This window comes from Raphanus sativus, chromosome 2, assembly GCF_000801105.2.
Source record: "Raphanus sativus cultivar WK10039 chromosome 2, ASM80110v3, whole genome shotgun sequence".
Classification (NCBI taxonomy): domain Eukaryota; kingdom Viridiplantae; phylum Streptophyta; class Magnoliopsida; order Brassicales; family Brassicaceae; genus Raphanus; species Raphanus sativus.
The window spans coordinates 31,416,868-31,553,589 of NC_079512.1; the positions used below are offsets into that span (position 1 = coordinate 31,416,868).

General features: G+C 33.8%; 23 protein-coding genes, 1 long non-coding RNA gene and 1 pseudogene across 27 annotated transcripts; 13 read left to right on the forward strand and 12 right to left on the reverse strand.

Moving 5' to 3' along the window:
• Positions 1–2,312: 2,312 nt before the first annotated feature.
• LOC108840867 (fe(2+) transport protein 1-like) lies at positions 2,313–3,899 on the forward strand. Its single transcript, XM_018613680.2, has 3 exons — positions 2,313–2,905; positions 2,999–3,148; positions 3,240–3,899. Exons 1-3 carry the CDS (start codon positions 2,342–2,344, stop codon positions 3,543–3,545), a joined length of 1,020 nt encoding a protein of 339 aa, XP_018469182.1. The 5' UTR covers positions 2,313–2,341; the 3' UTR covers positions 3,546–3,899.
• Positions 3,900–13,300: 9,401 nt separating this feature from the next.
• Positions 13,301–14,836, forward strand: LOC108840932 (fe(2+) transport protein 1). The gene is made up of 3 exons (XM_018613734.2): positions 13,301–13,930; positions 14,025–14,174; positions 14,260–14,836. The coding sequence occupies exons 1-3, from the start codon at positions 13,349–13,351 to the stop codon at positions 14,563–14,565; spliced, it is 1,038 nt and encodes a 345-aa protein (XP_018469236.1). The 5' UTR covers positions 13,301–13,348; the 3' UTR covers positions 14,566–14,836.
• A 4,741-nt stretch (positions 14,837–19,577) lies between these two features.
• Positions 19,578–21,077, forward strand: LOC108829511 (fe(2+) transport protein 1-like). Its single transcript, XM_018603157.2, has 3 exons — positions 19,578–20,176; positions 20,335–20,484; positions 20,580–21,077. Exons 1-3 carry the CDS (start codon positions 19,595–19,597, stop codon positions 20,883–20,885), a joined length of 1,038 nt encoding a protein of 345 aa, XP_018458659.1. The 5' UTR covers positions 19,578–19,594; the 3' UTR covers positions 20,886–21,077.
• Positions 21,078–26,925: 5,848 nt separating this feature from the next.
• Positions 26,926–28,157, reverse strand: LOC108829519 (E3 ubiquitin-protein ligase BOI). The gene is made up of 2 exons (XM_018603165.2): positions 28,006–28,157; positions 26,926–27,891 (listed from the first exon to the last, which is right to left on the reverse strand). The coding sequence occupies exons 1-2, from the start codon at positions 28,059–28,061 to the stop codon at positions 27,048–27,050; spliced, it is 900 nt and encodes a 299-aa protein (XP_018458667.1). The 5' UTR covers positions 28,062–28,157; the 3' UTR covers positions 26,926–27,047.
• A 7,032-nt stretch (positions 28,158–35,189) lies between these two features.
• LOC108832668 (uncharacterized) lies at positions 35,190–36,505 on the reverse strand. Of its 2 annotated transcripts, none has more exons than XR_008942672.1 (3): positions 36,194–36,505; positions 35,860–36,044; positions 35,190–35,657 (listed from the first exon to the last, which is right to left on the reverse strand). It is a non-coding gene; the product is annotated as an uncharacterized LOC108832668 (long non-coding RNA). The 2 variants fall into 2 exon arrangements; XR_001946539.2 differs by having other exon boundaries at positions 36,297–36,500.
• An 8,112-nt stretch (positions 36,506–44,617) lies between these two features.
• LOC108842343 (bifunctional aspartokinase/homoserine dehydrogenase 2, chloroplastic) lies at positions 44,618–49,681 on the forward strand. Of its 2 annotated transcripts, none has more exons than XM_018615219.2 (18): positions 44,618–44,778; positions 44,909–45,146; positions 45,224–45,604; positions 45,679–45,767; positions 45,843–46,146; positions 46,233–46,285; positions 46,371–46,579; positions 46,690–46,777; positions 46,873–46,986; positions 47,128–47,226; positions 47,340–47,534; positions 47,652–47,734; positions 48,095–48,320; positions 48,416–48,561; positions 48,644–48,779; positions 48,867–48,950; positions 49,040–49,132; positions 49,235–49,681. In XM_018615219.2, exons 2-18 carry the CDS (start codon positions 44,921–44,923, stop codon positions 49,478–49,480), a joined length of 2,772 nt encoding a protein of 923 aa, XP_018470721.1. In that variant the 5' UTR covers positions 44,618–44,778; positions 44,909–44,920; the 3' UTR covers positions 49,481–49,681. The 2 variants fall into 2 exon arrangements, with proteins under 2 accessions (XP_018470721.1, XP_018470722.1); XM_018615220.2 differs by having other exon boundaries at positions 44,623–44,778; positions 44,912–45,146.
• A 343-nt stretch (positions 49,682–50,024) lies between these two features.
• LOC108842344 (class V chitinase) lies at positions 50,025–51,903 on the reverse strand. The gene is made up of 3 exons (XM_018615221.2): positions 51,170–51,903; positions 50,360–50,749; positions 50,025–50,257 (listed from the first exon to the last, which is right to left on the reverse strand). Exons 1-3 carry the CDS (start codon positions 51,867–51,869, stop codon positions 50,205–50,207), a joined length of 1,143 nt encoding a protein of 380 aa, XP_018470723.1. The 5' UTR covers positions 51,870–51,903; the 3' UTR covers positions 50,025–50,204.
• Positions 51,904–56,647: 4,744 nt separating this feature from the next.
• Positions 56,648–58,540, forward strand: LOC108821353 (protein PHLOEM PROTEIN 2-LIKE A1). Its single transcript, XM_018594398.2, has 3 exons — positions 56,648–56,867; positions 57,354–57,460; positions 57,883–58,540. Exons 1-3 carry the CDS (start codon positions 56,703–56,705, stop codon positions 58,262–58,264), a joined length of 654 nt encoding a protein of 217 aa, XP_018449900.1. The 5' UTR covers positions 56,648–56,702; the 3' UTR covers positions 58,265–58,540.
• Positions 58,541–59,636: 1,096 nt separating this feature from the next.
• Positions 59,637–60,953, forward strand: LOC108840565 (protein PHLOEM PROTEIN 2-LIKE A2). The gene is made up of 3 exons (XM_018613403.2): positions 59,637–60,189; positions 60,335–60,465; positions 60,539–60,953. The coding sequence occupies exons 1-3, from the start codon at positions 60,028–60,030 to the stop codon at positions 60,909–60,911; spliced, it is 666 nt and encodes a 221-aa protein (XP_018468905.1). The 5' UTR covers positions 59,637–60,027; the 3' UTR covers positions 60,912–60,953.
• An 810-nt stretch (positions 60,954–61,763) lies between these two features.
• Positions 61,764–64,498, reverse strand: LOC108815772 (lecithin-cholesterol acyltransferase-like 4). The gene is made up of 11 exons (XM_018588267.2): positions 64,111–64,498; positions 63,922–64,013; positions 63,708–63,826; positions 63,497–63,632; positions 63,361–63,412; positions 63,178–63,278; positions 62,909–63,097; positions 62,659–62,816; positions 62,500–62,554; positions 62,357–62,410; positions 61,764–62,279 (listed from the first exon to the last, which is right to left on the reverse strand). Exons 1-11 carry the CDS (start codon positions 64,352–64,354, stop codon positions 61,878–61,880), a joined length of 1,602 nt encoding a protein of 533 aa, XP_018443769.2. The 5' UTR covers positions 64,355–64,498; the 3' UTR covers positions 61,764–61,877.
• A 2,836-nt stretch (positions 64,499–67,334) lies between these two features.
• LOC108841801 (pre-mRNA-processing-splicing factor 8A) lies at positions 67,335–77,043 on the reverse strand. Its single transcript, XM_057003086.1, has 24 exons — positions 76,664–77,043; positions 76,464–76,587; positions 76,288–76,380; positions 75,811–76,201; positions 75,239–75,725; positions 74,361–75,151; positions 74,000–74,268; positions 73,542–73,856; positions 73,142–73,446; positions 72,611–73,065; positions 72,402–72,528; positions 72,047–72,288; positions 71,832–71,955; positions 71,440–71,737; positions 70,952–71,205; positions 70,209–70,825; positions 70,015–70,121; positions 69,666–69,920; positions 69,113–69,586; positions 68,777–68,938; positions 68,470–68,667; positions 68,102–68,380; positions 67,784–68,026; positions 67,335–67,696 (listed from the first exon to the last, which is right to left on the reverse strand). Exons 1-24 carry the CDS (start codon positions 76,942–76,944, stop codon positions 67,505–67,507), a joined length of 7,083 nt encoding a protein of 2,360 aa, XP_056859066.1. The 5' UTR covers positions 76,945–77,043; the 3' UTR covers positions 67,335–67,504.
• Positions 77,044–81,355: 4,312 nt separating this feature from the next.
• On the reverse strand, positions 81,356–83,675 carry LOC108824755 (pentatricopeptide repeat-containing protein At4g19890). Its single transcript, XM_018598150.2, has one exon. The coding sequence runs from the start codon at positions 83,634–83,636 to the stop codon at positions 81,528–81,530; it is 2,109 nt and encodes a 702-aa protein (XP_018453652.1). The 5' UTR covers positions 83,637–83,675; the 3' UTR covers positions 81,356–81,527.
• Positions 83,676–84,835: 1,160 nt separating this feature from the next.
• Positions 84,836–87,625, reverse strand: LOC130508689 (probable beta-1,3-galactosyltransferase 12; annotated as a pseudogene).
• LOC108840949 (uncharacterized) lies at positions 87,531–88,722 on the forward strand. The gene has a single exon (XM_018613749.2). It carries the CDS (start codon positions 87,624–87,626, stop codon positions 88,578–88,580), a length of 957 nt encoding a protein of 318 aa, XP_018469251.1. The 5' UTR covers positions 87,531–87,623; the 3' UTR covers positions 88,581–88,722.
• A 4,053-nt stretch (positions 88,723–92,775) lies between these two features.
• Positions 92,776–96,072, forward strand: LOC108815886 (potassium transporter 9). Its single transcript, XM_018588416.2, has 8 exons — positions 92,776–93,112; positions 93,220–93,445; positions 93,537–93,782; positions 93,875–93,925; positions 94,001–94,429; positions 94,514–94,768; positions 94,835–95,357; positions 95,431–96,072. Exons 1-8 carry the CDS (start codon positions 92,966–92,968, stop codon positions 95,990–95,992), a joined length of 2,439 nt encoding a protein of 812 aa, XP_018443918.2. The 5' UTR covers positions 92,776–92,965; the 3' UTR covers positions 95,993–96,072.
• Positions 96,073–99,000: 2,928 nt separating this feature from the next.
• Positions 99,001–103,256, forward strand: LOC108841792 (uncharacterized protein At4g15970). The gene is made up of 3 exons (XM_057003548.1): positions 99,001–99,371; positions 101,727–102,104; positions 102,690–103,256. Exons 1-3 carry the CDS (start codon positions 99,105–99,107, stop codon positions 103,167–103,169), a joined length of 1,125 nt encoding a protein of 374 aa, XP_056859528.1. The 5' UTR covers positions 99,001–99,104; the 3' UTR covers positions 103,170–103,256.
• Positions 103,257–104,911: 1,655 nt separating this feature from the next.
• LOC108840970 (uncharacterized) lies at positions 104,912–105,475 on the reverse strand. Its single transcript, XM_018613764.2, has one exon. It carries the CDS (start codon positions 105,433–105,435, stop codon positions 105,052–105,054), a length of 384 nt encoding a protein of 127 aa, XP_018469266.2. The 5' UTR covers positions 105,436–105,475; the 3' UTR covers positions 104,912–105,051.
• A 4,213-nt stretch (positions 105,476–109,688) lies between these two features.
• On the reverse strand, positions 109,689–111,356 carry LOC108835611 (uncharacterized). 2 transcript variants are annotated; one of them, XM_018608843.2, is made up of 4 exons: positions 110,655–111,356; positions 110,472–110,530; positions 110,303–110,359; positions 109,689–110,059 (listed from the first exon to the last, which is right to left on the reverse strand). In XM_018608843.2, exons 1-4 carry the CDS (start codon positions 111,177–111,179, stop codon positions 109,972–109,974), a joined length of 729 nt encoding a protein of 242 aa, XP_018464345.2. In that variant the 5' UTR covers positions 111,180–111,356; the 3' UTR covers positions 109,689–109,971. The 2 variants fall into 2 exon arrangements, 1 of the variants encoding a protein (XP_018464345.2); XR_001946990.2 differs by having other exon boundaries at positions 109,976–110,059; positions 110,472–110,540.
• A 142-nt stretch (positions 111,357–111,498) lies between these two features.
• LOC108835607 (protein FAR1-RELATED SEQUENCE 1) lies at positions 111,499–114,855 on the forward strand. Its single transcript, XM_018608839.2, has 7 exons — positions 111,499–111,617; positions 111,911–113,924; positions 113,997–114,104; positions 114,190–114,258; positions 114,350–114,385; positions 114,491–114,541; positions 114,636–114,855. The coding sequence occupies exons 2-7, from the start codon at positions 111,969–111,971 to the stop codon at positions 114,720–114,722; spliced, it is 2,307 nt and encodes a 768-aa protein (XP_018464341.2). The 5' UTR covers positions 111,499–111,617; positions 111,911–111,968; the 3' UTR covers positions 114,723–114,855.
• A 2,805-nt stretch (positions 114,856–117,660) lies between these two features.
• On the forward strand, positions 117,661–118,603 carry LOC108840823 (uncharacterized). Its single transcript, XM_018613641.2, has one exon. The coding sequence runs from the start codon at positions 117,729–117,731 to the stop codon at positions 118,359–118,361; it is 633 nt and encodes a 210-aa protein (XP_018469143.1). The 5' UTR covers positions 117,661–117,728; the 3' UTR covers positions 118,362–118,603.
• A 2,731-nt stretch (positions 118,604–121,334) lies between these two features.
• On the reverse strand, positions 121,335–123,430 carry LOC108841813 (multiple organellar RNA editing factor 1, mitochondrial). The gene is made up of 5 exons (XM_018614579.2): positions 123,014–123,430; positions 122,562–122,659; positions 122,402–122,467; positions 121,683–122,287; positions 121,335–121,600 (listed from the first exon to the last, which is right to left on the reverse strand). The coding sequence occupies exons 1-5, from the start codon at positions 123,382–123,384 to the stop codon at positions 121,586–121,588; spliced, it is 1,155 nt and encodes a 384-aa protein (XP_018470081.1). The 5' UTR covers positions 123,385–123,430; the 3' UTR covers positions 121,335–121,585.
• A 248-nt stretch (positions 123,431–123,678) lies between these two features.
• On the forward strand, positions 123,679–124,759 carry LOC108829347 (organelle RRM domain-containing protein 1, chloroplastic). Its single transcript, XM_018603010.2, has 4 exons — positions 123,679–123,859; positions 124,095–124,163; positions 124,303–124,409; positions 124,497–124,759. The coding sequence occupies exons 1-4, from the start codon at positions 123,724–123,726 to the stop codon at positions 124,644–124,646; spliced, it is 462 nt and encodes a 153-aa protein (XP_018458512.2). The 5' UTR covers positions 123,679–123,723; the 3' UTR covers positions 124,647–124,759.
• LOC108839437 (polygalacturonase QRT3) lies at positions 124,673–126,426 on the reverse strand. Its single transcript, XM_057003087.1, has 3 exons — positions 126,130–126,426; positions 125,807–126,034; positions 124,673–125,691 (listed from the first exon to the last, which is right to left on the reverse strand). The coding sequence occupies exons 1-3, from the start codon at positions 126,319–126,321 to the stop codon at positions 124,717–124,719; spliced, it is 1,395 nt and encodes a 464-aa protein (XP_056859067.1). The 5' UTR covers positions 126,322–126,426; the 3' UTR covers positions 124,673–124,716.
• A 1,422-nt stretch (positions 126,427–127,848) lies between these two features.
• LOC108827255 (polygalacturonase QRT3) lies at positions 127,849–130,194 on the reverse strand. The gene is made up of 3 exons (XM_018600614.2): positions 129,937–130,194; positions 129,606–129,842; positions 127,849–129,006 (listed from the first exon to the last, which is right to left on the reverse strand). The coding sequence occupies exons 1-3, from the start codon at positions 130,126–130,128 to the stop codon at positions 128,008–128,010; spliced, it is 1,428 nt and encodes a 475-aa protein (XP_018456116.1). The 5' UTR covers positions 130,129–130,194; the 3' UTR covers positions 127,849–128,007.
• A 2,681-nt stretch (positions 130,195–132,875) lies between these two features.
• LOC130508016 (uncharacterized) lies at positions 132,876–135,363 on the forward strand. Its single transcript, XM_057003089.1, has 2 exons — positions 132,876–133,317; positions 134,523–135,363. Exon 2 carries the CDS (start codon positions 134,523–134,525, stop codon positions 135,198–135,200), a length of 678 nt encoding a protein of 225 aa, XP_056859069.1. The 5' UTR covers positions 132,876–133,317; the 3' UTR covers positions 135,201–135,363.
• Positions 135,364–136,722: the final 1,359 nt, after the last annotated feature.

Genomic DNA, 136,722 nt, shown 5'->3' on the forward strand with positions numbered 1-136,722 from the left:
ATAGAATTTTTTTGTGTATTATATTTATTTTGGTTTAAATACAATTAGTAAAATAAACTAATTATGTTTTTATTTATTAGTAAATATCTAAAATCTACTTATCGGCTAAGATAGCATGCTCCAAATGCTCCAAATTGAGTAGCGTATATATTATTCTTTCTAGATTAATATGCATAGTGTTAGATATGTAAGTTTTGTTTCTACTTCAAATTTTGAATAGCATATAAATTAAATTTGTTAATACAAGATCTATAAACAAACCGTGCTCATAATTATACATAAGTTTTGAACACTTAGATAATATTGATTTGATTTTTTTTTAGTTAGAGGAACTCAATAATATAATATATAAATCATAATCCTGTCATTTATCCTAAAATTATTATCTTATTTTTTACAAATAAAATATTTCCTTTTCAATATTTTCCATGAAAAACTAAATATTTTAATTATATATTTAAAAGTCATTTATTTGGAGGGTCAAAAACAATTTATATAGTTGATTAATAATTAAAATTTTACTTTAAAAAAAAGAAAAAGAAACAATCATAAGTGGGTTGTGTGGGTGGGTTAATGAGTATTATTTCCCTGAAAGAATATCTAGTATTTATGTCAAATTAAAAAATAATATTGAAAAATATGTAATCTATTTTTTAAATGATATATACATTCAATTTGGAATTATAATCAATATTAATTATTGGGTACAGTTTATTTGTGTGCTTAACTAAATTTTTATTATAATATTATTTTTTTATTACTAATTGTTGTATATTTAAATATATTTTGTATAATTGTGAAAAATAAAATATATAAATTTCTATACAAAAATATCATGTGAAATAATAATTTTGTATTCTTAAGTTAATGTGAAAATGTTGTATTTAACATTTTCATTTATACCATCTAAAATGTTTATTGACTTACATAAAAAAAACCATATTAATATTATTTAATCATCTATAATTGATTTTTTATTCAGTATTAAAGCTATGTCACAACTACAAAAAGAACCATGTCACATCTTTGAATAAGCCTTCTTATCATTTTTCAGAATGATTGTGATAGTGACATTAAGCAATCACTTTGGTATATTTCCAAGCTATGATAAGTAGAACCTTCATATCTTGCCCAGGTTCAAAAACGCGGATGCCGAGACCGATTACGCGCCGGAAATACGCTCGGCGGAGTGGTGCCGCCGTGATTTTAGTGAAATCGGTTCAAAACTCGAAAAATCATAAAAACTCAGATTTTTGTTCGAAATTAGCTTGAAATCTGCACATAAATGATAGATTTGTAATATTAGAGCATGAATCATAAAAAAAACGTTAAGAAACAGTGTATTAAAGTTGTTTAAAAATGGCCGTCGGCCAATCTAGGATTGCAGAACCCGCAAAATGGAGAAGATGATAGGTGTATTGACCATTTAGTCCTTCATTTAAGTTTAAATGCGGCTGTTAAAAAATGGTTTACTTGCTGTTCGAACTGGTGACCTGTTAGGTAAATGAAAATCCAGTAAACCACTGCGCCGAGTCATCCGTTTTGTAATTTACTGAAAGTAAAACTAAATATCTTTAAATCTCAGTGTAATAGTACTAAAATTACTCTCCGATTAATCTCCGCTTAATCTCCGAATAATTCATTCGGTGCTAGGCCCGATCTAGCCGAACGCGTTACGCCTAGCGCAATTCTGAACATGGTATCTTGCTGCATGTATATCATGAGTACGTGTCAGGATGACTAGATTTCAACCATGCACTGAGAACGAGCTCTTCACGTGTGATTTTGTGCTCATCGCAATTCAATACTTTGAAGTATAAACCTACTGAAGTCACAATTGGTACTTTAGCGGTACGAATTTTCTTAGACGGCGTGAAAATTGCATTTTAATCTAGGTTTCCCCGCTTTTGGTCAATGGATATGATATATCCGGTGTGATGTGACAATTGACTTTTTTGAGTACTTCAAGTTGCATATAAAATTGTAATCCTCAACAGCTGAATTGGCTAAAGTCAAGTTGCATATAATTGTTATAAACAGAAAATATTTAAATTACATCTTAATTTTTGTTTTCTTAAGTTTTTTTTTTAAACAGAAGTTTTTTTTTAACTTAAGAAAACAAAAATTAAGATGTAATTTAAATATTTTCTGTTTCTTGGTAAGCTCTTCCTTTTGCAATATGAATCATTTGTTTTCCAAGTAATTTTCGTCATCAGTGACAATAAGTGGCACGCAAACAACGGGCATACATTACTATATAACTCGAGTCATCCCATTACTCCATTCCAAAGCACACAACATTAAACAGTTCAAACACACAAGACTCCCAAAGTAAACAAAGATGGCTTCAACTTCAACAGTCTTCATGAAAACAATCTTTATCGTACTAATCTTTGTCTCTTTTACAATCTCCCCTGCAACTTCAACGGCGCCGGAAAACTGCGGAATCGAGTCAGCCAACCAGTGCATCGGCAAGGCTAAAGCTTTGCCTCTCAAAATCATAGCCATTGCCACAATCCTAGTGTCAAGCATGATTGGTGTTGGAGCTCCTCTCTTTAGCAGTAACGTGCCGTTCCTCCAGCCGGACCGGAACATTTTCACTATCGTTAAGTGTTTCGCCTCAGGGATTATCCTAGGAACCGGTTTTATGCACGTTTTGCCTGATTCTTTCGCGATGTTGTCATCACAATGTCTTGAAGAGAACCCGTGGCACAAGTTTCCGTTCTCAGGGTTTCTCGCTATGTTGTCCGGACTAGTCACTTTAGTCATTGATTCCATGGCTACGAGCATCTACTCTAGCAATAACACAGATGAGGTCGTACCACATGGGCATGGAAATGATTTTACATTTCCAACAAAAGATGAAGATTCTGCACAACTCTTGCGATATCGAGTCATTGCTATGGTTAGTACACATATGGACGTATTAGAAAACGAATACTTATCGACGGGATCATTTTAAATGATATATAACTGCATAAATCTTATGAATATATAGGTATTGGAACTTGGAATCATAGTTCATTCTGTGGTCATTGGACTATCTCTTGGAGCAACAAATGACATTTGCACCATAAAATCCCTCATTACAGCTCTTTGCTTCCATCAAATGTTCGAAGGCATAGGTCTTGGTGGTTGCATTCTCCAGGTATATAAAATTACACCCAAGAAATATTTATCTTCTTTCAAAATGCTAAATTGTAAATAATAAATCCCTTTAATGTTTGAGATGTTTACAGGCCGAGTATACGAACTTGAGCAAGTTTCTTATGGCGTTCTTTTTTGCCATAACAACTCCATTCGGAATAGCACTAGGGATCGGTCTTTCAACAATTTACAGAAACAATAGCCACACTGCATTGATCACCGTTGGATTGCTCAATGCATGCTCCGCGGGATTGCTCATCTACATGGCGCTTGTGGACCTTCTAGCGGCCGATTTCATGGGAGCAAAGCTTCAAGGTAGCGTCAAAATGCAGATCAAGTGTTTCATTGCGGCTCTTCTAGGGTGTGGTAGCATGTCGGTTATCGCCAAATGGGCTTAACCAATTCCCCGGATAGTACTGCGGAGCTGAACTCATGCGAGTTTTGTTGTTGAACTAAAAACCGTTTTCGTTTTAAGTCTCAACTAGATTTTGACCCGCGCTTGGAAGCGCGGAATATTTTACGATGAAAAATTTCACTAATAATATAACAAATATTTTGGTAATTTTAAAGAGTGTATTTAGAATATTTTTGCATTTAAATCAGTGTTTTTTAATTCAACCCGATTGTGATTATACCGGTTAATCCGGAGATCTGACAATTCAATTTAGGTTTTTAAAATATTCATATTAAAAAAAATCATTAAAATCCGAGACTAACCGATTGAACTGTTGGATGACCGGTACGTAATCTAATTTGATTTAAATTAGAATAGTTTCATAATTTGTAATCTTATAATCCAAATTTTAAAGTTTATTATTTTGCAATTTATGAAATTATGACGTTTCTACAAAATTTTAAAGAGAAAATGATAGATATAAAATAACTAAGATTAATTATTGTATTGTTTGGAAACATTGATAGTAGTATAAAAAATATATTGTTTGGAAACATTGATAGTAGTATAAAGAAATAAATATATTGTTTAGAAACATGGATAATAGTATAAAGAAAGGAACATTAATGATTTAATGTAGGTTTAATTATAAAGTATAAAAGTGTATTTAATTTAAAAACTTACAAAATAAATGTTAAGTCCAACAGAATGTTTCTGTTTTAATAAGATAGATTCTTTATCGTTTTTTTTTCCTTTACAATATACATGGTATCTATCATGTGTAATGTCTGTTAACATGTATGTATTATGATTGGTCCCACGATTCTTTCCTTTTGTTTAGGGATAGTAGTTCTTGTCGTATAATGTTTCCACAACTCATTTTAATAAAAAAAACTCTTTTTGAGAAAAACAAATTATAGAAGAAAAAAATACAGTATAACTTCTTTAAATTAATAATCTATAAATTAATATCTCTATAAATTAATATAATTTCATAGTCATAAATTGAATTTTTGGTTCAATTAGTATTTCGATAAATTAATAATCTCTATAAATTAATAAAAAATTATAGTTTTGGTGTATTCCCAACATTATTAATTTATAGAGGTTTCACTGTAGTGTGTTGCGTAATCGACCGTTTGACCGTACACATGTACACATGGCAAAACCATTTTCATATTAGTTTCCTTACCTTTTTTTTTGCGCAACAAGAACATCAAATTAACTCAGACGAGATGGGCTACAGAGATGTTCGAAGTACAGAGATGGGCTTTTGCAACAAAATCCGTAAGCCCATTTGAAGATCTAGAAACGAAAGAAAAGCGACAGAAAGAAAAAACCGATGAGATCGAGTCGACGTCCGACAGAACACCGTAGAGGTCTGTCGGTCTCCGCTTCGAGTTGATCGCCGTGATGAGCGCTTGAGCATCTGAACGAAGCCAGATTGAAGTAATCCCCAAGGAGAGAGCGTGGAGGAGGGCTTCCCGAATCGCGAGAGCTTCCGCCATGATCGCCGAATCGACATGCAAAAAAGATCTTCCACCTCGGGCGATCTCAGATGACTCTGCCAATTGAATGATCCAGCCTACCCCTGCAGTTAGCGAAGCGGAGAGCCAAGCTCCGTCGGTGTTACAGAGGAAGGTCGATGGGGAGGAACAGAGGGGGCCAACAAAGGGGGCGATTTCACTATCAGAAGAGCTGCTTGGGGTTGAGCTCGAAGATCTTCCTTACCTTATATTTTCTTTTTGAACAAAACTTAGCTTCACCCCCTATTAGCTTCACCCCCTATGGTGAATCTCTACATTCACCCACCAATAGGGATTAGTTAATTAAGATTTGATATCTCTTAAAAAAGGAAACCAAATAATAAGAATTTAATGAAATAAAATTATGTTTTTAGATAAATAAAAAATAGTAACAATTATCAAAACAATATATTCTTTTTAATATTGATAAATCCGTCAGAAAATATCAAACCCTAAACCCTAAATTCTAAACCCTAAACCTTAAATTTTAAATACTAAACCCTAAATCCCTAGGAAAAGCTTGAACTTTTGGGCAAATCCTATACCCTAAACCCTTAAATTTACACCAAACCTTAAATCATAAACTAAATCCTAATCCCTAAACTCTGAATCATAACCTCTAATACTAAACCCTAAATCCTAAATTCCAAAATGGTTTATGGTTTAGGATTAAGAGTTTATGATTTAATATTTGTCAAAGAGTTTAGGGTTTAGGGTTTCGTGTTTAGAATTTAGGGTTTAATATTATGGTTTATGATTAATGGTTTAGGGTTTAAGATTAACGATTTAGGGTACATGATTTGCCAATGGGTTCATGCTTTCCCCAAGGGTTTAGGGTTTAATATTTAGAATTTAGGGTTTAGGTTTTAGTATTTTTTGACGGATTTATCAATACTAAAAAAAATATTTTTCTTATAATTGCTACTATTTTTTATTTATCTAAAACATAATTTTATTTCATTAAATTTTTATTATTTAGTTTCCTTTTTTAAAAGATATCAAATCTCAATTAACTAATTACTATTGGTGGGTGAATGTAGAGGTTCACCTTAGGAGGTGAAGCTAAGTTTTGTTCTTTCTTTTTAGTCTATTGGTCCCTTTGAAAAGCCAAGATCGAAGCCCGGTTTGAAAAATTATCCCTCAAGTTCTAGTCCAGAAAATTTGGGTGATTAAACTCTTATAATTTTAAATTATTAGGTCAACTAGATGGACGGAGGCAGATCAGGGCGGCTCAGCATCAACATGAGCCTTAGCAAAAAAATATTTAGACCCTATAATTATTATTTTAAATATTTTAATTACTTCTTAAAATTATTTCTAAAAAAATAATAATTTTCTTTCTTGATTAAAGTATTTTATATTTTTACAAACACTATCTAAAACTAATATATATATATATATATATATATATATCTTAACAAAAACTTAAACTTTTTTTAAAAGAAAATATTCGAAGTGGGCTTTCGACTAACCGTCCCATATAGTAAACTAATTCTGGAAGTTATTAGACTTTATGAATTACATTTTTATAATTTATTTTTCTCTCATGTTAATATATCATATATTATACATGTATATCAAATATTATACATAATTATATAAAGTATAAATACAGTTATATTTTATGTTAAACGAAACACAACTATGATTGTATTGTCACATTAAATCAAAATGAAAAGCATGAAAATAATTGGTTAATCATTTTTAAATACAAAGCAACTGAAATAACAATCCTAAATTTAGGGTCACATAATTAATCGTATGAAATTATATCTATCCATTAAATGAAAGTGATTCTAATAAGCTTACGATTTTTGAAATCCAAAAGCTGTGTTTTTGGGATGAAATGAGAGTAAAAGTGAAGAAGAAGTGGTTTGTGTGGGTAAAAGATTGAGATAGGAAGAGTAGAGTGCATTTAGAGTTTGGAATTGATTGTTCATGGTATATTATGTAATGGTGATAATTATAATGTTGTAAATAAAAGATAAAGATGAAGATGATTAAGTAAAACATTCATTTTCAAAACAAAAGAAAAATTTATTTGAATAACAAGAACTTTTAGGTAAATAAGATAAATGAAAATTTCAAAAAGTTATTTTGTGTTTGTCTACAATTTTGAGTCATTTTTAAATAACTCCATTTTTATTATAAGATTACTTTTATTACTAATCATAGTTTAGTTAGATATGTTTTCATATTTTGTAAAAACACAATAAAATCACTGTGGGTCATGAGATGGTTATTTGCGATGGAGAATGCGATTTTCATTTTTCAATCGCTCAAGCACTAACTTTGATCAAGGTGTATTTTCTTTTGATGATTCTATATCTAGTATTATTCTATACTTTGGAGAAGATACTTCTTTGCGATGGATTGGAATTATGAAGTCAATGACAAAACTGTGTTGATTTTAGAATTTAATGTGCTATGGAAACAACGTACTCCCAACAAACCACCATTGATTTGCCATGATCTAAATACAAAAGGAAGGAGATTGATACCACCAGATGAACTTTTCAATATTTACTTTTTCATACAATATATCTGGTATCAAAATATATTGTTGAAATCATGGAATAAAGAGGTAGCAATACAAAGTAGAAGGTTTAGTCTATTTATTATTTAGTGATATTCATACAATCATTGAAAATTGATAATTTAATTCTTTATTTCTTACTGTTGAATCAATACATTTGATTCTATACCAAAGAATTTATATATCTTTATCAGAATAATACCAATATTAACAAAGAGAATCAGTGTTCTCAGAATGACAATTAATAGAGTAGATAAAGACTTTTCGAAGAGAATCATCTTCTCGGAATAATTCATGTGTTCCACTATTTTTATCATTAGATTACCTAAGCTATTTATTATGTTTTCATAATTACGTATGTATTTGTATGATTGCTAACGTTCTAATTAATAAATTTATGTTGTTAAAGATATGTTTTCATATTTCGTAATAATAAAAATAGAAATGTTGATACAGAATAATATGTAAAACAATATTTTGTATTTTAAACTGACGTGAAAATATCATATTTGCAGTTATATCATTTTATAAATTTTATTGACTTATATTCGATGATAATAATATTATTATATAGTTGTTATCTTGTATTTAAATTTTTATATAAATTCATTTTCAATTAATTTTAAACCATTTCATAGTGACAAATGATCCATGTTTTGAGTAAGCCATTTCATTTTTCTTTTGAATGATTGTGAATGACATTTAAACATATACTATATTTGGTAAATTATTTCAAGCTACTATTTTAGCAACAAAACATAATCAAGCTACGAAAAGTAGAATCTACCTTCATACCTGGGCATGTATATCATGTGTACGTGTCTGGATGACTAGATTGCAACCATGCACTAAGCACGAGCTCGTCACGTGTGATCTCGTGCTCATCGTAATTCAATAAACTGTTTTTATAATATATGAACCTACGTCATAGATTTGCTTAAACACATAAAGTAGACGTTTCTGAGAGAACTGACCAACAGAAATATACGCATGGGGCCGTTCAAGAAAAAAAACTATACGCATGGGGTTGACTCTGAACTCTCGACAAACGGCGTGAAAATTGCATTTTAGTTTAGGCTTCCCCGCTTTGGTCAATGGATGTGATATCCATAGTGCTATGCGAATTGATCTTCCAAAAATTAATTGAAACACTTCGACGATTAGTCGAAACACTTTCGAAGATATATTCAATCAAACATTTACAGTTAAATATAATATTTAGTGATTATCGTTTAATGTTTAGTATTTTAAAGGTGAAACTAGATTTTGACCCGCGCTTTTAAAGCGCGGGTTTATTTTCCTTTATCTTTTTAAAATTGACAAATATTTAATAAATGTCATATTTTCATATATTTGTTTTTTTATAAAAGACTTACGCTTTTTATCTTTCTTTATCGTGTTTCATTTTAAATGAGTATAGGCATGATCACAATATCCGGACCCGAAGAACCAACCCAAAACCAATCCAAAAATCAGGGTCCCAAACTCGATCAGACCCGGGGTAAATATCTGAATGAATTCTAAATTGCTATATCCGAAGAACCGATCCGAACCCGATCCTAACCGAGAACCAAATGAGTACCCGAAAATACCCGAAATGTGAATATATATCTAAAATATATGTTATAATTATATTTATAATTATTTTAATATTTTAAATTAATATCATAAGTTAACTATAGTAGTCATTTTTAGTACTTTTGAGTATTTTTGGATAAAATATGATAGTTTGGATAAAAGTTTACCAAAAAAACTGTATATAATGGATATTTTTGGTTACTTTTGGTTACTTTTGAGTAATTTGGATACAAAAATTTGAACCGAATCGGATACTTTGGTTACTCTGAGTATAAATAACCGAACCCGTTTTAGATATTTTGGTTTTTTGGTTATTTTTCAGGTTCTTATGCATGAGAACCGAACCCACCCGGACCCGGAAAGATCTGACTCGAATCCGATCCGAAAAAAATAATAATTGAATCTGATTTGTTAATCGGCCCAAATGACCCAAAAGAGATGATGTGGGCAATGGGCTGGATTTTAAAAAGTGACCCAATATAGAGATGTTATTAATATTATTTGATTGCCCTTAATGAAATATGCAATGTTATTAAAGAAAGGGGTATTTTTAGTAAAAAATCCAATAGGATCCTGCTTTAATAGTATAGATTGAGTTTATCATATCTATAAATAATTGAATATGATTAGTATAGTGTTTTCTGTTACAAATTTAAAGTATTTATGAAAATAGTTATTTTCAAAGTAAATTTAAAATCTCTTATTTTTTCATTATTTTAAGTTCCATATGAATTAAAAACTTAAACCATTTAAATTACACCTTAATATGATTCAGTTTTCTGAATTACTTATTTTGGTTCAGAAATATTAGCTGTAAATAATACTTTATATTTATTTCTTAAATAAAATTGAGTAATTTCGAACATGGTTACATGATCTTTTTAAATAATAGCATCAAATCTATATAAAAACTACGACCACGTGCTAAATCTACATAATTTAAAAACTATTAGTTATATTTTTTCTTGAAATAAAAGTTACAAAGTTATTTAACAATTCGAATTTAATTATGCATAAACTATAATTTTATCCGATTTATTGTTTACCAAATAAGTTTAACCAGTTAAACCAAACAAAAATTCAATTTTAACTAAATCCAACACATTGATTTTATCTTTTTGTCGTGACAAATTTTTTTTTTTATCTTTTTGACCCGACCTTTTTCTGGATTGAACAAAGGAGCGAACAGAGGAGACGGATACAAATCAATCAAAGCTCATAAGAATCATAGTTAGTCTCTTCTTGATTGACTGATCTCTTCATAAGTATCATAGTTAGTTTCTTCGTGAGTGATCTCCACCACGTGATTGTTAACCATCTTCTTTTTTTAGTAAACAGTTATAAAAGTTTTTTTTTTTTTGAAGGCTAACAGTTATAAAAGTTAAAACTAGTAGATGTTGGAATTGAATCATAACATTAGAGATATAAAATTAATTGCTTGATGGGTTTTCGGGTAAGTTGAGTAAAGGTAAAATGTGATAAAGATTGAGTTTTGGAGGGAGAAAGGAGAGTAGTCGTAGGGTGGGAAGGAGAAGCACTTCCTCCTCCTAGAGTTTTTTTCATGACTTTGCTTCTACGTCTCCTCCGTTCAATCCTACAAAAAAAAAGAACGGGTGAAGAAGATGAAATAAATGTGTTGAGTTTAACTTAAATTGGTTTTAATCAAAATTGAATTTTGTTTTGTTTAATTGGTTCAACTTGTTTGGTAAACAAGTAAACAGTAGAAAATCATGGTTTATGGATACTAAAATTTGAACTATCAGTTTAGGGATAAATAAATTTGTGACTTTTATTTTGGAAAAAAATAAGTTTGTAACTTTTAATTTATGGAGATTAATATAAGGACAAAGAGGTGATTGGTTAAACTGTAATTGTAGAGATTTTACCGTACAATTTAGTATGTAGAATTTTTTGATATAGTTGTATTTAATGTAGATTTATAAATTAAATGAGAAAATAAAGCTCTTGCAATCATATTTTTAAAGTTTTAGCTTTAGCTTCAAAAACTAGATAAAATATAATTGGTAAATTATATAGTTGTAAATCTAAAATATTAATACTAAAGTACATTAAACTCTGTCCCCTTAGTTTTCCACAAATATTACCACTTCATGCCACTGCAATCAAAACACAGTAGTTTAATTATTTAGTTTCACCATTAAAAAACGTGGCCTATTATTATTCTGTTTGGGCTTTCTTTTTGATTCACATGGTCCACAATTCTAAACCAATTGATTGTAATATCTACAATACTAAACCCGTCCGATAGAAATATCTAAATTAAACACCCAAAACCAATTAGTGCAAATTATTATTCATATTAAAACATATCTACACAAGTATACAAACATATTATATTGCTTATGGTGGAAATAAATTTCACAGTGAAGAAACATTTTTAATTGTTTTGCTTATGATAAATTTTTGGTTTTGTTTTAGATGATTTATATTTTGGTTTGTTCCTGACCAAAAAAAATTGGTTTGCAATATAAACCGTAAACGAATCAAAATTTGGTTTGTTAATAATATCTAACCTAATTAAACTGCTTCCTTCCATTCCATGAAACCATCCTAAATCAGTCTTAAATTTACGAAATTTTTTAATTAATGTACATTAATCACATTTAAAGCGATTTATAATTGATACTCACTCAAAGATTTTCCTAATACTACGCGATCATAATATTTTCACTCACAGATTTTCCTAATCCTACGGAAACATAATAGAAACTATTTATTGTTCAACAGCTCGAATCAAATAACTAACAATTCGAAAATCTATTTAAAAATCTTGACCACCAAGTTCTCCTAAAATCTACGAATATTCCTTTTTCCTAATAGATAATAAACTAACACAATATGAAAATCTTTTTAAATATCTTGACCACCAAGTTCTCCTTTTCTCTATGAATATTCATTTTCCCTAATAGATACTAAATAATAAATGTACATTTAATTACTTTTAAGATCTTTTGCCTTTGATTGTGTTTTTAAATTATAACTACCAAAAATAAAATATCGAACTTATTGACATTTAATCTAACGTGCGCCATCTCTCACCACCAGCAGTATATATATCTCATCATCTATTCTCCAAATCATATCCCAAAAAATCGAAAAACCTATAACATGTCGAAGATGACGACGTTTGTTCCTCTAACCAAACTCAGACCTTTCAAAGACAACTGGCGTGTTCAAATTAAATGTTTACATTCATGGAAGCAAAACACCACTTTTGCAGGTAATACTTTCGAAATGGTCTTGGCTGATCAATGGGTAAGTTCGTTTTGTACCCTTTATTGTATTACTAATGTTTCAAATGTATCTAAGATGACTTTTTTTTGTTAGGGTAACAAGATCCATGCTACTTGCAAACGATCTCTCATGCACCGAATTCAGCGTATCTTAGCTTTAGATTCATGGGGTGTCATTGAACATGTCAATGTCAATGCAGCTGGTGGTCAGTATCGAACCACAAACTATTATGAGAATAATAAATTGGAATTTAAAAAAAAACACAATAATATTTTCATTCTAAAAATGGACATTTATTTAAAATCATACTTTTTAATCAAACACTCAACAAACCGAACAAAATACACCAATATAAAATTCAACAAATATGAAAGCCACTAAATTTTTATTTACCATTTCATCTTTCCAAACATACATCCGCGCGGACGCGCGGGTCCAAAATCTAGTAAAAGTTAAAGCTAAAGTCACTTGTTAAAGTCGAACCAATCACCCTATGTCGTAGTGGGAAAAGATCACGTTAATCCTAGATCCTTTATACATGTCTACAGTTTTATTATTTATATAATTAATGATCCAATAAACATAACTAATTTCCGGTTGATTATATAAATCTTGAAGAATACGGTATAGGCTTCAACTGATACATTACAGATTCAAAGGATACATACTCGCAAAATTGATTGAAAAAGGCATTGCAGCACAATATCTATTTTCTGTTTTAAGTTTCTTGGTAATGAGTTCTTCCTTTTGCAATATTGATTCATTTGTTTTCCAAATAATATTCGTCATCAGTGGCAATAAATGGCACGCAAACAAGGGGCACACATTACTATATAACTTGACTCAACCCATAAGTCCATTTCAAAGCACATAAACAGTAAACAACACAAACCTCCAAAAAGAAACACAAAGATGGTTTCAACATCGACACTTCTAATGAAAACAATCTTCCTCGTACTCATTTTCGTCTCTTTCGCTATCTCTCCGTCTACCTCAACGGCGCCGGAAGACTGCGGAAGCGAGTCAGCTAACCCGTGCGTCAACAAAGCTAAAGCATTGCCCCTCAAAATCATAGCGATTGCAGTCATCCTGATAGCAAGCATGATTGGTGTTGGAGCTCCTCTCTTTAGCCGGAACGTGCCCTTCCTTCAACCTGATGGGAACATTTTCACTATTGTTAAGTGTTTCGCCTCAGGGATTATCCTTGGAACTGGTTTTATGCATGTTTTGCCTGATTCTTTCGAGATGTTGTCATCACCATGTCTTAAAGAGAACCCGTGGCATAAATTTCCATTCTCCGGGTTTCTCGCTATGTTGTCCGGTCTAATCACTTTAGTGATTGATTCTATGGCTACAAGTATCTATACTAGCAAGAACGCTGTTGGGATCGTACCACATGGGCATGGTCACGGCCCTGGAAATGGTGTTAGCTTACCAACAAAAGATGGCGATTCAGGGAGTGCACAACTCTTGCGATATCGAGTCATTGCTATGGTTAGTACACATAAGGACGTATTCGAAACCAAATATTAATATTGTATCATTTTAAATAATATATAACCGAAATAAATCTTATTAATATATATAGGTATTGGAACTCGGAATTATAGTTCACTCTGTGGTCATTGGACTATCTCTAGGAGCAACAAGTGACACTTGCGCCATTAAAGGTCTCATCGCAGCTCTTTGCTTCCATCAAATGTTCGAAGGCATGGGTCTTGGTGGTTGCATTCTCCAGGTATATAAAATTATAACCAATATTATCTTCTGTCAAGATGTTAGAATTGTAATTAACAAAATTTTAATGTTGGAGATGTTTTCAGGCCGAGTATACGAACTTGAAGAAATTTCTTATGGCGTTCTTTTTTGCGATAACAACGCCATTCGGAATAGCGTTAGGGATCGCTCTTTCTACAATTTACAGAGACAATAGCCCCAGTGCATTGATCACTGTTGGGTTGCTCAATGCATGCTCCGCGGGATTGCTCATCTACATGGCGCTTGTAGACCTTCTAGCGGCCGAGTTCATGGGACCAAAGCTTCAAGGTAGCGTCAAAATGCAAATCAAGTGTTTCATTGCGGCTCTTTTAGGGTGTGGTGGCATGTCGATTATCGCCAAATGGGCTTAACTTTGTCCCCGGGATAGTACTGCGGAACTGAAGTCATGTGGCTTTTTCTTGTCGAACTAAAAACCGTTTTCGGTTTAAGTCTCGTGTCTTTGTCGTTTTTTTTCTTCTTCTTTACATGATACTTATCTATAATATTTAATGTCTTTTGAGATTATACGTCTTGTTATTGGTCCTACGAGTCCTTCCATTTGTTTTCGGGGTAATAGTTCGTTGTCGTATAGTGTTTTCTCATCGCATTTACATAAATAAGTCTCTTTTCAAGATCAGCAAATTATAGAAATAGAGTGATTTGTTACGTATTTAAATTCGGCAAGCTGAATGCCAAACATTGGAACATTTGTAACATTAGTCTATTATATATAAGTAGGCCGGTACACCGTACACATGCCCATTGATAACATGCATACTACACTCGTACTGCTCAATTCTCAAAATTTATTTTTCTGATGTGTTCGACGCGGATTATTTGGTGCTATTCATATTTTTACCGGCTGGCCAATACCATTTGATTTGTTATGGCTTTAAGTTTTGGTTGTAATCTGTGTCTGGGGAATTTTGTTTTCCGCCAGCTTTGTCTCCGAGGATATACTTTCTCTCCGCCGGCTTTGTAACTCTGCATGTGTACCTTTGTTGTTTCAATGAAAATTTCAGATGTTAAAAGAAAAACAAGAAGTTAAAGCAGTAACAAAATCAAGGTGATCAAGATCCAATATAGTGTAATATCTAGAAGTATATTATAAAATAACAAAAGAAAGGTTGGGTTGTCTTAATAGCAACCATAACAAATCCCTTTTCAGCATTAGTACTTCAAAATTAAGCTATTTCATATAGCTTTTCTTACCTGGCATTTTCGTTTTTTGTCTATTGGTGTTCACTTTGAAAACCCATTTTTCACACCACAACAAAAGGGATGAGAACGAAGCCGGTGAGGGATGAGACCAATATGGCAATATCCCACAAGTCTTAGTCCAGAAAATTTCGGTGACTATATTTTAATGATTTTAAAGACAATAAAGTCAATTATCTTTTCTTTACTCGCCAGTCAATAATCTATATCACATATTAGAATGCCTTTTTTTGTCACGAAACACATATATTAGAATGCCTTAAACAAAAGAATCAGTTGCAGAGAAAGTGGTTACTGCACATTGCATATATAATATATCAGTCTACGGCGTTCAAAAAATTGGCCTGAACGTCCGCCTTAGCAATTTATATTAGACGTCTAACCATCGATTTTTAGATATATATATATTACGGCATATTACATAAATATCCAATACAAAAAGAATATTTAAACCTTGACAATGATGAAAGCAGATAATTGGGAATATGAATACATCAGCGTCACCAAACTAATTCATTGTTTTCTAAATTAACTACTTCAACTAATTAAACTTCCACCAAACGGGGAACCCCTTTTGATACAGTGATTAGATTAAAGTTTATTAATGTTTCTAAACTTCAGAAAATACTAAATTATGTATATTATGAAAAAAATATGTTACAAGAGATCTTCAATTTGTTACAGTCAGACGTGAATTTTTACAAAAGATGATAGAATTGTCAGCTGTAAGTTATTATTAATTACACATCTCTGACCAATAGTATTTTAGATAAATAATATTATTTATAAAATCAATGTAGTTTATAATTAATTTTCAGCTGAAGTAAGTATAATTTGTATCAAAATTGTAAAGTGATAATTTTTTATAATAAGAAAAAAATATTTAAATGATACTTATTATAAAACAGAGGAAGTACTAATTTATTTAAAACCTGAAAATCAATAACATGTATATTATCCAAATCAGATATACAATAGCACATCAAACTCAATAAAACTTTAATTTATAGTATACTAGTGATATTTTGGCGCTACGCGCCGGATTTGTATGTTTTTTCTTACTTAACTTATAATTTATTATATGGTCTTAGTAAAGAAAATATGTAAAATGAAAATATGTAAAAAATAATATTTTCTGATCTTTTTATAATAATTAGCGACCATAATATATTATTTTGTTTGAAGTTATTTAGTTCAAAGTAAAATAACATAAGTAGTTGTTAATAATCGATTTAATAAAAATAGAATAAAAATTAATAGTCGTAAAAGGTTTTTTTTAGTTGGAATCTTAAATACTTGTGTCATAGACTGAGCTTTCTTTCAAAAAATGTTTAAAAGTGTTAAATCTGAGAAAGTTGATTAACGCATGTAGGAGGACCACCTCAGAAAGGAGATGATGCATAAGAAAACTGCTATTTTAAAAGTAAGCAATCATTAACTGGTAAACTGAAATAAGAAATCGGTGTACCTTCCCATTAATCAACAACATATCAACCCCAATATCTTTCTCCTTTCTTAACATTTCAAGTTTGCCAAAATTGTTGTAGCCTAGTTTGAACATCTCTACACTGATTTGTCTTTAACTCCGAACAATGAAACTGGAAATTTGACAATGATTGAATTGGAAAAAGTAAAGGGAGTATCGTCCGAACTCTCACACCATCTATACATATACAATGAAACTGAGAAAGCAGGAACTAAAGAAGCATTCAATAAGAGATGGTGTGATGAATGTGATTTCTGGATTGATTATATGAATGATTACGTCGATTGCGTTAAAGAAGGAGAATTGTAGAGGCTATATTCTCCATCGTCAACATCAAATACAAAAAAAATCCTATAAACCAATGTTTTGAAACCCGACCCGGACACTGAATCAAATGATTTACCTAATCACTGGATCATTGGATTAACCGCATATGAATTGCGGGTTAATAAATAAATTAGTTTTATTATATATTAATATATTAGCTATGAAAACAAATATATATAAAAACTAAAGTTAAGAATTTTAAGTGTACATAAAAAATATTAAGAAATAGTTTAGACTATTTAAAAAAGTTGTAACATAAGAATTATGACATCTAAAAAAATCAAGACATTTTTCAATCCAAAATAAACCAGAATTAAAATATTATTGTAATAAATTGTCAATAACAAAAATAAACTAACACCAGATCACATCAACTAATTTTGGTTTTCTCTAAATTTTAAAACTTACCAACATTTTTTTTTTTCTAAATTTGTCACTTCATCATTTTTGGGATATTTTTCAGTAAGAAAATTCTCTAATTTATTATAATCAATCTCGCCAGGTTTTTCTTCTTCAACGATCCAAACTCTGTTTTGTAATTCATATGATCATATGATTTTTTTATCTGGAAATTAAAAATGTAATGATATGTATTAAATTAAATTAAATAAAAAAAATTATTTACTCAGCTTTCTTGCCAAAGTAAATTGTAGTGTAGAGGAATAATAAGTCTCATCGTGCTTCAGTCTGTTTTACGTACGTGCAGCTCAAGCACAATCATGACTCAATTTTTTTACAAACGTAAATTGTAGTATAGAAGAAGAGGAAGACGATAATAAAACTGAAATTTCAAAATTTTAATTAGAAATTTAGAATATATAAAATAATTCCAAAATATAACTTAAACTAAAAATAGTAAAAACAAAAATTATCTATCGATTCAATCAGTGCTGCAATAAAACTCAAACTCAATTTCTATTGGGTCACAGATTTATCAGTTCAATTACGGATCTGGGTCAGATTCAAAACATTCTTATAAACGCTTGGACATGTATCAAAAAAAGTTTAACCTCTCCTCCCCCTATTTATTTCACAATTAATACCAAAATTCATTAAATTTAAGTTGAAAAAATATTTTAATTATTAAAAAAAAAGTTTAACTTTTCCTCCCCCCTCCATTGATTTCACAATTAATACCAAAATTCATTAAATTAAAGTTGAGAACATATTTTAATTATTAAAAAGAAAATGCCACATGGAATTTTTCCCCCCAAAAAGATAAAAAGCCTATTTTATTAGTATAGATAGATACTATATACCATGAAGTTATGGAGTTAGCCGTACATAAAGAGAGTTGACAAAGAAAAAAAGCCGTACATAAAGAGATAGTGGACAATATAAAGGGATAATTTGCAAAATACCCTATTTAGGATTTGAAATTTGAAAACTGCATTTTCTATTTTATTTTTTGAAAAATACATTTTTTAATTATGAAATGACTTGTTTACCCAAGATATTTCAGTAATTAATATATTAATCCAAAATTAATATAGAAATTCGTAATTAATAAAAAAAATCATTAAAATTATTTTGTTTAAGATAAATATGTGTTGAAATAAATATGTTATTTTATCATTTTAATTTTACAATATGTGAATTATGATTTGTTTTGACTTTATCATGAAATTTATACATATTTTCCTTTATTTTATTTTTAATCTATATAAACAAGAAAGAGCGAGTTACGTTGTTAAAAAAACAAATTAGGTTTACAAATTTTCATCTTTTTTGGAATTGTTATCTATTTGAATTAGGTTTACAAACTAGTTTTCATAAAAACAAATTAGGTTTACAAACTGGTATTTGATTCATGAAGCAACAAACCTCTCTCAGATAAGAAGAAGAATCTGTGAAAGGAGAAAAAAAATTCAAAGATGGAGAAGAAACTAGAAGGAAGACGCCGTCTTGTTTATTTTTTATTTTTTAAACAGTAAAATATTTAAAATATATTTTGTAGATTGTGTAATGATTTTATTTTTAAAAAATCAAAATTTTAAACAATATATCTGAATTAGAGAAATACTAGGAATGAACAATTATGTAAATTTATATATATCTAAGTGTATTTTTCCAAAATCTTAAATAAAGGTATAATTTTCAAAAAAAAATTCTTATGGGAGTGTATTTTTCCAAATTTTCCCCAATATAAAACATAATTCTTTTTTTTTTTGCAAAAGATTTAAATAAAACATAATTCTTATCCTAAAGAATATAAGATGTATGTTATCAGTAAACAATAATTTCTTCATCAGCAACAATAAATGGCATGAAAAGAGCCGGCGTACATTACTATATACACGACTCATCGAACAGGTGCAAAGACACATAGACATTAAACAACCGAACAGAACACAAAACCAAAAGAAAAAATGGCTTCAACCTCAACACTCCTAATGAAAACAGTCTTCGTCGTACTCATCTTTGTCTCTTTCACAATTTCTCCGGCAAATTCAACGGTGCCTGAAGAATGCGCAAGCGAGTCAGCGAACCCTTGTGTCAACAAAGCTAAAGCTTTGCCTCTCAAAATCATAGCAATTATCTCAATCCTAGTCGCAAGCATGATTGGTGTTGGAGCTCCTCTCTTTAGCCGTTCCGTGCCGTTCCTCCGACCCGATGGAGATATTTTCACTGTGGTTAAGTGTTTCGCCTCTGGGATCATCCTAGGGACCGGTTTTATGCACGTTTTGCCTGATTCTTTCGACATGTTGTCATCAAAATGTCTTGAAGAGAACCCGTGGCACAAGTTTCCCTTCACTGGGTTTCTCGCTATGTTGTCTGGTCTAGTTACACTAGCAATTGATTCCATGGCTACGAGCCTCTACACTAGCAAGAACGCAGTTGGGATCGTGCCCCATGGTCATGGTCACGGCCCCGCAAATGGTGTTACCTTACCAACAAAAGATGATGATTCCGCCACTGCACAACTCTTGAGATATCGAGTCATTGCTATGGTAAGTAGTAATATACGGATACTAACATATTAAAAACCAAATACTAATCGACGTTAACAATTTCTTCTTCTTTTTTGGTAAAATGTTAAAATTGACGTTATGATTATTTAATGACATATTACTGGATGTCATTGTATTAAATATTTATTGATATTTAGGTACTGGAGCTCGGAATAATAGTTCACTCTGTGGTCATTGGATTGTCGCTAGGAGCAACTAATGACACTTGCACCATCAAAGGACTTATCGCAGCTCTTTGCTTCCATCAAATGTTCGAAGGCATGGGTCTTGGTGGTTGCATTCTCCAGGTATATCGATTTATATATATTTACAAAAATTCTATCCTTCTTCAGATGCTAAAATTGGAAATATATGAAACGTTTAATGTTTGAGATGTTTTCAGGCTGAGTATACGAACATGAAAAAGTTTGTTATGGCATTCTTTTTCGCGGTAACAACGCCATTCGGAATAGCGTTAGGAATCGCTCTATCCACCGTTTACAGAGAAAACAGTCCCAATGCGTTGATCACTATTGGACTTCTCAATGCATGCTCGGCCGGATTACTAATCTACATGGCGCTCGTCGACCTTCTAGCAGCCGAGTTCATGGGGCCAAAGCTTCAAGGTAGCATCAAAATGCAGTTCAAATGTTTCGTGGCCGCTCTTCTCGAGTGCGGTGGAATGTCTATTCTCGCCAAATGGGCCTAACTAAAACCTTGAGATGTTGCGGCATGTCACTACAAGAAAATAGCTCTATTGCAACAGAAAGTATTATTTAAAAGTAACTAGATCTCGACCCGCACAATCGTGCGGGTTTTATTTTCATTTTATATGTATATATATTTATTTAGATCATTAGTAGTATACATTTTTAATTTTATTCATATATTTAAATATTTATAAAGCTATTTCAAATACAATAATGTATAGTTTGCATGTTGTAAATAATCAACTGTTTAAACCGTCGTACATATTTGTTGCTTCTTATTATATATTTATCTTATTGTATTTGCATTTAATTATTAAAAATATTAATATGTGCATGAAAAAATATATGACAATTATTTTTTATTTAATTGATGTTAAATTTTTACCCGTCTTTCAAAGCTGGATTTCTTTTTTAGCAGTATTTTCTATGTTTATTCATTTTACACAATATTATTATATCTACAAAAGTGAAAGATATGTTAATTTTTATACATGTAGTATACAGTCTGCTAATGTTAAGCCGTTCTGTCATATTATATTTTTAACATAAATATTTTCTATTTATGAAAACTAAATTTAAAACTTTATCAATTTAATATAATTTTATCATATTAAGTTCAATATGATAAAGATGTTTAACATGATTGATTGTGATTACATAATAGATAAAAATAAGATATAGTATTTTATTTTTCATTTTATAAAAACAACTGAATATATTAATGTATAATAATATTTCAAAACTAAATACGGAATTAATTAAAATATTTACATATAATTTTGAAAATTAAGATCTTGTTAAGATCTTTTTAAAATATTTTTCGAAATTAAAAAAAAATTATATATATATATAAATTTAAATTTAAAGATATCAAAAGATATTATGATTAAAATAGTTCAAAGATTAATAATGATTAATAGTGTGACCAAGTCTAGTAGATAGTCCATTTTTAAAAAAAATCACACATGAATTAGAAGTTATGACTTCTGTTTTAATATAATAGATTTGGTTGTTTTAAATCAAAATATTAGGGAAAAATCTAGTTATATTCGTTAGTTTTCAAATTAAATATGAAAGTTGTTTTGTAAATTCACAAAAAAAATTTATTATTTAAAAGTATTGGTTGTTTTGATCCAAAATCGTGATATTATGAATATTCTTGTAAACGGTTAGAATATTCTTTATTTTTGTAAACTCGTGTAAAATATTTTATTATTTAAAATTATATTTTGTTTTGATTAGTTACAACTGAATAGGATTTGATATTTATTTAATTTGAAAGATATTACAAATACATCTAGATATTTAATTTGAATATTATTTAAATAAACAGTTCCATTATTTAACTTCATCTCCTCTAAATGAGATGAAAACCAGAAGTGTTAAAATAACGTATACATTTCACAGAAGAACTCTTGGAAAACTTTCTAGTCTCTTCATCATGTGTCCCCATAACTCCTTGCTGCACATCAAAAACATGTGTCCCCATAACTCCAGTAACAACTTCGAAATACTCCTTGACAACCTTAAACTGGCTTTGTATAAAATAATGTGACAAATAATTTAAAAAAGAACAGAAGGTTGGTGGTGTGGCCTAAGGTTCATGATATAATTGTGTATGGTTCGTTCGTGGTGTGTGTTTTACGTTTTACATTCGTGATATCAAAAGGTTTGTTACAATGTGAGATAAACGAACTTATGGATTAATAATATTCTTTATTTAATATGAAGTTTAATATAATAATAGATAAAAATACAGTGTGACCAATTCTAGTAAGTAGTTCATTTTTTAAAAAATCACACATAAATTAGAAGTCATGACTTCTGTTTTAATATAATAGATTATAGAAAAATTTGCTACAACATTTGCTATATCTTTTATGAAGCAAATTTTGTAACAATTTTAAATTGCAACCATTTAAATTGTACCCAAAAAAATTATATTTATTTTGTCGCATTAATATTACTAAATTTCAAAAAAAAAATGCAAATTTACAATGTTGTTTACTACATATTTTACGTAGCAATGAATTGTCACCATATATGGTTACAAAATAAGTTGTAAATATACAACAAAATTGCTATGAAAATTATTGCAATAATATGATAAATATTGCAACATTTTATTTTGTTGTTAATTTTGCTACGTATATGCAATAAACACGAATTTGCAACATTCAAACAGTAAAAACTCAAAATGTGTCATAATTTTATTGCAATTTCATATTTGCAATAATATATGAACATATTGCAACAATATATCAATATTGCAATATGACTATTTTCTTGTAGTGTGTGGATTTCATTTTAGGTTCCAGTTTTGATTCTCTTATCGGTTTTTGTTTTCCTTACAATGCACTTACGTGGTACTATCTATCACATTTGGAAGAACATGTATATTGATAGATATGTAATAGTGTGATTGGTCCCACGAGTCTATAGTCTTTTTTAATGTCCTTTTTATTTTCTTGTGGTTTGCTTTGTCCTGCAATGTTTTGGCATGTTGTATAATATTAATATAACGTTTGTTTCTTTTACAAGATTAGCAATTCAACGAAAACTAACTAATTACGGCTGCATAATATAAATTCGGCAAAGCTACAACCTACAGGCCAATAACTGAAACAGTATTTATTTCAAAAAAATAATAATAACTGAAACAGTATCCTGTCTACAGAATTAGGATTAGGCCAGTATATAGGCCTAGTCTATAGAAGTAGGCCGTTATTTAGGCCCATCGTCAATTTACTTGTGCATACCAAACTGCTTCAGTTGTATATACAAGGTCTACGATCAGCTCTATGCAAGGGGGCTCATATCGAGAGGCGGTAGGAGAAAAAAAGCAAGATCAGCAGATGTCGTAAAATTCATAACGGTCCTTGAAAGCTTCTGGCTTAACTTGAAAAATCTAGGTGCTGACAAAAAAACACTCTATGTCTAATTGTAGATTATTTTCTTGGAAGAAGTTGGCCTCATAATACTAGCAACCTATTTTAGAAGTTAGGAAATTGATAGTGTTAAAAATCAACAATACTCGTATACATTCCCAAGTTGAAATATTAAGTGGTTGATTGTTTTGTAGATTCTACAGTAGTTTTTAATTTCCAAAAACTATTTTTTACCCTCATAATTTTGGTCAAATAGATTCCGTAGTTTTTAGGGAAACTAATTTTTGCTTCCTCTTAGTAGTTCCTTCTTAGTTCTTAAAACACACAAATTTCTAATCTATTGGTTTCTTCCTAAAATTACATACAACCAAAAACAAAAAAAAAATATTTTTTCTTTTTCTTTTTATCTAAAATTGTTAATTTTATTAAATAGTATTATATAAGACCATATTTACAAACACACACGCAAAGTAACACGAACCTCAAAATTATTAAAATAATTGTATGTGTGTTATTACAATGCTATTTTAGTTTTTATTTTTCCAGAGTAAATATTTTACCATTAATAATATTTATCAAAATCCATTTTTACTCAATAAAATTAATTTTTAGTTTATGAAGAAATATAACTATTATTGTGTACTATACCATATTTCTAGACTTGTGTTTTCCCCAATTTTAGAAATCTTTGTTAACTTTTAAATTTAAATATGTAAATAAAAGTTATCAACAATTATTTTAATTCTAAATTTTGCATGAAATTAATGCATATATAGTTAAATTCTACACATATAATTAACTTTTTGTTGTTAACCGCTAATGAATATATATTATAATTATGGAAAATTTTATTATAAAATTATGTCTGTACATTTTGCTTTTAATATGTATGGATATATGCATTACTATATGTACAAGTTATATATATATATATATATATTTATATTTCAACATAAAATCAATTTTTAAGTTTATGTTTGAACATAGAATTATATTATTTTGTATTTTTTTTAATTTTAAAATAAGATTACATGTGTCTTGATCCTAATATTTTATATTCTGTTATTTCCATAATAAATATTTTATTATTAATAAAACTTTTATTTTATTATTTTAAAAACAAAAATCAAAAACCAGAAACCAAAATCTGAAATCAGCATTCATGATTTTCCAAAAACTAAAATCTACTCTAAAATCAAAAATGCGAAATCAAATTTTAAAATTCAAAAACCGAAAAACTAAAAACCAAAATCCAAAATCTAAAAACCAAACAAACAATTATCACCTAAATTTTGTTGTTATATCGACAAAATAGGATTAGATAAAAAGTTAACCAAAAAAACAGGTTAACAACTTAGATCATCTTCAACTCATCTCTATTTTTTCTCTATTTAGAGATTTCTATTATGGAGATGGATTGGAAATGTTTTTAGGACGAAGAAAAATAAACTTTTAATTGGTCAGTTTAAAAACACGATTACATAGCTAGTTTAACAATTATAGAATTTTGTAGAATACAAAATAAAACACATTAAACTAAGTATATGTTTTCTACGGAAATATAAATAAACTTTTATTAGGCAGAAAAGTGAGAAAATAGATTAATTGACTCCATTCATATTATTTGATCATATGATAATAACATTTTAGACTCTTTAAAAAAAATAGACAGTTAAAAAGTAAATAATATTATAGTTGATAGTGATAGATCAAATAATATAAATATATTTTTAAAATGAGAAATATCAATAAATATCCCTAAAAGTTTATATCATAAAAATAAGGGGCCAACAAAATAAATGACAAAATTATGTTTGTTAAAAATATTTTAAAACATATATATCCGTAGAGATAATTGGTTAAGAATCAGAATTTAATTATTTGAGGTGTGGGGTTTAGAGTTAGAAATTAGAGTTTAAAGTTTATAATTTAGGATATAAAATTTTAAAATATCATTTATATTAAATGTATTAATAATCATTAATGATACATTAGTTTTTTTATTTTTTTAATGAATGCAATTCTACTTAATTTTTTGTGGACTATTTTTACGATCAACTTTTTGTAGATTTTAAATTGTTACTAAATATTATGTCCTAAAAAAAATATTTCACATTTTATCTTCAACATTTAGTAAAACCTATAAATAAATTTATTCTCTGAATATGATTTTGTAGAATTTAAGTTATCTATAATTTGATTATATTTCTTATATTTCACGATTATGTAATATTATCAATCTAAACCGGCATGTGTATCAAGGGGCGTGTCCAAACAAAAACAGGGTAGCAAAGACATTGAAATATGTGGTTTAACAAACTTGTAAATTAATTTCTTTATGCTTACCATTTTTTATTTTAGCCACTATTTATGTATGTACGTGCCATTAAATCCCAATCCAGGAAAATATAGACAAATTATTGGACACAGACATGGCAACGTTTCTTGGACGCAATCTTCGTAACTCGTGAATTCGCACATCGTATTCATCGTTCTAGTTTGTTTTTTTATATTCGTTTTCTTTTGTCAGCAACTTGGTTTTATATATGTACTAGTTATAGAATTTTAAAACCTATTTTAGTGGGAGGAGGGGTCTCTTGTCTATACATGCACTGCACATGATATGGTCCGAATTTGAAATATTTATTACACGACAACTTATAATGACTATGGACTGAAAAAGTCGTTGAGGCAATCGAATTCAGACTCTTTCTATTTCTTTGTAATTTATTTTGTTTTCGATAGCGAAGTATGATTCTTCTTCTTTTATCAATTTTGTGGGGTTGGAAAGATGAAAGATGCTGCCAAAATTGTAAAGAGTATTATATAGACGTACATTTTTATTTTATTTTCTTCCAATTTACATCGACATTTTGCGAATCTATCAAAATAGAGTTAGGTAATTCAAACTCATTAATTGACTTTGAGAATAAAGTGACAAACCTACGTTGCAGCTAAAAAGAATTTTGGAATACTTACAAATAAAACAATCACGATTTTTTTTAAGAATCCAATTATAAGAAATGTTCTTTTGAACAACTTTGTAAAAAAGATTTTACCAATTTTTATTTGTAAAATTCTCTACACGTTGAGTTATTTCATCTTTTGCAACTTTTATTAGTAGATTCCCTCGAGATTATAAAACACAAAATTAAAAATAAAATTAACATTTATAAAAAACGTACTTACAAAATAAAAGAATTAAATAAGGGGAATTAAATAAAGTTTCTAGAGAAAGAGTACAAATTTAATTGCACCAAAAATAAAAAAAGGTTAAGAAGACATGTTGACATGTACACTAGCGTTCATGACCGAATCGCAAACCGGACAAGTCCGTAACAAAGCCGAACCACAAACCGTACACAAACACAAATGACGACAAGGTAACACCAACACACTCGCTTCTCTCTCACCGCACCGCTTGCAACCGCCACTAACCGCTGCAATAGCTTCACCACCTTCAGCGCAACTTCCGCAGCTCGACTCCACGTCGTTTTCTACAGCGGTTGGTAACGTTTTGATTTGAGCAAGAACTTGGTCAAGGTTTGTTCGAAGATTGTTAGCTTGTGCTTCGTTGGTTTGAGCTATATCTCGCCATATATGATTTTCAACGTAAAGACTTTTGACCCGCTCTTGTAAAACGCAGTTAAGGTTCCTCAGCCGTATGATTTCGTCGTCTTTCTCTTTTAACTTCTTGGCCATCGCGTTTTGAACGGCAGACGCTAGCATCCGCGTTTGATTTCGCTGGCGAGCTTCAATCTCTATTCTAAGCTTCTCTGTTTGCTGAGCTACGAACTGATCAATCTCCAACTGTTGTTGGTTTTGGATATGAGATATGAGTTCAGCGTTTACCAATGATGATGGTGGACCAAACGCGCCGGACCTCCGTTTAAACGCAGACGCGTATTGAGCGTCTGAGTCAAGGTGCTGAGATACACGCGGACGTTTTGTGGACGGTGGAAGAACGTTGGCAGAGTGAAAGTTGTATGTGAGACCACTTTCTGATTTGTTAAAGCTAGCTTTCGCAGCCGCGTTAGACAAAGGATCTACGACGAGAGTTTCTCCGGTAATAAACTCACCGTGGTTCATGTCTTGTTTGTAGTAGTTAACACAATCTCTGCATATGACACAAGAAAAGATTAGAGAGGAAGCTTGGTAATGAAGAGAAACACTATATTTTTTTTGTTTTCAAGGAGAACAAAATAAAATCATTTCTGCAGAATTCTTTTACCTGTTTGATAACAACTGAGGAGAGAAAATGTTCATGTGGCGAGCTTCAACAGCCATAGATACGTTTGTTAAAAAGGGCTCCGAGAGACTATGGAACAAAGGGAGAGAAAGAGAATGAGAGTTGTGGTGACAGGAGAAGAAATCTACGGGGATTGGCTTTTATTTAAGGGAGAGAAAAAGTCAAAAATTTTAATTTTGTATAAATTTGTTTCCTATTTTTTTAGTATGAGTACTTTTTAATATATTTAGTTTCCTATCAAACAATTATCATTTCTAAGAAAAAGACAACTTTTATGGTTAGAATTACTATTTTTGTTTGATATGCTTTGAAATATTATTAGAATTAATATTAGTAAATAGAAGGTTTGTAAAACAAAAATTATGAGCATAAACAGAATATTTACTTATATATTTATATATAGAGACAAAATATATGAGATATATCTTTCTTGAAATTCACAATATTGAGTGTCGAAAAAGTAAAATTGTGTAATATTTTTCTCATGTTTCATTTTCTTCTTGATGCACTAATATATGTTTCTTTTTTTTTTAATATATGTTTCCTTAGCTCACAAATGCATGTCACAGACTAGCTTGACTAGTCAAAGTACCATTAATTATAGTATCAATATTTTGCTTTGTATTATTTTATTAAACTGGAACATTAAGATAAGAAGAGCTTATACAACTGTTTTTTTGTCAAGAGTATACAACTGTTTTACAATCCAACTTACGTTCATTGTATTGTGCCTAGATTAATCCCAGTAAAATCTCTTTTTCAGTCAATCCATATCTTCTTATTAATTTTTCCCTTTTAGTGATAACTGTAAATATAATTAGCTCAATGGATTGAGATATGGCTGCAAATGGAACAGTACTTTTTTTTTTTTGCCATCTGAGAATATTATTTATGGGTCAAGGTCTAACTGGACCAAGCCCGAGAACTATAAATTACAACCCAAAGAAACAAATCTACATCTATGCTAACATACACTACGGCCCACGAAAGCCCAATACACAAAGGTCGAAACCCTACACGTCAAAACACACATGTTCGAACCTCAACAGTAAAGCCAACACGTGTCATCATCACCCTTCACCTTTTCCACGCCGCAGACGAAACGGCGTTACACCGGACTCACACCGGACCACAACATGAACCTTCCACGGCTGGGCTTTTCCTTGGGAGAACTTCCAATCGAGCATCGTCGATTTCTCATCCCAAACCCCAAGCCGCCAATCACGAAGTTAAAACAGAGCCACCAACCCGATTGTCTTCATCACCTTAGCTTCATCGTTGGAGAACAAAGAGCGATCTATGCAAGATTTCTTCCAAAACCCGAAGCCGACAATCGGTAACACAGAGAGATACACTTTTCCTAAGGGAGAAGTACTGAAATCCACAAGCCGGCGACATGGCGCTACGGAAGCCACCACCCCCCAGAGTCAGAGGCCGGCGACGGTGGAGCTTTAGAAGCCTCCCCTCCCGGAAACAAAACGCCGACTAGATTACCACGGCAAAGAGGCAACACAAACGACCCTCTCCTTCCCAAAACAGAACATGCAAGGAGAATAAAAGAAGAAAACAGAGAGAACACAAGGCCGGACCGGCGGTGGCTGACGGAGCCCACTCCGCCGGCCGGAAAACGATAATCTCGTCGGATTTCTCTAGAGAGAAGACGGAGCAAATTTTCTAGAGAGAGATGGGGGGAGGTTGACCCAAATGGAACAGTACTATATCTTTCAATATTTGATTTGCTTTGTTTTTTTAAGGATATTTAATATTGTGATTTATTTTGTTTCGTAAAATTATGGATATCTAGTTTTTCGAGTGAAAATTTACGAATCTTTACGAATATTTCATCCATTTTGTTCAATACAAGTAAATCTAGAAAAATAGTGTCAGTTCTTTTTTAAAATATATTTTACATAATAAAACATAAAATAAAAACTTATGAAATATGTTTAATAAATTTTTAGTATTAATATTTTTCATACAATTCTTTAGAAAAATTGAAGTATTGTATAAATATTTTATATTTTTTAATATTATATTTTTGTTTATAAAAAAAAATCAGAATGGATAGCAATATCTAGTTTTTTTTAATATTTGTGATTTGTTTTATGGATATTAATTTTTTAGTATTTTACTATGCTTCACAGATTTAAAGATATCTAGATTTTTTAAATCGAATCGAAATGAATAATTAATTAAATTAAATTTAACGGATAAATATCAATTAGTCCTTTAGATAACTGTTCGTCAAATCAACTGTCAAATTAACAATAGCCATGACTTAAAAAGCATGACTTCTATTTACCACAACTATTTACGGCAAGTATAATAAAGTTGCACGTGCGAAACGTGCGGGTCCTTGATGTTAAAATCTCGGCCACGTCTAAGTGGGACCAATCGAAGCTACCTTTCTCTGTTTCATTTTCTGTGAAACTACACTAATGAATTTAATATTAACATTGTTTCGGTACCACCATTTTGTTTGCTTCCTTGCTTGTCGTCTCACGTCGCTTTTTAATTTTTTATTGCTATTATTTTCCGGATTAATAATATACTAGTAATATATTAAAAAGGTGAAAGGGAACATCGGAATCATCCGATAATGTTTAAAGTACGGACAAGTAGGTGTTGTCAGAAGGGAGTGATTTTCTCTCGGTGTGGGACAGGTCGACCACGAGAAAAGAAAAGGTCTTTGTTTTTCTTACAGTCATGCGTGTCTACCTCTGTTTAATTCTTAATACTTTTATGCCACTAATTAAACCCAATCTGATGCGAATCTAATGTAAATATCAAATTATAGTGCATCTTTATCTTTCTGTATATTAAATTCGGATATTATAATATCAAAAGCTACTATACTGCTACGATATAATTCTATACTAATGTGATATTATCTTAATTTTATTATTAATTCAATAGGTAAGCGGGACGTCGATTTCAACTATATATTTGTATGTTGTTCAAATTTGATAACAAAATAGTTATGAATATAGTTTTCTTCTTCAAGCTTACAACTATCTTCGAAGATGTATGTAGCGTATGCAAATAAGTCAGATGATAGATTTCGATCTTAGACGGTTAAAAGTTTATCTCGGGTTTGGTTTCGCTGACAACGGTCATCCGTCGTGGTTCCTTGCACGATAATAGTATAGCAGATGAGGAAAAAAAGAATATAGTTTTCTATATTTAAATTTCTTTAATTTAAGACAAAAAAATTATTTTCAGTCAAAACAAATAGATAATAAGATTATTTTCTATAGTAGTACTGAACAACATTGAAATCTAAGACAGCGGCGGACCCAAGAATTATTTAACGGGGTGTCAAAATTTTGAGTACAAAAATAAAGTGTCATATTGGTATAGAACTTGGGTTAATGGGGTGTCAAAACATGAATTTTACCATAAATGCCAGTGACCTTCTGCTAATTTTACTCGAAAAGAGATATTTGATGAGATTTAAGGGGTGTCAGGTGCAACCCCATTGTATTGAATGGATCCGCCTCTGATCTAAGAGCATCCTCATTGAAAGTTTTTTTAATGGGTTCACACGCATACCGAAAAAAAAAATTATTATAATATCTATAACCTCTGAACTCGTCCCGTGCAGCTTTTTTGAGATGAATCCCTTTCTCTTAAAACTCTTCACTGTAGCGCGGGTCCCACGTGTCATGGTGGCCTACGATTGGTCTATTTTTTTTTTTTTTAAGAAAATCAAAAAGAAAAAGAAAAAATTTAATAATAAAAAATCAAAAAGATGAACCCCAAGAGGAGTTCATTGATGGAGATGCTTTAAGTGTTGGGGTGAACTAAACTTGTAGAATAAAACATCTTCGGTTGTCCCTTTTTATCACCTTCGTTTGCATTTATATTTTTGTCAACCATTCGTTTGTCTAATAACTCGTTTTTCTCCATTGTCAGACACTCTATGCGCCTAACATCATCACTATCTCAAAACTGGTTCAGAGCTTTTTATCATTTTAGGATAGACTTTGTCCCGTTATATGTGTTTTCATATTTCTGTCAGATTCATATCCTCTAAATATTGATTTTATAAGTTAGACTGACGAACGAAATAGAGTAACACCTACGTGGCCTTCATGGTTTGAAGAAAACGTGATAAGATGAATAATATTTTAGTATACTTATGTATAGCCAAAATAAAGATAGACAACTAGTGTGAATTGAATTCCTAATCATATAGTATAGAATATAGCTCGTCAAATGCACTAAAATTTTATAAACATATTAATAGATTCATTCACGTCGCGGATACGTTGCACCTTAGGTTTTTTTAACTCATTTGTTGTCTTTGTATATTTTGTCTATATTTTTTTGCTAAATTATATTTTGTCTATATTGCAATTGAGATTTGTGTTTCTTTTTTGTTTCATATGCTATGAGTTACGTATGCATCTGTAACAGATACTGACAATTATATTTACGTTCGTATTGATACAAAGAGAGGGAAAATACGAGAAAGTGGAAGAAAGAACCAGTATAAAGTGTGTTGAAAAAAGCAAATTGGTCCATCCTTATCAGCACCAACTACTAGTAGGTGTCGTCAACGAGATTGATCAACAGCGGCTCGGGTTTAACTTATGGCAGATACGCAGAGCCGGTCCTAGGTTTAATAGGGCTGGAAGCAAAAAAAAAAGTGGCTACTTATGAAAACAAAAAAAATAGAAAACATGTACTGTCCTAGGTTTGAACCCCAGTTGCTGAAATAAAGACATTAAAAGCGCAACAACTACCACTAGACCAAAGCAATATTTTGTAATTTTAAGGCCGAAATATGTTGTTAAATATATCGGCCGGAAGCATAGGCTTCATTGGCTTGGCCCAAGGACCGGCTCTGCAGATACGGATAAGTCGGTTCTTGAAGTTCACGACTTCACGTGTCACATTTTTATTTAACTGTTCTCTGATTCGTCTAATTTGAGGGTTAATTAGTATACGACAGAAAACGAGTTTGGGGTTCGTAAGAGACACTACATATACAGTTACAAAAAAAAAAAGAGACATTACATATAGAGCCGCAAACGGCCAGACCCGAGCAACGTGTAAGAAAAGAAAACACGGACATAGCTTAAGGGATCAGACCCCCTTAATAAAATAATTGGATATATACTTAAAATCAAGTAAAAGTTTCATATATCAAGTTTGATCAAAAAAAAATTTCATATATCAAGTAAATGGTGCTTGCTTAGCCTGAAGAAGGGAGGGCATATTAGGTCAAGATTTTTGTGTACTTTTAGAAAGACATGCAGAGATTAATTAAAATAATTAGTGGAGACTGATCAGAACCCACGGCTAAATGCTTTAATCAAAAGTCATATAAATGCATAATCATATGACCAATTTCTAGAATTTTTTTGTAAATGTTATTTTTAGATATCCACGTACGGTGCGCTCTTCTTTTTAAATAGCACCAATTCATTTTACCGAAAAAAGTCTAACACCAATTCATAATCGCTTAACAGCAAGTAAGCAACATTTGTGATATTGTAGAGCAAGCAACATCTAGTGATATGCCGCAATAGTTCGGTTCATGATTTATAATAGTATTGATTACAATGTAGTAGACCGTGAAACCGCTTCAAATTAGATACAGTTTACTTATTTTATTCCACAAATTTGTTAACTAGAGTTTAGCGTGTCAATCCAAGCATGTGCATAAAAGGTTTAAATTCATATGGTAATACTACAATAACCCTTAGATTATACATGTCTTTTTCTAGATGTTGTTTATTTATAAATTTTTAGAAAACATGGTTTCGTTACTAATTAGTATAATGAGACCTAAGTAATGAAACTTATTGGTGCGAACTGCGAAGCATCGGAAAAAGGTTGGAAAAGATTTCAAAACTGGTGGATTACACATGTATAATAAAAAGGCACTTTGCCTTTTAACCTGATTTTCAAGTGATCGTTTGATAATTTATTATATAATGTATATTAAACAAATTATGGATAACGGCAATTATATTCTCATATCTCATCATCTTTTCCTTTGCACCTCCCTTGCCGAAGTCATTGGGACAAAAGAAGGAAAAGTGAGATAAAAGGTGAACCAAGTTATAATGAGAAAGTGCACAAACGTGATACTTTAGTAGGAGTATCTTATCTGTTTTTTATCAACTATTTTCTGTTTTTTCTTTTAATACTAGGGGAAACCGTCCTACGGGCGGGCGGGCGGATAAGTAAATAAACGAATAATGTATAGATTATATAAATTTGAAACTGTGTTTATAAAAAAAATATTAACTTTTTATTATGTGTTATGTTTTTAGATATGACATGTATATATCACCACCAAAAGATACATGAAAATGTGATTATTTTACATATTTTCAATATTTTTATCTTAATTCTGATTGTATGTATATATATTTTGTAAGAAAATTGTGATTTAACGACATCTTTTCTCTTAAGCCACCTCAACATCCTCTCATGGCACATCAAACACCCATGAGTCAAGACCTAAGACACCCTGAAATGATCCTAGGAATTGGGACTGGAATTAAATACATTTTCTCAAGATCACGTTTACTAAATATTCATGATTTAAGTCGGCGGTGAAAGGCGTTTTATAAAATTGGTACTGAGCATAAATTCTGAAAAACATGGTTGGTTAAGGCAAAGGTTTGTGTGGAAATCGTTCGTTCTTTAATCACCAGAGAGGGTTAATGTCTGTTAGGGGTCCAATTTTTTTTTTAAATGTTTTTTTTCCTTAGAAATAACAAAATTTTTAAGAACTAAAACTAAATGTGTAAACGTATTTTAAATATTTTTGAAACATGTTTTCTCGGAAACATTTTATCTAAACGAAGAAAATGTATGTTAATAAAATTTAAACCTCTAAAATATTAGATTTAGTATGGTCCACACCACGTCACCACCTCCCCCTAAACTTAGTTGGCCTTGGTAGCATGAGTCCCACCGGTTTCATTTGTTGTTGGAGTGACATGTAGTTGCCGGTCTTGTAATCATGTAAATTGCTAAGTTGCATTCAAGTTATTTGCCTGTTTGGCAGTCATTGTTAGTGAGAAATTATATATCACACTCATGAGTTGAAAGGTGTGTATGTGTATAGACATACAAAAAGAATCATATCCAAACATAAACATCAGAATATAAGCAAAAGCCAAAACTTAAACAACTACGTACAATTTTTAAGAAGTTCAATTCAACATAGATATCTGAGATAATGTTATTACAATGGAACCTCTTATGCAATCTTGGAAGCATCAGAACTAAAAACTCATGAATCTTTCAAATACAAACATCTGGCTCGTCCTCACCTAGCTAGGTAATCACATAGCATAAACATCCACACAAAAACCACTTAAAAATAATGAAACCTACAGTAACTCACGAAACTAAAACTGTACCTTGCAATTCAAGAAGCCTAATAGATCTTTGACTAAACGCTAATCTCAAATCAGGTGGACCAGATCCAATAAGGCGCATAAGAAGAAACAGAGATGACGGGATACATTTCTTGAACTTCTCCACCAGCACTGTCTCCACCAAACATAATCCAAAAGCGAGGAAGCTCCGACATCATTAGCACCAGTCGTTCTCTCTTCTCTCACAATCTATCGCTCTCAGACACTCTCGTGCTCCTCATATTCAATCTAAAAATGAATCAAGGAGCAATATTTTAGCATGAGCAATCAGAAAAAAAAAATCAGTTCAAGAAATTCACGAAATCGAAGATGGATTTCTTCATCTCGACAACACAACAGGCGCATACAACTCAAGATATTATTAACAAAAGGTGTGTTTTGCGCTTTGATTCCAAACCAGAACATTTGTATTTCCAGGGAATGGGCTTACCTATTTATAGTTGAGGATTCACACTATGGCAGTAATGAGAGGTACATTGAAACACAAATCGTCAAAGGAGTGAAGAGTTGTTGCTAATGTGTGCGTTAAAGAGGACACTTGGACTCAGCCGATCATCGTAACATTTCCAGATCTCTTTCGCCGGTAAGTAGAAAACCATACGAAAAGACATAGATCTGTATGAACATCAAAAATAGACACAACAATCATCCAAAGTTAGAATATGCCTCAGTCAAAAATCTGTAACAGAAACTTAAAACACACAAAGAAAAAGTTATAATTAATATATGGATTCAAGAGGACAAAGATGTGATAAGGATTTAACCGATGAAATTAATTTTGGCTATGAACAATATGTGGAGTTAAGAACGAATGATAAGATGATTCAAAAAGTAAAAAAAAAAGCATATGTTTTTTTATTGCTGAACCTCCACCGCCTTAGAGAAACAGAAATTGCATTGAATAGAGATTGTGTGTGAGAGATTAATGGAGGATTTTAAGATGATTTTTCGGTTACTGGTGTCGTTTCGGCCTCTGAGGAAGAAGATGAGAGATCGAATGAGAAGGCTTAAGCAACATGAGAGGCGGAGAAGAAGAACAACACGGAAAACCTTAATTGAAACACTACTTACGTCCTATTTGACTGAAAGACCAACCCAACTACTCAGAAAAATGAATTTAGACGAAGCCCAAGACATAGAAAAGCCCAAATGATTACACAGAAGAGTTAATGAAACGCGGTGAACGAAGCCCAAATCGACAAAATACTCATTTAAATGAAATGCAGAGCTGCTGACGTGGCGGCACGGGAAGCATCCTGTTTCCAGGCTGGAATCTGACGTGGACACCCTAGGAGAGATCTAAACTCAAGTTTATATAAATAGATTAGTATTCGAATTTTGATTTTCGGTCCTTGAGTGATAAGAATCGACGTAAATCCAGATTTAGTTCCGGTGTTGATTCACCATACAATTTCTTTTGCTTTCAATTTTACAATTTCTCAAACTCCGTAAGATAGCTATATACCCTAGTAAGCCTTGACACATCGAATATCCGAGTTTTTAAAAGTATTTGTGATTTGCTTCGAATGTTACGAATATCTAATTTTTTGATTTGCTTTGCTTCGGAAAAATACGGATATTCATAAAATAAATAGATATTTGCGGATACTTACGGATATTCTATTTGTTTTGATTAATACAAATAATCTTAAAAATTCGATACAAAATTGTTTTGTAATTTTTTTTTGCTTGATATAAAAGATAAAGTTAAAAGATATAGTGAATCTACATGTTTTATAAATTTTTGAACTTAGTTAACAATTATAATAACACAAAACTTAAGAAAAAATTGTAATTGTCATAAATGTTTTCTCTTCTTTTTATGTATTACTTTTATATAAGTAATAATGTGAATAGAATATGTCAAATCATATGTTAGAATAATAATTATATAATTTTATACCTTTAAAACTTTAAATATAATGAAAATATACATATATTTATATATTGACGGATCGGATTGGATATTCGCTTCCAAAAATTTTAATATTTGTGATTTGCTTCGATTTTAACGGATATTGAATTTTAGTATTTGCTTTGCTTTGAAAACTTACGGATATCCGGAATTTTCGGATCAAATAACAACAGATAACGAATCGAATCAAATTTAATGGATAAAATATTCAGCCCTATACCCTAAAACTATATATGTTTTCTATAATTTTTTCAAAACACCAACAACGATTATTAACTGGAAGAACTGCATTTATGGATTACAGCCGGGAAATCAATCATGTTTTTAATCTATCAAATATATTTAGTTTATATTTATTCATATAAAACAAAACTGAAGTAGTACGTATTGTATGTGATTGCAATGTCATGTTTTGGACAGACATCGACGACCGTGCTAATCTTTGAAGTTTGAACTCAATAATATATGCCTTAGATTAGCAGAGTTAACCTAGTGGTACTTAGACAGAATTTCAGCCTTAATACAGTTCCGGGTTCGATTTTCACTGACCACATGGATATGAATCTAGAAAAATTTACATCTAGACACACATTTTGAGATTGCAATTACACCTTGAGACACATTTTGCTTTTGACACACTTTCTTCATGTGATTTGTCTCTTCTACCCTTCTACTAAACAAACGACAAACTTCATTTTTTTCTAACTAAACCAAGTCTTTACTATTGGAAACTCCAATTACTCTCTTTGTTTCTCTCATCTGTTTTGATTTTGAAATCACTCTCTCAAATCCCTTAATCCCTGATTTTTCCTGCTTCTTCTTGTTCTCTGATTTTTTGTCACCTATTATTTTCTGGATTGTATTGTTTTTATTATTGCTTTGTAGCATATTTCCCCAATTCTAAAATCCAGATCTGTACTTAATTGATGGAAGAGACAAAGTCTGGGGCGAGACAGCCTTCGCGGTTCTTCTGGTCTTATTCCCCTCTTGAATTTGGAGTTATTCTTGGCTAGTGACTATGGTAGATGAATACGTTTTTAGGGTTTCTGTCTGCGAAGCTAAAGGCTGCAGTGGAACTGATTGGGGGTGGATGAGGGCTTGAAGGATGATTGTGGACAGGGGAGTTATGGATAGACGAGGTGTGAAAAGAAGAGTTGTGGATGGATGAAGTATGAAAAGAGGAATTGTGGACAGAAGATTTGTGTACGTGAAATATAGCAGAAAATAAGAGTTGTGGATGGATAAAGTATGAAAGGAAGAGCTGATTGGGGGTGGATGAGGACTCGAAGGATGATTGTCTGATGATGTCGTGGTTGTGGACATGGGAGTTATGGATGGACGAGATGTGAAAAGAGGAGTTGTGGATGGATGGGGTATGAAAAGAAGAGTTGTGGACATGAGATTTGTGTACGTGAGATTTAGCAGAAAAGAGGAGTTGTGGATGGATAAGGTATGAAAGGAGGAGTTGTGGGCATGGAATTTGTGTATTTGAGAAGATTTTTTCTCAGGATTGACGTGATATGATGATTGTTTGGATTTTTTTTTTTTAGTTATATGCCAAAGTTTGATGTCGGCAGACTTGTAATGGATCGTGGTCTTGTTAATTGTTGGTCTTTGCCATTTGCTTTTACTTTCAATTGAAGCCTTTGGATTGAAAGTACACACTTTAATCAAAAGGTTGTAAAGACATCTTTTTATCAATAAATAAATATTTAAATGCATCTTAAGAAACAAATCAAACCGGTGTCTCATTTTGCAACACCAAACCAACGCTTTTCTCACATTTCTCAAGAGAGGGTATTGATGTCATATCACATACTAGAAGACAAGAATAAGTGTCCCACAAGTTGAAAGTGTCTCTTAGTATAAACCAATCTCATAATGTGTCTCCTACTGTAATCATGCTTTTAGCTCATTCGAATACCCATAAAAGGATCTATGTCTATCAATGGGATGTACCTCCTCTCCGGAATTAGGTCTGTGTCATCATTGATCCGAGTTTAATCATTCTTTCAAAAAAAAAATATATGCCTTAATTTATTACCAATGCTACATTATATGATTTGGTTTACATTACAATTAATAATTACAATTAATAGTATATGTTATTATGACTGACATTTTATCTGTTAATTTTAATTCAGTTTGTTATTTGTTTCCATTAAAAAGTTGGATATTTTTAAGTCTTCAAATTAAAGTAAATATCAAAAAATTATATCTACTAAAAACGAAATAAATCATAAATACTAAAAAATTAGAGTTGGATATTCAATCCACTCCGATTTTTATAAAAATGTATGTGTATGTATAATTACATTTATGAGTTATAATGTTAATTTTATATAACTATTATAACATGCTCCATCCGTTTCACAAAATTTTATATTCTAAAAAAAATTGTTTCAAAAAGATCTAATTTTTACATTTTCAATGCATATTTCATTAGCTAATTGCAAACTTCAAAAAAATTAATTGCACTGATTGAATTTTCATTGGCTTAAAATCATGGAAAAAGATATTCACAAAAAAATATACAACTTTAATGTGTTTTATTAAAATGTGTGAAAAGTCTAGAATATGTAATATTTTAAAACAGAGAGAATATAACTTTATTATTTTATTTATAAAATCACTTATAAAAGTATTAAACTATGAAAGGGGTATAAAATCTTTACAAACTATAATTCTTCTAAAATTTTATGTTTTATAAGAATATTTAATTAATTTTAAAAAGTTTATGAAACATATAGTTTTACTAATATTTATTTTATATTCTTTATTATGTTGAAGAAATTTTCTGAAGACAAACTTGTATTGTTTTTTTTAAGTTTATTTGAATTTAGCAAGTGGATAAAATATTTATAAATACTTGTAAATATTCACAAATATCTGTAAATCTTTCCAGATATTCGGATATTAGAAAATTGGATATCCGTAAAAATACGAAAATCTCAAATAGTAAAAATTATGGTAGTATTCGATCTGCACTTAGTTAGACATTTAAGATTAAACGATTAGTTAGTACTAAAATAACTGCCACGTTATTTTAAATTATTTTTAATATCAAAAGGTTAATAATATAGTTAAATTATTATATTATACTATTTACAAACCCCTTAAAAAAATTAAAGACGTAGATGTTCTAACACACCATGCAATATACGTGTATAGATTATTTCTATATGCTAGTGTCTATATAAATCATAGTCCATGATTTTATATAAGAATGATAAAATGCTCTTAATGAAAAAAAATGTTCTTGTTATCGAGATTATATTAAGACAAAACTGTCAAAACTGAGTTATTGAATAGAAGGGAAATAAAAATTATAAAGAACCATCAACTTTAAGTTATATTCGATAATAGTCGATAAATGATTACATGTGAGTGTGACAATACAACATACACATGTCCCATATATAACAATTAATATCACGAGATTTGTCAACAATAATAATGCTCAACCACAAATGTCATAGGATGGGAGGGCCAAATTTCTAAAGTTGAATGCGTTTGATATGAACAAAATGTGGGATGCTATTTATTTATTTGTGTACCACTAAACTAAAATTTGAATATGTATGCCGTGAAGTCGTGGAAAACCTGAATCGCATGCCGCCGGTGTTCATTGGATGCGGAGACTTTGCCTCCCCAGACTTCTTTTTCTCGCTTGATACTTCTTTCTGCTGTTGATCTGTTTTGTTTGATTGGTTTCTTCACGTTAGTCACCTTGTAACCTAGCGGCGTATTAACGTTTCTCCGGTGTATTCCGATTCTCTTTTGGGGTTGCAAATTAATGAAACTTTTTAATTAAAAAAAATAATTGAATATGTATATGAGATAAGGACAAAACTGATTAGACGTTCTACGATGGCCTTCTGTTTATATTGGCTTTTGTTGTTTCTCTCACTTTTGTGGACCAATTCATGTTTTCGTGTAAACTAATAAATGTTAAATATCCTTTTTTGTGCACCAAAATGTAAATATCCAAACAATCAAACAACTTTCTTATTTGGCCATGGGAGTTTAATAGTTTGGATTGGATGAAACTTTTGTATACTGTAACTGAACTTAATTTTTGCCGACCTGTAACCAAATTATTGTACTAAGTTGAATATATTTTGCACTAGTCTAAAAACTGAGACTTCTTTCTGTTAGCAAACTTTTAGCCGACATGAATTCTGAAGAACAACCGGTAGATATAAATCAATGCTTCGATCTAATTCTGTTTTGTTTTATCTTAAGAAGAACACTAATACATATGATCCAAGAAAAAATGAAGTTGAACAAAAAAAAAACTATCTAAGCATCTACCTAACCAAATATCAATAGAAAAAACTAAAAAAAAGAAGGAGAAACTAGCTAGGAAATGAATCACTAACAGTCTAACATCTTGTATAAACAATCACTAGGAAACTGTGAATATTGATTTTTATAAAGAAATCTATGTGAGTTGATCAAAAAATAAAATAAAGAAATCTATGTGAAATTTATCAACAAATGAACTAACATCCATTAAAAGAGAAATCATAGGTAATTTGAGGAACGTATTATAGTAGTATCCTTTATTATCATATTATATACTTAGAAAATTCTGTTTTTACTTGTTGTCAAACTAGTACTAGTTTTTACAGTGTGTAGTTTGTTTATAAATAATTATACTTAGTTTTTATTGAAAATCATTCATACATGTTATTAGATTCACTCAGTATCATTAGGATTTAAATATTTATAGTTTATGCAAAAAAAAATTGTCATAATTTACAGAAACACATATATATGGTTTAGTTACAAGGTGTTTTATTATTGCTATTATTTTGGTTGCATCAAAACTAGATTAGTGACACGAACACGATACTAGCCGTAGGCGACCCAACTGAGAGGTAATGGTAATGACGATGACGCCAACCACACATATAGATCAACCCCAACCAAACCTAGTCTTTGAAGGAATGTTGAATTTTTAGTTATATCCGGAAAGAAATTAAAAATAATGTCAATATCTCTAAGCAGCCCAAAGATTCTATATTAATCTTCGGCGGCTATGATAACTAGAAGACCAATCAAAGAAAATGTGTTCGTATACTTTTTAGGTAAATGTCTATATCAGGATGATGATAGGACTATTTTAAGAAATGATTCTTTGATATGCATGCAGACGATTTTTTCTAGAACTTTGCATGCACACTTACAGGCTATAAAATATACAGCGAAGCGGTTTACCAAATAGCAAATTGTCTTATTACCAAATCCTTTCAAAAACTACAAAACGAATAACTAATATTTATATTCTTTCATTTTATTTATTGTAAGTTGTGAAAGAGAAACACAAGCATCTTCAATACTTATTAGATGAAATCAAATTAGATGTCAAACAGTTTAGCACTTTGATTGGTGGAAAATTCTGGTCTGACCAGGCTTCAAAATTCATGAAATAACATAAATGTTATAAATTATATGTATATGGTAGATAATATTTTTTAGCAGATTTCTCTATATGACTGTATCTATCTGAACAAAAAGACTTCATAATGTTTTAAACAATGTGAAAGCTCTGTTGATTAAATGGTTTAGTTAAAAGATTTATTAATCTTTGTACACTATAAAATATGTGTTTTGAAAATGAAAACAATGATTTATTAACAATTAGATAAATTAAGAAAATACCATTCGCAGTAGAATTCACAATGTAAATATCATCAAACCGATAAAAAATATAAACTTTTGAAGTTAGAATCATTCGTGTAGTAGTTGTCATAAATTTTAATAAATTAAAAAATGAGCATATTATTAACTAAGAATTCTACAAAATCCCAAATAGTCCCAATCATATATAGGAAAATACCCTATAAACATATAAAGTAATTTCAGTTTACTATAAAATTACATAAATTATTTTGGTTTCCTATTTAATACACAACCTATTTTTTGATATTCAATTAATACATAAACTTTTTAAAATTTAACTTTTTATACCTTAAAACTAACGCCGTTAAATGGATTTATATAACGTTTTAAGTTTGGCAGTGTAAAAATTTTGATTTTCAAAAGTTTAAGCATTAATTAGATATTGAAAAATATTTTGAGTATTAATTTGGGAGCCAAAATAGTTAATGTCTTTTTATAGCAAATAAAAATATGTCATATATTTTTTTGGGATTTTGTCAAAGTTTAAAACCGCAATATTAATGATATTAACGCTTGTTGCCCAAAAAAATGATATTAACGCCTAATACAAAATTGATAAGACTTCATTTATTTTATCAACATATGTACGCAGTAATTTAAGTAGAAAACAATAACTTACAAAATGACTTAGATGATGAACACGACGAATTAAGAAGAATATGATTTCTTCGATATCCCGTGAACTAGGTGATATCTCTTAAGATAATTTAGCTATAATTAAAATGGAAGACAACGACTCGTAAAAAAACTATCCCATAATTTATAGCAAATAAAAAATAAACTACTTTCTTCGCCTAGAGTCTCTTGTATACAAAAGTTATGGAATTCGGTATCCTCTTCCTCTATTTTGTATCTCTTATAAACAAAGCTCCAAGCTCAAATATCTCCTTCCTCTGTTGAAACTTGCAGTTGCATGTTGAATCAATTACAATAACCACCAAGAATAACATCATTTGAAATTTTGGTTTTGGCATCACCTAGTTGACGAACTATCGACACATTATGTACTTTTGACTTCGTCTTGCTTATCAAACACATTACCTAGTCATTTCGCAAGTTATTGTTTTCTATTCAAACTATAGCGCACATGTTTAACAAAATAAACTAATATTGATTCTATTTGAAGTGATAAACTTTGGAAAATTCCTAATCTCAAGAATATATGACAGAAATTTCAAGAAATGTTTCAATTTTAATACCAAAACTATTTTTCAATACCCAATTAATACCTAAACTTTTGAAAATTGAAGTTTTACACCTCCAAACAATTATACCATTTGATGGGTTGACGGTGTTAGTTTTAAAGTGTAAAACTTTCATTTCTAAAAAGTTTAGGAATTAATAGGGTATTGAAAAATAGTTTGGGTATTAAAATTGAAACATTTCAGGTATATTTGGGGAATTCCCCCCCCCCCTAATAAATAGGGTTTCTTGCATAAGCCCGAAATGGCCCAAGTTGATCTTTCGATATTTTTAAAGAACCATCGATAATGGGGCCCAAAAGGCCTTTAATCAAAACCAGTGCAAGGACGAAAACGCAACTTTCGTAACCAGATAGACACGTGGCAATTTATTGTTGATAGACAATCGCGCAGCCGCTTCTTAGAGATTCTTCACTCTCTGTGTGGGTGGACTCGTGAGGTTCAGTTTAACTGACTCTAAAAACACCTTTTTGACTACAAATTCAAATCCCTCCCGCGACTCAGAAGGCGCCGTATTGTTTCCGCCGCCGGAAAAGTTATCATTGTTAGTGTTATTCTCTTTCTCTAGTTCTCCTGCTAAATATTAGGGTTTTAGATGTTTCTTATCGGATTCTAGATTGAGTTTTTGGATCCTTCTCTGTTATTGGTAGATTGAAACTCTATGATTCTGTTAGTAGGTGTAATCTATGGCGACGACGACGACTCAGCCGTCATTTGCTGTTTCTCCGGCGAGTAGCAATCCGATCAGATTCGGATGTTCCGCGCCGCAATGCTTCGTCCGCGTCCCGAAACCGCCTTGTTTCCGGCGGAGGCTCGTCTCCACTACAAGTTTCCAGCGGAAGATCGGCGGCGGCGGCGGTTTGATTCGTTGCGAACTTCCGGATTTTCATCTATCGGCTACAGCGACTACTGGTTAGGTTTTCTCGATTTCATCTTGCTATAAATAAGCGTTTTGAGGTTTATAAATTGTTTGCTCGATTTGGTTTCAGTCGCAGGTGTATCGACGGAGAACGCAGTGGACAGAGTTCAGATTCCTAAAGGTGAAATGTGGAGCGTTCACAAGTTTGGTGGGACGTGTGTTGGAAACTCTCAGAGGATCAGGAACGTTGCGGAGGTTATAATCAACGATAACTCGGAGAGGAAGCTGGTGGTTGTCTCGGCCATGTCCAAGGTGACGGATATGATGTATGACTTACTTCGCAAGGCACAGTCACGTGATGACTCTTATGTATCTGCGTTGGAAGCTGTACTTGAAAAGCACCGGTTGACAGCTCGTGACCTTCTCGATGGGGATGATCTCGCTAGCTTCTTGTCGCATCTGCATGATGATATTAGTAACCTTAAAGCAATGCTTCGTGCTATATACATAGGTAGGTACATCGTGTATGTTTTCATTTGGTCTGGTTTGAAAGGAAGAACTGACATTTTTTTTTTCATTTTGCAGCGGGCCATGCGTCAGAGTCGTTTTCGGACTTTGTTGCGGGACATGGGGAGCTTTGGTCTGCTCAGATGCTTTCGTATGTTGTCAGAAAGGTTTGAATGGGGCGTATTGTATGATAAATGGCTGAGGTTGTGCGTTTTGTAACATCTCTGTTCTTTTGTCTGTAGACTGGTCTTGAGTGCAAGTGGATGGATACCAGAGACGTGCTTATTGTTAATCCTACCAGCTCTAATCAGGTGGATCCTGATCTTGGTGAATCCGAGAAGAGGCTCGATAAGTGGTTTTCCTTGCATCCGTCCAAGATAATTATTGCGACTGGGTTCATTGCTAGCACTCCACAAAACATTCCAACAACTTTGAAAAGAGATGGGAGTGATTTCTCTGCGGCTATAATTGGTGCCCTTTTGAGGGCTCGTCAAATAACAATTTGGACTGATGTTGATGGTGTATACAGTGCAGATCCTCGTAAAGGTCTGTCCTAATCTTTTTGCATCTGATCCATTTTTTTTAATTCACATGATGTGAGTATGATATTGGTAAGAATTTTTGTTCTGCAGTTAATGAGGCAGTGATTCTTAAGACACTTTCCTATCAAGAGGCCTGGGAAATGGTAAACCTAGCGTTCTTGTTATCCTAGATAATGGAGCTTCATCATGCTAACTACAAACTTCTGATCTGAACTTTTTTCCATGCAGTCCTATTTTGGAGCAAATGTTTTACATCCTCGCACCATCATTCCTGTGATGCGGTACAATATCCCGATTGTGATTAGAAATATATTCAATCTCTCCGCACCGGGAACAATCATCTGCCAACCTCCTGAAGATGATTACGATCTTAAAATTACAACTCCTGTTAAAGGTTTTGCAACCATTGACAATCTGGCGCTCATAAATGTTGAAGGGTAAGCTACCTTTGTCATGGATGTTTAAATTTTCTTTATCTTAATTTTAAATGACAAGCTGGATTCATCGCTCTTTTATTGACTGCCCACTTTGGAATTCATTTCAACAGTACTGGAATGGCTGGTGTACCTGGTACTGCAAGTGATATTTTTGGCGCCGTAAAAGATGTTGGAGCTAATGTGATTATGATATCACAGGTGCTGCCCATATTTCTAACTCTACCTTAGTGTTATACCAATTTTTTTTCATTATAGTGGCAGATACTGAGACTATTGGGATAATCATTGTTCAGGCTAGCAGTGAGCATTCGGTATGCTTTGCTGTGCCTGAGAAGGAAGTAAACGCTGTTTCCGAGGCACTGCGATCGAGGTTTAGTGAAGCTTTACAAGCTGGACGTCTTTCCCAGGTCTCTCTCTCTAATCTGTGTTTTGATTTTCTCTGCAGACAACACAAGTCTTCCCTGCGTAATCTAATCAAGCATATACATTTTGATAATTTTTTCTTGGGAAGTTTCACTATTTTGAAAATAGCATTTTCTTTTTTACAGATTGAAGTGATACCAAATTGTAGCATCTTAGCTGCAGTTGGCCAGAAAATGGCTAGCACACCTGGAGTTAGCTGTACACTTTTCAGTGCTCTGGCGAAGGTGAGTATTTTGCACAATACTGTAACCAGATAATTACTGGTAAATCGTTTCTACTATGTTCTACTTCCTATATTGCTCGCTCATGGTTACTCGTCTCTGTGTCTCACTTACAGGCTAATATTAATGTCCGCGCTATATCTCAAGGTTGTTCTGAGTACAACGTTACTGTAGTCATCAAACGTGAAGATAGCGTAAAGGCATTGAGAGCCGTGCATTCGAGGTTTTTCTTGTCAAGAACGACACTAGCAGTGGGAATCATAGGACCAGGCTTGATAGGTGCGACATTACTTGATCAGCTGAGGGACCAGGTAAGAAATGCATAATGTTTTCGTGTTTTTATATTATTTTACAAAAGGTTACATACCTTTTTTCTGGGACTATTCCTCCTTTAAGAAGCTGATTAAGCATTAAATTATGTTTTCCAGGCTGGTGTCCTCAAAGAAGAATTTAACATTGATCTACGAGTTTTGGGAATCACTAGTTCAAAAACTATGCTATTAAGTGAAATGTAAGAATGACGGCTTCTATACTGTTCTTTGATTTAGGTTTTTATGTTAAAAGAAATATTGATTCATCTTGATGGTATTACTGCATGTTATACTTTTCTCTAGAGAAAAAGATATCTTGAACCCTAGATAAGAATACATATTCAACGTAGATATTTTACCTAGTTTCCTGCTTCTTATATGTGGCCATTACTGTCCCCTGATTGTTACGATTTGCTTTTACTCATTACTGTAATAATGAGTAAAAAATCAATGCTTGTAAAACTGAAGTTCTCTGACCAGCTGCTAACTCGGTTTCAAACTGCGGATGAATTTTCTCTGTTTTACCGTTACATGACCTGTACGTGTGTTGTTTATTGCAGTGGTATTGATTTGTCACGGTGGAGAGAACTTCTAAACGAGAAGGGCACAGAGGCCAATCTGGACAAATTCACTCAACAAGTGCATGGAAATCACTTTATCCCCAACACTGTACTGGTTGATTGTACAGCAGACTCTGGTATTGCGAGCCGTTACTATGATTGGTTAAGGAAGGGAATCCACGTCATTACCCCAAATAAAAGAGCTAACTCAGGTCCCCTTGACCAGGTGCTATAGTTTACTCATCAAGTATATATCTTTTAAATCTCTGTTGGAGTGTGTTGGTTTCTTGCTCACGGATGTTTATTTGTTTCTGTACGCAGTACCTGAAACTGAGAGATCTTCAAAGGAAATCCTACACTCATTACTTCTACGAAGCTACTGTTGGAGCTGGTCTTCCAATTATCAGCACTTTACGTGGTCTCCTTGAGACAGGAGACAAGATACTACGCATAGAAGGCATTTGCAGGTAACGGTTCTGCCACATTTTGACTCTTGAGTCGCCATCTGGTACTGAATTGATGACTCGTCTTTGCTTTTTCTTGCTCCAGTGGAACATTGAGTTATCTATTCAACAATTTTGTTGGAGACCGCAGTTTCAGCGAGGTTGTGGCTGAAGCAAAAAAGGCAGGTTTCACCGAGCCTGATCCAAGAGATGATTTATCTGGAACTGATGTTGCAAGGAAGGTAACTAGAGTATCAAACAACTGATGCATCAAAGTTCTGAAACTAATGAGTCTCTCTCATGGAACCTATACTCTTCCTCGTGTGCAGGTGATAATTCTCGCTCGAGAATCTGGACTTAAACTGGACCTCACTGATCTTCCCGTTAGAAGTCTCGTCCCAGAACCTCTAAAAGTAAACCATCTTATGTACATCTCACTTCAGAATCAGCTGATAAATCATTATCTGGATCTAATCCCATGTGTTTGTCAATCTACGTACAGGGATGCGCTTCTGCTGAAGAATTCATGGAGAAACTCCCACTGTACGACGGAGACTTGGCAAAAGAAAGACTAGAAGCTGAGAACTCCGGAGAAGTGAGATCATTCGCCATAGTTTGTTTTTTCAATCTAATGATCTTAAGCAGGCTGTGAATATCATTTCCTTCGATCATTTTGATCATGTAACTCTTGATTCAGGTCCTGAGATACGTTGGAGTGGTGGATGCAGTAAACCAAAAGGGAACAGTGGAGCTTAGAAGATACAAGAAAGAGCATCCATTTGCACAGCTAGCAGGTTCAGACAATATAATAGCATTCACAACGACAAGATACAAGGATCATCCACTTATTGTCCGAGGACCTGGTGCTGGTGCTCAAGTCACTGCCGGTGGTATATTCAGCGACATGTTAAGGCTCGCATCTTATCTCGGTGCACCGTCTTAACAGGTTACCAAAAATGATCAGTTTTGCTTATCTTCGTTCGTATTAAAAGTATCAGCTACGATTCTACGAATCAACAACATTTTGCTTGGTCATTTCTAGACTTATCCGTAGCTGATCGTTGTTGTTTTTGTGGTGAACATGTACAATAGCAACTAGTTTTGTTGGATTTGATGTTCTTTAATAAAACGAGCATTGAGAATATTGAGAAGATATAAAACCTGAAGCTTATTTGCAACGTCTAACTCTGAGTTGATTAGATTCTTTTGGTCTATGTAACAGTTATTATTTTTTTGGCCTTAACCTTGTGGGCTAGCTAGTGGTTTTTCAGTCAACCTTGCGTACTTATTCATTTGGAATTCAATCTAACTTCTGAATTGTGGAGAAAAAAGAAACAATGCTATCACGTTGACAGATTTGTCCATTTATTTCAGCATCAGTTCTTGTTAACCACGTACGCATGGCTCATCTTACACGAGAACGTGCAAAAATATGATATCAAACGTATCAGATAATGTATTTCATTTAAATTTTGTAGATTTGCTACTTAATAAAAGAAGCATTAATAACTTGTACTTCTTGCTTTTATTATCGTAATATCTTATTGTTCCCTTTTCCTTTGACAACATATAGGCAAATATCAACGCTTATTTCTTTGTATAGTGCTATAGACTATAGTCACTGAGAAAAATATCCCCACTTGCCATAGTCCGTACAGTGGAGAACCTTAAAACTTCTGTATAGTTCTGGTGGTTGCCGCAGCATCCCATGCACGTGTCGCTGTAATATCCAAAACAAAAATCGCAAGTATCATAACCTTATTGATTCATATTAAAAAAAATAAACAGTAAAGTAATAATGAAATTGGGATAAAACTCGAACCTGCACGAGATAGACCAGAATTATCGTCAGCTCCCACATGCCACGAGAAGTAACCAAGCAAACCTTTCTGCTTAGCGTATCTCACTTTGGTCACGATACTCTGATTATCATCGTATCCAATCCAAGTCGTCCCTGCGTAACAGTAATCTCCGACCACCGAGGCGTTATAAACCGTTGTCGCTCTGTTGTCCACTATAAACTTCCTTATCTGACCGTATCCGATAGAACCGTCCGGTGATATAGCCGCTCCGGTTGTAGGCGCGTAGTAGCTGTGACTGTTTGCGTTTGAGAGAGTCCATGCGTAGCCGTAGTATGGAAATCCCAAGACTGCTTTCTTCGCTGGAAGTCCAGCTTGTGTCCATGATCTCACTCCAGCGTCTCCTCTTGGACCTATCATTAACCGGTTTAGTGTTCAAACAAAACCGGGATTTATTTATATATCCTATGTACTATCCATTCTTAGGCATTCCCAATGAGAAAATCTCAACATGGATTCTCAATCCAAATATAAGTATATAAATTTTTTAATATTTAATTACAAATACTTCAAAATCATGCGAACTTCAACTTCATGTTAAAATTCTTACTGTATTTTAAAAACTGATGTTAGAAGTCCTCAATAAGAGTGTTCTTTGTAGTATTGATCATATGTTTAACCGGTAATATGTTTTCACACTCGATAACCCAACTATAATGCAAAACCAAACATAACCGAAAATCAAAATTCATTTTCTAAACAAACTTTTAATTTTTATAATTTCTTAATTTACAAATTTCCAAGGAATTATCCCAATTTATTTGGTTAGTTACCTGCGTTTGAAGGGTCATACAAAGCGGCAGGTGGACCGGTTACTCTAGACCAACCCGGTCCATAAAAGTCATAGGCCATAAGATTAACCCAATCCAGACTGTCGGCAACGGCTTGAACCGGATACAGAACCGAATAGTAATTGTTGGAGTAGAAAACCGCAGCCGCCAAAAGCAAACGCTGTCTACCACTGCTACTAGCTTCTGCTACAACCGCTGATCGCCATTCTCGAAGCAGCGTCCCGAAGTTGCTCATCTCCGCGGCACTGCTCGGATACTCCCAGTCTAGGTCAAGACCGTGGAAGCCATTCGACCTCGCAAGTCTTATCGAAGAATCAATGAAAGATTTTCGAGAAGTGGGGTTACTTGCCATGGACGCAAACGCTGTTTTATCAGCGGCTCCACCGCCGATGGACAAAAGGGTTTTGACCGAAGGGTTTCGCCGTTGTACGGTTTGAGTGAAGGTGGAGAACTTCTGTTGGCTCGCGGAGGCGATGGTGACTTGATTGGTTTGAGAGTTGAGGTCAGCGAAGGCGCAGAAGAGGTGGGTGAAGAGAGACGAGTCAATGTCTGTGACGGGAAACTCACTTCCCGGGAACCAGTAGGAAGCTTTAACGACGGACTGAGCGGAGGATGTACTGAGGAGGAGGGAGAAGAAGAAAGTGATAGAGACAAGGAGCGAGATGGGTTTGGCGGAAGACATTGTTGAGTTTCTGTGAGAGACATAGTAATGAGGTTTGTTGTGTATTTATTGCAAAAATTTTAGTTTAGTTAACATCTCACGAAAGCGAAAAGTCTTGGGGCGAGATTTGCGTTTCTTTATTTCCACACACAAGTGTCGTATGAATGCGAAAGCTTGGACCAAGAGACACATAATCAATTATGATTATGTCAAAGTTGAACTTTCCACTCGCGTATTCTGTAGAATAATCAAAGGCTTACGGAAGATTTTGTTTATATATTTATTTGTGATATGATATGCAAGAAATCGGTAAATACTATAAATGGTAATGTGACTCGTCAGTTAAGACGTCTGGTGCTGACAATATCGATTTTAAAAACGAGGGTTCCAAGAGTATAACCTTCTCCATTAGCAAGACGTGTTAGATTAAAGATGGTCGTGATTCGTTGAAGGTCGCTGTCTGTCTAAGAACTGCAAAATACACACAACAAGCAAGAAGCAAAGATTTTTTGAAACCAATCTTGATAATATGTTTTCTGCAAACAATCTATCGCAATTCACAAGTCTTGAATAAAAACCGTTCCAAAGATATTTACAAGCATATTTTATAATCTTAAAGGTTTGAAATCTGCTGAATAATCATTGGATAGATTTATCCACAAGCAAAATTGAGAGCGAGGGAATTATTGGGTAATACGTACGAGATAATAGTTAGAGCATCTCCATGTGTTAGTCTTTATGTTCAAGTAGATTATCCAAGCTTGACAATGCCTCTCTGATTTATGTCTGACTCGGATTTGTATGTCTGAACAATGCAGTTCGGATGCGATGTAATGGATAAAATTTGTAAATAGTAATGCGATTCAGATGCAATTTACTTATCCTATGTTTTGGATGACAAAGCGATTCACATATCATGACTTACAGAGTAACTAAGCAAATATTAGTTCGCTTTGTTATTATTTGATCTATTTTTATTTATTTAATGTCTGATCACACGTTAATTTCATAATATCTTATAAATTCCCTTATTTTCCGACAAAAAACGTAAGTGTTTTTACTTCTTTTTAAAAATTTCTGGCAAAAACGCATTTCCGCAATCATAAACAAAATGTGCGTTTTTTTCAACACATTAGTGTACTATGAATGCGGAAGCTAGGAACAAGGGACACATAATCAACTTCATTTGTATCAAAGTTGAATATTCCACACACGTATCCCCTAGACCCAAATACGATGAACAAAACAAAGACTATCCAAATGCTTACGAATGATTTTGTTTTGTTTTGTTTTTTTTTTTTGAACACATACGAATGATTTTGTTTAAATTCAATGTAATTGTATATTATATGGTTTCTTGTCTTACAAGAAACCAATGAATACTATAAATGGCAGCTGACTCATCAGTTAAGGAGTCTTGTGCTGAAGAGCTCGAACCTTCTCCATTGGTGAGACGTGTTGGATTAAAGCTGGCCGTGAGGAGTATTTGATTGTCGAAGAACTGTCATACACGCACAAGAAAGAAAGCAAGAAAGAAATATTTTTGAAACAAGTCTTGATAGTTTCGTCTCTGCAAGCAATCTTATGATCTATCTCTTGATTGGTTCTCTGAAAATTCTCATCTTGAACGGATAAATACAAATTTTGGTCCCACTTGCCAATACAATCAACATAGCGGCGCATCGTAGACTTACTGGCCTGAAAGTAAAAACATAGAATGGAAGACCCAAGTATAGATCCCTAGGGTGGGTGAGATCTAGAGCATGCCAAACTCTTACATGCCCAAACCAACCTCTTATTTACTTGATACCCTCTTCTATACAATCACTTAATAATACACTTGCTGATGTAGCAGAAACTCTTATCATCTCCTTGTGTGAGCCTTTATGTTCAAGTGGATGATACTAGGTTAAGAGTGTAGTGCACCAAGGCACTAGTTAGGCCCAAAGCTTAATCAATGCGGGAGTCCTATCCTAATAATATCAGTTGACTTTTGGATTATATCCTTACATGAAAACGTGTGCATCCGTTTAGTGGGAGTTTCTTGTGATGTATTCTGGTAGCATTGATACGGTGGTATAATCACCCGACTAATTCCGCCTAATCTCATCGACCTCACAGCGGTTTCGATCCCCGGAATGAATTGCACATTAGAACATTTCAATCATCAGACTTAAACCAGCATTGGTCAATGACGAAACATAGATATATTTCTTTGATTAGAAAACGAATTAAAAAACTATTTATTTTGAGACTAGTTTGTCTTCTGGAACTTTAGTTTTTATTTCTTTTTTTTTTGCTTTTGGAACACCAATCTTAAAGTATTACTCAATATATTTCTTAAAAACTGAAAAACATAAAAATTAAAAATTGTAAAACTTACTGTTTGTTCGTCTTAGATATGCATAGACATTCATGTATTCACGTCGAGTTCATATCAGTTATTATCGGGATCTGGATCTCTCGAATCATAACCATTTGTACCCAACTATTTACTTGATTTTTTTTGGGTCCATGGTTGTATAGGTTTCTTTCGAGTCTGAGTCGATTCAAATCCATGGTTAAAATATCTATAAAATACTTATAATTTTTGGGTATGTAGCGAATTCAGATCGGTTTGAGAATTTAAAACCTGAAAAAGATTTTGAACTGGATAAAGATCCAAAAAAATACCGAAGCCTGAAAATATCTTCGAAAAATATTCAAATACTAAAAGAACTTTACCTGAAATATGAATCAAGACCCAAAATATATAAAATTTACCCAAATAACTAAACATATTTCTGCAACTGAAATTTTCCCATGAACCCCAAAATTAAAATTGAAAACCTGAACATGAAATTTTTTAAAATATCTGCAATCCTGAAAATATATTTGAAATATCCAAATATACTTAATATATACTCCTTCCGTTTCAATATAGTTGATGTTTTAGAAGGATAATTTTGTTTCAAATTAGATGAAGTTTTGAGATTTTAAAGTTAACTTTAACTTTATTGGAAACTTTTCAACCAATTAGATTTCACTGTCTTTTTATTATTGGTTAATTGATTCTAAATTAATATTTTTAGAATATTTTTTTTAGAAAAATCTAGTTTTCTTAATCTTTGTGCAAGAAGGCAAAACATCAAGTATTATGAAACAGAGGGAGTATATACAAAAAGTCAGATATTTCAGGTATCTGATCAAGTCTTGGGTGGGACTCGAACTCGAACAAAACCCACATATCTAAAATAAAAATACCCAATATATACTTAAATAAAGATCCATACCCAAAGCGAACCTGTATTTTGTGTCGTTCCAATTTGAATTTTCAGGTCCGGATAAGTGCCCACACCTAGTCTTAGAATAACTAAAACAAATAATTCATGTATGAGTTTGATTCCCTATAAATCTTATTAATGGATGAACCCCTCATCTAAAAACCTCAATGACATTCAAAATCAAAGAAATAAACGGATTGCCAATAACTTATTTTGTTCCAATTAGTGATGAATATTATAAGACATGTCATGTTTGTTTCTTCGTCGTCAGCTATCAGCGATAGGGAAATCATTATATGGTAGTTTTTGGCGAAAACAACATATGCCCACTTGTTTTTATTTCATATAAGAAAATATCTACAAAGTGGAGACATATATTCTTGCCTCGGAGATGTATGGAATTTGAGAGAGTTACGATCACGATAGATGTATTCAAAATTAGTGCAGATAAGAATAATACAAGTTGGACAATAGTAAATTCTTTTTTCATATTCTCTCACAATTTTACTTTGTCTAGTGGCTACTATTTTATTTTGTTTAGAATAAAGTTAGAAAGCAAAATAAAAAACTATTAGTCTGCAAAATAAGAAACCGTCAAATAACAAATTCAAATACTTGATTTACAGCATTGATGCTAACTATCTCCTTTAAGAAATGTTTTTAACGTATTAAAGCTCGAGAAATGGTGCCGAGTGGATATCCAAAATTTTGATATATTTCTTTATTCGACACAATATGTATTTTAAACTGGATATTCGATTTGATTTGTAAAAAGACAAAATTTTCAAATATTTTTTTCAGATAAAAATCATAAAAAATTTAAAATATAGTAAAAAAATAATAGTTTCAATATAAATAAATTTTGTTTCAATAAAATCTAGCAACTAATAATTAATTTTGTGAATGAAAATATTGTAGAACATGTAAAGATTGAAAATTATTATATAATATATATACATCAACTTAGAATGAATAAATTTTAGTATTTGTTGTTTACTTCATTTTCAATGGATATTAAATATTAATGTTTTCTTTGATTCATAGAATTAGAGATATCCAAATTTTATGGATCCAATTGAAATATATAATGGATCAAATAAAATTAAGGGATATTTTACCATCCCAAATTAAAGATCTAGTGGTGGACCAACTAGTACATATTCTTATACCAAAATGCTACTATTCTATTTATTATAAGTAATAGTTGATTTAATAACTGTATATGTCCTCTGCGAGTGTCATGTGTTTTCTATTGACTCTAGACTAAGAGCCCAGAACCAACAAGGCTAAATTTCATTTGAACATTATCTGATCTCCGGTTTAAGAAGATTATGGATAGAAGTCTTTAATTTTTTGGTTAACAAACAAAAAAGACCCAACTTTTGCATAATATGATAAAAGCTTGATTTTTGGTTCTGATGCATCCGGTTATACAAAATTAGAATCATAAACCAAAAAAGAACAATGAAATGAAGTATGACAAATAGAATAAGTTCTCCAAGACCCCCTTGGGCTATAAATTTAACTCAATTTATTTGTCAATCTGTAAACTTAGGTAACATATTCGAAAACAAAATTCAATCGGGAGAAGATGTTTATGAAGAAGATGTTTAACAATGGGGATAGGGTAAAAAGGGCTGAACCGAAGTTATCAGATACTCCACGAAACTATGAGGCCAATCCCAAAGACGCCAAGGTTCCAATCTCTCCCTCCACTGCACAGCTACGTTCTGATGTCCTGAAGCCCAAGAATCTGGTTGGTACTCTTATTTCTCTAAAAAGAATTAGCTCATTTTTGTTTTCTATTTCGGGAAACACGTCGAAGATATCTTTATATAAACAAAATTGCAAAACAAAGTGTATTTTCTAGTTCATATTTAAAACATATATTTTATTTATATTTCAATTAAACTGAATTGTTAAGTGTTTGGTCCTTCTAGTAGAGATTTCTTAAAGGTAAAACCATAGTTTTTTTTATCTTAACTTTCACTTTTTGAACAGTCTCCTCCAAACAAACTTCTTAATTTGGATGATAATTGAGGATCTATTTTTATTATTTCCTTCTAGAAGAATGGTACGCCTGTATATTTTTTATGTAAAGATAATACAACATATAAGATATAGAACTGATCAAACTAGACTAACAATATCCAAATGGTGATTTATTTTATAAGGAATTGAAAATGAGACCACTGATGATGTTAATACTAATATTTAGAACAATGGACACATCGAATCTTAGGTGGACGAGAAAAACAGCAACTTCATGCTCTATCCAAGGAACCTCTCGATCACTTGGTCGGATGACCCCAACTATTGGACTTGGTTTCTCAACAAGGAGTCACCAAAGTAAGATATGTTTATTCTTAAAACGCCCACTCTAAATGTTCAGTCACATGATCAGTGCTTTTATTAAAAGCATTGAAGATTAAACTCGAAATATTGATTGTATCTTTAACCCTATGTTATAGACCCTTCAAGTATGTCTACACTATTAAGAAGATTTTTATTAAAACTAAGGTTTTTGTATTCCAACAAAATCCACAATTATTAGGTTTAGCACGTTTACAAAGACGAGTTAAATGATTCCTGAACTCACTTTTGTGACAAATTTAGGAACTTTCTAAGCCTAAGATTTGTGGTATATACGGATTTGTTTTCCCATATCGTGGTGTTTTTGGAATTAAAACTTGTAATTATGGTATTCTTTTATAACTTATATATCTGACAAAAACCGTGAGTGATTTGTTTTCTTTGATGAATTTAAAAAGTGAGGCAGGTGTAGAAGCTGTGGCGTTGAAAAACGTGTGTTGGCTCGACATCACGGGAAAATTCGACACGAAGAACCTCACTCCAGGGATTACGTACGAGGTAGTCTTTAAGGTGAAACTAGAGGATCCGGCCTATGGATGGGACACGCCGGTGAACATTAAACTAGTGTTGCCTAACGGTAACCACAAACTGCAGGAGCAAAAGGTGAGTTTAAGGGAAATACCAAGGTATCAATGGGTCGATATTATAGTCGGAGAATTCAAGCCGGAGAAAAATTCCGCCGGAGAAATCACTTTCTCAATGTATGAGCATGAGAGTGGCCTTTGGAAGAAAGGGCTCTTCCTCAAAGGTGTTGACATTTGTCCCAAATATATAAATTAATATGGGAATATAAATTTCCAAATGCACCACCACCGAAACTTTATATATATATATATATTACATCATGACATATCTGTATGGAACGAGTGTGTGCATATATACGATAAGGTTGATCTATGGTATTATTACTTTGGACACCTATTTTGATGTTGGTATTGAATAAAACCAAAACCGAGAGTTGGTGTACTAATGTTTTAAGTTTGAATTCGAGTTTTATGATTTGAGTGTATGTATGTAATAAATAATCCGATCAATCAAAATTTGTTATGTATGAAACTATAAGAGAGTAGTGATCCGCCTTTGGTTTCAGCCAAATGCAAAAATAAATTTTATCCAAACAGATTTGATGAATTTTTGCTTGGTTTCCAGTTCTCATTTTCATCTTACTGTAATATCACAAATGTCCTCTTGTAAAAAAGAGGAAGAAGAAGATGATGAATAAACAGTTTAATTTAAAAAAAAAATTCAAAATTCAAAATTGCAAACAGTAAATATTAATAAAATGTTTATTGGGTATTTAAAATAAAGAAAACTCTGTTTCGAAATATTTATTGATAAAAACATAAATAAATTTGTATGCATACACTTGAGATTTGTAACTTGAAAAATAGAGAATTCTAACTTCACCTCAAACTTAATATTTTCAAATAATAACCATTTTTATAAATATATTAAATTTACTATGAAAAAGAAAAAAATAACTTTTCTGAATCATTTATAAGTATTTAAGGTTTATTTATAGAAGTTTATAAACCTAATTTCATCCCTTAAATACAAAACTGTAAAAAATAATTATTAAACCATAAACTCAAATGTTATGTTTTTTTTTGATTGAATGTATTTTTTAAATGATATCCAACTTAGTGTATATCAAACGATTTTTTTTCCTTGAAAACCCCCATTAAAGCTGCACTTTAAAACTAATTAAGTAAGTAGGTTGTTTAATGGCTATATGCATCATATAAAATTTTATTTAGATGCTTTTTAACACATTTTATTTAGATGCTAAAGCACGAATCTTATTGTTATAAAAATGTATTAATGAGTTTGACAGAAAATTTTTTTTTTTAAAAAGTATATATCATAAGTAAACTCGTTAGATCGTATCAAGACTAGGTTAAAGGTTATACAAATAATGGGATATCGAAGAGTATTCTTTTCTCCCTCTGATTGGCATGCACTAACTCACTTTTTCTTGAGAGTTATTCGAAATTCCATTTTTGTGGCAGTAATCGAAGAATAAAGCTGATATATCAAATGAAAGAATAAAGAATCAAACATGTTTTACAAGACACAAAATAAATGTAATACATTCCAGTCATAATTTTGTCTGCGATGTAAAACAATATTTTTAGTTTATATATACTAAACTTCGAACAACTTGTACACAAAAATAGATTTTTTTTTGATCAAACACAAAAATAGATTAATGAAGAAAGTTTACTATGTAACGAACCTTGATCATGTTTAGAACAAGTATACTATACAAGTCTACTTAGGTCAACTATCATTGGATACTTTGAAATATTTTAGATGTTTTTCTATAAAACCTATATGGAGTTGGAGGTATCATCAGACAATGACCTGAAATAACTGATCGAATGAGTAATTTAATTAGCTATTGGATAATTCAGGCCAGTCACGGTCTACATATGAGTCTAGTAAGCCCTGAATGCAATAGTTATTAAGAACAAAAAGAACTAAAGAAGAAGAAGAAAACATATTGGAAGACAGAAATAATCAAGAAAGAGCGAGATACAGCAATGGGAACAATACTGTCAATCTTCTCAAAGCCAAACCCACCACATAACTACGAAGCCATACTAAAACATGCAGACTCTCTACTTCCTCCTGACGCTACGTCGTCTCTTGACAAGTTATACCCTGAGCTCTTCGATGGCGTTTTCTTGAAGCACAAGAAGCAGGTTTTTAATATCTTTTTCTCGAACTTCCTATTATTTTCATTGGTTTGATTCAATAAAGAGAAAGATAAACTAAAAGACTATACAAGTTATATATATGTAAGTGCACATTAATTAGATTTTATTGATGATGAAATCTGCTTTTCAGAAGTACTGGATAGAGGGTAAAGCTAAAAAGAACTGCTTCATGTTGTACGCGAGAGATCTCACGATTTCATTCGCTGAGTCTCAAACAAATAATAACTGGAGTTGGTTTTCTGATCTAGACCAAACATCCAGGTTTGAATATTTTGGTTAAAACAATTGTGTATTTTTAAAGTTTTCATTTTAAGTCTCCATATTTTTTTTACAGTGATGCAAGAATTGAGGTTGCAAAGGTGGAATGGGTAGCATGGCTAGAAGTGGTTGGAAACTTCGAGATGGAGAATCTAACTCCCAACAGTTCGTACGAGGTTGTGTTTGTGGTTAAGCTAGTTGATCCTGCGCAGGGTTGGAAAGTTCCGGTTAACTTCAAACTGGTTTTGCCTACAGAAGAAACCAAAGAGCGGCAAGAGAATATGAATCTGTTAGGAAGAAACCGCTGGGTGGAGATTCTGGTTGGTGAGTTCAGGACATCGCCGGAATATAATTCAGGGAAGATAGAGTTTTCTATGTATGAGGTTAAAGGTGGATTGTGGAAGTCCGGTCTGATTCTAAAAGGTGTTGCTATTAGACCCAAGAATTAAAATATTAATGGTTAGAAATAAAATTGAATACAAAATTCACTATGATCTATGTACATGAGTACATCATATAAATGCTATATTTACGAAGTCCAAGCAATGGCCTTAGAGTCTTAGACAATAGCAACAAAAAATTTGCTGGAAAGAATATGATTGTAAAGCGCATCACCATACCATTAAACTTTTCCACATACTACTTTTAAGTCTTTCAATCTCAAGCTTAGCACAAAAAAAAAAAATCTTATTCTCGGTTGCACCAAATAGCAGACACTTTCCCACCAAAACCACAATGTTTTCACTATAATTCACCATTCGAATACAACAATAATTCTTTGGTAATTTATGCTATTCTTCTAAACACTACAAAACTCTCTGTAATGATCTTAACTAAGAGTAGCATTATATTACACTATCTATCATGCAAGAATCCGATTCTACAGTGAGACCATAAAGATTCCTAGTGTGATTCATATGGATTCTAATAAATGGAGTAGTGAACAAAAAATAAAAGTATTACTCCATTTATAGAGTAATGATTTTATTTTTTGTTCATTACTCCATTTCTCACTCCATTTACTCTATAAATAGAGTAAAATATGGAGTTAGGATGGAGATGGTCTAAAACAGTAAGCGCACCATCTTTCTTGGAGTTAGCGTTTGGGATTCAAGCTCTTCCACAGGCTGAGTAAACCAACGTGGCTTAGAGCTACAATTAAGCACCCATGACTAAGTTTACTTGAAGACGACGACATGTTAGAATAAAGAAAAATAAAACCAATCCCTTAATCCCTTCGCCATCCAAGATTAGGATATCAAGTGTTATTTTATTAAAGACTGAAACTTAAACGCTTAAACAACAAATGGAACACGAAACTTATTATTATGGTAAATAATGTACACAAGGCCTTGGGATTCGTTTGCTATATACAGACGCGGATACTTGACATATTTCAATAGTAAGATGCGTTTTTATGCATCAACAGAGACCGACACAGCATTAAGCTCGACATGTTGTCTACCATCGCCTTGTGGATGGACTGTTAGCGTTGCACGAGCTTCAGCTTGAGGGTTTTCATCATCCCCTGGTCTAGAAACCGATATGGAGCTCACAGTTGACGCATTATTGTTGTTATCGTCTGATATGATATCCCACGATTCTTTCACGGAAGCAACCTCCACTCCGTTCTCGTGGTGTTCCTCCATTTCGAATGTGGTGGGAAGGATGACGTAATCGTTTATCGGGTTGTAGAACGGGTCAGGCTCGCCTACGTTTAGCCATTGTTTGAGCATCCGGAAGACACGGTGGTCGTTGAGGATTCCACGGTGCTCACCGGGGACTCCAACTCTTGCCACTGCTTCAAGCCCATCCGCCTTGAAAAGACAACCAAAGAGAAATATGATTATTAACCTAAACCGATCAAATTAAAGGTTTTTTGAGGAACACATACCATTGCAGATTCCACCGGGACTGTGCCATCACCGTCAACACATATATACGTGGGCTGAGATTACAAGAGAAGATGATATAAGATCAGAAAACATGAGGAAAGCATAAACTTCTTGTCTATTACAATGATAGTTGTTATATTACCTGGAAGTATCTTAGGTTGGTTAGATCTTTGACAGGCATGTTCTCATTCCCATAGCTGCAAAATATATATATATATATATATCGAATTTAGAGAAAAGGCAGAACAAGTTTGAAGAATAAAGACTCAAAACTGAGACTTCAAATTTTAAGAAAGATTACCAAACACTATGAGGGGTTGCTAGATTGGTCCCATATATGTTGTAGAATTTAACTTTAGGAGGAAGCTTGGCAGTGTGTAACACTTTCTTGGTTTCGTGAGCCCACTCCATGATCTTCCAGTTAAAAGGTAGATCGATGGGCTCTCCACAGTAATCAGCCTGAAAATGTGTGTGGAGCATAGGATTAATCAATACAGTGTATGTGCAGTAACGTCATGTGATGAGAGATGGGTGGGATCAGTATAACTTACTTTATTATCACAAAGAGATTGGGTAAACACTTCAAGGCTTTCCAGACTACGGTAAGACTCAAGAACAACACCAGAGGTCCCAACTCCATCATTGCTCTCTTTCTCTCTCCACAGCTCTAAAACAGGAGGTAGCTCCCAGTTGAAATAAGGGCAACACATCAGCTCATATATAGATGGACACTCAATAAGCTGAAACATCAGGGAAAATTGTATCAGTTACTCTGTAGAAGATATCAAGCAGACAAGATTATCATTAACTGATCATTTACCAGCTGATGCATGCTCCACTTGGAGACGAAAAAGTTCTGTTCCCAGCCATTGACAAATGACATTCCATTCAATAAAGTTGATGTGATGTATCCAGGAGCACCTGAATCAATTAACCAAAACCAATCAATCTGGTAAACTGTCAAGAGTACCAATCATAAGCACTACAAAGTTTGTAAACGTACCTCGAAATGGAGCAGCAATAGCAATCCAATTCTGTACATACTTCTCAAATATCTGATGAGAGTAGACAAGTCAGATTGAGATGTAGAGATACCATTAGAAAAAAAAAATTGAATACAGAGAAAAGGATGTACATACATCACTATGGAGACTCATGAAACATTTCACCAACAGACCTCCCATAGAATGACTAATAACATTAATCTTCTTCTCTCCTGAAGCTTTGTAAACTGACTCCAACTTTTTAGCAAACGCGTCCATAGCTTCCTGCAATCTATAGACAAAAAAAAACGATCAATACACCGATTTGCTTGTCTTAAACAGAATCAGAAGATATGTGCTTCCTCACCTGTTGCTTTGGCGAAAATCATAACCAAAACCAAAAAGAGTCTTCCCTTCTTCGAAACCCCATCCAAGCATCTCAACAATCATCTCATGGAAATAGAACACAGACTCGCGCCCAACAATCTACACAAAAGTGTTTTGACTTTAAATCAACAAACAAAGACACGAAATAAATATAAGCTCATGAAACCAAACAGCTAGAGATTAAATAACATTACCAGATCAGGGTCTAAGACATCAATTGCAAGCAACCCAGCTCTGTCTTGCGGAACAACAATACTCGTCTTCGGGTCGAGAGATATCGTCTTCCCTGTTTCAGACAAAACATAAAAAAAGCTGATGACTTTACAATCAAAAGTCAAATATTTAAATAGAAATTGAAAACATTACAATCAAATCAATTTTACCAGTTGAAGGATCGAATCGGGACCACATCTTTGTCCGAAACTCGTGATCGGCGCTGAAGATCCTGACCCAGACACGCTCTTCTTTCCCGGAGTCATGATCAACGGCGTTGAGGATGGAGCCAGCGATACCCGGAACGAGGAGAACCGGGTCGAGATTCGGGTCGACGTAGGGTTTCTGGGTCGAGTTTTTGAGCTTCAGAAAGGCTTCGACTGATCGAATGATCTCTTCCAGCAATATGGCCATGCTTGGAATTGAATTGGATTGGATTGGATTGGATTGGATTGGATTGGGCGCGGTGAATTGAATAAAATTAGGGTTGGTGAGAGAAATTATTGAATGTGGTATTGAAGAAACATGTAGAAAATTTTTTTTTTTTTGGTCAAAAAACATGTAGAAAATTAAGCCGTACAAGTTAAGAAGGGAGACAAAATTGTTATAATAATCGTGTGTTGTACAATCATCAATTTAAATATTATTATTATTTTCAAATGGATAACGCAAGATTGAATGATTGGGACTCCCCAAAAGAAAAGAAAAGGCAATATAAAAATGTTATCTCAGTTGTCAAAAAAAAAAAAAAATATATATATATATATACTTATCTCCGAAGAAAGCTATATACAGGTAGAATAATGTTATATGCTTTTATATTATAGTTTAATTGATTTAAAATTTTGTTTGATTTGTTCGGATCAAAATTAGAAAAAATGAAAAAAGTTTCATAAATTCTTTTAAACATAAAAAGGTAAAAAGAATAGAGTGAGATCAATGTATCAAAAGTTTAATTAAAACCTTTCATCTTAGCTAGTATAAAATTTGGAAAACAATGAAGTCATGATATTTTATTTTCTAAAATGATTATCAGTTTAAGCTAGGACTGGACAGAAACCAAATCTTATCAAATCCAAATCGGAACTGATAAAATTTTTGAATGGATTCAAAATTTTGATATTTAATGTCTTTTGTTTCTTTTTTATTTTTCTGTCACTGATATATTTTTATTTCACCTAAGAGACACAACACAGTACATGTCTTTGTTGAAGATAAATCTGGTAAACCACGCACTTGAAGATCTTACCGTGTCAGTTTTCATTAAATTATTTTTGGGTTGTATTGAATGCTTTAAACTTTGATTGATCATGGGATATATAAGTTGTTTCTCCCAGCTACGGTATCCAACATGAGAAAAAACACACGCTATTTGAGAACTGTGTTGCTTCGATGAGATTGGAAAAGAGAATGTGCAAGAGAATGTGCAATCAACAGCATGGACAATTGTGTTGTTGCGCATATGAAGAAGATGTTGCGCATATAAAGAAGTTGTATCATTCAATTCACTCATATATGATATTTGTGTTTTCTTTTTCATATGACTGCTCCGATTATTTAAAACAATTTCAATTCCAGATAGAAAATGAAGAACCGATCTCTCTACATGAGATTGTAGTCTTCGTCTTCAGATCTTTAAGGATGAAAATAGTCTAGCATAGCATAAAAGCGAGTATCATCGTGTAAGTTGATTCGATAATCTCATAAAATTAATTAGCACATACAAAAAACACAAAAGACATCAAACGGATCTATAAACTTGTAAACATAGACTAAATCCAACTTAAACGTATCCAAACACTCAAGAATTTCAGTCATCTTTGAAAACATTGTGCACAATATGTGGACATAGCACATCAATGGCCATCCAATTCTTTCATGAAATGCCAATAAACTCTTATAACATTTTCTCAAACCAAGACAAAAAATTTCATGTGATTCTACATACACTATCTAAATCCATTAACTAGTTCATCATTAATTTAGAAGACATCGATTTGGTAGATTGAATAAATGGATTGCTTGGAAATATTTCATGCAATGAATGTCCTAAATGTTATAGCGTCCAAATTGCATCATCTAAATGATGTCGTCTTATAAAATGTTGGAATTGTTTTTCTTTTTTCTAATGATTGAAACTTCAACAAAAACATAATAGACTAATCTAATAGATAAAATTATGGTTTCAAAACTTTTTCTCTGCATTGAATATATCACTTGAGAATATCATTACTACTCTGTCTAATCTGATTATAGTCTTGGATATTATGTCTATTTTGTTTTGACAAACAACCAAAAATTAGAGATTACTTTTTTGTGCACAAAGAAAAATAAGATCATATCAACTATTTTAGACGTGGGCATTTGAACTTGGATGTAAAATAGTTTATGATGAGGCACCTTCTGTTTTTTCTTTTAAATGTGGGCTCAATTATCAGAAAATATTTTATGTTATCTTGTGTCAATCCAAAGAGGTACCTGTTTTTTTTTCTCTTGATACTATTTTTTTATTAAATTATAAATAATTTACAGTGTTAAAGTTTTAACATAAACATAAATTACTACGCAAAAAATATATGTGTCATATACTGAAAAAGCTCAAAGAAATAGACATTATTCTAGTCGAAAATGCCTTACTCGCTAACGAATATACATATATTATCATGATATTTTTTTAATACCTTCTTATTTCAAGACATATTTTTTGTCTTTCTTTATTTTGATTTCTTTTTAGTCGTTACAACTACAACCCCTTTACCAGTAGATTATTAGTATTCAACATTACTTAACATGTTAAAGACACTAACTAATTGGTAAAAGTTTCTAACTTTCCGAAGACATAACTTGGTGCGTGAAGATTTGATATAAGAAGAGACATTTTCATTTGGAGAATCTGTGTTGATCATGAGACGAAGAGTAATAGATGTTTGGTCCAAGAGGGATGATCCTAAACGGGTTGATCGAACGGTAGCTTCCTTAGTAATGCCGCTTGATGTGATTCATGTTCACGGTGTAACACTCTCATCCCGGGGATTTGGAACATGTCTTTCGTGCAGCAGATTTGGATACTCCTTTACGAGTTTCTTGTTACATATGAAGTGAACCGCATACATCAACGTTTTACATCACACGTGTTCGCATATTGTGTCATTTCACTTGGTTACAGGCTTACAGCGCAGAGTAATGAAAGTAGGAAGTAATTACCTCGTCAAATCTTATGAGTGACAATCAAACAGTCTTCAGCTTCTTACAATATGACTGAACCACGTTTCTCATCTTTTCAAATATGAGCGTCACAAACAGTCTTCAGCTCCTATTAACTCTCAAGATTTCAAATAGCATTTTAGTTTTGAAAGACATAACTACGTTTCTCGACTTTCCATGAGCGATTGCATACACATAAAAGATTTAGCTCTACTGTCAAAAGATATCATAGACTTGGGGGACATTATAATACTACCACCCCATACAATGCAGTAAAACCAACCCAGTCACGCATTTGCCTAGTACATATGATACTACAAGTCTAGCAAGGAAGTTACAAAACGTGGTTAAACAAAATGGTCAAGCAAAGGTGTCTTCACGATCTCCCTCAGCGAAGTCAGCCTCCTCCATGTTGCTGAACTCCAGGAAATGAGTGGGTCGATGTTCCTCGTGATAGAACTCCTTTGGGGTTCCAAGTTTGACGCTATATTTCATGCCCACCGTGTGCTTCACTCCCATAAAGTTGTAGTTCCACGATCCGTTCTCAGGAACCTATATCACAACACAATTTTCAGAATCAGCGTGTTATATCTCATCAAAGACAAAGCCGGAAAAAGACACTATTACTGCGCTCCTTACCATGTAAAACCCGAGGAATCGGTCACTCAATAGCATTTGAACCTTCTCATAATGGGTGGGAAGGTAGCCATGAGGATTGCTGCCTGTGTCCTTGTTGAGACGTCCCCATTCATACCCGGCTTGGGTCAGCTTATATGATGTCAAAGAGCAGGACCCCGGAGTGAAACTGCATGTCAGGATGATGCATTTTTCTCCATCCCATTGCTTGTTGTTCTCCAGAATGCGGGAATGAGCAGTCACATCCTAATCACAGACATCATCAGTTAGTAATGGGTTTAACAGGCTGAAAAATAAGGGTATAGAAAAGATCAATACTACCTGTGGTGACAATTGAGGGAGCTCGTTAGGCTGTGTGTGCAGCCATCCCAATGGCTCGAGATTATTTAAGAAATCATGCTCAGGAAGAGCTAACGGCAGGTTAACTTGCTGGTGATTTCCCAGCTGTGGCACCATCACAACACAACGGATTTCCTTCACCTGGGGATTATCAGGGGGGCTTATACCATATAGATATCCAGCAATTTGACTACGAAGATCTGCTACGCATATGAACTTCTTCAGGATGTTCTTTGGCATGATGTATGTGTATCCGGTCTCCTGTGAACAGTAAGAAATAATGTTAAGGCCAAGACACGAGAAGGCTTTTACTTAACAGGAAAAGTGAACCTGATAAATTGGATTCTAACCTTTATGTCATCAGAGTTCACGTAGATATGATTGACTCTGAGGTAGAGGTTCGTAGATGATATTGCACGCACACGCCAATCTGTCTTGGAACCGAATGCAGCTTGCTCGTAGGGGCTAATGGTAGTGCTAATGAGCTCATCACCATGAATATTTGTCGTTCTGGTTGTGACTGCAGTAAGCTGGCTGGCTTCTTTTGCCTGCAGAGGAGATATAGGTCAACAGTGAACACAGAATTACATGCACAGACTTGTTTTTTTTCTTAATGTTTGTCCTAAAACCTGATGGAAATCACAATTAAGGGTTTACCTGTTTCTCGATCTCAGCTATCTGTTGCCTCTGTTGAGAGGGTGGGGTAATCTCAGCTCCAAGGATAATATCTCTGATCTCTGATTGTGTCAGAGCTGAGGTATTCACATTGTTCTTCTTTGCATAGTCAGATAGGATAAGATCCCTAAGAGCTACCTCCACCTGAAATTATACATACTTGTGAATCAGGAAAGAGAAGCATAATATACTATAATAACTCAAGACCAGTAAGAAACTGTGGATACACAGACAAAATCAGGTTAATAGGGATCTTATCGAATAAGATGTAAAAATATAGAAAGAAGCTAACTAAATGAAATGTGGCAGAGGAATTACCTTCATCCACTGGTCGTCAGTGAGAGAGGGCCAGATGTGATGCGGCTCAGTGACAATAGACTTGTCGGGCTTCAGCAGCATCTTAGCCTTCTCATTATTCACGTGAAGCGCACGAAGGATCAGAATGAGTCTTGAAAAGGCAGTATACGAAGAGATACTCTTCAACCAATCATCATAGATATTGAATAGGACCATCTGTGGTTCTGTGGCCTTCAAAATCAGATCACCAAATTTCTCTATCTTAAGGCACGCCTGGAATGGAAGCTGCAGTTCACTTCCCTTGATAACAATGTTGGGGAAATCCAGTAAGTGGACCTCAAGGGGATCGAGCATTCCTTTGCGAGTAACAATAACTTGTTTTGGCTGTTCTTCAACAGGGAGAGACCGCACAAGGGCAGCCACCTCTTCAGCAGTCTTCCATTTCGCTAGCTGACCAAGACGCTTCTGACCAGCCCAAACGCTTGTATGGATAACCTAAAGAAACAAAAAGCCGGAACTTAACATCCAACTGCATGTTACAGGACTTAATAAAAAGAAGTAGAAGAGGACATACCTTCAGGAATAGCTGCCCAGTTCTTGGATTAAAAATAAAGATCGCACCATTGATAGGCTTTGTTGTTAAATTTCCTTCAAATGTCTTGTGAATTGTAACACGATAGACATTGGTATCATCGACAAACCATATAATTTGATTGCTGAATATTTCACCATAGTTTTGCGATGACAAATAAGGCTCTGTAGGCTCAGATGAGTACAACTGCAAACCTTTCCTTATCCTCTCTCTCAACACGTACAGAGCTGGATTAGACTGCAATATGCATAGTTTTAACGATAAGTTAAAAAATCTATATTTAAACAATAAGGGCTCTGCGCAAGACAGCATGATATAAGAAATTTAGTACCTTCATGATCTTGTTCATTGCTTGAGCAAGAAGAGGTTTAGAACCTGGGAACCAATTGCCAAATGCAGAATGCAAATTGTATGCCAGATCAAGCCCAATCATTACACCTACACGGATTTTCTCCAAATATAAAACGAACTGCAGAAAAGCAAAAGCTTAACAAAACAAAGTAAAACTGGAAAAGTAATAAAAACCTGTTGGAGATGGATAGATTGACATGTTATCAGTTGTATAATCCATGAATTTGGCCCTAGTATAACGCTCAATATCATGGGAATCATAATCTCCCCACCGAAGTTGCACATCTATCCAATACTTGTTGCTAGCTTTCTGGTCGAACACATCCTTTGACTCAGCAACCAGGCTTGGTTTTGACATTGGCCATTTATGGGCAGCAAACAGAAGAACATCAGCGCAGGAGCTGTTCATCTTATAACTCTTCCTTGGATGAATTGTCTCCTTCTGAACAGTTTCAATCTCCAAAGCATCCAACTCTTGGTCCAATACTTGACAAAGATCCATAACAACACTCTCATGGATCTTTTGCCACAAATGGGCACGGAAAATCTGAATCAGAGATATCTTCAGTGTAGGAATCTTTCCATGCATAAAAATTCCTGTCAGATCCAACTGCACTTGGAAACCCACATAAACATTCGCTCGATTTATTGTTGGCGACCACCAAAGCGTGAATCTTCTGTTTGGAATCTGGTTCAGACCAGACCTCTGTGCATTCGTCAGCTTCTTATATTTCATCGACTCCTCAAACCCAGATGCCTTCTCCCAGAAAAGACCCTCCCATGTTGGGAAGCTGATTTCAATTAAAGCACAAAAAAGTTTAGCCAACTTGATGTGATACCCTTATATAAAAGCTGTGAGCAACTTAACAGCAAATGTTATCATGAAACAATGATAAAGAAAGGAAAAGCAGACTTACTATGTCCCCTTGAATAAAGTGTGCTCAAGGATACCCTCAACACCTCCAAGAGCTTGGATAACATCAGTTCGGTAATTGTTTAAATTCCACAGCTTCCCATCATGCCTCTGGTGCGTCCACCAGAAAGGATTTTGTTTGAGGACTTGGTACTGCTTAAAGTCGGTCCGAACCCTCCAACCTTTATCATACGCTAACGTGTGCCTATCCTTCTGAAAGAGTGTGTTTATTCGAGGAATTCCCCTATCCCAAGAGTCCTGTCATATTATCATACACGCCAAAAAAATATTATACAAAATAAATTGCAAAATATCTTAAATTGGGCTTCCAAGAAGGAACAAGGCAACACATAGATATCCTCCCAAAAAAACTATATCATGCAAAGAATAAGAACAACTTCCAAGCTACCAAAAGAAGGCAAGCAAGTAAACCAACATTCATCACAGAAATCTACTTAAGGAAGGATGTAACAAATGACAAGTTACACATACCTCCAAATCCTCCAACGTAAGACGCCTATTTTGAGCCTGTGCTTCCTGCCTCTTTAAAGCATACTCTGCCCACACCCGCTGTGAATCAATAAACTCACTTTCCCATGGCTGTATGTAACGATACAGATTTGGTATAAGCTGATCTTCCTCATGGCTCATTCCACTCCTAAAGTGGGTTACCCCTACATCTGTCTGCTTGCTGTACCGAAGGTCACTTTGTGGAATCAAAATATGACCCATTGACAACATTCCCAGCCCACCAATTTCTTTCGGAGTGTAGAAGATAACGGGAGGAAACCTGGCAAGGAAAAAATAGAAAAGAATCGGATTACAGAAACATCAATATACAGATCTAACATGTAGACCATAATTTAATAAAAACATTTGCTCACCGACTAGGCATCTTCGAGTTCAGCCCTATCTTAATCCTTGTTTGAATTTTGTTTTCGCACTTCACGAGTAGATCCAAGAGCTCTTGAGTATGCACAGTGGCTTCACGGAAGTAGGTCATGAGACCTGTACACACAAAAAAAGTTGCGGTGAGCTTAATGCTAGCCACACATTATGAAAAACTATCAGTGGTGAAAAAGCAGGCTCATAACAATACCAATTAGAGCTGTATTCCATTTATTGACAATTTTGGTGAAGGTGGTTGATCCTGAAGACATAAGGATCTGCCTGACACGATTCTCAAACACCTTCATGTGTTCATCATCAACCCGCAGAAAAGCAACGGCAGTCCTCTCCTTGGTCTGCTCATTTTGCAGATTCCAGACACCATCTCTTGTGTTGCTGAAAGCTTCCTGAGTCATCCTGATTTTTGGAAGTATGCGAACTTCAAATCCACACCTGCAGGCACAATTGCAAGAGTATCAGTGATGACAGAAGCACTAACAGACTACGGTCCTAGTAAAGACCTCGCCTAGCAAAACCTGGACAAGAATACTCGAATAAAACATTACATGCTGAAGAGCAGGTTGGGATTATCCTTGCTGTAGACAGAGACAAAGCCATTCTCCCACTCCAAAGTTGTTATGCTCCGAGGAAGACGATTCTTCATGTCCCAGAAGACACTTCTACCAAGATTGACTGAAAGATGAACAAAAAATGAGACACAAAGACGAATGCATGCATGAATGTCTATCGAACAGTATAAAAAGAAAGAGCATACCATCATGTTTCATCAACCTCATCCTTGCATCTCTTGGCCAGCACTTCTTATTGTTGTATCCCACCATGTTTTCATTGTTGGGATCAGGATGCTCAGTAAGATAGCGCTGAATAAGATCCCTTGCTTCTTCATGGGTAAATTTGAACATTATATGAACTTTGTCTATATACCGAGAATATAGTCTTATGGGATGACGTGTCTCCACTTTTGTATCCCAAAAAGTCATAAACTCGTTAGGCATCTGTGGTGGCCCAGCAATTTCACTCGCCCGAGTTAAACCAAGAAGCAGCAGATCAAGCAGTAGTCCATAAAATTGAACAACAAAAGATGCAAACTGAAGTCCCCTAATCAGACCATACGAGTTAGTATGACTCATATCTTTATAAGACAGAACCACATTATTCTTGGCAGACACATAATCCGCAATATTGTGGTCAAGAACCAAACGAAGCAGCCTGAAAAAAATAACACAGAATACTTATTAGCATAGAGAGCTGAGAATTAATGTACCATTGAAAAACTAGTAGTTACCTGTTCAACATTGTTAAGTCGATCTTCTCAAAGAATTTTTCAAACTTAGTCTGGAGCATCACAACACATTGCCCATCCCCTGTGTCCCATATGCCTTGTAAATTATTGATACCTTGACACCACTTGTATACCAGAAGTGGTGGCGGCTCTGAGTCTGCTGGCTTGATCCAGTTTGGGAACAAGTGGCGCTTATCACCCTCGTACCACAAGTATTGGTCAAGATAGGCATCAGTAATTTTCTCCAGAGGCTCTATCTCATAAACTGGAATCAAGTAGCTGTATAGATCCATAAACTCTATGCCAACCTGCAGATAACGGATTGACCATGAGTCTACTACAATAACCTTTGACAACATATGTTCAACCCATTGCTCAAATATACAGTGAAGGATCAAGCTACCTCTTTGAAGCCACGCTGAGTGAGAAGATGACGTTTAATTCGTGACAGAGCCTCATGAGGATTGTCATACGCTTGTTCAATCAGACCAAGCTCCTCTCGCTGCTGCTGATTCAACCTCACAGCAACACTGTATGATTCCTTCAGTCTCTCAAGGGCCAGGATAAGCAACTTTGTGTCATGTTTGTAAGACAATGGAGGGAATGGAATTGGAGAAAATTTCCTCGATTCCAGCCAATGGACAGTAGTTGTATAAATTGCGAGTGCTTCCTCCGGAGTGACATATGGACCGTCTTTCAGGTAATTGTGCTGCCGTTCCTGTGACAGGTTTACAAGGATAATTCATCAGAAAACTGATAATGAAGTATACAGGGAACTAATTTACTCAATACAGTAATGAAGCTTATTTATAGAATTTGTTTAAGCAAATCAGTGAAGATATTTAAGAAAAATGGACAGACCTGTTCAGCCTTTAGCCAAAGACGAGTCAACCTTCCAAGATTCTTTCTGCAAACAGTCTTATCAACCGTAGCCCCTCTTCTGATACGCTCACGATTGTAGTGAGCAACATTTGTCCACCAATCAGCCTTAGATTTGACATAACGCAGGATCATATTCTCAATTGGCACGGGTAACCCAGGGACCTTCCAAGGGATATTAGCTTTCCAACATCGCCATGCCTCGCTAAGGTGCTGTAATATTGTTCGAGCTTTGTTTTGCTTGATACCCTCTGCACATAACAAGAAAAATATCAACCCAAAGAATATAGAACAATTTCATGATTGAAAACACAAGCAAAAACACATTTGAGAGAATGGAAACCTGGCATGGCATCAAGGACGTCATGCATGACAGCAGCTCGCAGTTCCAAATCGAAGTGGCTCTCAACTCTCTGTTTCGTGACAGTTTTGGCAACTCCTTTTGAATGACGCCCCTCAAACTGACGAGCAAGAAGATTCCCTAGCCATCGTTCAAGAAGAGGAACTATTCCACGAAGGAAAAACAACCATACCCTCCACATTGGGGCCCAAAATCCACACCCTGGTCCCTTACCCACAGGACCGGTATTGAAACGGTAATATATCAAGTGCTTCAAATCCTTGCACATCCTAATCTGCCTCATCAGTCTGTATTTGTAACGATACATACCGGTCAACTGGCCAACATGGGAGAAAATATACTGCAGACCGTCAGCCAGTTGGAAAGCATCAACATTTCCAAGTCTGAACTGAACATTTGCATCTACGACAAGCTTTGTCAGCCGGAGGATCTCACGGCAGAGATGGAAAGCGTTCCCAAAACGTGACTTCTTTCGCTCTTTGGTGGTCAATGTTTTAACAGGCTTCAGGTTGAAGTTGTAGTCAAGGTGCAGGTAGTTCAAACTCTTCCTGTGGATCAGCAGGTTCAGCATATTATACCCCTGCCTGCAGACTTGCAGACCTACTTCAACCCAATCCAACTCAGTACTCTGGAAAAACTTTGTAGCTGCAAGAGAGCGGAATAAGTGCTTCTTCTTCTGGGCTTTAGGTGGTCTATGGTGCAACTCATTCAGAACATAGCACTTCAGAAGCTTTTGGTAACTAACTCGAACTTTAACCGGATAAGCTGGAGGACTGCAGATATTGAGTTCAGAAAAGTATAAAGAAATATACAAGTAAATTATCAAAGGGAAAGAGAACATAAGTAGATCAGTAGCTTACCAGTGCTCCTTGAACCACTCTGACACCAAGGGAATATCTTCTGATCGCCTTGTTCTCCCAGACCTCATATTGAAAGGTCGTGGGGCAAACAGCAATGAAATGCCAGCAGCTGTAGTGTCAGTGTAGAGGTGGGTGTCTTTTAGCAAAGGTTCCACTCCCTCTGGTAAGGTAAAGTCGTCCTCTTCATCATCTTCATAAACGTTCCTTTCACGCCTCTCCTTATTGGTGTTGCTTATCGGGTGAAGCAACGGATCATAATAAAACGCAGGAAGATCAGGATCCTCGGTCTTTATATACATCACCATAGGACTGTGATACACACAGAGTTTGACTTTCCTGGGACGATTGTTGTACAGGTGAGGAAAGGCTATTCTATACTCAGTTCGAAGAGGGGAACGAATGATAAGCTTGTTGATGTCGTTGAACTCATTCCAGTCCTCTTCCCCTTTCTCCATATCACGGTACAAAGGTTCAAACTTAGGACCACCTGGGTAAGATTAACAGAATGCATTAGAAGAAACCGAAGTGAAACAAAATTATCAAAATTCAAGAAGAGAAGGAAACTAGCGTACCAGGTATACACATGTTAAGAGCCTTGGCGGTGAAGAAAGACGGCATGTCAAACAAGTAGAAGTAGTTGCGATCGATCAAATCAGACAACAGCTGGCCTGCCAGCCTGTGAAGGGTAGCCATAATCGGAAGAGAGAGATTCCACCTCCGGTAACTGGGACCATTAATCAGCTTGGTCTTTACTAGTGGCTTGTGGTCATAAAACCAAGTGTGTACAGCAGAATCTTCTTCCTCGTCAAGCTCCAACTGAATTGGCTCGAGAGGATCAACGTCCAACAAGTTGTCTGCGTAGTCCAGTGGAGGCTCCTCATCATCAAACGGTGGAAACCGCATCCTCTTGAAATGACGACGATCCCTCTTCTCCCTTCGCATCATAATCCACATAGTGCCCCACTGTAAAACCAAACAAAAGAGAATAAATATCATTCAAAATTACATTTAGGAAACTCAAGACAGAGAGAGAGCGGCTATTAACCCACCTGAGCCATGTAAATAGGTTCCACAACCCATGGAATCTCGTTCACGAATGTAATAGCACCGGTGATGTGGTACAGAACCTTAACATCTCGAACCTGGAAGAAAAACGAGAGCTAAAATAAATAAACAGAGGACAATAACTAGCTGAAGCTAAGCGCAGATATCAAGTTATAAGAACCTGCTCCCAGGGCATAGGCATATTCTCCAGGAGCTTGAAGACGGCGTGAGGGACGAACTTAAGAGCTCCAAGGTACACACGTTTATCGTGACTAAACTTCTTCGATGACATATCACCATGATCCCTGAGAAATCTCATCTTTTAGTCTCAAAATCCAAAGTAAAATCATAATCAGAAACAATCTGAATCTCGCAACTCACCTGATAATCTTCCTGACGTGCTCAGGCGGCATGTCCTCCTTCTGAGTTTCCACGAATCCGAACTTCCTCTTGTCGCCGTAGCGCTTCGAGTTCAGCTGCATCCATTTGCGCGCCTTCTCCTCGAGCTTCGCCTCAGCTTCTTCGGGAGTAGGCTCGACCGGAGGAGGAGTCGGATTAGAAGGATGCGGCGGAAGCGCGGTGTATGAAGGATGCGGTGGCGGAATCATCGAGCCTCCGGTGCCGGGAGGGGCTAACGGCATACCGTCGTTGCTGTTCCACATGACGAGGTATAAACCCTAGATCTCCAACGCCAGTGTGGATCTCTAACTATATCGCTCTCTATCGACACTGAGGTTATGAACGAGTAACGGAAGAAAAAACCCTAAAACGATTTTTTTTGCTTGTTCGCTTTTTTCGGTCTTATAATGTTATTAGTGGCGGTTTATGCATTGGTTTGGTTCATTCATCTATATAATCCGGTTATCGTTATTGGTTCTTTCATCTATTAAATCCGGTTAACTTTGTTTGTTTTGCTTGGCGGTGATCACCACGTAAGACATCAACCTTTCTTCGAGTCATAACAGAATCCAAAAAAGTTTAGAGGCCCATGCTACTGCTTTTATCAAGCCCACTAACTGAAGCATCTGTGATCAACTGATCATCATTTTGGATGTTCCGGAGAACAAAACAAAATTCTGAAAAAAAAAAAAAAATTGTCATGTTAAATTAATTAGGCTCAGCCTGTCTCTGTACAGAGTTGATATCTTTGAGAAAATGGATCATAACTATTCTACTTTTACATCAGTAAAAATGGTACAATATTGTGTTTGTGTATTTGCTCTTTAAACAGAGAGAGCTCAAACCAACTCATGTGAGATATAATGAACACTTTCTAGCCTACTCCTCTCGAAACTATCGGTCAAATCAGTAACAAGGTTGTTTTTATATACAGTAGAATCTCTATAAATTAATAATGTTAGAATTTTGAAATTTTATTAATCTATAGAAATATTAATTTACAAAAGTTTTTTTATTTAAAATTATTATTTTAAGATATATTTATTCTAAGATAAGAAAAATATTTGATTTTAGTATATAGACATTACTTGTTATTTTTAAGAACTTGACATTTATATTAATTTTATTATATTATATTATGTATATAATATACATTGCATAGAACTTAAATGTGGGTTTAGATATAATATTACTAATCTCATCAAAAATTTATTAAGTGTTAAGAAAATACAAAGATGATTGCATTGTCAATATAAAGCAAACAATATAGTAATATGTTCTTACTCATATAATATATTAATTTATAATTTTAATGGGACCAATATTTACATAAAATTTCTAAAATATTATTAACTTATTATTTTATTGATTTGTGTCAAATTTTGAATCTGTCCAAGTTGAGATCGATAAAATTTATTAATTTATAGAGATTAATAATTTATCGAGTATTAATTTATACATGGTTCTACTATAGTATAGATTAAGTATTTTTCTTAATTAATCGCTTATAAATAATCAATTTTATTTATTTCATTAATTTCTAAGGCAAACACAAAATCTTTTCAAAAATATGATTTAATATTGTTCATTTCTCATTTATGTAACAGTTTATTTTACATGAATTTATTTACGAAAATATATGAAAAAAATATTTTATTTATATTAATTTATAAAATTATATATATATATATATATCTAGATTATGTATTAAAAATTTATAATTTTGTTACTATATGTAATTATACATGTTATATTGTATGATTTAAAAATATATTACCAGTAAACAAACATGTATAATTTTTTCAAAAAGTAATTAATATCTTTACAAAATATAGCTTTATAAAAATCATGCATATACTTTCGTATTTAACAATTCATATTGTAAATGCATTTATATACTTAGAAAATTGAAAAATTATTTATATTACTTAATATTTTTGTACAATGAAATATCAAGCATAATTTTTTTTGTTCTTTCATATACATGTATGTATTTTATACTCTAAATTTTTAGATGAAGATTTTGTTGATACAAAGACATATACAAAAATTGAATAAGGATTACAAAAAAAAAAGATTAAGAGCAATACTAATATTCTTTATAATTTTTGTAATTGTAATGATTATTTTTAATTTTCACAATATTTATTAAAATAATAATATTTATGGTTGTTGTTGTTAACATGATATTTATTGTTTATTTATAATAAGTTATTAAATAGTAATTTACACAAGTCATCTAATGTTTATTTTTCATTGGTTTGGTCCATTTTAATTCAGTCTGTTAGCATAGTTTGTTTGAAATCTATTTTTAACTTAATACTAATCAAATGTAAGATCATATCATTTATTTTTATTTGAAATTATTGAAAGATATCATCTGGTTTAAAAAAATTATATGTCAACTAACCAGATTTATCCATCATATATGGTATATATCAGTTATTTTTATACGAAATTAAGTTGGAACAGTTTATAAATTTTGTATCGAGATTAATAGAGTTTATCCAGTAATACCAAATAACTTATATATTCATGTTTATTATTGTAATCTTTGAAATATAAACTATTATAACTGTTAGTTTGAATAATTTCTGAACATCCCCTTAATATTAAAATAGAAATATTTTATAGACTAACCTTATGTTCATGTGTTATTTAAAAAAAATGTCATTTTCTACGTGTCAACACCATATTTCTTATCAGCCTCATTAACTAAAAAAATTCTCCTTATTAGACTTATTACATTTGTTGTCATTATTCACTATAGCTTTAATAGTATATTTTGGTAACTATTAACGTAGGCGAAGGAATCCATCAACAGTGTGGCATAAACGAAAATGCACTAAATATTTATTGAATCGTGAATACTTGCGCCTTGCTTTACAATAGGATTGAGCCTAGAAATTCTATATATAGGATTAGTAGCTTTAACTCATTCTTCACACAGCCAAGTTGTATAGATAACTTGTATATAACTTGGAGTCATTAAAAATCTCAGAACTTTTTAAAATCTTAGCATTGTATAGATTATATGTATTGTCTTCTGTCTCACCAATCACCATGCATTTTTGTTTATTTTTCATTTCAATGAAAACTAACGTAAAATCTATACTATGTGACATTTATTTGGTATATAGACTGATATTTTATATGGTTTGTTTTTTTGCTTTTTAACAATATATATATATATATATATATATATATATGTGTGTGTGTGTGTGTGTGGTTTGTTATATTATGTTTTTCTTCGTGGTCAAAATTTTATCCAAATTATCAATGATCTATGAGTAGTTATTCCCATCACTTGCGACATTTGATGAGGGTCTAACTTGGTTAAGACGTAAACTAAATTTTTCCTTATATGTGTTCTTATTTGAATACACTCAATTTCACGGTTACTTTAGTTTAAATTCTGAATAATGAGCAATCTAAAAATATATCGGTTTTATCTTATAATTATAATTTATTTTATGAAGTTCAAATGAAGATAATAAAGGAAAAATTAAAGCATAATCATGAGGGTTGTCACTGGTTTCCAAACGGGTCCTTTCAACATCTTTTTCTCTTTTCTGGAGTTTTTTTCTCTTTTTTTATGGTGTTTTTAAAACACAATGCCACATGGAAGCTCCAGCAAATATTGTATTTATGTTGACTGACATAGCTTGATTTGTAAGTGAAGCACAAATAGAAAGTTCTCGAGGTTTAATGAAGTTCACAACCATCTTATAGGATCTAAGAGACTCCACTTTGTTGCGAAATCCTCCATCACCTGAAATCAAGATAAGACTTCGACCTTGGTTGCGTCCCTTCTCCATTCTTTCAGCAAGGTCTTGGAGAGATTCATTGATGGATGTATATGCAACCTGATCAAGTTTATGTCTCTCCATTTTCAGCAACAATCAATGAAATATGTTCCTCATTACTATATACCGTAGGATAACGGTATTGTGTAAGTGATTCGACAAGCTCATAAAATTAATTAACGCATAAAAACACAAAAGACTTCAAACTGATCTACAAATTTGTAAACATAGACTAAATCCAACTTAAACGCATACAAACACTCAAGAATTTCAGTCATCTTTGAAAACATTGTGCACAATATGTGGACATAGCACACCAATGGCCATCTAGATCTTTAATGAAGTGCCAATAAACTCTTATAACATTTTCTCAAACTAAGCATGCACCATCTAAATCCATTAACTAGTTCATCATTAATCTAAAAGACATCGATTTGGTAGATCGAGTAAATAGATTGCAAATAAATATCCCATGCTACGAATGTCCATGTTATGGCACCCAAACAGCATCATCCAATTGCCGTCTTATAAAATGTTAAAATTGTTTTTTTTCTATAATGTTGAAATTTCATCAAAAACATAATAGATTAGTCTAATATATAAAATTATGATTTGAAATAAGAAGACAAATCTTGAATTCGATCTCTTCTACGAGAGAAACAAGAAGCAATCTCTTCAACAGAGGCAAACAAGAAAAGGCAGCCTAAGGAAGAACAAGAGCCATTAGATAAGAAGCTTATGCCGCTTATATGTGTTGGTTATCTTTATTGTTTCTTTCATCGATTAATTAAATCCGGTTATCTTTTTTCGTTCTTTCATGATTTCATCTATTATCCAGTATCTTAGTTTGTTTAGCTGATGATCGTCTTATTCTTACTTTATTAAACTCAGCCTGTCAGGTCTCTGTACAAAGTTGATATCTTTGAGAAAACTGGTCATAATCTACTTTTACATCAGTAAAATGGTACAAAATTGTGTATATTTGCTCTTCCAAACAGAGAGAGCTCAAAGCAACTGATGTGAGATAGAATAAACACTTTCTAGCCTACTCCTCTGGAGACTCTCTCAGTCAAATCAGTAACAAGGTTGTTTTTACCAGACTCGGAGCAAGCCGTTGTGAAAGCAGCTAAAGTAACACGATCAAGGCTACTACCATCTTTCTCCAACAGTTTCTGATAGAACAGAGCTGCAACTCCAACTTTCTTCTCGTTACACAACTTTCTCACAAGTGTCCTAACCGTTCTAATCCAAAGCTTCTTATCTAACGGCTCCAAAAGCATCATTGCATTGGCCGAATCATTCCTCTTACAATACTCATACGCTAATGTGACCCGAGTCACCTCAGAAGGAGATAAACCTTTGTCAATCATTGCTTCGTAAAGCTTACAAGCTTCATCTACCATGGACTTCTTGCAGAGACCGCTTATTAGTGAACCATAGGTGAAGCTATCAGGAACGCAACCATGTCTCTTCATGTTATGAAAATATTTCAAAGCTAGATCAATGTCACCTTCCTTGCAATACCCGCTAATCATGGATGTATAAGTCTCCTTCGTTGGAACCAAGCCAACACTCACCACATACCCAAAAAGCTTCTCACTTTCCTTCATCTTCTTTTGCCTACAAAATGCAGCTATCAATATGTTGTTCAGACGCATATCAGCTTCAAAACCAGTCTTATTCATCCGACAGAAGAACGCAAGAGCTTGCTTGATGTCACTTTGCTTACACTGTTCTTGAATAAGAATAGTGTACGTAACTCCATCAGCCTCCAGTCCACAAGAAAACGCCTTATTCAACAACTCATAAGCTTCAGACGCCCTTGATTTCTTACAGAGACTGTTAACAACAGCGTTATACGTATAAATATTCGGACTAAAACCTTCATCACCCATCAAACTCATCAACTCATACGCTCTACCAAAGTTCCCAGCTTTACAATGACCATCAATGAGCGTTGTATACGTGTTCACATTAGGAAACAACCCCTGCTCTTTCATTCTGCTAAACAGCATCTCCGCACGGTTCAACTTATCTTCTTTGCAGTACCCACCAATCATCGAAGTATAAGTATGCACATTGGGTTTGTAACAATCACTACGAACGAGTTTCAGGAACAGCCTAAACGCTCTCTCAGTCCATCCTCTTTTACACAACCCATCAATCAAAGCCGTGTGTGTATACACATTCGGCTTCCAACCAACTCCAACCATCTCCTCCAACATCTCAAAAGCCTGCTTGATACTACCCTTCTTGCATAACCCATCAATCAAAGACGTGAAATTGATCAAGTTTGGCTTCAACCCTAAATCAACCATCTTACGAAAATACCATATCGCTCTGTTCACTAACCCACTCTCACACAATGCACTAAGAATCAAAGTGCACGTCGCGTTATCAGGAACAAACCCTCTTTGTATCATTCCGTTTAGCCACCTGTCAGCCTCTTGTATCTTCCCACCTCTAAAACAACCAATAACCATCAGCTTATAAGAAGTGGAATCTGGACAAACCCCTCTCACAGACATTTCGTCGAACACGTTCTCCGCATACTCAATCAACCCCGAATCAACCGCAATCTCGAGGACGCAGTTCATAGTCATCGCGCTCGGAGACAGCCCTTGATTCTGCATATCCATAACCATACCAACGGCCTCGTTCAACCTCCCGATCTCGGAGAAATTCCTCAGCATACACCGCATCACCTCGTGAGCTTTCTCCAAATTGCCATTGGCGATCAGCGAATCGGCGGTTACGAGGTACAGTCTCATGAAATGTCGGAACTTTTCGAAGCCCAGCGACCAGTGGAAGAAGCAGAGAGCCACCATCGAGCCAGCTTCGCTCGCGAGGGAAGCGACCACGGTGATGGCTTGCTCGTGGGTGAGAGAGTTTGCGTCGAGGTCGAGGTTGACGCGGTGTGGGGATAGCGTGACGTGGGTTTGACGGAGGTAGGTGTGACAGACCAGTGAGCAGATTGATTTGACGAGAGATTGAGAAGGCGAAGGTGATGCTGGAGAAGGGGGCGAGAAGTCATCGGGTTCGTGGTCGGAAGAGATTAATCTGAAGAAGGAAAGAGAGCAGAGAGAATTGGGTATCTCGGAAGGTCTGAGGAGGAAACGATTCGACTTTGGAAGAAGTGATGATGCCATCGAAGCTCTTCTTCTACAAACTCTTGCATAGAGTAGAGACTAGAGAGTGTGAGACTTGTTTTATGTCTCTGACATAAATCTAATCTTTTTATATGGGCACTTGGTTCGGTTCCGGTCTGTCTTTTTCAATCTAATTCGGTTAATTCAGTTTCTTAGTTAAATTCGATGCTATATATTCAAGATAATTTAGCAACAAAATATTTATTTTGCTAAATATACTGATTTTCTGTATATGCATCAGCAACAAATGCTTTTTATTCCATTTAAAAAGAGTATTTTTGCTATTTTCACTTGAAATTTTAAATTTTGATTACCATTTTTTATAGTTTACTAGAGGCGAAGCCCCGCGCATGCGCGAGGATGTTAGCAAAACTGAAGTTTGTGGGATTTAAAATGGTTGATGGTGGTGGTGTGTAGAGTTAGAGTAGAGAAGTAAAGGTTGGAAAAGTGTTTGGAGTTGTTTGAGAAGAAGAGATTTGGTTTTCTTTTTCTATTATTATGCTTAATGAAGTTGCGGAAAATGTGTAATTTTCTTACGGGCAAAATTGTTGTTGCACAATAAAACGTAATATTGCCATTACGTGAACCCTTTTGTTACTATTAAAAAACATGAAATTGGAAAAATATTGAAAAGTCTTGAAGAAGCAATGCATAGCAACAGAGTAATATAAAGAAACGGGTTCGGTTCACGTTGTTTTCATGTGAAAACATTACTCGCTTCATTAGTTCAGGTATAGGTGGCAGCAGTGGAAGTTGATGATTCCCCATACTCTACTTGTACATTTTTTTTGGCATTAAGAGTAGAAATCTGTAGAGAGGTGTATAAGTTAGTTTAAAAAAGAGATGAGACATATGTTAACGTTTAGATTAGGTAATACTATAATACCTCCTTGTTAGGAATTTCGTTCACTCCAGACACGGTGAAGGTCGGGTGTTGTCTGTGAAATTGGCAGAAGTCACATGTACATGAGAAATAAAAGTCTGAGCTTTGGTTAGCGCTTGTGTCTGCAAAAGACTCCTCTGTACCTCAGCCAATTGCTGCTGTCTCTCCTGAACATTTCAAATGCCACATTAAACAAATCATGAGCTTTAATTAAATATATCTAAAAAGATTATTATGATCATTTGATTCCAAATGCATGCAAGAAACTATTCGAATCCAAACTCAAAAACGCTAAAAGCTAATTTTCCTAAAGACACTCACATGCTAAAGTGAAATCCATAGCTCTCTTCACTATCTCATCTGAGCTAGACTTCTTGTAAGGCTCAAACCACATTGGACTATGGACTATACCAATCTTCCCATCTTTGCACTGTTTTGATTTGAATCCACACGTCTGATCAATAGAAAATTTAATATATTTTGGTTCTCAAAGAGATATCACCTTTGCACATTTCCTGAACTCTTCCACAGCTTCAGCATGAGCCAACAACAAGTTGTGACTTAAGGTGTAGACTTCACGTCCAGAATCACCACCAACGCATTTCTCATTGATGTATATATACATCTTCCTGGTTCTTTCTCTCCAGTGTCGTATCCACGATTCAAGTACTTATTAGATCATGTTTCAAGTAAAATAAATGTTCTCACTGCCGGTTCAGATTCACTTGTCTTTGGCAGGCCAGTAAAACACAGAAACCTGTTTCTCTTCCAAGAGGTGTGATGCAGTCCAGAGCTTGACCAAACTTGTCTGCATAAGTGGCACAGAAATAATATGATTTGCCTGACAATACAACTATAAGTACACCAAGTTGATTTCAGGTGTTTTCTGTTAACAGCATAAAGCCCATATGGTGAATGGTTTTTTAGTTAAAAGATGAAAATGTAATTCACGGGTCAGCTGTTTTTCCATATGTGAAAACACTCTCACTTTTGCAATATAAATATATAAGAAGAGATTATAAATAAACAAAACACTATGAGAAAGTCAGGTATGCTATGATACCTCATCACCCTTTTTCTGAAAAACTGGATTTCTCTCTGCAATCTTCCCTGAAAACATTCTTGTAGTACGCAAAATCAGCATCCTAAGTTCATAACAAAATAACAAAAAAAAATCAGTATTACATATCCACAGACAAAAATACAAGTTGAAGGGAATAAAGTAGAAAGATATAGAACTATGGAGACTGGACACTCGTTAAATAGATTATGTTATTACTTTATCGTCAATTGCATCAGCTAACTCGATCTCCTCCACAAAGAAAACCAAGATGACCCGTGATCAAGAATCGAGTGAAGGAGCGGAAGAAGTTTATACAAAACGCTTCAGAGATGAAGCAGAGGCGTTGAAGATCCCTCCTACTCTCAACCCCCTGATATAAAACGCTTCAGAGATGAAAGCTTTCCGTGGCAAGAAGCGTCCCAAGTCGATCTGAACAAAAGAAAAGGAATTTGAATACTATATGGTGAAGAAGCAGTAGAAGAAAACAACACCAAGTACCTGGTCTCAAGTAAATGTCATCGTCGGCTTTGACATAATAATAATCTTCAAAGAGTTTAAAAGCTCCTTTGAAGAAAGCCAACCTATAAAGAGAGAAGAGATAAATGAATCAATCAGAGAAAGTCATTGATGAAAAATGGAGATTGAGGAATTCTTTTATTTACATTTTATAAAGGATGTCGTAGATATTCTTCCTCAACATCATCAAGAAGTACAAAATCTCTATGTTATTTTATCTCTTTCTCAAGCTCAGCCATCTTCTTTGCATCCTTTGAACGTCCAATGAAAAATCTAAAAGCTAATCCAGTCACTTATTCCAACCTAAAGTTCCAGTCAACATAAAAAAAAATATTGGATTCCAAATCCCAAATAAGCAGATAAAAATAGAGTCAAGCAAAGTAATCTCAGTTAATCTTCATTGGCTTTAGGCTGTGTTCCAAAGTAATATCAGTTACTTGACAATCTTGAAACAATGTATGACTCTAATAAGATTTACCTTAGAAGAGCATCAGGATCAGAAGTAAACCAAGTGCTTCTCAAAGCGGCACGACGATAACCATGAACCAGACACTCGTGAAGTGTCTTTAGATCCGCCGCATCGGTAAACGGAAGAAGATCCACTGGAGAAACTGATTGCAAAGATAGATCCGGAGACTCCGATGAAAAGAGAGACAAAGAAAAAGTGTAAGATAGCCACATAGACGAAGCAGAGTGGTGTTAATTGCTCTTCGAAGGTTTGCTGTAGTAGGAAGGAGTTGCAGGGCCGGAGGAAGATGCGGTGGTGAAGCGGTGGGAGAAGAGTAGCAATCCTCAATATCAAAATAGATACCGATTCTTTCAACTCAAAAACCTAAAAAGATATACCGATTCTTTTATGATTTGAGATGAAGGAAACAGAGGCGTCGACGAAGAAGGAGTGGGAAGCGTCGAAACTGAGTATAGCAATTATTTTAGAATTAAAAGAATCTATTATAATGGGACCCACATTCATTTAAAAAATGCTGATGTGGATGCCTTTAGAGGAGAGAAAAGTGATGCATTATATATATGATTTTAGGGTCCCTTTATTTTATAATTAAAATGTATTAGCATTGAACACTAGTTTTAATTCATCAAAGATATAATTATATTACAAAATAGTCTATATGTGTTAATATATTTTGTATTTTTGCAGAAGTTAGTTTTGAAAAGAAAAATAGAGATAATTTAAAAAAAAATTGAAATATTAAACCAAATTTCCGTTTGCTTTATCATTTCTTAATTTAATAATTTTGTTCTCGAGTTTTGAAAAGTACTTGGTAACTTAACTTTTTGTCTGAATTAAGAATTTGTCTTCCCAAGAGAGAAATGAAGCTTTCCAAAAATTACACGCATGCCACCTTCTTTTTTTTTTGACTAAGCATGCCACCTTCTTCATCCTCCTCCTTTCTTCTAAAAAAAAAAAAAAAAAAATCTCTCAAGACTCGACCAAATCGTCAAAAACTACAAAACTCATTTCTTTCTCTATCAATCCCCAGATCTCTAAAACTCTCCAAAACCCGCCATGGATCTTGCCCCAGAAGAGCTTCAACACCTCAGCATCAGAGGAATACTACGTGAATCAACCTCAGTCCCCAAATACTCCCCTAAAACCTTCTATCTCATAACCCTAACCCTAATCTTCCCTCTCTCCTTCGCCATCCTCGCACATTCCCTCTTCACGCATCCCATCCTAGCTCAGCTCAGCACTTACCCTCAGTCTCAAACCCAACACGCATGGACCTTCCTCCTCGTCTTCCAGTTCTCCTACCTCCTCTTCCTCTTCGCCTTCTCTCTCCTCTCCACCGCCGCCGTCGTCTTCACCGTCGCTTCTCTCTACACTTCAAAGCCAGTTTCTTTCTCCTCCACACTCTCTGCGATCCCTCTCGTCCTCAAACGACTCTTCGTCACTTTCGTATGGGTTTGTCTCTTGATGCTCGCTTACAACACCGTGTTCTTGATCTTCTTGTTGGTCTTGCTCGTGGCGATCGACTTACAGAACGTGGGTTTAGCTGTCTTCTCGTTGGTTGTGATCTTCGTTCTGTTCTTGGTCGTTCATGTTTACATGACTGCTCTGTGGCATTTAGCTAGCGTGGTCTCTGTTCTTGAGCCGGTTTACGGTTTCGCGGCGATGAAGAAGAGCTACGAGTTGCTTAAAGGGAAGACCTATATGGCCTGTGCGATGGTTTTCATCTATCTTGCTCTCTGTGGAGTCGTTTCTGGAGTTTTTGGTAAGGTGGTGGTTCGTGGCGGAGAAGATCACGGAGTCTTCACTAGGATTGTCGCTGGTGGGTTCTTGGTTGGAGTGCTTGTGGTGGTGAATCTGATTGGATTGCTTGTGCAGAGTGTGTTTTACTATGTTTGCAAGAGCTTTCATCATCAGGAGATTGATAAATCCTTGTTGCTTGATCATCTTGGTGGGTATCTTGGTGAATACGTGCCTCCTAAGAGCAGCATTCAAATGGAGAACTTTGATATTTGACTGAACTGATAAATAAAGTTTCTTTTTTGCAGTTTTGAACTTTTGCATGTTTGTAATTTGTGTCCACAGAATGTGTTTCCTTGTTGTTTACAGAGTTTATGTTACTTGTATTTGGACTATCTTTTATGCATAACAATCAAGTACAGTATGTTATAACAAAACAAAATGGGTCTGAAGCAAATCTAGCATGAATGGTCAAGACCCTTTAGTCTTTTGTCAATAGAGCTCACTAGTTTTCAGGATGAAAATCAATATATTTATGTAGTTTCGATCTTGAGGATACTGATATTGTGTAAACTACCAAACCATCAAAATATTCCAACGCAATACAAAAATGAAAATTGACGTGATCGAATAATATTTCCAGCTAATCATTGGTTGTTGTTTTCGGTCAGGTAATGAAATGAAAGTACAAAAATACTCAATTTTGGTTTTGCTTTTTTTTAAATATTCTTTTCGCTTTTGGAGTCAATTTTTTTTCAAGGGTCAAATTACTCAATAGTATTTCCAGATTCAATTAAGACTGTTATTTTCTTGTTAATAGAATTAATAGTACCAATGTTGAATCTGGAAATATAGTGAACACATTTCTATTTATCGTGTGTAACGTTTCAGTGCTAACATACAAAATGTGAGGCTCACATATTTTAGTCACACGTACGTGCGTGCACACAAGCTATATGTTTTGAAAATACGTAGATATGTGCTCTTTTCAGAATTTATATTTATATGATGTGATATACATGAAAATGGTATACGTAAGCTTCACGATTGTTATACCAAATCAGTAAATAGAATGATTTGATTTCATATTTTATCATGCCACTTAGTACCCCTAACATCTTACATATTACTATTGATCTATGAAAACTGAAAGCTATACATTTTCATATCAAAACTTAAAAAAACTTAATTGAGATGCTTCATACTTATAATATACTAATTTAACTAGGTAATAATCCGCGCCCTGCGCGGAGTGAATTTTTTTTATAAAAACTTAAATTTTATTTCATAATTGAATTATTTGTCTAATATTTTTTGTGGTCAAAAATAAATCAATAATTGTTTGGTATAGTGTATTTGGTTCTTGGTTTCGGTTTGATTATTTCGGTTCTTTGGTTGAGGTTTAGGATCCGTTCAAATATTTAGAAAATTTGGTGTGATTATTTAGTTTACGTTCACTATAAGTAACAAAATTGAGTATCGACTAATATCCAAATTAATTTCTGATCACATATTATTCTGGTTTGGTTCCAGTTTTTGTTAATTCGGTTATAAAAACCAAAAAAAAAACTGATTTTTGCTTAATTATCATTTTTTAGATTTCGGATAAAACTTTGAATAATTAAGATACTTTTAAATATTTCAGATACAATTATTTTTTGTTATTCTGTTTTTGGTATTTCAATTTAAAAGTAATATTTAAAAATTATATGATTATCTTTATAAGTATATAAATATATTATAGAAATTTGGGTGCCCATACGGTTTTCGGTTCAATTTTGATTTTCTAGTTTTTTAGTTCGGTTCTGGTTAATGTGATTGTTTAAAGTTTTTAACAATATAAATTAAACTAAAATTATGGAGGATACAAAAATTAATACAAATCATTATTATTCAACATCATTAATTATCATATATATGTTAATCATATAAGGTAAATCCGTAGCTTTTATTTAAGAAAAGAATGAAGAATATATTTATGTATTAATAATTAATTTAATAAAAAGTATAATATATATTTAGATGGACCAACATTTTTTCTAATGATTCTCAAAATCAATCTGGTGATGACATATGGCTACACTTAAAAGTTGCAATGCTCCTCAATTAATATATAGGGGATTACATTTAGTGATATTAGCTTTTTTGTCACAGAGTGATAGATTAGCTTTAAAATACTTTTTAATGAATTCACGACATCACCATCGGCACCAATAACTCCATAACTCACTAAGTACGACACAATCCATGAATACTTGCTCAATCAATAGAAATAAATAACTACCTTTTTTTTTTATAAACAATAGAAATATATACTTCTCTCTTCTTGATTATAAACTATGTCATGCGAAGAACAAGCACGGTCGTCATGGCCGAGGGAGCCACAATCAGTAGTTCCAATCTAGTTCGTTTTTGTTTTTCTATGTTTTTTTTTTCTATGGGTTTGTCATTCAACCCTTCTCTTTTAGCCAACTTTTTCAAAATTATGGATGAAAATCCATACTTTGTAATGTTGTTTATGTTTAATTTGAAAAAACTTGAGTAAAAAAAAGAACAAGGAGAGATTGTACAGAAGGAACAGAAATTATTAGCAGATCCGATCAAGGTGACAGTTTCCTTAACGTGGGTCTTCGACAGGCGGTTGTTAAATTAATAATAAATACTATATATAAAATACAAACTTATATAAATAATCTTATTATATCTGCGAGTTTCACATAAAATATGTATATATGCGTAATCTCATGCACGTTCTCATTTGTGGAGATCGAATGCATATAGATCTAGGAATAATTTAAGATATATTCACGTCTTCCATATGATAATATATAGGAAAACTAGTATAATCAATATAGCTACATAACTATTATGAGTCTTTAATTTGGCTTTACTTCTTTTTAAAAACTTATGGTTAAGCAAGTAATTAACACAAAACACACGCGCGCAAAAAAAATCTACCATGGTTATTGATATGATATTAGAGTTTGGGTAAGTTTTTGGGATTGGAGTGTAAAATTTTATAAAATAAAAATAAATATTAAAAATTGTTTTTTTTTCTAAAGTTTCATAAAGCATTTTTGAATCTTAAAAAGAAAATTTGAAAAAAATTCAAATTGTTTTTTTTTAAACTCAAAATAAAATTTATAAAAAAATTCAGATTTTAAAATATATTCGAAACTATAAAAAATTGTTTATTTATTTATTTTCTGCATTTATATATCTAGGTATGAATGTTTTTTAACTATTAAATGAAATATTATAGTCATTTATTTAGGAAAGTTGTGTTATATATACTTCTTCCGTATCAAAAATAATTGGGTTTTAAAAATTTTTATTTTGTTTCAAAAAAGTGATATTCTCACTAGTATATATAAAATTTAATGTTATCTCAAATCTGTGACCAATTACAAAATAATATATTTTTAATTGATTTAAAATAATATTTATGCAGCAAGATAAATTACATAAAAGTTTGTATTTTTCTTAATTCTTATGAAAAAACCTTAAAACCCATATAAATATATATACAGAGGGAGTATTGAATTCGGTAGGACAAAAAGTCAACTTTCAATAAACTAGTTTACTTGGTATTGATTAGTACCTTAATTACAACATTATTGAATAATTGTAGGTAGAGTGTGAAATGTTTTTTTTTGGTTAGATACTTAGATTTATTGAATAACCAGGTAACATGATATTCATTCAGAATATATATTTTACGTGGCATGGTAAAATAGAAATATATGTATTACTAACTTTGTGAATCTGATCATGTAATATTTGTTTGCATATATTCTCACCAAAAAAAGGTTTCCTGGTGCAGTATAGATTCTAAAAGTTGTGCGGGCCCTGCCTTGGTAAAATGAAAGCAAGACTTTTTTATTTTTGAACATCATGAAAGCAAGACAAAACTAAATAAACAAACAAATCCATACAGATACAGTGTCAAATAAATTATGATTGTTTGGCAATAAAAACCGAGAATAAATGAAATTTAATCTATAGTCTCCTCTATATTTTCTTCCTCGTTGTTTTTTTATCAACAGTTGGATATATCAAGTATCAAAGTATGCCACAATCTGAAATTGAAGTATATGCTAACAATTGAAAAGAAAAGAAAAGTTATATTACCAAAACAGAAAATAAAACATAAAGAGAGAGAAAGAAAGAGAGTTTAACTGCCCGTGTCTCTCTCTGCCACAAGACTTGAGTTTTGTCAGCGTCTTCATAAACTTATAAAAGTTTCATCGTTCAATCTTTGTCTTCATCTCTCTCTCTCTCTTCTTCTCCTCTTCTTTCTCTCTTTCGTCACTCTCTGCTAAAACAGAGAAACAAAGAAGAAGAGAAGAAAAAAAAAACATATTTCTTTCAAACCGTGTTCTGTTCGCGTAATCAATCATCACATAGTTGTTAAAAAGATTCTTCTTTAGGTATATTTTTTTCTTAATTATCATTTGACCGATTCTGTTTTCTCTCATATTATTACTCTGTAATAAACTCAAAGTCGCTTCTTATACTCAGAGAAACAGAATAAAAGGTGTCGACTTTAGTATCATCTCTCAGGCCAAAATTGCTCGATTCCTCGGGCTCCGGCTGGTTTGAATCTTAGAGGAATCAATCTTAGAGGAAGCTCTGTTTTTGTTTCCGGATCACACAAAAAAATGGCGGAAAGGGTGGAAACATCTGTTCCAGAAGGTGAAAACACGATAGAAGAAAGAGAGGTAGGAGCTATGTGGGAGCTAGAGCAGAAGCTTGATCAACCCATGGATGAAGAAGCTACTAAGCTCAACACCTACAGAGAAAATACGGTCAATACTTTCACATATATAGACTTTGAGATATGGTCCGTTAAAGTTTAATTTACCAAAAAAAAAAAAATCAATTTTGCGTTTTTTTTTAATTTAATTTAATTCAGGGCTATTCGATGTTAATGATACTGAGACTATCATTCCAAAGTCTAGGCATAGTGTACGGAGATTTAGGGACGTCACCACTGTATGTGTTCTACAACACATTCCCTGATGGGATTGAAGATAGTGAAGATGTTATCGGAGCTCTTTCTTTGATCATTTACTCTCTTTTCCTTATACCTCTCATCAAGTACGTCTTCATCGTCTGCAAAGCTAATGACAATGGTCAAGGTAAAATAAGCTTTGATCAAATCTTGTATTTTAACCAAACCGGTTTAGTAGACATGCCTATCTGTGTGTATGCGTGTGTGTGTGTGTGCAGGTGGGACATTAGCTATATACTCGTTGCTTTGTAGACATGCTAAAGTGAGTCTAATCCCAAATCACCAACGCAGCGATGAGAATCTCACCACTTACAGTCGGACTCTACTCCCTGAAGGGTCTTTCTCTGCTAAAACAAAGAAGTGGTTGGAAGGCAAACATTGGAGGAAGAGAGCTCTTCTCGTCATTGTCCTCCTCGGTACTTGTATGACCATTGGTGACGGTATCTTAACCCCAGCCATCTCCGGTAACTAAACCACCTTCTTCCTCTTCCTCTTTCTTTCTTCTGTCGATAGCTTTTACTGAAACTGTTCAACTTACAAAACTATCTACCCACAGTTCTTTCAGCTACTGGTGGGATCAAAGTCAACAATCCAAAGATGAGCGGCGGTAACATTTCACCTTATGTCAGTTTCAAGTTCCAGACCGGTTTAGTTTTAACTAACTTGCTATGTTCCTTTGCAGACGTCGTTGTGATTGTGTCTATAGTCATCTTAATAGGCCTATTCAGCATGCAACACTACGGTACAGACAAAGTAGGATGGCTCTTTGCACCCATAGTCCTCGTCTGGTTCCTCTTCATCGGAGCCACAGGTATATACAACATCTTCAAACACGACACTAGCGTTTTAAAAGCGTTTTCGCCGACGTACATCTACCTCTACTTCAAAAGACGAGGAAGAGACGGTTGGATCTCTCTCGGCGGCATTCTCCTCAGCATCACAGGCACAGAGGCGCTATACGCAGACATCGCTTACTTCCCTTTACTAGCGATACAGCTCGCCTTCACGTTCTTCGTCTTCCCTTGTCTTCTTCTAGCTTACTGTGGACAAGCTGCGTATCTCGTCAACAACAAAGATCATTACCAAGATGCTTTCTATGCATCTATCCCTGGTCTGTTCCCTTTTGGTGCAATAATCTTTTTTACATCTTTTATTACAGTAACACTCAGAAAACTATCTTTTGCTTCTTCTACAGAGAGTGTGTATTGGCCTATGTTTATAGCGGCGACTTTAGCTGCGATCGTTGGGAGCCAAGCTACGATCTCGGGGACTTACTCTATAGTCAAGCAAGCCGTGTCTCATGGCTGTTTCCCTCGTGTTAAGATCGTTCACACTTCCAAAAAGTTCTTTGGTCAGATATATTGCCCTGATATTAACTGGATGCTCATGATCGGCTGCATCGCCGTCACCGCTAGTTTCAAGAACCAGAGCCAAATCGGAAATGCATACGGTAATAAGGTCTTGTAGCATTTATATAACAAAAAGCCTGAAACCCTAATGTTTGGTCTTTGTTTAGGAACTGCTGTTGTGCTGGTGATGCTTATGACCACGTTGCTGATGGTTCTGACCATGCTGCTCGTGTGGAGGTGTCACTGGAGCCTTGTCCTTGTATTCGCCGTCCTCTCGCTATTCGTGGAGCTTTCCTACTTCTCTGCGGTGATCTTTAAGTTTATCGAAGGAGGATGGGTTCCGCTCATCATAGCAGCCATCTCTCTTCTCGTGATGTCGGTTTGGCACTACGCGACGGTCAAGAAGTACGAGTTTGAAGTTCACAGTAAAGTCTCCATGAGTTGGATACTCGGTCTTGGTCCTAGCCTCGGTCTTGTTCGTGTCCCCGGGATAGGGTTGGTCTACACGGAGTTAGCGAGGGGTGTCCCTCACATCTTCTCTCATTTCATCACTAACTTGCCTGCGATTCACTCGGTTGTGGTCTTTGTCTGCGTCAAGTACCTTCCGGTTTACACCGTCCCCGAAGAGGAGAGGTTTATTGTCAAGAGAATCGGACCAAAGACATTCAGAATGTTCCGCTGCGTAGCTAGGTACTGACTCTCCTAGTAGTCATCTTCTCTGTTCTTTGGATACAGAGTTTTTTAATAAAACTGTTTGAAACAGGTATGGTTACAAAGATCTGCACAGGAAAGACGACGATTTCGAAACCAAACTGTTCAATAAACTCATATCGTTCATCCATATCGAAACAATGATGGAGCCAGGAGCTAACTCAAGCACCTACAGCAGCGCATACTCGGTCAACCAGACACTAGACCCCAGAGATGGATTGGTACATGACACCAACAACAACCACAACCACAATATCAACAACAACAATGAAAACAACAACATGGATATGTTCTCATCGGTGGTGGACCACACTGTATCGACTTTAGACACCATAGTTCCCATTGGTTCTAACAGGACGAGTTTCAGACAAAGCTACACTATCGAGGAAGAAGAGGAGGATGAGTTGGAGTTTTTGAGGACATGTAAAGAGTCAGGGGTTGTTCATATCATGGGAAACACTGTGGTGAAAGCAAGGAGTGGAGCAGGGCTTCCCAAAAAGATTGCGATTGATTATGTTTATGCGTTTCTTGCTAAGATTTGTAGGGAGAATAGTGTTATCTTACATGTTCCTCATGAAACCCTTTTGAACGTTGGACAAGTCTTTTATGTTTAGTTTTGTTTTTTTTTTCTCTCTTTTTTTTTGTAAGACAGATTTGCAGATAAAATGGAATCAAAGGATACCAATTTTTCGTATCATAGAATGTGTTATTACTGGCCGTGGTCACATAGAGGTATCTATCAATTTGAATCTGTTACATGTATTAGAAGTCTTGACGCAAGCCAAGAACCAACCATTATAAATATCTGGTCATACTTTGTGTGAAATTCTACAAATGAGGCCACACTGATGTTGATCCTAACCTTTGTTTTCAATGAGAAAAAGTAAACTTTCTCCATACAAATTCTATAAATATAAATTAATATTCAAAAAATTAATAAATAATAAATTAAAAATAGTTACTTAGAACATCATTATCGGGATCCTTGGACCACGTCCTTACTAATATTGGGCCGAAAAGAAAATCAAAAATGAGTGAATTAGTGTAGGACGTATCTTAGTTTAGGACTTTTTTTCTCGTCCTTCCGTGCCAGCTGGCACCAACGAACCCGAGCACGAGAACATAAATAAATGTTTCTCTTCTTTTGTGTTGTTTCTGAAATTTTAATTTGCTTGAGTTCATCGTACTTCTATAGATTCAATTGGGTTTATGCTGGATTTGATTATTTATGCGTTTGAGAATGTGGGTTCATCGTACTTCTATAGATTCAATTTACTTGAGTTCATCGTAGTTCTATAGATTCAATTGGGTTCATCGTACTTCTTCTTCCTCTCTCGATTTCCTCTCGCGGTGACACAGTTGGCGAGACCACGTTCGACGATTTCATCCCGAGAACGAGATCCTCTCGGTTCTTTCGCTACATGGTGACGATCTCTTATTTGCAGAGTCGAGATCCGCTGCGAAACAGCTTCTTCCTCTAAGACATTGGTCGCGACGGCAACACATAAAGACCAACCCGCAAGTCCTACCAATAAATCATTAATTTTACTAAAGTCCCTAATCAAAGTCCTAAGCTACAAAAATTATTTTAAAAACCTAAGGACTTAGAAAAAAGTCCTAGCGATGCTGATGCTTAGAGAGCCGTCAACATTAAATATCAACTTCGATTTTTTCGTATGGAGGAGATTCAATTTAGAAGCAGAGATTGATTTTTACACTACATCTGACTAGAGGTTTGTCAATAGGCAAATAGCAACGAGTCTTCATATCCCAAAATGCCATTTTATTCAAGGATTTTCTTAACTAGAGGTCGTAGCAAATTATTGACCTATTCAACGCTAAACACCGGGGGATCGAAGAATATCTAGAAAAGTATTTAGGGAATCGGTCTAATTCTATCTCCTTTCATTCCTGTAATTGCTACTTAACATCGACAAGGTTTTTCTATTTTGCTTGAGTACTTAAACCGGACGGTTCAAGCTGGTAATGATTGACCGATTTGATGCATACAGCTAAACCGGTCTAACACATTATGTCAAATTGGGAATGGAACCAATCCATAATACAAAGCATATATTTGATGTCACATTATCATTTCTGATCTTGTTTTGGTATGAATTCTAATTCTATGCTTGCAAGAAACTTCTCAGTTAAAAAAAAGAAGAATTATACCAAATGGTCACTATTTGGAGTGAACCAAATTTAAGAGTAATTGTAAATAGTTTTTTTTTGACGAATATTTTTTAACTTTGTTATATTTAGAGGAGTTAAAACCTGTAAATGGATATTTTCTCCACAATTTTATATGGGTTCTAAACTATATATTTATATCCACTTTATTTGACCAAAACAATGTGACTTAATTTTACGCACCAAGAGAATTAAACCTAAAACATATTTGCGTTCCAAACTCTTTCACTACCATCCGACCACGAAATCCTACTCAAATGAATAATATTTTAACTTGAATCTATATTTGTATTAGGGGAACATGGCTTAATTGTGACATGATAATATGGTTTATAGTTAAGTCGCCAATCACAACTTTTCTTCCTCTTTAATTCATCAACTAGATTTTGACCCGCGCTTTTGAAGCGCGGGATATTTTACGATGAAAATTTTTACTAATAATTTAACAAATATTTTGGTAATTTTTAAAGAGTGTGTATTTAAAATATTTTTGTATTTAAATCAGTATTTTTAAATTCAACCGATTGTGATTATACCGGTTAATCCGGAGATCTGACAATTCAATTTATGTTTTTAAAATATTCATATTAAAAAATCACTAAAACCCGAGACTAACCGATTGAACTGATGGATGACCGATATGTAATCTAATTGGATTTAAATTGTAATAGTTTCATAATTTGTAATCTTATAATCGAAATTTTAAAGTTCATTATTTTGCAATTTATGAAATTATGACGTTTCTACAAAATTTTAAATAGAAAATGATAGATATAAAATAACTAAGATTAATTATTGTATTATTTGGAAACATTGATAGTAGTATAAAAAATATATTGTTTGGAAACATTGATAGTAGTATAAAGAAATAAGTATATTGTTTGGAAACATTGATAGTATTATAAAGAAATAAGTATATTGTTTGGAAACATGGATAGTAGTATAAATAAAGGAACATTAGTGATTTAATGTATGTTTAATTATAAAGTATAAAGGTCTATTTAATTTAAAACTTACAAAATAAATGTTAGGTCCAACAAAATGTTTCTGTTTTAATAAGATAGATAAATATGGTAGCTGTATTTTCCTATACTGTGATTGTAAGAAATCAAATCATTTGCTCCTTCTCGTCAATGTCGGTTATTTCTACCATATAGTTTATATTTGATAAAACAAATTGGTTCGGGTATTATATAGTTATAGTATACTCATTTCGGGACACAATTGAATCGAACCGGTAAAAAGTTATGACCCCGTTTTGGTCATGTTATGACCATAGCTAGGATTCAAAGGAAGTTTCCTGTTTGAGAAAGAAAATTATCTTCATTAAGTTTCTTAACATATTTAATCGTTATAAAAGTCCTCACGAGTAACTTCTATTCTTAAATTTAAAAGACTATTCAAAGAAAAGTCGAGACTACTAAATTGAGATATATCATATATATATGGTAAGGCAATATTTAGGAAACATTATAGCAACATAATATATATATAAAGGAAACGAACGAAGACAAGAAACGATTCCGACTCAAAACAATGGAGAGCACGAAAAGTGAATCTTCTACCTTGGGATACAAGTTCGCCGGAGTTAGCATTGACGACGGAAAATCTAAGCCTGTGATATCTACCGATGGTTTGTTCGGAGGAAGAGACATGATTAGAGTCGTGTTGCTGGTCACTACCGTGACACTTTCTTGCCTCTTGTTTTACAAATCTGCAAATAATCCCTTCAACGTGGTGTCTCTATGGAAGACGACGGATTGTTGTTCTTCAAAAACCATTAACGAGGCTTCCTTAGAAACGGTTAGTATATTATATATGTTTATTGATAATTTAATTACCTCAATATAGTTTGAATATTAATATAAGTTATGAAGGAATTGCTGATATTTTTTTGATGAACTTTTTGGAGATCAACTTGAAACGATTTTGCTTAACTTCATTAGGAAAGCTAATATTTACGTAGATTTTCTTATTGCTAAATGAGTAAATTTATATTATCATGTTTATTGCGAAATTTTTAATTATTTTTGCTAAACCGATTTTTAGTACTGAATATTAAAACACTAGTTGTTTCGCCCGCACATGCGGACTTAAATTTTTTACAATTATTTATTAATACAATCACTATTAATTAAAAAATTATAATGATAGATTATTTATGTTTTCTAACAAATTGTTATATATATATATATATATTTCCAAATTCTTCCTAATAATTTTTAAAACATTTCTATATAAATTTTATTCATTATTAAAAAATAAATCTTTAAAATCACTCAATGTTCTCTTTTCAATTATATAGAATTAGAAAATTTACTTAATTAATATTTAGCTATGTGCTTTATGTTTTAAAATTTTTCATTAAAACATATTTATAAGATAACAAGACAGTATATATAGGAATTAAATTAATTAATATTTAGCTATGTGTTTTATGTTTGTTTTTGAACTTGTTCATTAAAAGATATTTATAAGATAACAACACAGTATAAGAATTATGTTTTTATTTAAAATATATTTTTTGACTTTGAATAATTCTTATCAGTATGAATTTTAATCAATTATCTAATCAAAATTTTTACAATTATTTATTAATACAATCACCACTGATTAAAAAAAGTAATAATGGTAGATTATTTATGTTTTTTTAGCAAATTATTATATATATATATATATTTCCATTTGAAAATTCTTACTTATAATTTTTTAAAAAATTCTTTATAAATTGTATTGATTATTAAAAAATAAAACTTTAAAATCACTCAATGTTCTCTTTTCAATTATATAGAATTAAAAAATTTACTTAATTAATATGTAGCTATGTGTTTTATGTATTTATTTTTTTTAACTTTTTCATTAAAAGATATTTATAAGATAACAACACATTAAATATAGATAACTTAATTAGTATTTATCTATGTAGTTTATGTTTTGTTTTTTAAAACTTTTACATTAAAATATATTTATAAGATAACAACACAGTATATATAGGAATTATGTTTTTATTTAAAATATCTTTTTAAATTTTGAATAATTCTTATCACCATGAATTTTAATCAATTATCTAATCAAAAATTTTAAAACTCGTTTTTATTTTTGTGATTAATTTATATAAATTATACTAATTACTAACTAAAAGACTATCATGATAAATTATTATTTATGTTTTAGTTATTTGCTTTTTTTATGTTTAACTTATTATTTAAAGATAATTTTCGGATAACAACAATATATATAAAAATTATCTTTTTATTTATAAATATATTTTTAATTATGGATAACTCTTATTATTATTAGTTTTAATCACTTATCTAATAAAAAAAACTTAAATTCGTTTTTGATTTGTAAGTAATTTATATAATTTATTCATTAAGGATATTATCGATATTAAACGCTCTAACTTTTAACGTGAGAGCTCCGTTGCGAAAATTTACTTAGCAAATTAAAAAAAATTTAAAACTCGTTTTTATTTTTTTGATTAATTTACATAAGTTATACTAATTACTAACTAAAAGACTCAGGATAAATTATTATTTATGTTTTAGTTATGTGTTTTTTTTTTATTTTAACTTATTATTTAAAGATAATTTTCGGATAACAACGCAATATATATATATATAAATTATCTTTTTATTTGTAAATATATTTAATTATGGATAACTCTTATTATATATATATATATATTATCTTTTTATTTGTAAATATATTTTAATTATGGATAACTCTTATTATATATATAAAATTATCTTTTTATTTGTAAATTAATTTTTAATTATGGATAACTCTTATTATTAGTTTTAACCACTTATCTAATCAAAAAAACTTAAATTCGTTTTTGATTTGTAAGTAATTTATATAATTTATTCATTAAGGGTATTATAGATATTAACCGCTCTAACTTTTAACGTGAGAGCTCTGTTGCAAAAATTTACTTCGCAAATAATAGTATAGATTTAATGAAAATTACACTACCAGACATTTTATTTTGTTGATATATTAATCTTAACCGGTGTTAAAAAGGCACTATATGCGAAGCCTAGCATCCCGTGTATATATGGCAAATCGATCATAAACAAAACAATTATTAATACAGCCGTTGTTATACAAAATGTTTAGTTACCGCCTAACATTTCTTTAACTTTGCTTTATTTGTAGGTGCAAAAGAGGGAACCGGTTTCAGAATTAGAGAGAGTACTGATGAACGCGGCTATGGAGGATAACACGGTGATCATAACCGCGTTAAACCAAGCATGGGCCAAACCAAATTCAACTTTCGACGTGTTTCGAGAGAGTTTTAAAGCCGGTTTAGGAACAGAGAGACTATTGAAACACGTGATCGCGGTTTGCTTGGATAAACATGCGTACGATCGGTGCATAGAGGTTCATCCTCATTGCTACTTGATTAATGCCACAGATTCAGACCAACTTTCCGGTCCAAACCGGTTTATGACGCCTGGTTACTTGAAACTCATTTGGCGACGAATGGATCTTCTTAGGGAAGTTCTTGGATTTGGATACAACTTCATCTTCACGGTACATGAAATACTCCCTTATTTCATATATATATATATATACAAGCTCTTTTTCAAATATGAGATTTTTCTTCTAACATTTTCCGTTTGCTAGATTTTTACTTTTTTATATGAAGGTTTTAGACTTGAATATCGATATTCTTTGTTTTGTTTTAGCTTAACTACTCTGACTTCCATTCATCACGTTTTTTCTTGATGTATACTATTGAACCATTGACATTCATATTAGGCGGCTGGTTAGAACTATATGGTAGAGATTAACTTCAGTATAAATATTACATAAACCAATATTCAAGATTGTAACAGTTATATTTGCGTGTCAACGATATATAGTTCTAGATATTGGTATGCATAATGAAAATATCTTAAGATAGCAGTACGTTGCTTTACATGATTGCAAGTGTTATTTGACAACAAAATTATTGTAAGTGTCATCATACAGTAAAATTTTACAACACCACAATAGAGGTAGCAATAATTTACATTTTTTAGCAATAATTAACTTATACACATCTTGTTTGATTAATTGCTGGACACTGTATATGATAATTTTGAAGTGTATAAATGATATGTTTGTTGAATATAGGATGCAGATATCTTGTGGCTTCGAGATCCATTTCCCCGGTTCTTCCCAGACGCTGACTTTCAGATAACATGCGATGATTACAATGGAAAGCCATCAGACAAGAATAACCACGTGAACTCCGGATTCACATACGTCAAAGCAAACAACAAAACGCTAAGTTTTTACAAGTACTGGATCAGATCGAGTCGAAAGTTCCCTGGAAAACACGATCAAGATGTGTTCAACCTCATAAAAAACAAACAGTTTGTCGTGAAACTTGGAATCAACATTAGGTTCTTTGACACGGTTTACTTTGGAGGGTTTTGCCAGCCGAGCAGGGACATCAACGTAGTCAATACAATGCATGCTAATTGTTGTATTGGTTTGGACAACAAAGTGAATAACCTAAAGGCTGCTCTTGAAGACTGGAAACGATATGTATCGTTGAATACGACCGTGTCCGAGACTAAATGGAATATTCCACCTAAGTGTGGTTACTAAAGGTTGTGAGGGTAGACGTAGATAACTGTTATTGTCTAGTTTCGTTAAGAACCTTACAATGGTCATAACCGGAGTTGATTGCTGTTTCTTGATTTATTTGGAGACTTATATTAACAAGTTAAGAACAAAGAAAAATTCGAAAAATTCGCCGCATGCTTTAGTTAAAGGGACCCTTACTTTGATTTTTATTAAAAAGCGCCAAATTTGGGAGAAGCAATCACTTTCACATAAAGCCAGTCAAGGGCCTAAAATGGCATCTGCAGATGAATGTTCGGCCCAAAAAGACTTCATACTGTTAATTAAATGTTCACAACCATGAATCATATAATAAACGATTTTGATTATTACTAAAATTTCCCTAATATGAAATTCTTCAATTGGATACTGAAAAGTGAAAACCCATCAATCAAATACGTCTGGACAACCAACCAAAAGCTAGATGAAAAAGGATTGCTTGAAGATTTCTTTTTTGTAGGTGTGACAATGGAAACGAGTGAATGTAATGAATATTTCCAGTAGTTTTTTGGTGTGGTACGTAGAGGTTGTAGTAAGAGAATAAAGAAACGTTTTAGTGTTCAACTAAGAAAAAGGAAGCTATTTAGTTATCAAGCCACCAGTTACTCAGTCTGTATGGTTTGTACCGGTCTGTAATTTGAACCGAGTACACATGACTTTATCATAAGTTGGGGACCTTTTGGCTAATGAAGTGAAAACATTATTTTCAAATAATTAAATTGTTAATGACTTTTTTCTTTAACCTCCTCTCCCGTGGCTAGCTATAGTGGCTCGCAATTTCATGCGATGTAACATGCGAATGTCGTTACTGTCTATTTAATAAACTTATGTGAAGTAGTCAAAAGAAGAAACCCTAGAAGCAGAAGACTATTTAAGATAGGGTTCGGCGAAGTTGTCTCGACTAACTAACAGACATGCATCGCCTTCCAGTATGGCTTACACGGATTCCCATTTTTATGTATTTCTCTATCAAATCTTAAAATTTTTATTATAGATTTAAGCTGTATTAAAAAAAAGAGTTTCAGAAAAAGACATATATTTAAGATTTATAATCGCTTACTGTTATCTTTAGTAATTTAATCAACAACGGTCGTGTTTATTATCATCTATATTAAGGGTGATATGAATATGCATATACGAACGTAAGTATAGGTTTTGAAGAATACGATAATAGAACACTAAACTATATGTTGAACCGTTTAATATATTTATAAGTGCTGCTAAAAAACAAATTCTTCATAAGATCATCATCCGTAATAACTGATAAGTTAAAAATATGCATCTTAGTTTCAAAAAAAAAAATAGCATCTTTACTGATGTTTTAAGTATCTTTTTTAGTGGCTGGTCAAGAAATTGTAAAACATTTATAATAATTAAAGATTTAAGTTTGAGATAGGAGTAGATGATTTTTTTTAAACTTAGAAGTAGATGATGATTAGATGATTTCAGTTTATGTAAATTAAATCTACAATTTTCAGATTTATTGTGCGTTAGAATATAATATATGTATGATTTTTTTTATCAAAATATATGTATGATTTATTTGGATGGAATTACAATGAAGTGAGTAAAGCTAAGATACGATCTCCTGCGCGTGGTATAAGATTGGATCTTTTCAAATGGTTGTGTATTTTTTAGAAAAATAAATCACTCAAGTTGTTTTATTGTGAAAGGATTAGTTAATAAATAAACACTCAACAAGAAATCAATGTTTAACTAAATTTCTTTTGATATGTATATATATAGAATTACAATTAATCAATAAAAATACTGATTCAAATCTACGAACTAAAATACCAAATACAAAATTAGTTTAACTAGTCTTTTTGTTGGGGAAAAAGGTCAAACGAGTGAGCGACAAATAAGTTTACGCGAATTCATGTGGAGAGGTAGAGAGGATTTCACGAGGAAATGGTGGTCTAGTCTTGATAGTATTATTAGTAACGTATCTTGAGGAAAACGCATAGAACCGGAAATAATAATCTTCATCATCGGGAAGCGTACCACACGCGCCACCGTCGAAGTTCAGTGAATAGCTCATTGGATCGTACCGACATTGCAGCGAACTCGCCTGTCTACGTGCAGCTGTTGCCGACATGACTAGCAACCTCCCCTTTCTCTTCAGTTTTCTGATAAGTCTCGCAAGGCACGTGACGCAGCAGTTCGGCCGCGGAGCTGAAACATCGGGCTTCTTAGTTACGGTGGTTGAGGTGGCTATCTTGCCGTCGGTTATTTTCCGGGAAAATGCCATTTATCTGACTTGTCGGAAAGTGGAAGGAGTGAGTGAGAGTGTTATGATGAAAAGAATCCAAGTGATGAAAGAGGGAGTGAGGTTGTTATATAGGGCGGTGGCCACTTTACCCAATAGTGGAACCCGTATTCAAACCCAATCGGAAGTAACAAATCCGAAGAGATAATATTAAAATCTAAATGGATATCCGAAGTTATTTACTTAACATATGTATATTTATTTTTATATTTTTAGTTTACATATCTTATTTTATTTAAAGTATTTATATTAATATTATACATATGATTACAGAGAAAATGATTTGAAACTCATTTAGAATGAATATCAATTTTTTTTATTTCATGTATAAATAAAAATTACATCCAAATTCTAAAAAATAGCCAAATTAATATTTGTTTATTTTTGAAATGTTATCTCCAAATCTATTAATCATTCAGTTTATTAAAAACTAAAAAAATAGTTAATCGAAAACTAAAATTTTAAATACAAAAAACTTAAAAATTAAATTTTTTTTTTTCAAATCTAAATATCTGAACCCACAAAAATAACGGACCCGGACTACAGAAATATCCGAACGGATTCTATACCCTATACCAAAATATCCTAAAATTTGAAATACACGAATGCAAATCCAAACATGTATCCAAACACTCACCCTTAGTGTTATATATAAATAAATGTATGTACGATATAAAACCTAATTAGTGTATATATAACACTATATGTTATTATATATTTAAGAGAAAGACAGGATACTCTTTTTTGATCCAACCAAAAGAAAATCTTAAAGCTTCAAGTGTGATGGGAAACCCGAAAACATGTAGCATTATTTTATACACTCTCTCAATAGTTTGTTTCTAAACCAGTTAGTTTTAAAATACTACAGATTTATAGTTAGGTCTTAGCCAATTATCTTGAGATTTAAATTATTTTCTTCACAATACACACTAATTTTATCATATTTAAATTCATCTGTAATTGCTATTATAACAAATAAAAAGAAAGAACTAATTATCAGGATCTAAAATTCTTTCCCTTTAGTTTAATCATTACTAGATTATTACCCGCCCTTGAAAGGGCGGATATGTTTTTTGTTTTATATTTGTTTAGAAATTTTATTTCTCTATTTTTGTTTTTAGTCATATTTATGTTTTTATTTGTATAATATTTTTCTTAAATGATTAGTAAGAGATTTGAATTGGATTTTTCTTAAATTATCTAACATATGAAAATTTGAATTGGATTTGTTTTGTTTAGATTTACGATTTCATAACCGAATATATTTTAGATTTGGTAACAAAAAATTAGTATAATTTTTGAGATTCCAAGTATATTCAGAACTGTAATTATCAATCAATATAATTGTTTACATTTTCATAATTTCCGGTGACATCAATTATAATTGTTTAAATTTTATTTTTTTAACGATTTAATACGATCAATTAGCCATAATAATCATTCTTAATTCTGTTTCTATTTTTTAAATCTGTATTTATTTTGAATTACAATGGAATATAGTTAGAAATATTTATTATATTTTGATTTAATTTTACTATCGATTTATGTTCTATTTTTAAAAATAGATCGAGTAACATGGTATCTTATGTAGGTATATCACCATATAAACATAAGGGGAAAGAAATGGGAAAGAAAAATATGTCTATTGATAGTGTCATCATCAATTAGTTAAAGAAATATGTCTATCAATATTAATAAGTTAGTCTTATGTCGATTTTGAATAAGACTTAGTTGAAGAAGTATAAGTCTATCAATGGATGCTGAGATGATTAACAGTAGTTGGAAAAAGTTTGAAACGCATAGGACAAATGCAAAACATATGTCGAGAAGAAGTATTGTATTGATATCTCCAATAAATGAGATATGCTAAGTATAGTTCTAAATTATCAATCTTACTTTAAAGCATCGATGGTTTTAATATATGATAACTGTTATTAGTAAATACTAAGGTATATATTTAATATTAGTAGATTAAGGATAAGTGGAAATAACAGATAAGTCCCAACATTTTCAATAGGCCCAAAAAAATTATGCCAAGGTAATTTTCAAATAGGACTCTATTTTAATAGAGTAGAAGATTAGATAAAACCTTTTTCTTCGTTCATTTTGTTTGCTAGTAACTATAGCTGATCGAGGCGACTACGAATACAATATTGTAGCTTAGTTAATGCATATATTCTCATATTCTACCAATATATATGGTCACCAAGCACTTACAAGTTACAAGAGTATATGCTATCTGTCCAAAATAACTTTTGAATGTTTATATTGATATTGAATAGTCAATAAATTATGGTAGGTATGCCGTGCACATGGCTAAGAATCAAACACATGAAGCTGAGTCAAGATTTTGTCTTCTTTGCCTTCTCCTCCTTTCTCCTCCTATGTCTCCTTTTCTATTTATCAATTGCATTGGCCCATTGTTTTTGATGGTTGGTTTGTTAATTAATTCATTTCAGTCTCATCACTGTAATGCACAAGTGGAAATTTCAGGTTTAAAAAACGACGAAAAAAGAAAAGTAACCGGCCCATGTGATAACGGTACACATATGACAATATAAATATATATGTGTGCTTATAGGTTTGCATAGAAATATACGCCTATATTATATATTAAGAAATTACATTGATTTATTCTTTTGAAACTACATTGATTTATTTGATGTACTATAATCAGTAGTTTTTAATGTTCTCGATAACATGCAAGTAGTTAAAAAAAAAAAACTAATAGCATGCAAGTAGTTCACTTCATAGTGACTTTTTTTTTTTTTGAAAATTAAAAGGGTTAAACCCGGGTCAATGATGACACAAGCCTAACCCCCGGGTGGAGATACAGTCCACGGATAGACCCTCTCCTGGGCATTCAAATGAGTCGAAAGCAATAATTCATATCCGTGTGGCCGGCGGAGTTTGAACCCGGATTCGCCGTATTGGGTTTTTCAATTCTCTCGAGCGCCACTAGACTGCACTTCATAGTGACTTTGTCGATCTAATCCATTGTGGATCTATAGATACAGCTTGTGTGATAAAAGACAACTACAAGTTCATTCCTTGAAATCTATTGGAGATAAAGTCTAATCCATTGTGGATCTATAGATACAGCTTGTGTGATATAGTTTTGTCGGTTTGATAAGCAACAACCCCTTTGTAGTTGTGGGTGAAAATAACTCTTATAATTAATAATTATATGGTTTTGACCAAAAAAAGAAAAGAAAATGTGTGATGATCATATATAAAATATAACGAGATTGGTATCTACATAACATTTTGAAATATAACTTTGATATTAAAAAACAACTTGATACATTTGGAGCAGATTAAAAGGTAAATAGAGTAAATACAAAGTCTAGTAAAAAAAAGTCTAGTCATCATGCTCATCAAGATCATTATTAACAAAAATTATATACATATATAGACTTCGTGTATAAAGCACGTGATCAGCAGTTTAGCATGGCTGATCACATCATTTGAACCATAAACCATGTTAATTAAAAAGTGTTAAAAATCATTCTCATAACTTATATGATAGTTTCTTGTACTACTCGAAGAGACCTTATTTTAAAATATAAAGACTATCCGTTAGAAAAGAAGAATTTAACAGAATCTCAAATCTCTGATTGTAATTAACTTTTTGTTATTTTCTTTGCAATAATAGCGTTACAAGAGAAGATAATCTTACTATTTCGAATACTGTAATATTTTTTAAAAGTGAAAATTATACGTATGAGAAGCTGAAAAAGTTGTTGAGGAAAAAACAGAGAGCTGAAAAAGTCAACAGCACATGTGTATACATTTATAAACGAATGAAAACAGACATTCATACCACATTTTTACGTTTTTGGGGGGTAGTAACATACTTTTAAGACATCTTTTGTTGGCATGCATTCAATAATTCATCACTTTCTGGATATTTTCTCAAAAGGGGGGGAAACAGCATACATAATTTACAAAAGAGAATTGGAATTCAATGAAAGATGTTGCAACTTGTTAGATGACCTAACATGAAAATAGTTTCCAAGTAAAAGACAGTAAAAAGAAGTATTTTTTTACTCTTTGTAAATTAAACTTGAAAATATAGCATTAGCGACATACTATCATTACGAGTTTCTTAAGAGAAAACTATCAATGAAAGTTATAAGTTACACAGATACCTTTGAAACTCATATTTTTTTCTAGTTAGAATATAGTCTTTTATAACTAAAATCATATAGAAACAGTTATTTTTGACAAAATAGTTTGTATTCAATTTGATATAATACATTTCTACCACTGGAAACAGAGTAATAGTATACCAATATTCGTTGCTTTTTACAGGACAAGAGAGAAGTGAAAAAGAGTTGTCACGAGACATCAAATCCAAATGCAAAAAAAAAAAAAAAAAGACACTGAATCTTTGGCTTTTCTTTCTCTGATACTTCGCAGAGAAAGAGATTCATAAAAGATTTTTGTCTAAAGATCATTCAACTTGCTTTGACCTGTAGGTAAAGTTTTAGAAGATCCAACGTCCTTCTTCTCACTTCAGATTAGGCCTCCAAGCTCTTTAGTGAACATCATCGTTGTGGAACCCATTCTGTCATCTGCAAACCCACAGGCTTTGAAGAATGGCCTAAGACAAAGAAGAGTTTCTTTATCATCAATAGAATATATGCCCAAGGACTCTCCATTCACATTTTAATTCAATCTTGTACTAGTATCAATCCCATATTTATATTCAACACTATCATCAGTAAGATACCATCACCCAAAAAAAAAAAATCAAAATAGATCACTCACACACACACACACGATAATAGCCTAAAGATGAAAGCACACAACAAATAACTCATAAGCTGCTAAGGCATTACATTACCTTTCATGCTCGAAGCAGAGAGCGGCTATGTCATAGATGTCTCTACTTGTGAGGAGCCTATTAGAACAGTTTGCTTTAATGAATGAGGCCATTTGATATTTCAAGAAGTAAACTTAAGATTAATGGTTTTAAGCAAAGCAAAGATGATAGTAGAAAAGTCTCATCAAACCTGGTGATCCTGTTAACAATCAGTTTACCAATCCCCATCCGTTGTAGTGAAGGTAAAACCTGGAAGACACTGAGACCAAGTTACACATCTTAGCACCAAAACAGAAGGGTACTACTACATCTCAACTTAGAAACGAAAGCAAATTAAACTAAACAATCTTTGAAACTTATAGACAAAAAGTACCATTAGATCGTGAATAGAAGCGGTCAAGCCATAGTCAGAATAGGCACGACCAAACCCAACAAGCTGACCATTCGAAGGAGTGAGAGGCAACACGTCCTGAAACATATCTCCCAGAGAACCCTCACCCTTGTTTTGTCTCCCCAAGTCTGAAGGAGACAAAGAGGAAGAAGACAAAACAGGAACATCATCATTATCGTCCTCACTAGTGCTCTCTTCAACAAGAAGCGCGTGATGAGGTTTGCAGAACACAGAGACAACAACATCGCTGCGGGAGATAGCTGTGCACAGCTTCTTCATGTCAACAGTCTTTTCAACAATGCTACCACTCTTGGACAAACGGTTGCAAGAGTGGTCACAACGCGAATACAAACGCCTCAGCTCCTCTAGGTTTATGTCTTTCTTCAAGGTAGAGATGAAAATAGGTATCGAACGAGGAGCATCAGAATCATCGCATTTGCTTCTTCTTACCCACCTCAGTTCCATAGATACAAGAGATGCATTACCAACACAAACCGCAAAACCCATATCTTAAGATCACACAATTAAGCTAAAATCAACATTCAAAGACGCATAACTAACTACCACAAGCATAAAGTTCGAAACTTTGATCTTAATTTTCTAATGATAATCGATGAAAAGATTAAACCTTTGTGTCAGAATCTCTACGAGAGAATCTGCAGAGAGGTGAAGTAAGTCCGAACCTGAAAGCCAATTAGATAAACTAAAAACAACTGTGTGGTGGGCTCAAGAATCTCCTTGGCGTTACAAAAATAATCCGGTTATCGACAATTAAAAATCCGGTTTAGTAATTACAATAACCGGAAAAGCATAACCGCGAGTATAGAAAAAGGCGAGTACGACGGAGGAGACGACTGTTTCTTTGCCCTAAAGATCGAAACTTTGCTGAAATGAAGATCGTTTCTGTACTCGCCTCTACTCATCACTGTCTTCTTCTTCCTTCATGTAACTGTTTCTGATCTTCTCTGTTTTGTATCGTAGTTAGCTGCTTTGCTTACATGTCGTTTCTTGTGTGTTTTGTCTGAATCACGAAGTTTGATTGTTTTGTCTTAAAATATACTAATAATAAACTATATTGGTTTTTTGAGCTATCTTTGTGCTGATTATGAATATTAAAGGTTTTGACTTTACTTGTGTTAGATGATGATTCGTTTCCATATCTGAAGCTGTTTTTGCTTACATTGATGGCGTAAAGCTTGCAACTTTGGGATGACTAACTAACGAACTCTGTTTCACAGGATTTAGTTTGAGTTCTAGAAGATTTGAGTTTTAAAGGACGAAGCAAAGCATCGTTGAATGGTGGTGATTGATCTCGAAATGCCTTCACCTTCAGGAGAATGTGATGATCAAAGGATCAATGAAGGTTTAGAGTTTGAATCCAAAGAGGAAGCTTTTGAGTTCTACAAAGAGTACGCTAAATCCGTTGGTTTCAACACCATTATAAAAGCTAGCCGTCGTTCAAGAATGAGTGGGAAGTTCATAGACGCCAAGTTTGTATGTACACGTTACGGAAGCAAGAAAACAGATCAAGGAGAAGAAGACATAGATAACATCCCTCAAGGTAAAAAACGTGGTAGAATCAACCGTTCTTCCTCGAAAACTGATTGTAAAGCGTGTTTACACGTCAAGAAAAGACAAGATGGGAGGTGGGTGATTCGCTCTTTGGTTAAAGAACATAACCACGAAACCTTCCCTGGTCAAGCCAGTTCCATGAGAGAGTCTTGTGGGCGGGAAAAACAAACTGGTGCTGTTGTGAAAGAGATGAAGAGCAGAAAGTTTCAAGCTTTAGAGGATGGAGACGTTGAGAGACTGCTAAGCTTCTTTACGGATATGCAAGCTGAGAATCCTTTCTTCTTCTACGCTATTGATCTCAGCGAGGAGGAGCAGAGTCTAAGAAACGTCTTTTGGGTTGACGCAAAGGGGAGATTGGACTACACTTGTTTCTGTGATGTTGTCTCTGTCGACACTACGTTCATCAAGAACGAGTATAAGCTTCCTCTTGTTGCATTCATAGGTGTGAACCACCATGGACAGTTCCTGTTGCTTGGTTGTGGACTGTTGTTAAACAATGAGTCTACATCTGAATTTGTTTGGCTTTTTAAGTCATGGTTAAAGGCCATGCACGGATGTCAACCAAGAGTTATACTCACCAAACACGACCAAACGATCAAAGAAGCTGTTTCAGAAGCCTTGCCAGGGTCTAGTCATTGTTTCTATACGTGGGATACTCTTGGTCAGATGCCTGAGAAGCTTGGTCATGTTATGGGACAAGAGAAAGGCTTTGTGGATGAGATAAGTGAGGCTATTTACGGTTCTTGCAAGGGAGATGAGTTTGAAAAGAAGTGGTGTGAGGTGGTAGATAGGTTTCGTCTGAGAGACAATGCTTGGCTTCAATCTCTGTATGAAGATAGGGAACATTGGGTTCCTGTGTATATGAAAGATGTTTCTCTAGCGGGAATGTGTACAGCTCAGAGATCGGAATGTGTGAGCTCTGTTTTCGATAAGTACATTCAGAGGAAAACTACGCTGAGAGCGTTTCTTGATCAGTACAAGACGATGATACAGGAGAGGTGCGAAGAGGAAGAGAAAGCTGAGACTGATACATTGTGTAAACAGCCTGGTCTTAAGTCACCTTCGCCGTTTGGGAAGCAAATGGTTGAGTTATACACTCGTGAGATGTTCAAGAAGTTTCAGGCTGAGGTGTTGGGAGGTGTTGCTTGTCATCCGAAGAATGAAAGCGATGAGGGTCAAAGGAAGACATTCAGGGTTCAAGACTATGAACAGAAGCGTGGTTTCGTTGTGGTGTGGAGCCCTGAATCATCTGAAGTTGTCTGTTCATGTAGATTGTTTGAGTTCAAAGGGTTTCTCTGTAGACACGCAATGATTGTTCTGCAGATGTCTGGAGAACTCACTATTCCGTCTCGGTATGTGTTGAAGCGTTGGACAAAAGATGCGAGAAGGAGAGAAGCGGTTGAATGTGATCTGATGTGTGGGGATTCAAGTAAGGCTCAGCGGTATACGGATCTTTGTCTCCGGTCTTTGAAGCTGAGTGAGGAAGCGTCTTTATCCGAAGAGAGCTATAACGCTGTGTTGAATGTGCTGAATGAAGCTTTAAGAAGTTGTGAGAACACAAGTAACGTGATTCACAGTGGTGAAGAGTCAGACTCTGATGTAGCTCAAAATCATTCAAGACATGAAGAACGTAACAATAACAACACCTCATTTAATGAGAATGTGGCCGACACAGGACAGGTATCTCCTGAATCATTGTCTTCATAAGAGAAGAGATTTTGGGCTAACAACATGGCTTTCTCTTTGTCAAAGGAACATTCACTACATGAAGTATGGAAAGAAACTGCTTTGCAAGAACAAAGAAACCGGTACTCGATTCTCGACGACTACCTCAGCCCTCAACAAGTGTCACATGAAATGGTACACGAGAAAGGTCCTTTACAGCGACAGAATATTAAAAAATGGTCAACCTTCAAACTAACATTGTTAGCTCTTCTATGAACAGGGACAAATCAACATGATGGCCTCAAACCGCAATGGATATTGTACTGCCCATCAAAACATACACTCACTGGTATGTATGTAACTGCTTTTATTCTATGGTGTTTGGTAAGGGTATCTCTGATATAAACTGCCGAAAATAATTTGATCATATCTCACTGCAGGGACAATCCATAACTCAGCAAAGGCTATATGGAACTGTAAGTTGTTCTCTTAATCAGTTTGCATAACCCCGAATATTTATTCGTACTGTATATGAGTTTTGAGGTGTGATTTATTAAATTTTATGTTGAAAATTATCGCAGGAACAATTAAGTTTCAGACCAGAAGTTATGTATGAAAGACTCCAGGACATGGTAAAAGACTTTAACTAAACCTTTTGAAGGTGTCTCAGATTCTCTTTTCACAAAAGGAATTATAAGGGAGTTTGTGTTTACTCATGAATGTTAGGGACAGGCAAGTTTTAGACAGCATCCTCAGCAACATAGCGATTATACAAAACAACATCAACAACCCAACAAGGATTTCTCTAACTGAGACACACTCTTCCGTTTAACCAGGAGTCTGTGTAACAATTTTTAATATATTTGATTTAAGTTTTGATGGTAAAAATCATTTGTTTATATGTATAGGACAAACGGTACAGCTAAATACCATCACAGATATTTTTTTGGTGGCACTTGGTATCGGTGGTAGTACGTTTCAATGAAACCCTCAGTTCCACAAACGGTTTCATGCTTGTCTATCTTGGCTGCAAGTTATGCAGTTTGTGGAACTGAGGGTTCTCTACGTGCATCTTTCCAGCCAAGACTCTATTAAACAATCTTCTGATCCTTAACACACATAAATAACAAAATAAAATCATATGTGATCAAGGCTTGAGATCTGGAGTTATCTCTGAAATTTGTAAGATGACATAGGTGTTGGATTAGTCACATATATATTTAAGTACTCATAATATTTTTGCTACCCCAAAACAAAGCTGAGAAGTAGAAGAATTTTTCTACAAGTTTGAATTCATACGAAGAATTATCTTTGAGGTTTACTTCGTAGGAAGATAATATAACTCACATGTCAACTACTTGATCATAGTTCCTCGGAACATTGGGGAGAACTGAGAAATGTGATTTCTGGTCAAGATGTTTGACCAACTTACTATTGACATTTGACTTCTTGAAGGCATCTTTTATTGGCTGTATCTCTTGTTTTTCCGTGTTTGACTCAATTTTTCCATACTTATATAGTGGAAATTTTTGGTAGTTGGATTGTTTTTCAAATGTTTTAAAGTATTTTGTACTTATACTTGAAAGCCTAATATCCAATTCAAGATAACTAAAGTTTAATATTAAATTTTAGTTTTAGATATTAGAGTAAGTTAAATCGAATATTTTGGATTTTAGTATTGAAATACTATTGGTGACTTTTGAAAACTTCAAGTTTCGGGTCCATTGTTTGGGTTAGGTCCGAGCACAGATCCAATAGTAGTATATTTGTTTCGTATTTTAAGAATATCTGATTTTTTATTTGTTTTGTTTCGCAAAAATATAAATATTCGATTTTTTTAGATGTTTAATTTTTTTTGATATTTGTAAACATTCATAGATATTTACAGATATTTCATCTAATTTATTCAATACAAGTAAATTTAGAAAAAAATATCAATTTATTTTTAAGAATATATTTTAACATAATAAAAATATATTGTAAAAAACTAATGAAACTATATGTTTTATAAATTTTTCAAATTAATAATTTTTCTTATAAAAAATGTGTTTAGAAAAATTGTAGTTTTGTATAAAAATTTTATATCATTTTTAATTTAATATCATTTATAAGTAACTATTAAATAAGATTTAATAAAGTATATGTTAAATATAATTATATAATATTATAATTTAAAACTCTATATCTGTATATCCGTCTCTAAATTTTTAGTATCTATTATTTACTTTGTTTTTAGCAGATACAAATTTTTGTATTTGCTTTATTTTGAAAACTTAGGGATATGATTTTCTAATCGAATTGAAGTGAATAACTTAGCTGTACATGTTATATTGTATATAGTATCTGAATTTGTGTTTTTAAGTAAGGAAGCTTCATCAAATAAACCACCGCCTAATCGACGAACTAGTGACAGCTGGTTAACGGTAGTTAATCTATTTTGGGTTTATTAAAAAGATAATACTAATTCTGCCGTTATGCGTAAGTTTTCTTACAATAAAATAGCCACCTTGAAATGATACAGTACAGTATATTCACTAATGAATAATTAGTTTATATTATACATATAAAGGATACAGCACAGTACATTGTTCTTTAACTTGTTACTTGTAACGACGTTATGAGCTTTCGTCATTGCCCGCGTCATATATAAAGACGATCTTTAATTAAAAACATTTCTTTTAGATCGGGAAATTTCCTTTGTTTGCTTCAGGTTTTATTATCTTATGTTTGAACACAGGATTCAGATGTAATACATGTCTATATAGTAAGTCTAAATGGATAATTTACTTTTCTTTTAACATAATTTTCTTTTAACATTTGGTAATTCTATTATATATGATATTATCAAACTAAAATTCGTATTTTTGTCAGTTCAAAAATAAAAATTCGTATTTTTGCAAAAATAATAATTTTCTTAACCAGTAAGAATGCATTGACCAGTAAACGATCGAGAGAACAGAAAAGACAGGAAATCATCAAAGTCAAGTCTTCATGTATCATGCTTGATGTAATCACCATTTGTCGATTCCTATAAAATTATTTTCCTGATCACTCCATCTCCATCCATATTTATAGATTTTTATTTGTTTCAATTATATCTGAATATTTTGACATCCATAAATATGAATCAAAACAAATATTAATATTCACAGCTATTTTAGAAAATGTCAAATATTTTGTTTACTAAAATCGAGACTAAAATATAGTAGATAATACATTTTTCAGTCTAAAATTGAAATGGTTTGAAAGTTCAAAAATCACAAATTAATATATTTTAGCCTTTAAATTTAAAATTTTTACCAGTAAACTTACTTACTCTTAAGAAAAACTACAATTTGATCCACAATTAAAACGAAGCAAACATTTTCTACATAACAGGAAGTAATTTTGGTCAAGATCGATAATGAAAATCCGCTGGACATTCTTCTAACTTAACCATTGCTAGATCATATGATAGTAGTGGTCAGCTAGCTATTGGATCACCATTAAATTGTTTAAATCAACAGAACACAATACGAATATTTAAATTAAAATACTAGTTGATACAATTACTTCCTCAACACTCATAATGATTTACACACTGCCCAAATTATTTGATTGAGTTTATTAAACTACAAAACATATTAAAAATTGAAGGTACAAGTCAACGACCATCAATTGTTTAAAAAATAATATTGTAGGGTTAGTACGACCATTATGGCTTACATCTCCTCCGCATATATAGAGCAACCTTAACCTTAATCCTAAAGCATATGCAATGAATACACGGTACACCAAAGAAAAAAATAAAATAAATATAGAAAACAAAAAGAAAGTCTAATGAACAACAACTCGTCGAGAGCAGGCCAGTGGTTACAACACTATGAACCACACCAAGTTCAACAGCTTAGTCCATGCTTCGATGGCATTAACATGATGTCATCATCCGTATCTCCCCTCGGAGAAGACGGTGGTATTGTGGTGGCGCAAGAAACGGCCGGAAGAAGGTCTAGGGCTTCGAGGAGAGCAGTACCAACGACTCTCTTGAACGCAAGTCCTAGCAATTTCCGAGCTCTTGTTCAGAAGTTCACCGGACGCTCTGCTGCTGGTGAAGCCAACCGTAGAAGAGGTCCGGTAACTCTAGACTTCGGTTCTCCAACTACAATATCTAAAGAATCTATCTTCCCGGTCTCAGGAGATCGAAAGAGTTATGATCATGATCTTGTTCTTAACCAGCATGTGAGTAACGAGCCGCGTCACGTGACTTGGTCAGGTACGGAAGCAACGACGACGTATCAGGTGAGTGAAGAAAGTAACTCCGTGTTTGATCAACAAGATCATGATCTTTTGGGGGAATATTCAGGGAACAGTAGTTATGATGATGGCTTGGATCATATGGATTATTATTATCACGATTTTCACCAAGAGACGGAAACGTTGGAGGAATTCATGATGAGCGATCTTGATTTATAATATAGCTTTCTTTTAGTAACTAGATGAAGATGAAAATAATGATTATCATGATTTTACTACTAAGGGGATATGAATTTGGGATTTTTTTTTCTTTTTGGGGAATATGGCTTTACAAATTACAAGTCCATTAATCAAGCATTTCTAATAACATGTGTAATAAAGGTTTTGTCTTAAGTTCCTATAGATGATGAAGATTTTGTACGTCGATTATCTTACTCTGTTCTCTTGAAATTTGGATTTAATATATAGTTCGAAACTTGACATAACATGGTTTTATCATCAATATGTTAGTCCTGCTTCATCATCTATATATTGGTCTTTTCTCTAGGTAAAAGAAAAATGTCTTCGTATGTGCTTACATTCCTATAAATGTAAAACAAAATTACTTATTGTACTTTGATATGTTTAAGTAAAATGTACTGGATCATATATATCACAGCTAAACAACGACCGAGAAATAAGATAGTACTTTATACTTATTCTTGTTGTGTTATCACTCGGGTTTAAATATGTAAATATGCGTGTGTGAACTATTGATCTAGTACATTATAATTAAACATGTAAAAGTGAATGACAAAATAAAATGAATAAATAAGTAAGGTGATGTCGGAGACTTGGTCATATACTCATATTCAAAAACGCGTAACTTTTTCATTTGTATGTTGGTGACAGTTTACAAACATTTTAATGAAGAAAATTCTGCAAACGGAAGAGAGTAATTTATTTATGCGGTAATTTCATAAGCGAAGCCGACAGAGAGAATTAATCAAAGAAAAGGCCAAAAGCATGCATCATCAGTTGAACAATGTATGCAGTCAAAAAATTTACTTAATTCTGTTCCAATTGATATAGAGATATTGATGTCTTAGTTCATGGTCAAAGTTTATGATCACTCACTCGGATTATATCGCAAAGTCAACTTCGTGTAAATGGTTGTTGTTAAATTCCGTTCACATTTCACTCACATGCGTAAATTGGGTTCAAACTTGCTTTAAAAGAAACGATCTGATTATGGTTCATTCGTTTTTTATTTAGTGAATCCAAGTGAACATAACGGCTATACAATTTTTTTCCAAACTGAATAAATTGAAATCATTTTGTACGATGTGAACGTCACGATTTTAGTAATCACCGAAGATTTTGAAATATCATATGATATCGCAGAATATTCAATATATAAAAAAAAGAAACAAATCGGAGAATGGACTTGAAGAAAACTCTAATTTCTCGATTAGATTTTGACTCATACTTCATATGATAGCAGCTGACCCATTCAAACAAGTTAGACGCATAGCTTTGTCCTGCAAGTATAAGCTAATGGTTCTACGAATTGTGAATAGAAATACTTGGCAAGATAAAGACTGACACTATATAATACATGTGAAACAATGTTATGATAGCAATTGTTAAATTTTTTAAAAATTATAAAGTGACTCTTGAGTATTAAGTAAGGACAATTAACTTCATCAACAAGCAAATAAATGAATAAACACACAAAAAAGCAAACAAAACAACGACCAAGTCAATCTAATTTATTTTAAAGTTTAATTGTATCACCTGATCAAAAACGTTTTACTATAATTTATAATTGTTGAAAATTAAGGTTATAGCGTGAAAGGTTACACGTTTGTTTTTATATGTGATCAATGTGTGAAATGGCCGAGTGAAGTCAAATTAATATTTGTACGTGTTTTACGTGCATGACGTTTAGCTTTTATTATTTTGTCGATAAACCTAGCTGGTTCGATAACGAAAGCAGATGATAGAGGAAGAGAAAGTTTGTGATTGAATAATGTTCTCATCAGTGAACCGTAAAATATACAATATATGACTTGTTTATAATATAAGCAGTTTAAATAAGTTAGTTTTATTAGCTAGTGTTAACAAACTCTTTACCAAGTAACAAAATGTTCTAACTTAACTAGACAAATACAATGTTAGTAAACCTTAAACTGACAAGTGATAAGAAAGATAAATAACCATATTGGACTGAAAAAAAGAAAATTGGACTGAAGCGGAGATCATGCAAGTAGTTTTATCATCAAGATGCATAGCTTAAAAAAAAGATGCATAGCTACTCAAACCGCAGATTGGTAATTCCCCTTCCGAATAAGGTTGATGCTCAATCCGATGTCCAAAACCACTACTCGTTAAAGATTCCATTATATGTAAACGTTTGAAACACATGAACAGCTTTTTATTACTTGTGAACCATTGTAGTAAACCATAAAGTGGGTCTCACAACAGGTTTTGGTACAGAATCTTAATTTTATTAACCTCATTGAAAATCCTAAAGAATGGCCGCAAAAATTAAAGCCAATGGATTGGCAAATGGCACATGTCTTTCAGTGCATTCTCATCTTATTCCCGTTACGTTGACGGTTGACATGGTGTGTGCTTTCTCTATTAGTTTTTGACTTCTTGGTAAAATCAAGACATCCTGATTTCAGGAAAAAAGGACAGCAGACTCTCTCCGGTGGCTCAGTGAGGCTCCTGATTGGGTTTTGCCGAAACTTGAAGGACTGGGGTTTGATGTTCTTCTCCCTTAAAGCCAGAGGAGTGAAACAACTTAAAGGTAAAGTCCCCATCGTTTTCCATGTTCATAAAGAAAGACGTGTGCCTTCATATGCCATTTGTCCATCATAAACCACTGGTCTGAGACGGTGTAGAAGAAGAATTATGGAACAACTTGGTTGATAAATGGTGGGACAACAGAACAGACAAGGTAGTGTCTCGTTTGCTCTGCTATCAATCACAAGTTACCGGGTAAAGCACTTTGGCTAAACGAGTCTCCCCTACTTTATTATCATAACTGGTACCGGTCGAGAAGAGACTCTCGTAGCCTTGTTAGAAACGTTATCTCCATGTAAAGAGCTCTAAGTGTCAACAGAAAAATAATTCTTCACTTCTAATATCCAATCGACTCGTTAGAGATTCCTTCTGATTTTCGGTCAATATATAGATTCAGTAAAAAATAGCAAACATCTCGAGTAGATAGGCAGATTGGCAAACAACGTTTTGAAAAAAGTGTTTCAAGTAACAGAGGCAACAAGCAACGTTGAACAAGCTCAACTTACGGAGAAAAAGGAGATGATTCTTGTTCCAATAAAGTAGAAAGAGGAGCATGACTAACAAAACTATGTACTCTAGAACTTAATAAAAGGGGCCTCCCGATACTTCTCTCCTTATTCAAGCTCATTTCACAGTCCATCATGTCTCACTGTCTAGTATCTTCTTCCCTGTGGAAACAGAAATGACCACCTCAGCAACAACTATGTGGAAAATGGAAAATGCAAGATTCATTTAAGGTCAAGCACTTACTTGGTCAGGTCCCGGTTGGCCTGCTGGATTATTGTTGTTCCAGTCTCCAGCTGCATTCCTCTGATCTCCCTGTGGAAATGTTTGATTCTGCTCTTGTCCAGGTCCACCATACCCCTGACCAAATCCGGGATTTGGAACTCCAGCTCCAGGTGCAGGACCATAGTTTCCATTCCCCTGTGGACCGTAATTCCTAGGCCCTCCTTGGTTGTAACCTCCTTGTGGCCCTTGGTTATAGTTCCCAGGTCCGCCTTGTCCGTAACCACCTGGTGGCCCTTGGTACGGAGGCACAGGAGATCCCTGGCCTTGATTGTATCCCGGCTGGTACGGAGGTGGTGGTGGAGACCTTGGAGGGCCTTGGTTGTAACCTCCCTGAAATGGTGGAGGAGCTTGTCCTGGAGGACCGTAGCCCTGCTGAGGACCACCATATCCACCTCCACCACCACCACCTTGCCTTGGTGGTTGCTGACCAAACTGTGGGTTTCTCTGGAAGTTTTGAGGACCGCCTTGACGGTCAGGTCTTTGATTGAACTTATCACGGGGTTGTCTTCTGTTAAACTGATATGGTGATGGCCTGTGTGTGATCACCCCGTTCTCATACTTATCTCCTGAATAAAAACAAGAAAACATAAATAGTTTTTTTTGGGGGGAGTTTTAAAAGAGACAATCTCTATGTATAATCCAAAATGAGTTGAATTTTGAAGAAACCAAAGCTCACTCACCTCCATACTCCTTGTTCTGAGGATCGATGTAGGAATCTGGCAAAATAAACACCACTCCAGGTAAATCTGTACACAACACCGAACAAATGAGAACCCTATTAAAACTAAAACAGCTTATTCAAAAGGAAACTAAAATCAAGGTACATAAAGCCATATATACCCTTGAACTTCTCTGATTCTTCCTCAGTCATGATCGCTTGAAACCCTTGGTAAGTTGTTGTGCTACAAGCATATATCTTCTTCTTGGCCTCTTCCAAGCTGACACAACCAGACAAAAAAGTCAATATAAACGACAAAAGAAGATGCACAAAAAAAAAAGCAAAGCTTCAGACCAATGTATCTCCCTCTCTCACTCTTGTCTTAGTTTCTAACTAAAGCATCAGTCAACACAAAACAAAACTTATGACTATCTAACAAACAGCAGAGACAAACCCATCCAAATGTTATTCCATACACACAAAACTGAAGCAAAGCTTCAGACCAAAGTATCTCACTCTTGTCTTAGGCTCAGACCAATGAATCTCATAACTGTCTTAATTTCTAAAACTAAAACATCAGTTAGTCGAACAAAACAGCAGAGACAAACACATCAAATGTTATTCCTTAACGAACCTGATACCAAGCCCTGCGGCGCAAGTCTTCTCGTAGGTAGAGACCATTTCCTCAGGGGACAAAGGATTGTCCTTGGGGAAATCCATGGTGATGAGCCAGTGATTGTAATCACAACCTTCGAACAGCACAGTGTTCTCCGTGATCTCATCTCCTTCTTTGTAAAGCTTGTACTGCCTCGTCGAGAACAGCCTCACCGGAGCTCGAGTCGCTTCAGTGAAACGCCCTAAAACGGATCTCTGTAGCACCTTCGACCCAGATGGGGTAATGGCGGGTGGAGCAACGGAAGAAGCAGGAGAGAGTGAGATTGATCGGTTAATAAATGAAGTGGTCGTGAGTAGAGCTCGTCGGAGACGGTGAGAGTACATAGCCATCGCTGCTGATGAGTCTCTTCAGAATTGTCTGGAGAGTTGGACGAAATTAGGGCTTTTGTGTGAGGGTTTTACAATGAGTCGTGAATAAATAGTAATTACCTTTAGGACCCTCATATTTTTAATTTGTTTTAAATTGTTAAGATGAGCTCTAATGTATCAGTTACACCCCCATGTTTTCGCCCAAGTAGAAACGTCATTGGCCCAATAACTTAGGTGTTAATGGGCTTAAAGCGCGGATCGAAAGAACTAATGAACGCCGTCGTTTTGAAAGATGTTAAAACATATCTTCATAACTGTTTCTTCTCTGTCTCTCTCTCCGACGGACAGCCGTGAGAAACCATGTGGTCGGCGACGCTCGCTTTCCCTTCCTTTGTGGCTTCATCAACTTCTCTATCAAGCTACACAAAACCGAGACTTCCTAAGATTCAAGCTTCTCTATCGAATTACCCTCTCGCGAGCAAAATCATGGTCAGAAGTAAAGTTTCTGCCTTTTCACTATTATCTGGACTACCCTTTAGTTAAGATTATATATCTTCTTCTCTCTGATGATTTGATTCTGTTTTAATGGTTAATGGAAGGATTCCGAGTCAGGATTGGCTGTAACATATATTAGTGTCTGGAGGTTTTAGAACTCTGTTCTCGTGGTGAAACATAACAATCATCGTGAAATTGAAGTTCGATTTGGTGATTTATTGTCTTTAAATCTGCAGACTTACCGTTTTCTATAAGTGAAGACTTTCTGCAGAAGGAGTTTTCAGCTTTCGGCGAGATAGCTGAAGGTGTGTGTGTTTGCATATTTATTCCGTCTCTCGCTCTGCTCAAAATCCAACATTGGGTTTAAGATCAGCTATTTAAACTGTAGGTAGTTGATATATAACAACTTTTCACTCTTTGTGTCTTTTGTCTTTCAAAAAACAGTTAAGCTTGTCAAAGATGAGTCAATGAAGAGATCAAAAGGTTATGCCTTCATTCAATACATGTCTCAAGATGATGCCTTTCTAGCCATAGAGACCATGGACCGTAGGGTATAAAAGCTTAATCTAAATTGGATTTAAGCATGTTTAAATTTTTGTGTATTAGAAATTAACCAAAATGTTTCTGTCATGTTTTAGATGTACAATGGGAGGATGATTTATATAGACATTGCTAAACCAGGGAAGCGTGATTTCCAACAACAGCCGAGGACTTCTGGTCCCCCTGAGAATCAGCTCCACGTGCCAGAAGAACCGGCCAGTAACGAGGTCGCTGATTGCTGGTATTAATTGTTTAGGACCATTGTTATGTCAAATCTCGTCACAATGATCAATATAAACAAAAATGTTGTTTTTTTTACTACTGATAAACAATCACCGACACGGTTCCAGTTACAGCTCTATCAGTTTCCACAACTACCACATTGTTTGAAACATTAGTCACAGCACTCGCAGGTATCTCTCCTGATTGAACCAAAAACGAATGCTGGTAATGGTTTATCCGGTTAGGGAAAACCAAAACAGATGCAAAGTCTGCGACCCATCTCGTCCCATTAGATGAAACCTTCGCCTTCCCTGTTGTTGATCTCAACGTCATCCCTTCCACATTGTTCTGATCGATCACAACTTGCTCAACCTCATCAAACTCTCCTTCTATCTTAACGATCGGGAAGCTGTGTTTAGGATCGCCACTGAACATGTTGTTGACGATGTTCACACCGTGAATCTTCTTCCCATGCACCGATCTCAACACGATGTTCGCATCCCCCAAGAAGAGAGCGTTCGTGACGTGAACGTGAACAGGGTCTTCGATGACTATCCCCGTGTAGTCGAGGTAGCAATTATCTATCCTCGTTAAATGAGACTTCACTAAGATACCAATCCCGCCAAACCACGTAGCTTTGTTGTAGCAATGCACGCCCGTGACCATATTCGCCTGTCCGTTCAACAAGATACCGATCCCAGCAGAGAAGATCACTACGTCGGTGATGGCGTTGTCATTGCTAGAGATATCGATACCTGTCCCGGAGAACTCTCTTTCCTGTCTGTCTCCCCCTACGGTCGAGTGCTGTCCCAGGAAGGTGTTGGAGATGTATGTCTCGTGACCTCCCTGGACTTTGATCCCGTGCGTTGTGAAATGGAGGAAGTAGCAATCTGTTATACGGATGCGAGCTGAGTTTACCACCGCGAGGCCCCCACCTCTGAAGCTTGAGTCGAACAGAACGTCTTTGAAGGTCACATCCTCAAACAAGATCCCTGAGTTTGCTGCTAAGAGTTCTACCAAATGTCGATCACCGGGAAACACTTCTGATGCACGGAATGTCCCTCCTTTTACCTTTATTACACTCAAAAAACATAAGTAAAAGATTTAAACTTAATAGTAATAAAATAAAAAACATTTGAATTTTTGATGGAAGTTTTATAAGTAAAGACTCTAAAAGGACTCTAACCAGGAGGTTTCCGCCACCGGAGGAAGGGAACCGGAGAGGTTTTCCGATCTTGTAACTGCCACCTTGGAGATCAATAACAACACCTCCTAGATCAGCGACACGTGGCAGCATGTGAAGCTCGATGTGTAACTGAAAAGCATCGGTTAAAGCTTCAAGTATTGCGTCGCTGCTGTCTTGTCCACCTGTTGGGTCAGCTCCGTAGCTTATTGGGTATATCACTCTCCCCACCTGCACCAAAACCAAACCAAACCCCCACACGCTCACAATTTACACACGTGTGCACATATAAATATGTACATAGTGAAAATGTGTGAGATGATTACCATTTTGGGAAATGGAGATGAAGGGGAAGACAATGGTGGTGGGAGAGAGGGAGCGGTTGCGAGTCTTTCGTGGATCTTGTCTTGGATTTCAAGAAGCTTTGTCATGTCTCTTCTTAAGGATAGTGTCTCATCTAACTGAACTGAAACAATGATGAGAAACAGTAACAGGCAAACAAAGCATTGGAGTCTCATCTGGTTCGTCTTGTGAGAGAAAGAGAGAGAGAGACAATTAAAGAGAGAGAATAGGAGGAATGATTTATAATAAGAAGAGTGCAGACGCTGATATGAGCGTGTCAGTGTATTAAAGGTCATTGTTTCTGTTGTTAATTTTTGCTTTATTATTCCAATGACCGACTCGAATTCCAATTTATTAAACGGAAAGCTTTTAGGTGTTTTTTGCTTTATTCATAAGGAAATGCAAAAGACTAAAAAAAAAGATCAAAGCATGCTGTTGGTAGACAGCTGAAGTTCATAAAGTTTAAGAGTTGTTTGATGACTGGCTGATATCAAAATGATTTTGTGAGTTTATAATTTGCTTTCTTAATTTATGTTTTATCTTCTATCAGTCTATATAATGACAAAATATGTCATTTTAAGGTTTTATCTTTAACTTAATCAATTTTTTAATTTATACTTATGGTTTTGCAATTTTTTAAGCATACTCATATTCTGCTAATTTCTATAGTATTAATGCTTTCTGAGAAAATAAATCATTCATATTAGACTTCGCATCTTATACTTTATTCGTCATAAAGTTTGCTTTCTTCCAAATTATTCATCACTTGTAAGAAAACCAATACTTTTATTTTCACTTAATTTTTTTGTTTATTAAGTATTTAACCTTTTTTAATGCAAGGTTTTCACACACATTAAAAAGTAAACATGTACTTTTATCTTAATTGTATTTTAATCAATTTAATATTATCTGTTTTTGATAAAGTTGTACCATTTACATTTTTAATTATGTTTTTGTTTTAAATATGAATTAATTGAAGTTTAAAGTTTTAAAGATCTTTAACAAAACAAGAAAACAAGATAAAATCAATGTTTCAACTCCATATAAAAGAGTACAGAAGATTTCAAGTAATTACTGAAAATGGAGTTGGGTTTGGGAATATAAATTAATTTTATGGAGAAGACCTATATTTATACAGTTGATGCAGAGCCTCGAAGTCTCCTCTAGAGATCTTTCTTCTTTTGTCGCAGACATCATAGACACCGAAGGGCATCTCCAACCTAACTCTATTTTTAACTCCAAAATGGAATAAAAGTGATTATGGAGTAACATATGCTCCAACCCAACTACATATCTCACTCTATTTTGAAGTTTACTCCATAAATGAAGTAATCTATTTTTTGTTTGTTCATGACTCCATTATGGAGTGAAAAATGGAGTAGGATTGGAACAATTTTACTCCATATTTACTTTTACTCTATTTTAGAGAAAAAAATGGAGTTTTACATTGGAGATGATCTAACTCTATACGGTTGCTTTATTTGATTCTATGTTGTAAAGCATAATAGGCCGTTTGGTTATCCGTCAAAAACTAATTTTGGAGGTTATAGAGAAGTTCATTAGTCACTGCTTTGGTCAGAAAGAAAAGAAAAAGAAAAAAAGAAAGTTCATTAGTCATTGTATTGAATTTCATATCAGAGAGACTAGTAAATGTCTTGACAAAGGAAAATAAGTAAGTGAATGTCTGCCAACAACTCTTCAACTGCAATCACAATTTTCTAAATATCTTATTTACTGATAGTAAAAATATAATTTCTCCTGTTAGGAAAAATTACAAAAAATACCAGAAACCACCACCGACTGTAGTTTTTATGATCATTAAATCATTATTAGGGTAAAAACATGAGTCATGACAGTCAAACTCATTGATCCACCGTTACATAAACTTGTGCAGTAACAGGTGCGTTTGTCTGAACCACCACTCGATTATCCGAGACGTTCCTTACCGCGTGAACAGGAAATGCGCCATCTTCACGTGCTACGAGCGTGTACTGAACGTGCTTGATTAAATTCGGGAACAACAAAACCGGGTTAAAGTCAACGGTCCAAGACGTTCCGTTTCCATCGACCGATGCTTTAGCAACCGTCGATCTCATTGCCATCCCGTTCACATTGTTCCGGTCAACCACCACCTGGTCAACATTATCAAACGCTTTATTCGTCTGATCCAATTGCACAATCTGGACTCCATTACCCGACCCGGAAAACATGTTGTCAACAATATTAACCCCACGAACCACACCGTTTATTGACTTCAACAAAATAAACGCATCTCCTAAGAAAAACGTCCCGGTAATCTGCAGCTGAACAGGGTCTTCCGCAACGATACCGGTATAATCCAAGTAGGAATTCACAATCCGGTTCTGAGTTAAACCGGGTAATTTCAAATAAATCCCGGTTCCACCAAAACCGGTTGCTTTGTTATAACAATGCACACCAGACAAAAGGTTCGCCTGTCCTGATATCATTACCCCAATCCCGGCTGAGAATATAACGGTGTCCGTGACGGCATTATCGTTACCCACCAAGTTCACGGCGGTGCCGGAGAAGTTCCTCTCTCCTTTGTCTCCACCGGCGGTTATGTGTTGACCGAGAAAAGAGTTTCGAATATAAGTCTCGTGTCCTTTTTGGACAAGAATCCCGTTCGTGTCTCCAAACCGTGTGATGTAACAGTTGTCTATGCTTGTCCGGAGAGAATTGATGACGGCGATTGCTCCGCCGCGATAGTTGCAGTCGATGAGAAGATCTCTGAGAGTTATGTATTCGAAAATGTACTGTAACTTTGACGATTCGTCGTTGAGTTCGATTAAGTACTTGTCGACTGGAAAATCATCTGATGCCCTTAATGTCCCTCCGCTAATCTGACGTGTTACACAAGTCAATATAAGAAAACATTAATATTAATTCATTTCAAAATATAACAAAATGAAATACGTCCAAAGAAACAGCAAGACTACTTCAGGGATTTTTTAATTTAAATAAAAAAATATGTGAAAATATGAAGTTTAAAAAGTTGGAGCTTTGAATTTTTTTTTGTATTTTAATTCAGAGTAATACTGTAAAAGGAAGTAAATCTGATAAAACTTAATTTCAACCAGAAAGAAAACTTTCTTGTTGGGAAATCATAAAAAGGTCACAAGGTCATAGAGAGAAACATGCATAAAAAGAAAAGAATCATTCCATTCTCGTGAAAGAAAATTAATGATCATCTACTTAATTTTCGTTTGGTAACCAAACGCAAGAGCATCTTTAATCAAGTTTACGTTCAAACTAAGATTCTCCTGAGAATTGCATGCTTTAAAGTATTTATCTAACGTGTGGATGCAGTGTCATATCACGTCGCATAGATGGGCCATGAAGACATATATTTATATGAACATGCTTTGTTCATGTCTCTATGCATACGTACGGAAGAAATCTAACTCTATTTCTAAACTTGCATTTAATAAGAGATACTTACGAGGACGTTTCCGGCACCGGCTGAAGGAAACCGGAGAGGACGGCTGATTAAGTAGCTTCCACCTTGAAGATCAATTCTTGCTCCACCAAGATCATTTATACCTTCCATCAATACTCCATGATCTGGACCATCAAACGCATCTTCCATAGCTTTCAATATCGCATTCGTGCTATCCGCTTTCCCTGTTGGATCGGCCCCATATGATATCACTTGATACACACGTGGACCGGGTACTGCCTACACCATACATGCATCACATATCATATGTAAACCCAAAAAAACGCAATGACAAAACCTTTTGAACAAACAGATAAAAGATGTTGTATAATACCTGAGGAGGGGTAGGAGGAGGAGATACCAAACCGGGTAGATTTCGACGAACCAAAGATGCCTTAACGGCTTGCAGTTCTGCCATATGCCGTTCATGAAGGGAGTCTTTACCGGCGAAGACTACTTGAGTTACCATTAGAGTCATGATCGCTAACAAAACCGGCACGGCCACTTGAGTTTTCCTTGTCTCCATCGTTTCCTCCTATAATAATCCAATGAGCCAACAATAAGAGACTGGCTGAAGGTAATGGCGTTGCGAGACATTTATATATATGTATGTTGTTAACACATGTAAAGAGAAGGGCTTAACTAAGGTTACCGATGAAACATTATACAAAACTTTTGTCTTTTCTATAGGGAGTCACACATTTTGCACCCTTTTATTTTGATCTCCTTTTCATAATCACGAAATGTTCTAGACCTTAGAACCTTCTAAACGCTAAATTTTATGATATCGACTTACCGATAAACCAGCCGTCTTTGATGTAATCTTTGTAATATTTTTATGTGATTTGATTCTTTTAAATAGAGAGAAGTAAGAGATAGATATGCTAGTTAGTTTGCGAAAAATAGAAGAAGGTCATCAAAAAGTGCATAAGGTATAAATTCATGCTTTACGAGATTATATTTTTTAAATGTAAAGGGTAAACCAAGTCATGTGGTTTTGGTTGGAGAGGTTTGAGTGGTGGATAGGTTTTTGGTAGAGTCTGTCCCTTTTCTTTGGATTTTTCTTCCAACTGAAGATATAAATTATATTCAGTCCCTCTGTCCTTTTCTCAACTCTCTACTATTTGAAAATTATTGTCTGAAAATGGTATAAAGTCAAAACAAAATCTAATGACGATTGAGAAAAAGGATTATGTTAAATATCATAATGTGTTCTTTAAACTTATTTTTATCATATCTAATGATTTTTATGAACTAGGGGGGATGAAACCAGATATTTTGTGTTTGGTCATCTGCATTTACATCTTCTTTATGACGAAAAAGATATTAAAATGTAAATTGTTTTAGATTATAACATTCGCATATGAAGAAAACATTATATCCTCTAATAAAGTATCATAAATTTGGTTGTAACATAAAAAAAATGAAAATCAGTAAACGTTACCTCAATCTAATTGATCTCGATTATGACTTTCTCTATTGTTCAAATCCCAAATAATGTCTCCGGATTCCGGTGGGATTGTATCTGAGACCTGAGGATGTGAAACAAGAACCGAACAAATATTAATAATGTATTTTCTATTACTACATAAGCAATCATATATAAGGATATTGCAAATAAGATGCAAGAATGAAAAGATCAACGCTATTTTTTTTAAGAAGGCTTAGATTAACACTTTTAGTTTCAGTAAAGGTTAAAAAAATAAAATAACATTTGTATATAGTAAATTTATTATTCAAAAAGAAAAAGAGATATCTCTGTTAAAGACTGAAAAAGGCTTCATACAAAATAAAAAATAAAAAACAGAGAAAGATGCATCAAAGAACTCCAATGACATTGACATGTACAGGATTATAGTCACCAGAAATATGAACTTGGCCTTTCCCTTTATTCTCATAGCAAAATTGAAAGTTTAGTCTAGAGTCATGTTAGGTGGTAAAACAATTAGGTCCCCAAAATTTACCTATTTATATGTATCTAAAGGTTAATTAAATAGTCAATTTGCAATCAAAACATAAGAAAATGGATGCAAAGTAAGTAGGTTACACATAGTTAATTAATTGCAAACCTAAACTCAACGGTGATGACATACTATAACGTTTCCTTCCGTATTACATTTCTTTTAGCTTGTTACAACTTAACATTGAGCTAATTAGTATTCGAAAAAGAACATTATTGAGGCTGATGTTTTGTCATAAGCATTTAAAAGTGGAACTCACAATTTAATAGGCACTGTGTCTCCCAACTAATAATTTTCACCACAGTAGAAAGAACATAATCACATATTGGTCGTACCAGGGAAACAAAACAAATGGCAAATAATGTAGCCCTGATCAATCTATCGGATTCAGATCTATTTTAATATTTATTTCTGGACTCAAATCTAAATTGTAGATTTTATGTTTATAGAAAAAAACCTCAAAATCAAACAAAACAATGCTTAATGATTCAATTGAAGAAGCAATGCTTAATGCGGTGTGACAACTTACACGAAACTTAATATTTGCTTCTTCCTCTTGTTTTTTGAGTATCCTAAAAAGTTTTCTGTATTGATCTTTAAGTTCAAGACCTTGTCTTTATACAAGGGTTTCATTCCTAAATTAGATTTACAAGATATATGCTAGAAAGTATCTTAAAAAGTTTTATGTATTGATCTTAAGGTCCAAGACTTTCTATTTATACAAGGATTTAATTCCTAAACTAGATTTACAAGATATATGCAAATTAATGAAAATATATTCTAAATATAACTAGATATGTTCATATCCAAATACCTTCCTTCAAGTTGGAGAATGTAGATCTCCAATTCCCAACATAACAAAAAATGCTTCAAAACTTTTCTTCCTAAATGTCTTTGTCAATATATCAACCAGTTGCATATTTCTGGAGACATGCTTCGTCGTGATAAAGCCTCTGACTATCTCTTCTCGTATAAATTGACATGCCAACTAATTAAGTTTCTCTGATTTTTCTAAGTAAATGAAATGAAATGAAATTCAATGCATATTTATTCTTTTGAGTAACTTAATTAATTTCTTCTAAATTGGTTTTCATTGACTAAAATGAACTTTTGGTTGAGTATTTAGAAGTATATTGAAGTGATCTGACTGCAAATTTATAAAATCTGTGGAGACTTCATATTGTTTTAAAGTCTTTAAATGTTATAAATATTGTAGTGATGTCCATATGGAAAGTCCTAGATATACTTGTTCCCCACTCCAAGTTAAGCTTTGTCTCCAAGCTATTGTATCCTATATAAGGAGATCATTATTCATGGAATAAGACACACAAATTCCTCTCTTCTCTTCTCTTCTCTTCTTTATTTACAACACGTTATCAGCACGAGACTCTAAACCCTAGCTAAAATCCAGCGACCACAAAAACCTTAATTTCAGCCGCAACTTTAAACCGTCATATCTCCCTAACCGTAAGGATCCAGACGGCGAGTAATATATCAAATTGAAGCTCTTGACGAGACGAATCCAGCGCCGCAGACCACGCATCAATCCGACTCCAGACGCGCCGTCACCTCCCAGTGCAAGCCGCGCCGTCAAAGATCATCCAAAACCCTAATAGCCGCCAACTCCTTATCTCTCTTAATTTCGATTTCTATTGTTCTTAGATCTCATACTAATCCAACTTTGAAACTTTCATTGTTGATTATTTAAGGTTTCTAAAAGAGGAACCAAGGAGAAAAGATCGGCAAAGATTAAGGTAAGATCTCAAGAACCCTAATCTTTACTTGTGGTTCAAGCAATTCGGGTTTCAAACTTCTCTTCATCTTAAATCCGATTTAAAAATTTTGCGATTTGATTTGGTTGATTTTAGTTCTGTTTATTTTAAAATCAAAACCCTAAACCCTTAATAGTTTTACATGACTTTAGTTTTGTATGGACAACAAGTGATACCCCTTTAAGGATGACACGCTATATGTCCAAACAAAATTTAAGGTCAATGTTTAACCTAATCCTAAAAAAACAGATTTGAATTTTAAACCCTAATCCTTAAAGTTTAAATCTGATTTTAAGAAACCCTAAATCCTAAAATATAAAGCATGTGATTACATGACTTTCGTTTTGTATGGACAACAAGTGATACCCCTTTAAGGATGACACGCTATATGTCCAAACAAAACATAAGGTTAATGTTTTCCACATCTTTTGGTCGATGATGCACACCATAGTGTGGCTAGACCATGATTTTCTTTTAAGTCAATGATGCATACCAATAGGTATGACTAGACCATATGAAGTAAAGGTCGATGATACGTACTCTTAAGTACGATTAGACCATAAAACAAAATCAATGGTCGATGATGTTCACCCTCAGGTGCAACTAGATTTTTCACCTATGATTCACGGTGATCATCCACGATGATCCGCGTTGATCTATGATCCATGATGATCCTCGATGATCCGCGATAATCTACGATGATCAGTGATCCAAGGTGATCCACGGTGATCCTCGATGATCCACGGTGATCCACAATCACCGGTGATGGATGATGCGCACCACAGTGCAGCTAAATCACGATCCGTTTTATTTGGTCGAGGATGTGTACCGAATGGTACTACTAGACCATTAAATCGCATGGGTCGATGTAGCATACCATATGGTATGGCTAAACCATGCACTCTTCCATCCCACTATTTTCAAGGGATTTATAAATCAAATAAGTTGATTAAGTGATGGATGAGTTATGAGAAAGTAAATTTCTAAAGAGAATGCAAACTGGCCGTATGGCCCTCTTATTTGTTTGCTGGCAATGTGATTTAATTGTGTAATAGCCGAATGGCATTGGTCACACAAGCCATATGGCTTTATTGTTTACATACTAGCCGAGTGCCTTTTATTTCTTGGATAGCCAATGGCATCAGAAAATTGTATGTACTAACACAAATCATTTTGATATGATTCAGATGTCGAGACTCCATCACTCGGATTACCCAGCCCTTGATCTCAATGGAGACAATTACCTTGATTGGGCGATGAACACTTCAGCCGATTTAAAGTCTAAAGGACTTGGGAAGTGTATCAAATACGGCAATGATACCCTTGCATATGAAAGGCGTAGAGCTGTTTTGATAATGAAAAAGCATCTCGTGAAGGATCTGTATGATGAGTGCAGTTACATCAACGATCCTTACGATCTCTGGTCGAGATTGAACACCATGTTCTTCGAGCCACTACTAGATGAGTCCATGAAAGAATGGAAGGCTCTGAGGTTCCAGGATTATGAATCCGTGGATGACTATCACTTTGATCTTATGAGAATCACCTATAGTCTTAAACTATGTGGTGTAGTGATAACAAACTATGACTTGTTAAGCAAGACTCGTGACACGATCCATTCAAAGGAAGTGTTGTTATCACAGAAGGCTAAAGGTTTCACAACCTATTACGACCTTCTCTCATACCTTTCAGCTCTTGAGGAAAAGAAGCAGAAAAGGAAAGTCAACCTCGACAAACTCGACTATGTTATGGAGATAAGTGCCGAGTATCAATGTGAGATGATATACGGTGATGCTGAAGAAGCTAAGAAAAGAAAATTCGGGTGGACTCATATAGATGATGAGATTGGTTTATTCATTGAATAGAGAACCAAATGTGAGCCACGTCCAAGATGTTATTATGGACTGGCCGGCTATTGTTTAAGCCTTTTGACATTCTGATTTCATACTTATGATTTGGTGTTTTCTTTTAAATATAATTTGTCATTCAAATTTCATAGCATTAATAAAAGTTTTTCTTTTATCTTGATTGATTTGCTTGAAAAATATTTTTGATTGACAAATGAGAATGAAAACTCGAGAAGAGTATGTCTAGACCACCACGCCTAAGGCATGGCCTTAAGAGGCACGAAATTTATCACCTAAGACCCATTGAGAGAGACCCAAAATCCCCACTGGCCGTGGACAAGGATACCACAATAACCGTGGTTGTAGATCCAATCATGGTCGAGGAGGGAGTAAAGGTCGAAATGGCATTACAAGCCACATCAAAATGGTTTCAATAATAAACCAATGGGCAGAGCAAAGCAAAAGGAAATGTTTCTTTTAGCTTATGAAAATCGCCAAAGGCATACATATAAAAGAGGTCGAGACTACATTCTCCCTACTGATCTAATACTATGCTAAGGATCGGTGTGATAAGGCATAAAAGCCTAGGTAACCAGTAAGGTTCACCAACGAATTTATACACTTTATGGCATGACCGGATTAGCCATCCTGGTCTGAACTTGATTAATAAGGCACAAAGAGTTATCCCATAAGATCTCACGTTGTGAAACATGTACACAAGGGAAACTCAGTAGGCTTCATTGTTCCAAGCAACACGAAAGTATAATCTGATCATGAGGATAGTAAGAACAAAACCCGTGATCATGACCAGACCACAAATTCGTGTATCATGGTCTAAAACCATGCTGACCGTCCAAGCATTACGTTTAAGTGAGGACAAACAAACGTACTTTATAGCATGTTCATGAGGGGGAGAATAAACACTCCGTGTGGTCCATGACCATACTATAAAACCCGAACATGATAAGCATGGCTGAAGGCCATAAGGCATTATAGCTTGGCCGTAAAAGGCATAACCTATAAGGTTGAGACTTCAAAAGTCTATAAGCTTGGGTACACCACAAGAATACATGTATGAAAGATAAATTACATCAGGCCATATAAAGTGAGCATAGATATTCCCGTCTAAAGATGATAAAGGGTCATAATCCAGATATAGACCATCCTAAGAGTCTATGAATAAACCACCACATACCTATGTGCCATCTAGGATGGAATACCTCATCTAAGGATGAGATGAAAATCGGGAATATATGTTGGATAAGAGAACATGATCTTTCTCCCACGAATTCAGTGAGACCATGAGCCAAACAAAGGTGATCATATTGTGGCCAAGGTACACGGATTACATACAAGATGAATCCGACTATCCAACATCATGGAGAAAGCTATAAGCTGGTAAATAGAAAGTAAAAGTGGAATGGTTTTAACCATCCAAGTCTTGGCAAAGATCCTCGGACCAGATATATATATATATATTGGACGTTCATAAACAAAGAAAGAATGATAGCCAGACAGACCCGAAAGAATGACTAAGTCA

Coding starts and splice junctions, on each gene's coding strand:
- LOC108840867 (XM_018613680.2), top strand. CDS start 2,342: ATGGCTTCAACTTCAACAGTCTTCATGAAAACAATCTTTATCGTACTA. Junction 2,906..2,998: donor GATATCGAGTCATTGCTATG/GTTAGTACACAT, acceptor ATGAATATATAG/GTATTGGAACTTGGAATCAT. Junction 3,149..3,239: donor TTGGTGGTTGCATTCTCCAG/GTATATAAAATT, acceptor AGATGTTTACAG/GCCGAGTATACGAACTTGAG.
- LOC108840932 (XM_018613734.2), top strand. CDS start 13,349: ATGGTTTCAACATCGACACTTCTAATGAAAACAATCTTCCTCGTACTC. Junction 13,931..14,024: donor GATATCGAGTCATTGCTATG/GTTAGTACACAT, acceptor TAATATATATAG/GTATTGGAACTCGGAATTAT. Junction 14,175..14,259: donor TTGGTGGTTGCATTCTCCAG/GTATATAAAATT, acceptor AGATGTTTTCAG/GCCGAGTATACGAACTTGAA.
- LOC108829511 (XM_018603157.2), top strand. CDS start 19,595: ATGGCTTCAACCTCAACACTCCTAATGAAAACAGTCTTCGTCGTACTC. Junction 20,177..20,334: donor GATATCGAGTCATTGCTATG/GTAAGTAGTAAT, acceptor ATTGATATTTAG/GTACTGGAGCTCGGAATAAT. Junction 20,485..20,579: donor TTGGTGGTTGCATTCTCCAG/GTATATCGATTT, acceptor AGATGTTTTCAG/GCTGAGTATACGAACATGAA.
- LOC108829519 (XM_018603165.2), bottom strand. CDS start 28,061: ATGGCTGTTGAAGCTCGCCACATGAACATTTTCTCTCCTCAGTTGTTA. Junction 27,892..28,005: donor CCTCAGTTGTTATCAAACAG/GTAAAAGAATTC, acceptor TGTCATATGCAG/AGATTGTGTTAACTACTACA.
- LOC108842343 (XM_018615219.2), top strand. CDS start 44,921: ATGGCGACGACGACGACTCAGCCGTCATTTGCTGTTTCTCCGGCGAGT. Junction 45,147..45,223: donor ATCGGCTACAGCGACTACTG/GTTAGGTTTTCT, acceptor ATTTGGTTTCAG/TCGCAGGTGTATCGACGGAG. Junction 46,778..46,872: donor ATGTGATTATGATATCACAG/GTGCTGCCCATA, acceptor ATCATTGTTCAG/GCTAGCAGTGAGCATTCGGT.
- LOC108842344 (XM_018615221.2), bottom strand. CDS start 51,869: ATGTCTTCCGCCAAACCCATCTCGCTCCTTGTCTCTATCACTTTCTTC. Junction 50,750..51,169: donor GTATGACCCTTCAAACGCAG/GTAACTAACCAA, acceptor GGTTAATGATAG/GTCCAAGAGGAGACGCTGGA. Junction 50,258..50,359: donor TTCTGGTCTATCTCGTGCAG/GTTCGAGTTTTA, acceptor TGGATATTACAG/CGACACGTGCATGGGATGCT.
- LOC108821353 (XM_018594398.2), top strand. CDS start 56,703: ATGTTTATGAAGAAGATGTTTAACAATGGGGATAGGGTAAAAAGGGCT. Junction 56,868..57,353: donor TCCTGAAGCCCAAGAATCTG/GTTGGTACTCTT, acceptor ATCGAATCTTAG/GTGGACGAGAAAAACAGCAA. Junction 57,461..57,882: donor CTCAACAAGGAGTCACCAAA/GTAAGATATGTT, acceptor GAATTTAAAAAG/TGAGGCAGGTGTAGAAGCTG.
- LOC108840565 (XM_018613403.2), top strand. CDS start 60,028: ATGGGAACAATACTGTCAATCTTCTCAAAGCCAAACCCACCACATAAC. Junction 60,190..60,334: donor TCTTGAAGCACAAGAAGCAG/GTTTTTAATATC, acceptor TCTGCTTTTCAG/AAGTACTGGATAGAGGGTAA. Junction 60,466..60,538: donor GATCTAGACCAAACATCCAG/GTTTGAATATTT, acceptor TTTTTTTTACAG/TGATGCAAGAATTGAGGTTG.
- LOC108815772 (XM_018588267.2), bottom strand. CDS start 64,354: ATGGCCATATTGCTGGAAGAGATCATTCGATCAGTCGAAGCCTTTCTG. Junction 63,633..63,707: donor GATTTTCGCCAAAGCAACAG/GTGAGGAAGCAC, acceptor TTTTGTCTATAG/ATTGCAGGAAGCTATGGACG. Junction 63,279..63,360: donor TATTGCTGCTCCATTTCGAG/GTACGTTTACAA, acceptor TAATTGATTCAG/GTGCTCCTGGATACATCACA.
- LOC108841801 (XM_057003086.1), bottom strand. CDS start 76,944: ATGTGGAACAGCAACGACGGTATGCCGTTAGCCCCTCCCGGCACCGGA. Junction 71,956..72,046: donor ATGGAATACAGCTCTAATTG/GTATTGTTATGA, acceptor TTGTGTGTACAG/GTCTCATGACCTACTTCCGT. Junction 68,027..68,101: donor TCCCTCAATTGTCACCACAG/GTAGTATTGATC, acceptor GTCTGTGATTAG/GATGTGACTGCTCATTCCCG.
- LOC108824755 (XM_018598150.2), bottom strand. CDS start 83,636: ATGGCATCATCACTTCTTCCAAAGTCGAATCGTTTCCTCCTCAGACCT.
- LOC108840949 (XM_018613749.2), top strand. CDS start 87,624: ATGGATCTTGCCCCAGAAGAGCTTCAACACCTCAGCATCAGAGGAATA.
- LOC108815886 (XM_018588416.2), top strand. CDS start 92,966: ATGGCGGAAAGGGTGGAAACATCTGTTCCAGAAGGTGAAAACACGATA. Junction 93,446..93,536: donor AGCTAATGACAATGGTCAAG/GTAAAATAAGCT, acceptor GTGTGTGTGCAG/GTGGGACATTAGCTATATAC. Junction 93,926..94,000: donor CAATCCAAAGATGAGCGGCG/GTAACATTTCAC, acceptor GTTCCTTTGCAG/ACGTCGTTGTGATTGTGTCT.
- LOC108841792 (XM_057003548.1), top strand. CDS start 99,105: ATGGAGAGCACGAAAAGTGAATCTTCTACCTTGGGATACAAGTTCGCC. Junction 99,372..101,726: donor ACGAGGCTTCCTTAGAAACG/GTTAGTATATTA, acceptor CTTTATTTGTAG/GTGCAAAAGAGGGAACCGGT. Junction 102,105..102,689: donor GATACAACTTCATCTTCACG/GTACATGAAATA, acceptor TGTTGAATATAG/GATGCAGATATCTTGTGGCT.
- LOC108840970 (XM_018613764.2), bottom strand. CDS start 105,435: ATGGCATTTTCCCGGAAAATAACCGACGGCAAGATAGCCACCTCAACC.
- LOC108835611 (XM_018608843.2), bottom strand. CDS start 111,179: ATGGGTTTTGCGGTTTGTGTTGGTAATGCATCTCTTGTATCTATGGAA. Junction 110,360..110,471: donor ATTGTTAACAGGATCACCAG/GTTTGATGAGAC, acceptor CTGTTCTAATAG/GCTCCTCACAAGTAGAGACA. Junction 110,060..110,302: donor CTCTGCTTCGAGCATGAAAG/GTAATGTAATGC, acceptor TCTTTGTCTTAG/GCCATTCTTCAAAGCCTGTG.
- LOC108835607 (XM_018608839.2), top strand. CDS start 111,969: ATGGTGGTGATTGATCTCGAAATGCCTTCACCTTCAGGAGAATGTGAT. Junction 113,925..113,996: donor ATGTGGCCGACACAGGACAG/GTATCTCCTGAA, acceptor TCTTTGTCAAAG/GAACATTCACTACATGAAGT. Junction 114,105..114,189: donor AACAAGTGTCACATGAAATG/GTACACGAGAAA, acceptor TTCTATGAACAG/GGACAAATCAACATGATGGC.
- LOC108840823 (XM_018613641.2), top strand. CDS start 117,729: ATGAACAACAACTCGTCGAGAGCAGGCCAGTGGTTACAACACTATGAA.
- LOC108841813 (XM_018614579.2), bottom strand. CDS start 123,384: ATGGCTATGTACTCTCACCGTCTCCGACGAGCTCTACTCACGACCACT. Junction 122,660..123,013: donor GCCGCAGGGCTTGGTATCAG/GTTCGTTAAGGA, acceptor TGGTTGTGTCAG/CTTGGAAGAGGCCAAGAAGA. Junction 122,288..122,401: donor TCAGAACAAGGAGTATGGAG/GTGAGTGAGCTT, acceptor GTTTTTATTCAG/GAGATAAGTATGAGAACGGG.
- LOC108829347 (XM_018603010.2), top strand. CDS start 123,724: ATGTGGTCGGCGACGCTCGCTTTCCCTTCCTTTGTGGCTTCATCAACT. Junction 123,860..124,094: donor GAGCAAAATCATGGTCAGAA/GTAAAGTTTCTG, acceptor TTAAATCTGCAG/ACTTACCGTTTTCTATAAGT. Junction 124,164..124,302: donor TTTCGGCGAGATAGCTGAAG/GTGTGTGTGTTT, acceptor TTCAAAAAACAG/TTAAGCTTGTCAAAGATGAG.
- LOC108839437 (XM_057003087.1), bottom strand. CDS start 126,321: ATGAGACTCCAATGCTTTGTTTGCCTGTTACTGTTTCTCATCATTGTT. Junction 126,035..126,129: donor CATCTCCATTTCCCAAAATG/GTAATCATCTCA, acceptor GTTTTGGTGCAG/GTGGGGAGAGTGATATACCC. Junction 125,692..125,806: donor CCGGTGGCGGAAACCTCCTG/GTTAGAGTCCTT, acceptor AGTGTAATAAAG/GTAAAAGGAGGGACATTCCG.
- LOC108827255 (XM_018600614.2), bottom strand. CDS start 130,128: ATGGAGACAAGGAAAACTCAAGTGGCCGTGCCGGTTTTGTTAGCGATC. Junction 129,843..129,936: donor CTCCTCCTACCCCTCCTCAG/GTATTATACAAC, acceptor TGTATGGTGTAG/GCAGTACCCGGTCCACGTGT. Junction 129,007..129,605: donor CCGGTGCCGGAAACGTCCTC/GTAAGTATCTCT, acceptor GTAACACGTCAG/ATTAGCGGAGGGACATTAAG.
- LOC130508016 (XM_057003089.1), top strand. CDS start 134,523: ATGTCGAGACTCCATCACTCGGATTACCCAGCCCTTGATCTCAATGGA.